General features: G+C 34.5%; 2 protein-coding genes across 5 annotated transcripts; both read right to left on the bottom strand.

Annotated features, from left to right (window-relative positions):
- Positions 1 to 1349: 1349 nt before the first annotated feature.
- Positions 1350 to 22674, bottom strand: LOC148942181 (uncharacterized). Its single transcript, XM_089103128.1, has 3 exons — positions 22568 to 22674; positions 17528 to 18282; positions 1350 to 1573 (listed from the first exon to the last, which is right to left on the bottom strand). Exons 1-3 carry the CDS (start codon positions 22630 to 22632, stop codon positions 1443 to 1445), a joined length of 951 nt encoding a protein of 316 aa, XP_088959254.1. The 5' UTR covers positions 22633 to 22674; the 3' UTR covers positions 1350 to 1442.
- Positions 22675 to 32361: 9687 nt separating this feature from the next.
- On the bottom strand, positions 32362 to 97829 carry LOC148942180 (poly(A) polymerase type 3-like). Of its 4 annotated transcripts, XM_089103398.1 has the most exons (14): positions 97811 to 97829; positions 89802 to 90153; positions 86882 to 87116; positions 76119 to 76269; positions 66880 to 67091; positions 64560 to 64771; positions 61576 to 61743; positions 58745 to 58845; positions 55366 to 55490; positions 54050 to 54142; positions 51725 to 51805; positions 44104 to 44181; positions 40443 to 40562; positions 32362 to 35456 (listed from the first exon to the last, which is right to left on the bottom strand). In XM_089103398.1, the coding sequence occupies exons 2-14, from the start codon at positions 90143 to 90145 to the stop codon at positions 35367 to 35369; spliced, it is 2010 nt and encodes a 669-aa protein (XP_088959524.1). In that variant the 5' UTR covers positions 90146 to 90153; positions 97811 to 97829; the 3' UTR covers positions 32362 to 35366. The 4 variants fall into 4 exon arrangements, 2 of the variants coding, with proteins under 2 accessions (XP_088959524.1, XP_088959525.1); XR_016143184.1 differs by lacking the exon at positions 40443 to 40562 and having other exon boundaries at positions 44047 to 44181; XM_089103399.1 differs by lacking the exon at positions 40443 to 40562.
- Between the last annotated feature and the right edge of the window lie 46350 nt (positions 97830 to 144179).

Genomic DNA, 144179 nt, shown 5'->3' with positions numbered 1-144179 from the left:
CCTTCCAGTCAAAAGTTAAGTCAAAGTTAAGTAATTAATTAAATTACACTACTTCAGACTATGTTAAGTTGGGCGCACCCCCCTCACCGACTCCCCTGGATCCGCCACTGATAAATACAACTTGTGATACGAAAACTTCTGCTCTTTGGTTTGGAGGAATGGGATTATGATGTCAAAGTAAATAAAAAGAAGAAAAATTATGCAAGTTTATTGATAATCCTTTCAGTCAAAAGTTGTAATGAAATAATAAATTCTTTCAAAAAGGCCTGTTAGAGAGTCATAATTGAAAAACAAACTAGAGATGTCTCCTAAGCCAGTGCAAAAATTATCAAAACGTTAAAATAATCACCGAGAATTGGTACCCTTACTATTATCCCTATTAGCCACGGTCTCAAATAAAAAATAAAATCGGGCTTTTCATGTAATTTTAGGTTCCTTGGATTCCTTACTTAAAGTAATCATTTTATCTAAAGTGAATTATGATGAAAAATTTTGACTAAAATTAAATAAAACAAAAATTTGTTAATTTAATTAATTAAAAGCCCATTATATTGAAATGATTTTCCATACCTCAAAAAAGAAATTGCTGTTTAAAAACCAAGAGAAGGTCTTTAAAGCTTGGGAGACCTTAAACTGCACCATATTAGGTAATGTGACATTTGGAGTATAGTTGTTGTCAAGAAAATTAGTCCTCTTTAGTTACTATGATAGCTGATGATGTAACATTAATTGTATGCTAAAATTACATAACACATTTTTAATCATATTTAAGACAAAATTATGAAATTTCGAATTATATAATATATTTTAACCATGATAAAAAAAATTAAGCAAGATAAAATAAAGGTTTTCCATTTGCTTCTTTTTTGTTACTATGACAATGCTCCTACCTGGGATTTTGATTTGAGCAGTGTATGATGATTTCCAAACCCAACTCTGTGAGGGGGAGGTGTTAATCGCGGGAAAGCATTTTTGGGTTAAATTAGTTCAATGTTGAGAAATTTAAGTTACAATGCTAAAAAAAAAACTACATTGGACTTAATGAAAGAGTTTAGTTAAAATTAACACCTTAAAAAAAAATTAATACCTCTAAAATATTTATTTGTTCATGACAAAATATTTTACACTTGGTGCAAAAGCTAGATTGTTAAGGTTCAAAGAAAACCACTTAGCCTACTTCTTAAAATTCTACAAAATTAGATTTGTCGCTAAAATAAATAATATTTAAAAGGATGAACTGTCTTTCCAATTCTGTGTAAGAAAATTGGAAATAACTGTTGAGGTTTAAAGCTGGTGTTGACACTCTACTAGGTTTAACAGAAATTTTCGCCTTCTATTTTTAATTACTTTTTCAAAGGAATAAGGGTCAATCTTGAAATGAGACTATTTATTTCTAATATTGTAATAAAATCCAATCAGATAATTAAAAGAGAGATAATCAGCTATCCGACATTAAGGAACATGGAAGCAAAAGCTGCAAGTGGACTTTCCTTCATGAGTTTGGCAATCTCTTCTGCATTAATTCCATTAGGTTTCCCAGTTACTTTTTTTGCAGGCTTGGTTGATTCTTCACCTGAAAATATACATGTTTTAAAGAAAATACTATTTAGCAAAATAGATAAATATTTTAATAACAATACGGAATATTTTTTACTGAAAAGAAGTTCATATTTCGCCTCAAGGGTCTGATCGTTTTATTCAAAGAGCCTTTGGGCACGTATTACCCTCCTCCAAAAAAAGAACGTCAGGATGTATCAACTTATCCTATAATTATTATGTTTCCCTAGATTTCCTCACTTTTCTGCGCTTTCTTTCCTCCCAAGTATTTCTTGCATACGTGCCTGAAATGACCACTAAGCATCTTAATAAATATATATCTTATTAAGAGCATAAGGAATTAGCTGAAGTTTTCAGTTGCAGTACTAAAAGAAAAAGTAAATGTTCAGATTTAAAGGTAAAGCCAGGGGCGTCCCGACGGGGGGGGAGGGCGCGCCACCTCCTCCCCAAAATTTTTTGACTTTCGGTAAAATTTACGCCTTCGGCGTAAATTTGTGTGTCTGATTCTATTTGTTTGCATGTCTGGGTTGGTATTTGCAAGTCCAAGAATTTGTCTTTGTTGGTTTGAATGTCTAAAGTGTCTGTCTTTCTCTGCTTGTGTGTCTAATTCTATTAGTATTCATGTCTGGATTGGTTTTTTTATGTCCAAGTATTTGTCTTTGTTGGTATGAATGTCTAATGTGTCTGTCTTTCTCAGTTTTTCTGTCTGATTCTATTTGATTGTATGTCTGGGTTGTTGTTTGAAAGTCCAAGTATTTGTCTTTGCTGGTTTGAATGTCTAAAGTGTCTGTCTTTCTCTGTTTGTGTCTCTGATTCTATTGGTTTGTATGTCTGGGTTGTTGTTTGCAAGTCCAAGAATTTGTCTTTCTTGGTTTTAATGTCTAATGTTTCTGTCTTACTCCGTTTCTGTGTCTGAGTCTATGGGTTCCCGTGTATGGGTTGGTGTTTGTAAGTCCAAGTATATGTGTTTGTTGGTTTAAATGTCTAAAGTCTCTGTCTTTCTCTGTTTGTGTGTCTGATTCTATTTGTTTGCATGTCTGGGTTAGTGTTTTTAATTCCAAGTATTTGTCTTTGTTCTGTTTGTGTGTCTGATTCTATTTGTATGCATGTCTTGGTTGGTGTTTGCATGTCCAAGTATTTGTCTTTGTTGGTTTGAATGTCTAAAGTGTCTGTCTTTCTCTGTTTGTCTGTCTGATTTTATTTGTTTGCATGTCTGGGTATGAATGTCTGATGTATCTGTCTTTCTCTGTTTGTGTGTCTGATTCTATTTGTTTGCATGTCTGGGTTGGTGTTTGCAAGTCCAAGAATTTGTTATTGATGGTTTGAATGTCTAAAGTATCTTTCTTTCTCTGTTTGTGTGTCTGATTCTATTTGATTGTATGTCTGGGTTGGTGTTTGCAAGTCCAAGAATTTTTCTTTCTTTGTTTGAATGTTTAAAGTGTCTGTCCTTCTCTGTTTGAGTGTATGATTCTATTTGTTTGCATGTCCGGGCTGATGTTTGCAAGTCCAAGAATTTGTCTTTGTTGGTTTGAATGTCTAAAGTGTCTGTCTTTCTCTGTTTACATGTCTGATTCTATTTGTTTGCATGTTTGGGTTTGGGTTTTCAATTCCAAGTATTTGTCTTTGTTGGTTTGAATGTCTAAATTCTCTGTCTTTCTCTGTGTGTGTGTCTGATTCTATGTGTATGCATATCTGGGTTGGTGTTTTAAAGTCCAAGTATTTGTCTTTGGTCTGTTTGTTTGTCTGATTCTATTTGTATGAATGTCTTTGTTGGTGTGTGAATTTCAAAGTATTTGTCTTTGTTGGTTTTTAATGTCTAAAGTGTCTGTCTTTCTCTGTTTGTGTGTCTGATTTTATTTGTTTGCATGTCTGGGTTGGTGTTTGCAAGTCCAATAATATGTCTGTGTTGGTTTGAATGTCTAAAGTGTCTTTCGTTATAAGTGTGTGTGTCTGATTCTATTTGTATGCATGTCTGGGTTGGTGTTTGAAAGTCCAAGAATTTGTCTGTGTTGGTTTGAATGTCTAAAGTGTCTGTCTTTCTCTGTGTGTGTGTGTGTCTGATTCTATTTGTTTGCATGTTTGGGTTGGTGTTTGCAAGTCCAAGAATTTGTCTTTGTTGGTTTGAATGTCTAAAGTGTGTGTCTTTCTCTGTTTGTGTGTCTGATTCTATTTGTTTGAATGTCTGGGTTGGTGTTTGCAAGTCCAAGTATTTGTCATTGTTGGTTTGAATGTCTAAAGTTTCTGTCTTTATCTGCTTTTGTGTCTGATTCTATTTGTATGCATGTCTGGATTGGTGTTTTCATGTCCAAGTATTTGTCTTTGTTGGTATGAATGTCTAATGTATCTGTGTTTCTCTGTTTGTGTGTCTGATTCTATTTGTTTTCATGTCTGGGTTGGTGTTTGCATGTCCAAGTATTTGTCTTTCTTGGTTTGAATTTCTAATGTGTCTGTCTTTCTCCGTTTACGTGGCTGATTCTATTGGTTTACGTGTCTGGGTTGGTGTTTGCAAGTCCAACTATTTGTCTTTGTTGGTTTGAATGTTTAAAGTGTCTGTCTTTCTCTGTTTGTATGTCTGATTCTACTTGTTCGCATGTCTGGGTTGATGTTTGCAAGTCCATGAATTTGTCTTTGTTGGTTTGAATGTCTAAAGTGTCTGTCTTTCTCTGTTTACATGTCTGACACTATTTGTTTGCATGTCTGGGTTGGTGTTTTTAAGTCCAAGTATTTGTCTTTTTTGGTTTGAATGTCTAAAGTGTCTGTCTTTCTCTGTTTGTGTGCCTGATTCTATTTGTTTGCATGTCTGGGTTGATGTTTGCATGTCCAAGTATTTGTCTTTGTTTGCAATACCAACCTTTTTTCAAGTAACTGTATTCACGTTAGGTTCATTTAGGTTCATTTAGCGTGGCGCGCCACTTTAAGTGAACCTAAATGAACCTAACGTGAATAGAGTTACTTGAAAAAAGGATGGTATTGCAAACAAAGACAAATACTTGGACATGCAAACACCAACCCAGACATGCAAACAAATAGAATCAGACATGTAAAAAGAGAAAGACAGACACTTTTGACATTCAAACCAACAAAGAATAATACTTGGACTTGCAAACACCAACCCAGACAAACAAACAAATAGAATCAGACATGTAAAAAGAGAAAGACAGACACTTTTGACATTCAAACCAACAAAGACAAATTCATGGACTTGCAAACATCAACCCAGACATGCGAACAAGTAGAATCAGACATACAAACAGAGAAAGACAGACACTTTAAACATTCAAACCAACAAAGACAAATAGTTGGACTTGCAAACACCAACCCAGACACGAAAACCAATAGAATCAGCCACATAAACGGAGAAAGACAGACACATTAGACATTCAAACCAAGAAAGACAAATACTTGGACATGCAAACACCAACCCAGACATGAAAACAAATAGAATCAGACACACAAACAGAGAAAGACAGATACATTAGACATTCATACCAACAAAGACAAATACTTGGACATGAAAACACCAATCCAGACATGCATAAAAATAGAATTAGACACACAAGCAGATAAAGAAAGACACTTTAGACATTCAAACCAACAAAGAAAAAATCTTGGACTTGCAAACACCAACCCAGACATGCAAACAAATAGAATCAGACACATAAACAGAGAAAGACAGACACTTTAGACATTCAAACCAACAAAGACAAATTCTTGGACTTGCAAACACAACCCAAAACATGCAAACAAATAGAATCAGACACACACACACAGAGAAAGACAGACACTTTAGACATTCAAACCAACAAAGACAAATACTTGGACTTGCAAACACCAACCCACACATTCATTCAAATAGAATCAGACACACAAACAGAGAAAGACAGACACTTTAGACATTCAAACAAACAAAGACAAATTCTTTGAGTTGCAAACACAAACCCAGACATGCAAACAAATAAAAACAGACACACAAACAGAGAAAGACAGACACTTTAGACATTAAAAACAACAAAGACAAATACTTGGACATTCAAACACAAACCAATACATTCATACAAATAGAATAATACACAAAAACAGACCAAATAAAAAGTCTTGGACTTAAAAACATCAAACCGGACCTTCAAACAAGTAGAATCAGACACACACACACAGAAATACAGAGACACTAGACATTCAAACAAACAAAGACAAATACTTGGACTTGCAAACACCAACCCAAACATGCAAACAAATAGAATCAGACATATAAACAGAGAAAGACAGACACTTTAGACATTCAAACCAACAAAGACAAATTCTTGGACTTGCAAACATCAGCCCGAACATGAAAACAAATTGAATCAGACACTCAAACAGAGAATGACAGACACATTATACATTCAAACAAATAAAGAAAAATTCTTGGACTTGCAAACACCAACCCAGACATACAATCAAATAGAATCAGACACACAAACACAGAAAGAAAGACACTTTAGACATTCAAACCATCAATGACAAATTCTTGGACTTTCAAACACCAACCCAGACATTCAAACAAATAGAATCAGAAACATAAAAAGATAAATACATAAACATTAGACATTTATACCCAGACATTCACACAAATAAAATCAGACACACAAACAGAGAAAGACAGACACTTTAAACATTCAAACCAACAAAGACAAATACTTGGACATGTAAACACCAACCAAGACAATCATAAAAATAGAATCAGACACACACACAGAACAAATACAAATACTTTGACTTAAAAATATTAACCCAGACATGCAAACAAGTAGAATCAGACACATAAAACAGAGAAAGACAGACACTTTAAACATTCAAACCAACAAAGACATATACTTGGACTTGCAAACACCAAGCCAGACACGTAAACCAATAGAATCAGCCACATAAACGGAGAAAGACAGACACATTAGACATTCAAACCAAGAAAGACAAATTCTTGGACTTGCAAATACCAACCCATACATACAAACCAATAGAATCAGACACACAAACAGAGAAAGACAGACACTTTAAACATTCAAACCAGCATTGACAAATTCTTGGACTTGCAAACACCAACCCAAACATGCAAACAAATAGAATCAGACACAAAAACACAGACAGACAGATACATTAGACATTCATACCAACAAAGACAAATACTTGGACATAAAAACACCAATCCAGACATGCATACAAATAGAATTAGACACACAAGCAGATAAAGACAGACACTTTAGACATTCAAACCAACAAAGACAAATTCTTGGACTTGCAAACACCAACCCAGACATGAATACAAATAGACTCAGACACATAAACAGAGAAAGACACACACTTTAGACATTCAAACCAACAAAGAAAAATTCTTGGACTTGCAAACACCAACCCAGACATGCAAACAAATAGACTCAGACACACACACACAGAGAAAGACAGACACTTTAGACATTCAAACCAACAAAGACAAATACTTGGACTTGCAAAGACCAACCCAAACATTCATTCAAATAGAATCAGACACACAAACTGAGAAAGATAGACACTTTAGACATTCAAACCAACACAGACAAATTCTTGGAGTTGCAAACACCAACCCAGACATGCAAACAAATAAAATCAGACACACAAACAGAGAAAGACAGACACTTTAGACATAAACTAAAACCAACAAAGACAAATACTTTGACATGCAAACACCAACCAAGACATGCATACAAATAGAATCAGACACAAAAACAGAACAAAGACAAATACTTGGAATTAAAAACACCAACCCAGACATGCAAACAAATAGAATCAGACACACAAACAGAGAAAGACAGACACTTTAGACATTCAAACCAACAAAGACAAATACCTAGACTTGCAAACACTAACCCAAACATGCAAACAAATTGAATCAGACACTCAAACAGAGAAAGACAGACACATTAGACATTCAAACCAACAAAGACAAATTCTTGGACTTGCAAACATCAGCCCGGACATGCAAACAAATAGAATCATACACTCAAACAGAGAAGGACAGACACATTAGACATTCAAACAAAGAAAGAAAAATTCTTGGACTTGCAAACACCAACCCAGACATACAATCAAATAGAATCAGACACACAAACACAGAAAGAAAGATACTTTAGACATTCAAACCAGCAATGACAAATTCTTGGACTTGCAAACACCAACCCAGACATTCAAACAAATAGAATCAGAAACACAAACAGATAAAGACAGAAACATTAGACATTCATACCCAGACAGGCAAACAAATAAAATCAGACACACAAACAGAGAAAGACAGACACTTTAGACATTCAAACCAACTAAGACAAATACCTGGACATGCACACACCAACCAAGACATGCATACAAATAGAATCAGACACACACACAGAACAAAGACACATACTTGGACTTAAAAATATTAACCCAGACATGCAAACAAGTAGAATCAGACACACAAACAGAGAAAGACAGACACTTTAAACATTCAAACCAACAAAGACATATACTTGGACTTGCAAACACCAAGCCAGACACGTAAACCAATAGAATCAGCCACATAAACGGAGAAAGACAGACACATTAGACATTAAAACCAACAAACACAAATTCTTGGACTTGCAAACACCAACCCAGACATACAATACAATAGAATCAGACACACAAACAGAAAAAGACAGACACTTCAAACATTCAAACCAGTAATGACAAATTCTTGGACTTGCAAAAACCAGCCCAGACATGCAAACAAATAGAATCAGACACACAAACACAGAAAGACAGAAACATTAGACATTCAAACCAACAAAGACAAATACTTGGACTTGAAAACACCAAACCAGACATGCATACAAATAGAATCAGACACAAAAACCTATAAAGAAAGACACTTTATACATTCAAACCAACAAAGACAAATTCTTGGACTTGCAAATACCAACCCAGACATGCAAACAAATAGAATCAGACACACAAACAGAGAAAGACAGACACTTTAAACATTCAAACCAACAAAGACAAATAGTTGGACTTGCAAACACCAACCCAGACACGTAAACCAATAGAATCAGCCACTTAAACGGAGAAAGACAGACACATTAGACATTAAAACCAAGAAAGACAGATACTTGGACATGCAAACACCAACCCAGACATTAAAAAAAATAGAATCAGACAGAAAAACAGAGAAACACAGATACTTTAAACATTCAAACCAACAAAGACAAATACTAGGGCATGAAAACACCAATCCGGACATGCATACTAATAGAATTAGACACACAAGCAGAGAAAGACAGACACTTTAGACATTCAAACCAACAAAGACAAATTCTTGGACTTGCAAACACCAACCCATACATTCAAACAAATAGAATAAGACACAAAAACAGATACATACAAACAATATAGAGATTCAAACCAACTAAGACAAATTCTTGGACTTGAAAACACCAACCCAGACATGCAAACAAATAGAATAAGACACACACACACAGAGAAAGACAGATACTTTAGACATTCAAAACAACAAAGACAAATACTTGGACTTGCAAACACCAACCAAGACATTCATACATATATAATCAGACACACAAACAGAGAAAGATAGACACTTTAGACATTCAAACCAACAAAGACAAATTCTTGGAGTTGCAAACACCAACCCAGACATGCAAACAAATAAAATCAGACACACAAACAGAGAAAGACAGACACTTTAGACATTAAAACCAACAAAGACAAATACTTGGACATGCAAACACCAACCAAGACATGCATACAAATAGAATCAGACACACAAACAGAACAAAGACAAATACTTGGAATTAAAAACACCAAACCAGACATGTAAACAAATAGAATCAAACACACAAACAGAGTAAGAAAGACACTTTAGACATTCAAACCAACAAATACAAATACTTGGACTTGAAAAGACCAACAAAGACATGAACAAAAATAGAATCAGACACACAAACATAGAATGACAGACACATTAGACATTCAAACCAGCAATGACAAATTCTTGGACTTGCAAACACCAACACAGACATGCAAACAAATAGAATCAGACACATAAACAGAGAAAGACAGATAAATTAGACATTTATACCCAGACATGCAAACAAATAAAATCAGACACACAAACAGAGAAAGACAGACACTTTAGACATTCAAACCAACTAAGACAAATACTTGGACATGTAAACACCAACCAAGACATGCATACAAATAGAATCAGACACACAAACCGAACAAAGACAAATACTTGGACTTAAAAACATAAGCCCAGACATGCAAACAAGTAGAATCAGACGAGAAAGACAGACACTTTAAACATTTAAACCAACAAAGACAAATACTTGGACTTGCAAACACCAAGCCAGACACGTAAACCAATAGAATCAGCCAAAAAAACGGAGAAAGACAGACAGATTAGACATTCAAACCAAGAAAGACAAATTCTTGGACTTGCAAATACCAACCCAGACATACAATCCAATAGAATCAGACACACAAACAGAGAAAGACAGACACTTTAGACATTCAAACCAGCAATGACAAATTCTTGGACTTGCAAACACCAACCCAGACATGCAAACAAATAGAATCAGACACACAAACAGAGAAAGACAGATACATTAGACATTCATACCAACAAAGACACATACTTGGACATAAAAACACCAATCCAGACATGAATACTAATAGAATTAGAAACACAAGCATATAAAGACAGACACTTTAGACATTCAAACCAACAAAGACAAATTCTTGGACTTGCAAATACCAACCCAGACATGCAAACAAAAAGAATCAGACACACAAACAGAGAAAGACAGACACTTTAAACATTCAAACCAACAAAGAAAATAGCTGGACTTGCAAAAACCAACCCAGACATGCAAACAAATAGAATCAGACACACAAACAGAGAAAGACAGACACTTTAGACATTCAAACCAGCAATGACAAATTCTTGGACTTGCAAACACCAACCCAGACATGCAAACAAATAGAATCAGACACATAACCAGAGAAAGAAAGATACATTAGACATTTATACCCAGACATGCAAACAATTAGAATCAAACATACAAACAGATAAAGACATACACTTTAAACATTCAAACCGACAAAGACAAATTGTTCGACTTGCAAAAACCAAGCCAGACACGGACACCAATAGAATCAGCCACGTAAACTGAGAAATTCATACAAATGAGAAATTCAAACCAAGAAAGACAAATACTTGGACTTGCAAATACCAACCTAGACATACAATCAAATAGAATCAGACACACAAACAGAGAAAGACAGACACTTTAGACATTCAAACCAACAAAGACAAATTCTCTGACTTGCAAATACCAACCCAGACATGCAAACAAATAGAATCAGACACACAAACAGAGAAAGACAGACACTTTAAACATTCAAACCAACAAAGACAAATAGTTGGACTTGCAAACACCAACCCAGACAAGTAAACCAATAGAATCAGCCACATAAACGGAGAAAGACAGACACATTAGACATTCAAACCAAGAAAGACCAATACTTGGACTTGCAAACACCAACCCAGACATACAAACAAATAGAATCAGACACATAAACAGAGAAAGACAGATACATTAGACATTCATACCAACAAAGACAAATATTTGGACATGCGAACAACAATCCAGACATGCATACAAATAGAATCAGACACACAAACAGATAAAGACAGACACTTTAGACATTCAAACCAACAAAGACAAATTCTTGGACTTGCAAACACCAACCCAGACATGCAAACAAATAGAATCAGACACACCAACAGAGAAAGACACGCACTTTAGACATTCAAACCAACAAAGACAAATTCTTGGACTTGCAAACACCAACCCAAACATGCAAACAAATAGAATCAGACACACACACACAGAGAAAGACAGACAGTTTAGACATTCAAACCAACAAAGACAAATACTTGGACTTGCAAACACCAACCCACACATGCATTCAAATAGAATCAGACACAGAAACTGAGAAAGACAGACACTTTAGACATTCAAACCAACAAAGACAAATTCTTGGACTTGCAAACACCAACCCAGACATTCAAACAAATAAAATCAGACACACAAACAGAGAAAGACACAACCTTTAGACATTCAAACCAACAAAGACAAATACTTGGACATTCAAACACCAACCAAGACATTCATACAAATAGAATCAGACACACAAACAGAACAAAGACAAATACTTGGAATTAAAAACACCAAACCAGACATGCAAACAAATAGAATCAGACACACAAACAGAGAAAGACAGATCCTTTAGACATTCAAACCAACGAAGACAAATACTTGGAATTGAAAACACCGACCCAGACATTCAAACAAATAGAATCAGACATTTAAACAGAGAAAGACAGACAATTTAGACATTCGAACCAACAAAGACAAATTCTTGGACTTGCAAACATCAGCCCAGACATGCAAACAAATAGAATCAGACACTCAAACAGAGAAAGAAAGACACTTTAAACATTCAAACCAACAAAGACAAATACTTGGACTTACAAACACTAACCCAGACACGTAAACCAATAGAATCAGCCACAAAAACGGAGAAAGACAGAAACAATAGACATTCAAACCAAGAAAGACAAATTCTTGGACTTGCAAACACCAACCCAGACATGCAATCAAATAGAATCAGACACACAAACAGAGAAAGACAGATACATTAGACATTCATACCAACAAAGACAAATACTTGGACATAAAAACACCAATCCAGACATGCATACAAATAGAATTAGACACACAAACAGATAAAGACAGACACTTTAGACATTCAAACAAACAAAGACAAATTCTTGGACTAGCAAACACCAACCCACACATTAAAACAAATAGAATCAGACACACAAACAGAAACAGACAGAAACTTTAGACATTCAAACCAATGAAGACAAATACTAGGACTTGCAAACACCAACCCAAACATGCAAACAAATAGAATCAGACACACACACACACACACAGAAAGACAGACACTTTAGACATTCAAACCAACAAAGACAAATACTTGGACTTGCAAACGCCAACCCAGACATGCATTCAAATAGAATCAGACACACAAACAGAGAAAGACAGATACATTAGACATTCATACCAACAAAGACAAATACTTGGACATGAAAACACGAATCCAGACATGCATACAAATAGAATCAAACACACAAATAGATAAAGACAGACACTTTAGACATTCACACCAACAAAGACAAATTCTTGGACTTGCAAATACCAACCCAAACATGCAAACAAATAGAATCAGACACACACAGAGAAAGACAGAAACTTTAGACATTCAAACCAACAAAGACAAATACTTGGACTTGCAAACACCAACCCAGACATGCATTCAAATAGAATCAGACACACAAACTGAGAAAGAGAGATACATTAGACATTCATACCAACAAAGACGAATACTTGGACATGAAAACACGAATCCAGACATGCATACAAATAGACTCAGACACACAAACAGATAAAGACACACACTTTAGACATTCAAACCAACAAAGACAAATTCTTGTACTTGCAAACACCAACCCAAACATGCAAACAAATATAATCAGACACACACACACAGAGAGAAAGACAGACACTTTAGACATTCAAACCAACAAAGACAAATACTTGGACTTACAAAGACCAACCCATACATGCATTCAAATAGAATCAGACACACAAACAGAGAAAGACAGACACTTTAGACATTCAAACCAACAAAGACAAATACAGGGACTTGCAAACAGCAACCCAGACATGCACACAAATGCAATCAGACACACAAACAGAGAAAGATAGACACTATAGACATTCAAGCCAACAAAGACAAATACTTGGACTTGCAAACACCAACCCCGACATGCAAACAAATAGAATCAGACATGTAAACAGAGAAAGACAGACACTTTAGACATTCAAACCAACAAAGACAAATTCTTGGACTTGCAAACATCAGCCCAGACATGCAAACAAATAGAATCAGACACTCAAACAGAGAAAGACAGACACTTTAAACTTTCAAACCAACAAAGAGAAATACTAGGACTTGCAAACACCAACCCAGACATGTAAACAAATAGAATCAGCCACATAAACGGAGAAAGACAGACAGTTTAGACATTCAAACCAACAAAGACAAATACTTGGACTTGCAAACACCAACCCAGACATGCATTCAAATAGAATCAGACACACAAACAGAAAAAAAGACAGACACTATAGACATTCAAACCAACAAAGACAAATTCTTGGACTTGCAAACACCAACCCAGACATGCAAACAAATAAAATCAGACACATAAACAGAGAAAGACAGACACTTTAGACATTCAAACCAACAAAGACAAATACTTGCACATACAAACACCAACCAGGATATGCATACAAATAGAATCCGACACACAAATACCAGGACATTGAATAAGTGCCATTTTTTTCACCCCCCATGAAACTCAATTCCTACTAGCATTTTGCAAACTAAATACTGACCTCCATTCCCCTCCCCAGAAAGTTGATAAAGACGCAATACTACTAATTATGCTGAATTTTTTTTCAGTTGTATGTTTAACAGTATATTGAATAAGTGCAATTTTTTTCACAGCACCTATGCAACTTAATTCCTCCTAGCATTTTTTAAACTCTATACTTGCCTCCATTCCCCTCCCCAGGAAGTTCAGAAAGACGCAATACCCACATTTGTGCTGAAGCATTTCTAGTCGTATGTTTACCAGGATATTGAATAATTTCCATTTTTTTCACCACCCACAAAACTCAATTCCTACTAGCATTTTTTAAACTAAATACTTGCCTCCATTTCCCTCCCCAGGAAGTTCAGTAAGATGCAATACCCCTATTTATGGTGAACCTTTTTTCAGTAATATGTTTACCAGGATATTAAATAAGTGCCATTTTTCACCCCACTCACAAAACTCAATTCCTCCTAGCATTTTTAAAACTAAATACTTGCCTCCATTCCCCTCCCCAGGAAGTTCGAAAAAAAGACGCCATACCCATATTTATGCTGAAGCATTTCTAGTCATATGTTAGCCAGGATATTGAATAAGAGACATTTTTCACACCACATAAAAAACGTAAGTCCTACTAACCTTTTATAAACTATTTAATTGCCCCCAGCCCCCTCCACAGAAAGTTCAGAATGACGCAATAACCAAATTTATGCTGAAGCATTTTTTAGTCGTATATTTACCAGGATATTGAATAACAAAACTCAATTCTTCCTAGCATTATTTAAACTAAATACTTGCCTCCATTCCCCTCCCCAGAAAGTTCAGAAAGACGCAATATCGAATTCGCGAATCCCTTATCCGTTTTTGCAAATGTCAATCAAACAATTCTGATTGTAGCATCCAATTTTTAGGCAAGCAAATAGCATGTAGTTTCAAAACATGTGTTTAATCACTTTGCTTGGAAAGGCACCAAGGAACAATAGGTTGCCAACTTTTTTGCAATGTCCACGTGAAACCATGCTGCACATTCTTGTACATACTAGAGATAAGACAAATTACGCAAGCACCCGTCGGACCTTTGCACTGTATATTCTTGTCCCCGTCCTTGTCCCCGGCGTGTAGCGTACACTATCACTACTCATAGAAACATCCTCTGGACGATCCAATCCTGGACAATTACCCTTACATACTCGAAAATCTCCCCCGGACAATTACCCTTAACATCAACACGCGTAAAATTGAATCGGTAGAGAGAGAGCAAGACATATAAAGAAATATCATATAGGAATTCTTGTAAATTCACCCAGTATAAAATTTGTCCTGAAAAGTTCACCCACTGGAAACTTCTCTATCTATAGAAAATTTTCGCAGCAGAAAATTTATCCTCCCTTCCCCCATCCGAAAAATGTATGTATACTTCCCAATAACAAATGAACCAATGGGCAAATTTTATAACTTAAAAATCTTTCCCCAGGGACTTTAGGGGGTCATTTTATCTCCAAAGACATAGTTATCAGGCCTATCAACTATGCTGAACAAAAAAGCTATCTCAAATTTTGATCTGACGATTTTGGGAAAAAAGTGACGTGGGAGGGGGTCTAGTTACCCTCCAATTTTTTGCGTCACTTAAAAATGGCACTAGAACTTTTCGTTTCCGTTAGAATGAGCCATCTTCCGACGTTCTAAGCACACTGAGTCGATGCGATCACCCCTGGAAAAAAACAAATAAAAACACATTTGTGAAGAACTTTTCTTCTGGTAAAAATTACAAAATTCCACATTTTTGCATATATGAGCTTGAAACCTCCACAGTAGGGTTCTTTGATACGCTGAACCTGATGGTGTGGTTTTCATTAAAATTCTATGACTTCAAGGGGGTCTTTCCCCCTTTTTTCAAAAATCAGGCAAATTTTCTCAGGCTTGTTGCTTTTGATGGGTAAAACTAACCATAATGAAACTTATATATTTGAAATCAGCATTATAAGCCTATTGGTATCAAATTATATATCTATTGGTATAAAAATTCTGTTCTTTTAGAGTTTTGGTTACTATTGAGCCGGGTCGCTTCTTGGGGTAGTTTGTTGGTTACCACGAACTGTTTGATTACCCCTCAAAATCCCAACAGAGATCACTAAAATACTCACAAAACTTTACATTTTCATGAAATTTAATTAAATAAATAGAAAAGGTTTTTCGACTAAAGTAAGGAACAAGTTTAGAACTTAAAACAAATATAAATTTTTCTGTATATAAGGGGGACTGCCCCCTTCTCAAGACCCTACTCATTAAAAAAAAGTCTTTTAATGCTTTGAAAAATCTTTTTTTTACAATTGCAAATTTTCTAAGAAAATTTGGAAAAAAACAAACCTCACAGTAAGGAGTAAGGAGCTTAGGAGGAGACAACCCCCTTCATACAAAGAATAATATGTTCAAATAGGTTTCAAATCTGTCCCTTTCTCTCAGTTGAAAAGCTATTTTCTTTTTTAATTTCTGATTGTTTTCCAAATCATACCCAGGCCTAACCGAGATATAATTTGAGGTACCGGTCCCTTAAATCGCTGGTAAATTGCTTTTAAAATGTGTAAATCAATAATTGTACGTTGGTTAGTACCGTTTTATGTTTAAATTTGAAATTTCAATTTTGGATAAAATTTGAATATACAAAAAAAAATTGGGGATGAATAGTAATTTTGGTGAAAAGTCCTCGTTAATATTACTTCTAAAGAATTTCGGCTGAAAACTAAGTTTCTAGCAGTATTTGCCACCCCAAAGAAATTTTCTGGCAGGGCTGATGATGGCCTGCGTTGCCTTCTCCACCTCTGTGGTGGTAGATATGGGAATTCAATAATTTAGCTGTACAGAGAAACATTTAGATTAATTCCTACTCTCCGCCTACCTCTTTCAAAATTTATCTGAAGCCGCATGAAGAGTAACCACTTTGTCAATTAAAATGTAGGAATCTACCCTACCCCCACCTAAACAATGACTTACACACCCTCATTATAACTGATACGCAATTACAGATTCCCAAAGGTAGCCTAATTTCATTACAAATAAAGCGAATCAACTTGGCTGAATCAAGTACTGCCACCGTGTGGTATTACTGCTTTTGCAACTGGGAAGCCTAAAGTTGCCTATAGTTATTTATACTATTAAATCAATTAGCTTCTCAGGATTTTAAATTGATTGCAAATTCGTCCTCTTCGGGGTAGAGTCGTAGTTTGGTGCCCTAAACCACCTAGACTGTTACCCAACCACCACTGCTATTTTGGCGTCTGCCCCCCTGGAATTTTTTCTGCCGGTGCCCTTGTCGGACAATAACTCTGCTGTATCAAATGTCGACACCGATGTGTCGACTTCTAAGATTCAACGTATTTAGTAACCGTCGTATTTTTAACATTCAATAAAATAAATACGTACCTTCGGTAGTCAATATCGATTCCGTGGTGGTGACCATAGGAATTGTAGTTTCATCAGCTGCTATTTGACTTGTCACAGTAGAGATTGCGCTGACTCTTCTTTTCGGAATTCTTTTCGTAGCGACTACATCTGATAAAGGAATATGTGAAGATGATTGAGGGATATCCCCCACAATTGGATTCAGTTTTTCATTTTCTTCAAATATATGAAAGACCTTGCTCAAATCGGGTGGTGAGGTGGCAGCTTCTGGACGCTGATTGGGCAGAGTTCGACGAAACGGCCTTGGTCTTGCAACTATACGGATTCTTCCGTCAATGTTATGTAAGAGCAAATCATCAACGCTTGGAACAGATAAGGAACCAGAATCATTAAAGTTCAGGTCTCTTCTTGGCCTATAATTGCCATTACGTTCTACATAATGTTCATTAATTTTACCCATAACAGGTAAATAATCATCAAGACCCATAACACCATCAAACGGTTGAGGATACATCTCGTAAGATGGAAGGGCACCAGACTGGGGCATATTTCTGTTAATAACAACCCGTCTGGTATAAGGCTCATATTTTTGTTCTGAATTATTGTTTGATGTTCTTCGAACCTTGTTAGAGCTAAATTGAGATTGCAACACTATTATTGGGCTTTGAGCGAAGTTCGAAAATGTCGTCCCACTGTTAAGAGGACGATTAATCATAGATGCTGGAGGAGGGACTTGAGGAAAATTTGGTATAAAAGCTTGATTTATGGGGACAAACCTGAAATCATTATCAAAATCATAAAATATTTAAGTTAAATAGAATATCAAAATATGGAAATGAATTCAAAGTAAGTTTGAAAAAAAGAACAACGGTACTTTTCTGATAAACGCCCTACCTAATGTTCTTCTAATATGTTTCTCTGACACTCAATCCTAGTGAAATATACCAAAGTAAGATAAAAATATAATAATTTAGAAACAAATTTGGGCTATATATTTCCACGTTAGGGGTAGGGGGGGGGGGTAAAGTATAGCGGATATGCATGCCTAATGTGTTTGGTACAATCATTCTGCATATTATATACTAAGAATTGTTTTCTAACTTCACACGGCCAAAATATTTTACCACCCCCCCCCCCTCCAAACCGTAATGTGCAAAAACATAGCCCAAATTATATATTTTACATCTATTCTGTCACTTCTATTTGTCTTGTCTCACGCTAAGCTGAAAGAAACTAACGAAAAAAAAACGGTTCTATAATGCGTCAATGAACGAACAACTTGAGAGGTAGAGCGTATACCATACAAGTACCAAAACAACCTTGTGAAAACCAACAAAAGAGGATTCAGACGTAAATGAAGCAACTCGGATAAAATTGTATACATAAAAGTAGAAAAAAATGTTCCATTCCTCAATTTGTATATTTAAATGAAGTAGCCAGAAACAATCCTAGAAAGAATGAATCCTCTCCATATTTCAAAAAATTGTAGGCTTCTGGTTATGGTTTGTTTTGATACCTGTTTCTGTTTCTGTAGTTTTCACAAAGTTTGAAAGGAGTCGATGTTATTTACGCGAAAATAAAGTACAAAAAAATGTCACATCCTGCAGTATAATTCGGATGGAATTTTGATTAAAAATGCACACACAGTATATTCAGAAAAATAATACGAGCCAGCTGCATAGAATAATACTTCTATATAAGGGACTAACATTTTTGGAGCCTTAGTACCAGCAGCGCCAATTCACGAAAATATAGGGGGGGGGGCAAGGAATTTTTTTTGATTTTTTTTCAATGAAAATGCAAAAAAGACATTGAGAAAACATACCTAAAACAGGGGGGTAGCGCGACTTCGTGGTAATTTTCAAAGTCTAGGGGGGGGGGCAAGGATTTTTTTTTATTTCTTATAAACGAAGCTGCCAAAAAAAAAATTGAGTAAACATAAATAAAACAGGGGGTAGCGGAGACTTTGCGGTAATTTTCAAAGTCTAGGGGGAGGGACAATCCGTCCAATTGGCGCCTCTGCTTAGTACCCGTCCCAAATAGAAATCTGAAGATTTCCTGATATTTCAAATAATTTTCGTATAATTCTTTTTTTTTTTTTGTAATTGGTCTCCCACCAAAAATATTGTGTCCATTCTGACAAGTTCACAAGTCGGCATCAGTCACATATTTAGAAAACATAGGTAAAAGTACAAATAATTAAAACTCAAAAAGCAAAAAAAGAAAAAAAATACACTACACAAGGATGGTACTAGGGCAAGATAAATATTAAATCATCCTAATAAGACCCAAAAAGAATGTCCAGCGTCTCTAAGACATAGCTTTTTTTTCTTTTTTATCGTGAACCAGTTATACCAGCAAATTGCCAAGACAGAGGTTTTAATTTTGGTTATAATTTTTTTTTTTTTTTTTTTTTTTTTTGTATCAAACAATGCTTAGTAACGAACTAAGGAGATAATCAGTAAGGAGTGACTCGGCCCAATAGTAGCCGAAACTCTGAAAAAACGGAATCTTGATAAAAATTGATTCGCCAAAAGATTTGTCTTTTTATGCTGACTCCAAATACATAAAATTTATTAAATTTAACATTTTCTATCGAAAGCTAAGAGCCCGAAGCAAAAGGGAGGACTCCCCCCCCCAAAAAAAGTCAAGAGATCTTGATGAAAATCAAGCCATTAGATTTAGCATATCATAGAACCCTGTTATGAAGGTTTCAACGCTCCATCTAAAAAAATTAAGAATTTTGTATTTTTTGTCACAAGAAAGATCACGTATGCCCGTTTACCTATTTTTTGTATTGTTATTCCCAAGGGTGATAATATCGGATGAATGTCCCTCGAAGATCGGAAAAGGTCTCATTTGAACGAAAATCTATAGTTCTAGTGCTATTTTAAGTGATCAAAAATATTGGAGGGCAACTAGCCCTCTCCCACGCTTCTTTTTCTCCCAAAGACATTCGATCAAAATTTTGAGATAGCCATCTGAAAGGATAGCTGAAAGGACGATTTATCATAGTTGAAAGGTCCAAAAAGTATGCCTTTATAGTTTTCTTTTTTGTCGAAGAAATTTTCTGCAAGGGGTTATTTTCCACGGGGAGAATTTTCTGTTGGAAGGAAGGCTTCCAGGGGAAATAACTAACTGCTAAACTCCTCGAACGTTCAAATATAGAGCCCAAATTATATATTTCCTATGTATTTTGCCTTGCGCCACTTGTTTCAACCCATGTACCGATAAACTGAATCAACTGTGATCAAGAAACGGAAAAATTCATGGGAGTATTCACTTTGGACTATATATTTGCACTATAGGGGGTTGGGTTGGGGGTAAAGTACAATGGAAGTGCAGTCAACATCTGTTAACCACAATTTATTATGAAGTAAGAACTGTTTTCTTAACATGTTTCCTACTCAACGGCCCCATTTCTAGGCTTATATAGCGTAGTAGCAAGAAAATCCTGCAGGACAGGAGGAACTATTCTGAAAAAAAGTAAATAAAGAATATCTATTGAGAGAAAGCAATTTTTATGGCCGCGAAACAAGCCGGGTCCTCACAATTAAATTTGTCTCATATCCTTTACAATAAAAGACTAGCGTAACAGTCTAGGAGAGCGACTCTTCTGAAGGGAATACTGTAATAACAAAAGAGGGTACTTCCGTATTGTCCCGTCCACACTCAAGAAGTCTGATAAGTTTAAAATCGGTTTCTCTATGTCCACTCTCAGATAATCAGTAATCAAAGTGAGATAAACTATTATGCAGGTATATTTAATTAAATATTTAATAGGTAGAGTTAGTTAGGTATTTAATATAATGCGTCCTGGGTATATATATATATATATATATATATATATATATATATATATATATATATATATATATATTCATCATATTTAGGATTTCACTATGATTTACATTTTATTATGATTAGCCTAACTTCCCTTGTTGAGTGTGGTAGGGATAACACGTAAGTACCCAAAAGAGTAATACTGTTCGATTCCCCAATTGTTGTTCTTTGCAAATATAGTTTTGCTGCTCTGACATTACGTCCCGCCCCCTAACTTTCCCGGAAATAGCCCCTAGAGTATATACAAAACTAAAAAAAAAAAAAAATCTAAAACGAGGAAAAACCTTATATTGTTTAATAGGCTTCTATTAATCAGATTTTTATGTTAAATCCATTTGTATCCACATTTCTAAGTCATTTTAAATACTGTACTTCTCCAACTGATCTCAATTCTTTTGTAATCAGATAATGCTATTGACAGGCAAGGCCGTATCCAGGGGGGGGGGGGGTTACCCGGTTTGACCCCCCCCCCCGAAATTTTGACCGAGTCGAAAATAAGTTGAAAATTAGTAAAACCTAGGTAAAAATAAGTAAAATTAGTCGAAAACTGAGTCAAAAATTAGTAACCCCCCCCCCCGCCGAAAAAAAATCCCGGATCCGCCCTTGTTGGCAGGTCAAGAAAACCACTACCCACTATCAAAGAAATACAACGCATCAAGAGATGAAAAACAACGATCAAATATATCATTTAGATATCTGCGACTATTACGGGTGTAGCGACTATTGAGCCGCTACACTGTCAGAGACTCAAGAGTAGTGAATATAATATTTGGAAAGAGCGTCCATTGGGAATAAAATGATACTGCTCTTTTGCTATAACATTGTTTCCTTAATAAAAGTCACTCTCCTATGCTATTACCAAGAGTAAATCAAGGGGCGTAGTACTATGTCACTTGTTTTTAATACCAAAGGTGTTTTTGCCTCATATTTACCATAACGTTATTTTTCAAAAATTTTATGATTTTTGTTTATTTTAGACCTGGTATGGAGGTGACGAGCCCTAGGTCTATTTCATCCCATTTTGACGCACATGAAAACACGATCACAGAAGCAATCTAAAAAAACACCTTTTTTTATGAAAGATTGCAACATGAATTCCCGATTATTAATTTTGAGTTATTAACTTTATAGTTATATTAATAACTATAATAGTTAGTAGCTATTTGTTTTCTAGGCTTATTTGTTTTTACTTATGGTAAATATTTTAGCAAGACTTACACTTGTTGGCTAACAGATGCTCTCCAGAGCCAAATGAGTGTAACTAAAATTCCCGAATAGTACATCGCTGTTTACGCTTCTAGGATTGTCCGCACACTGATTCATTTCATCGTTAGTTCACTTAGTTCTTGGGTCAAACTGGTTTTGCCAGACGTTACGACATTTAATATAGTTTAAAAAATATTCCTACGTCCACCAAAGAGAGAATAAATTGGTTATTTCAAACAGTTCGTGGTAACGAACTGTAAGTAAGAAACGACCCAGCTCAATAGTAACCGAAACTCTAAAAAACGATATTTTGATACCGACAGATACATTGAAAGAATCAGATTTTTATGCTGATTTTAAATGTATAAGTTTCATCAAGTTTAATCTTACGCATAAAGAGGTGCGAGCCTGAAAAATTTGGCTTATTTTCAAAAAAGGGGAAAATACCTTCCTAAAAGTCATATAATCTGAATGAAAATCACACCACCAGATTCAGCGTGTCAGAGAACCCTAATGTAGAGGTTTCAAGCTCCTATCTGCAAAAATATGAAATTTTGTATTTTTTCCGCAAGAAAGATCACGGATGCGTGTTTTTTTGTTGTTTTTTTTTCCAAGGGGTGATCGTATCGACCCAGTGGTCCTAGAACGTCGAGATAGGGTTCATTCGAACGGAAATTTTTCCAAGATCTAAGTCTTCGTTTTAACGATTTGATTGTATTTATTTTTGAGTTTAATTTCTCTTAAAAGTTTCTCCATTTATTTGGCAGTTATTTTATTAGATGAATTTTCTGAATTGGAAACAATTTACAGATTAACATGTAATTTATTATCAATGACATCCTTTTTCTTTCTGAAAATATAACACAGTTAATCTTGTAGAGATTATCCGGCTTACTATCTAACAAAGGTTTAATTTCTATATCAGCAGTTGATCCGGATGCATAAATATTATGTTCATATTTTGAAACATCAAAACAATGGTAAAATTGGAGGGCATCTAGGCCCCCTCCCACGCCCATTTTTTCCCAAAGTCACCGGATCAATATTTTGAGATAACCATTTTGTTCCGCATAGTTGAAAAACTTAATAACTATGTCTTTGAGGATGATTTAATCCCCAACAGTCCCCGGGGGAAGGGCTGCAAGTTATGAACTTTGCCCATTGTTTAAATAATAGTATTGGTTATTGGGAAGTATACAAACGTTTCCAGGGGGGATTTTTCTAGTGAGGGAGGGGCTTTGGGGGGGGGGATCTTTCAATGAGGCAAGATAATTTACATGAAAGGGGCGCTGGATTTTCCAGCATTATTTAAAAAACAATCAGAAATTAAATTAAAAAACAACTTTTTTTCAACTGAAAGTAAAGAGCAACATTAAAACTTAAACGAATAGAAATCATTACGTATATTAGGGGGTTTGTCTCCTCCTCAATGCCTCGCTCTTCACGCTGAAGTATTTTTAGTAATTTCAAAAGAGCTGTTTATTCTAAATAAACGGCCTTTATGATTCAGGGGTCATTCTTAAAGAATCGGAACAACATTTTAACTTTAGCGTAAAGAGCGAGGTATTGACAAGGGGGAGAACCCCCTCATATTATCATCACATATACGAGGGAGTTTGCCCCCTCGTCAATACCTCGTTCTTTACGCTAAAGTTCAAATTTTGTTAAATAATCGCCGATATAAACAACAATTTGTTGTTTATATCGCCGCTTAATACGCGGTAATAAACTTAACAGAAAATATTACGTACTTGAGGAGGGTTGCCTCTCCTCAATAGCTCGCTCTAACGCTAAAGTTTTTTTTTTAACTTTTAATAGAGTTTACTATTCTATTTAAACAGCCTTTGTGATTGACGAGTCATTCTTAAATAACTGGAACAAGAATCAAACTGAGGTTATTATAAGGTTGTTATTAGTTAAAAACAGTAAAATTAATATGCAAATTTCGTTTTATTCATTAATAAACGCTGAAACAAATTCAAAATCCGCATTAATTCAAAAACGTTCAGAAATTAGATAAAAAACAAGTTTTTTTTTAAACTGAAAGTAATGAGCGACATTAAAACTTAAAACGAACATAAATTATTCCATATATTAAAAGAGGTGCCCCCCCCCCTCAACGCCCCGCGCTTTACGCTAAAGTTTAACTCAATCTCGCAACTCTACTTTATAAAAAAAAACTTAGCGTAAAGAGTGGGGCGTTTAGGAGGGGACAGCCCCTTTCATATACGTTCGTTTCAAGTTTTAATGTCGTTCCTTACTTTCATTAAAAAAACTTGTTTTTTTTAGTTTACTTTGTAGGAACAATATCGCTTTTATTAAATATGTCTTTTGAAATTAAAATATGGTTATTATGGTGTGCTGAATCCTGTTCAACTCAACCAATTTAATTTAACCCTCGTTCAACTGATCCCGCGTTTAACTCAATCCTAACTCAACTCAATCCTATTTAACTTACCCCTATGTGCCTCAACCCCTGTTTAATTCGACCCTCGTTTAACTCAATGCGACTTCACTCAACCCCCATTTAGCACAACCCCATTTAACTCAATCTCCATATAATTCGAACCTTCATTTAACTCAACCCCTAAATCAATTCACTCCTATTTGATTTACCCCTATGTACTTCAACCCCTGCATAATTCGACCCTCGTTTAACTCAATGCGACTTCACTCAACCCCCACTTAGCACAACCCCATTTAACTCAATCTCCATGTAATTCGAACCTCCATTTAACTCAGCCCCATTCAACTTAACCCTCATGAATTCAAACTCCGTTCAGCTCAACCCTATTTGATTCAACCTCCATTCAACCCTATTACTGCAACCCTAAAATTCCAGTGTGTTTGAACCCTGGGCATGAACAATGTTGCTAATTTGAAATATATGAGACGGAAGATAAATTGTTGTTTTTTAGAAGGGGAGGGGAGAATTAGTTTTGCATTACAGCAGCATAGAAAAGCACTTGATTAAGAATTAGCCCATAAATAAAGACCATTTCATACAAGCCAACTTTCATCACTTCCGAAAAAAACAGGCTGAATTGAATTTTCTAGGTGTATTGTCGATTTAAGAAGGGTTGAGCCGAATGCGGGTTGAGTCAAATAGGGTCGGGTTATACGGGGCTGGCTGGATACAGGGTTGAGTTAAATGATGGTTGAATTGTATGGGGGTTGAGTAGAATGGAGGCTGAGTTAAGCGGGGGTTGGGTTGTACAAGGGTTGTTTTAAATGAAGGTTGATTTAAACAATAGTTGAGTTGAAGGTTGATTTGCATGGAAATTTTTGCTGAACGAGGTCGAATTGCACGAAGGTTAAATTGAATGAGGTTGAATTGCTTAGAAGTTCAGTTAAATGGGGGTCGTATTAAACGGGGATTTAGTTAGTCGGAATTGAGTTGCACGGAGCCTGAGTTAAGCGGGGGTTCAACCAAATAGGGATTGAGTTGCACGGGACAGTTATTATGATTGGTACGGGTATACTATTTTGTTCAAAAACTTCGAAAGTATAATAAATTTGCCTTCGCTGTTGATGCCACCCCAAAGCCTCAGTGTAACCTTTATTTTACCCTGCTATGACAACTCATCCCTAGAAGCACAAAAAGGATTAAAATAAAGTAAAAATGTGAAAATAATTGCAATAGATCACGAGAGGCGGCAACCTTTTTCGGCTCCAGGTCAAAATCAACCACCATGTGAATATTAAAAGGACTTTTGGGTCTGTGTTATTTTCATTTTAAAACAGTTTTTAGGTGAATGATAAAAAAAATATTAAGAAAATAATTACAATTCACGCAATTTTACGCTTACAATTTAGAAAAATTTCCGCAGGTCACCCTATGGTGACCCGCGGATAATAGGTTTCCGACCCCTGTTATAAAAATATGTTCTAACTGTATTTTGGAATAAAGGATTTTTGGAATTGTATTATGTTGTATTTTTAGAATATTTCGAAATTCCTTATTGTCCTCATTATTTTCATTTGTCATATTTCTCTGTGGCCGAAGTACCATTGAAGTACTCACTGCGCTGACATTTTTAGAGTAGCGATTTTCAAAGGAAATATTATAAAAAGAAAACACCAATATAAGTTTACCGAGGGTGGACAGAAGCTAGTACTGTAAAAATAGACCAACATCCAGTCAACTGAATATTCTCTGGTTAATGGAATTTTTAGCATAGAAAATCCTTAATTTTCACATTGTTTGACTGATTAGATCACAGTATATCGAAGGAAGATTATTTTAAAAAGAAATATCGAGCCACTTCAGCTTTTCAGCGTAAATAAGAGTATAACAATTAACAATCAGTGGACAAGATTTAATTCAGCAAGGTTTATTTTGAAAGCATATATTCACTCTTGGACAATCTACGGCAAGATTAATTTTCTTCAAAACTGAAACAAACTGGATTAGATTTTTTTTTTTTTGGCCTATCTGACCTAGTGGTGTTTACAAGCAAGATATCATCAATATCAATAACCTATCTTATTGGAGTATCTCAGAAAATAAAGATATGTTTAAGGGATTGGAAAACAAGCTAAAATACAGTTAAAAATATATGGAGAAAGGACAGCACTTGAGGGATCCCCTTTTAAATTGCTATTTGCTCATATAACTGAGATATAAACTCTATTCGTGCAACGGAACTAAATTATTAATATTTTAATATAGCAATAATAGACATATTCATACCAGAATTTGGAAGATAAACTAAAGCTTAAGAATGCACTATGATAGCAAAAACACCAGATGTGTCAATCAAGCAGAAGAAAGGGAAGCTTCATCATAAACTGTGGCGAGCAGAGGGAGGCAAAAAAAATGCTACGAGGGCCAAAGGCTTGAACACCACCTGATCCTAACGCATTCATCTGAAATATTCAAATTCAAAAGACTCCCATTCCTTAGTTGCGTTCATCCCTAGCTTTCGCCTCTGAAAGAATTAACTTCATCATTTTATTAGAAAATTTGTTTTAGCATCTTAACTTTAATGGCTTCCCTTTAAGTTGTCAATTTTGCAAAGAGGAAACTTGGATGCTTTGCCCTTAGCAAGGGTGGCTGCAAAATATTTTTTCTAGGGACCATTAGACGAGAAATAAAGACCAAATATTTTACTTCTTTAACAAGTAAGTTCTCCATTATATTAAAATTTACAAATATTTCAGCATCATATCACAAATCATCTACACGCTCAGGGAGAAGAATTCCTCAAATTTTTAGACACTCCTTGTTCAAATTAACAAATAACTTTTTTATCATTGACCCCCCCCCCCCCGAAAAAAACTCATCTCTACGCGCCTATAATAAACTCCTCAAAACCATATTTTTTTCTCATCGTTTCATTTCAACCTTTTGAAATCCAGGTAATCCGGGCTTTGACCCCATGTCAAAAAAAAAATCAAATATTATTATAATCTCTTATATTTTTCAAGTACTTCACCTATCAAGTTTATCAACATTCCATAGTATTCACATCAAGTTCAAATGAATGAACAATAGGTTTATGGAGCTCAAAGAAGGCACAACAGAAAACTGAGGGGGGGGGGGCAAGTTACCATCCTTCTTCTACTTGAATTATATATATATAAATATATATGTATATTATATATATATATATATATATATATATATATATATATATATATATATATATATATATATATATATATATACGTAAAGCTGTACTTTAATGCAATTCGATTAAGGTGCGACTACAGGGGAGGCATCGAGCCCTATGCAACACAAAATATGTATATTCTAATATTCCCTATTATTTCTTATATTTATCTTGTAATTCACTTTTTTTAAGTTTATCGAAGTTTTATTCTCCCTCCCCCTTAATAATAATAACCAAAAGAATGTTCTTTCCTACTACTGATTAATCACCAATGCGATATCACCTGTAAGCAAGAGCAGACAGCATCAAGAGCCAGGAGCGTCAAGAACCAGGCAGTTGTCCCCCCAATAATGTGGAGACAAAATTATTATATATCCCATGTCCCTTGAATATCTAGATATGTACCGCTCTTGCCAACAATCCTAGTTTTTTTTTGTAGACAATCCTAGCTTAACTAAGATCAGTAGAAGTAAAGGGCAATTCGGAATGAGATGTTACTAATACCAAGATTTAGCTAGCGCTAATTTGGGTCAATCGGAATTTTCCATCCAATCAGAAAATTCTACGAAAAACCTGATTGGCTTGAAATAGCACTAGCTATATCACAGCATTAGGAAAACAGATATCTGTTAAACTTTTTGCTTAGATAATCTGCCACATTTTGGGAGCGACAGAGCCCGGAGTAAAGTGCTGCGTTAAAAATGTCATCGTATTTCTTAGATTAATTTAGTAAAGCCTCAAATGTCTGAAAGACAGTAAACTTTTTTTTTTAATATGCTTCATTTGGACTGTTACATTAAATCACCTGACAATAACAAAAAAGTTATCCGAAGTTATCTGATATTATCCTAATCAGCTATTTTTAATATTCATAGGTTAAATACGACATTCATTATGAATATTAAAACGGAATTGATCGCGAATACCGAATACGCGAATAACGAATCGTGAAATTTAAAATAAATTTTGAACAATGATTCGTTATTGGTAAACAGACATTCAAAAAAAAAAAAAAAGTAAACTCATTTTAAAAACAATAATAACAGCGGATTGTATTGATTTTGGCAGATAAATGGCTCGTATCGACATATTTTTGGTACCTTCAGTGAGAGAAGTCACACCAATTTCTCTTAAAGGGGGATGGGGGTGATAAGAGCCAGGAGTTCTCCTATGATAGGGGAGATCCATTATAAACTCATTTTATCTTATAGCTGCATATTGTATAGGCTTTAGAACGATAGGTGAAGGGAAGAACACAACTTATATCCCGACACCAATATCTACGGCGATTACCAACTCTACAAGAAGCACCTACGTGCATTTGGTGAGATCACTTCTGTTTTGAAGCTTTTTACTTACTTACTTACGAAAGACGCATCCATTCTCGCTCTTTGAGCGAGATCTTGGGTATTCGAATTGGGTCCATTTTCATTACGTGCCAAAACCAGCGTAGTTGCTGTCTTGGAACTTTGTTTACGATTATGTCTGGTGATTTTAGCCTTCTACGGATTTCTTCAAAATACACCTAAGGAGAGCCCAGGCCCCTGAGGCATACGAAGTCAAAACGTAGAGTCGAATCAGAGAAACACTATTTTAAATTGTGATTTTTTTCACTATGGGCTAGTCCCTTTCCAGATCCTTAGTAATATTTTGGGCCATGTCTAGATACCTGACCTACAAGGAATCTATATGTCTCTTCGCGGGAGAATGAAACCCAAATATTTAGATGACCATTCACATAAAATATTAAATATCTTGTAATAACTAAAGAACAGTGGCGGATCCAGGGGAGGGAAGAGGGAGGCGCGTGCCCCCCTAGCGTAGTCTAAAGTAGTATAATTTACTTAATTAACTCAAGTTTGCGTTAATTAAACTTGCTCCAAACACAAGTTTATTGGATCAACCTATTTTGCGCCCCCCCTCCCTAATTTTTTTTATTGGATCAACCTATTCTGCCTCCCCCCCAAAAAAAAAACCTGGATCCACCCCTACTAAAGAATACAATAGATTTGTCGAGGCATGATATTTCTTGATTAAAAAAAACAAAAAACCTGAATGCTTTCTAATAAAGCTGTAAATCACTTCTGAATGTTTAGAGTATCTGCAAAAAAAAAGAAAGAAAAAAACCAACTGGAAAGCACCTACCTTTATTTGTTTTTAGATTCGAACATATCACTTTGAAGGGAATATCTATTGAAATCGCGATGATACTGTATGTAATAAAGATTTAAATACCTAGAACTCTTGACTGAATCATTTCCAAATTTAACATCCTTCAGATCCCGTATTAAGTTCTATAGACAATAGGCCTGAGTCTGCAAATGGTCTCATAGCAGGACCGAGACAAAATATACTTAAAATGAGCTGCAAATTATCTGATTTATATTTTCTACATATTTACTTAAAAAATTGTGTTAGCAGCATATTTGTAAATATAGATTCTTAAAATTTCATGGATTAGAATTCCTGTCTTCACTTCCCAGCTCAGAGCGCTGTCCTGAAGTATCCAGCTATTTGGAAAACAAAACTTCTGCTCTCTCCGCTTATCCCAAACTGGGGTTTTTACAAGAAAAGGAAAAAATTGACCTAAAAAAATGCGTCTTTTCAAAGTACTGCTACTAGAAGGTGGGTCATAGGATGCAGTCGGTAGTATTAAAAACGGGGCTAGTGATATCATCTATACAGTCCTCCGAGTGTGGATTATCTTTAGAAAACAGGTCAAGATAAATGAACTAGCAATGTCACCTATTGTCTCCATGGATAATTTTTTTGTACATGGTTGTCACATTGTCTGCTTTTGTTTTAAATATAATCTCTGATCTTTATTAAATTAAAAGTGTTGATGGTGCCATGTACAAATAAACTTTTTTAAACTCAGCCCCCCCCCGCCTTACCAAGAAAAGAACCCTTCTCGGGATATAGGCACGAAGGAATTTGGGAAAGCTACACCTTCCGCCAAATAGGGAAATTTTTTTATTTCAGGGCCGTGTAAAAGCTACAATTCGAATTTTGAAAGAGCACATCTGGGCCCCTTGAATAATATTGACTATGCATCTGTTATGGCTACAGATTTGGATAAACTCAAATAATAAAATAGACATTTTGAAGGGGATTTTATTTTTATTTAGAAAAAACAAAACAAAAAAAAAACAAGATACAAAAATACTTATAAATACAAAATTGTACAACACTCAAAATTAACTAGAACAAAAGAGTGAAAATACATCAAATATAAAACATGATATATCTATAAATATATCACCCAATTCCCAGTTTATGAACTTATAATACGCAAAACGTTCAACTAGATTACATTTAAGTATATTTTTGTAAAGGCCCATTCATAATGAGATTTGACAAATATATTAGTTAACACAAATTTGAGCCAATCAGAATTTTCATTGTTTTTTTTTAGTCTATCAGAAAATTCAACAAAAAAACCTGATTGGCTCAAACCAGCACTAACTAAATCTTGGAATTAGTAAAACCCCATTGTGAATGGGCCTTAAGCCCCTTCTTTTTCTGCATTCTTAACTAACTTTTTAACTAACATTCTTAACTGCATTCTTAACACTAGCCAACTCGAATACATAAACAAAGAAATAAAATGTGTGACACGGGAGAAGAGTTTGCGATTCTGCACCAATTTTTCATCCCCGAAAACTCGTTGAATATAAAATAATATTCCTTGTACAAGACAGTAAAAGAAGAAAGATAGTAAAAGCAGCCCCTCCAACACATTCCCAAAAAAAATTGCGCCATAAATTACGGTTTTCTTGTTAGGAACACATGAGTTCATGTTGTAATTTTGGTTGAATCTTGTCCCTGACATTTTGCTTTCTCAATTTTGACAACGATATGTGTAGATACAAATGTATCGACTAGTTTATTTTTCGAAAGAAATGTTTATATATATATATATATATATATATATATATATATATATATATATATATATATATATATATATATATATATATATATATATATATATATATATATATATATATATATATATATATATATATATATATATATATATATGTATATGTATATATATATATATATATATATATATATATATATATATATATATATATATATATATATATATATATATATATATATATATATATATATATATATATATATATATATATATATATATATATATATATAGTTCTTTTTAGGTTTAATTAGTGGCGTAATTTCGTCAAAATCCTGGGAGGGGGGGGGCAAAGTTGGAGCCTTTTTTTTTCAAATCAAGTGAAAATGACAGTAAAACAAAAAATTAACCATTTGGTACCATGAAAGTACTTTATATTACTATAAAGATACTTTATAGTACTATAAAGGTTAATATATAGTAACGAAAAGTGATCCATTTCTGTTGATGCTTAAATTATGCAGACTTAACATAGTTTTGACAAGATTTTTGAAGAAACTAAATTTCACATGGGGGACAGACTTGGGTCGGGGGGGGGGAAACCAAGGTCAAGGAGGGGCGGCTTCCCCCCTGCCCCATAACAAACTAAGCCCCTGGGTTTATCAATCTCGGGAGACTTATTTATTAGTGGTACTCATGGGCTACTACTGGAGATCCTTAAATCAATCTCTCATACATATATTGTAACAATTGGCAATTTTATCAAAATAATTCGGAATTATCTTGCCCTTTTTCTCTTGTATTGTTTTCTTTGATTTGTTTATTTTGTATAAAGCTGAAAAATGAAGAAGATTACATCAGCTAAATATTCAAGAAAAACAACAATTATTTTCAAGCTTAAAAGCTGCAAAAAAAGCATTCCAGAACAGGCTGATTGCTTTAGCTCAAAATGCGTTTGCAAGATATTATTTTTGAAACGGATATTTATGTTCCATCCTCATAAATTGACTACGCTGGATGGTTCATTCTGTTCTCCGGCACCTCGTTTGGTTCTATAAATTCCAAAATATAGTATTTGTATTTTTCTCGATTTCAAGCATAATTGGAAAAACAAATCTTGCAACCGAAATATTCTCTGCCGAGACCCCCCCCCCTCCCCCCCTGGATACGGCCTTGATTGAAGGGCTCAAAATACATCTTGGTCCCAGGAAATGATCATGATTTAAGGTTGAAACCTAAGCCCTTTTCAGTTTTCTAGGTTCCCATATGAAATTTATATCTTACATCTTGAATTACAGCTGTCAAAGTGCTTAAAACGCATTTTTCATTATACATTTTACAGACAAACCGGAAAACGAATCAGCCAATTAAAGTGCGGAAACACTGTTTTTTTTTCTTCAACAGAGCACAGGAAAACGGTGTTTTCCATTGGTTCATTCATTTGGTGCTTTGTCCGTATAACATAAAATGAGAACGCGGCTTCACCTTATATTGTGAACACCTCAAATCCCATTGCAATAATCAAATTAAACAAGCTTGACTACTATGCTAAGAAGATAAGTTTGTCTAAGTAATTTAAAGGTGATTTACTTTTTACTTTCGTCCTAAGGATAAGACGTAGAGGGTTCATTCAAAACTTAACACTGAACTACTCCCAGGTAACACTGCCCAACTTTTATACTCGCTGGAGCACCAGAAAGTTAAAACCCGTGGTGATAGTATACAACACCACCGTTAATAAAAATCTAAACAATAAATAGCACCACTTGAAAGGACAAAAATACGATATTAAAAATACGTATACAAGTTTCCTTTGCTGAATCCCACTAATTATTTGGTGTGGAATGGATGGGAGGGCGGGGGGGGGGGCGCAAGAGAGTATGTTCACCCATGTTTGGAGTAACACCTCTTTTTGAGGAGCATTTTCATTGAAAATGCCTATTTCGATATTTTCATTGAAAAAAAAAGAAAAAAATTGCCCTCCCCCTAGTATTTGAAAAATAAACCTTCCCCTAAATTTTCATGAACTGAGGCGACTGATTATTTGTTCGAAAATTTCCCATATGTGTTAAATTCAAAATCACATTAATTTCCAGCTGCTTATTTAATGACTATGGAGTATATTAATATAAAAGATTCACCAGACTGCTTAAAACATTCAAATTCAATACGTAATCCATTCTGAACAATCCTTCAAAATGGGAATTGGCTAACTCGATTGTGTAACTTTCTGCATTTCATGGGATTTTAAAACTCTCCCCTCCTAAATAAATTTTAAGCTTTCGGGACGGTCGAAAGTTATTCAAAATAGGTCGAAGTTAATAACCAAACAATGCAGGATATTTTCTTTGTACTTCTTATGTCCCATTCAAAATGAGTTTTTACAGTTACTGATTTAGCCAGCGCTAATTTAAGCCAATCAAAACTTTTCACAGAATTTTTCCCCTAGTCAAAAAATTCTACGAAAACTCTGATTGGCTCAGAGAGTGCTAGCTAAATCTCATTGCAAAATTCAAGAACCGCCAATACTATTTTATTCTTGAATAGAACAGCGGTAACTAACATATAAATAACACAAGATTACTAACCAAATACAATGTATATTAAACGGGCGCGATACAGTTGCTCATTTAAAAAACTTTGGTTTCTAGTATTGTTAAGGACGTTAAGCAGAACATTTACATGCCATAGCCTTTCTATTTTTTGTGGTAGGGCCTCTACCCTTACTTCTGAGATTCATTAATTGGAGGTGGAGCGAGGTAGGGGAGCTACATGATTTTAGCTTCTATAAAATTTTAGAAACTAATATGATAGTACCTACAGATGTTAGAAGCTTTATACAAATACTGCTTACAGTATACTATATTGTATTTTCACCCCTTAGTTCAAAAGCATGAAAACTTACATTCGAAATTAATAAGAAAGGAGAAACAAAAAATCAAATTTATACTTGACGAACCTTTCAATATCTGATATTTATTTTAATTAATTCAATACAGTGATCTAAGCAAATGCGTGACTTTTGTAACTTGGTACATATTGTCCTTTCCTATGGTTTAATAATTATTTAAGGCTTATGTAGTGATTTATTTCTTCAAGCTGTGATCACCCTGCCAACTAAATTTCAGAGTTCATAGGGAAACTTTTTAAAAATTGGAATTTATGACAGAATTCTCAAATTTTTTTTTTAATTTGTTATCAAAATTCATATTCTAAATTGCAAACCCTTCATCGTGCATCACTCAACAGAGGACAAACCGCTAAACAACATGGGAATGTGGGTTAATAGAAAGAAAAACATTAACAAAAATTACTTAGAATTCCACTTGAAAACTACATTTGAAGGCGGTTCTATTGGCGCTGGAGTTGACGCGTCCTTTAATTCTGAACTCGACAGCCTCTGAAAAGTTGTAAAAAGAGACGAAATTTCTGATATTCAATATTTCAAATAACAAAAGATATATGAACATGCACAACACACATATCAAAGAAAGCTATAAGAAAACCTTAGAAATCTTCCTATAATCCCTACAAAACAGCATTCGGCGGCAGCTATTCAAAACTTAAAAATTGATTTGTACTTTGTTCGTTTGTCAGAGCGTAAGTTTTTCTTCCCTTGGTTTTCATTCACTTACGTTTCCCATTCACTTACATTTCCGTCACTTTACGTTTCACTTACGTTAATGTGCTATTTGCGAACACATACTTCTTTTGAAAGGAAGCGTTCGGCCACAAAACTCTAAAGGAAAGTGAAAAAAGAAAAAAAAATATCTTTCCCCCCTCCAGTTTATAAGATTTAATTATCTCTAAAAAACGGGGAATATTCGCAACTTTTAAAAAGTGCATAAATGACAAACACAAATTTTACAAGCAAAAAACACACAAACACATAAAAATAAAAATTTCTATTTTTATGTTGTAAACTAATGGAAAAGTAAAATCCAAACAATAATCATAGCGCAAACCAATATTTTTTAGTCACTGATGTGTTTAATCACTGTTTTTGTACATGCCGTCTTATGTAAAGTAATTAGCTACATAGCGAGAGTTTTAAGTTTATTATTACAAAACCCACATGCTATACTATCTTCAAAACCATGGTTTCAGCGGAGGGCGGTTGATACAAAAAAAGTTAGTTTTAATCCCAAAGTTTTAACACCTTTCTGTGGAACGATTTTTTTTTACCAATTTGAGGGATGAATTCGCCCTTCTCCCCCAATGACAGCCGGAAGATCCCCACTCCTAAGGATATTTTGAGAGCGTTTTAAAATGTGCATGAATCACAAATTTTTACCCTCCAGTGGTAATACTTTCCCAGTTTCACCATCAAACAATTCTGGGCTCTATATAACTATCTGCCTAAACAACTAGACAATGTTCACAAATCTCAGCTCTGAAAACAATCGTTTGGCGTTATTATACGGGGACACGAAGCCCCCCTTCCCCCCTACCAAGCTAATAATCATCTTTATGCAGTCATTAGGTATCCAATCCTAACAAAATACCATAAACTGTAGTATTCTCTTTCTTTTTATGCCTCAAGTTTTTTCATTCTTTTTAAGTTTCATTACTACTTATTGCAGTTCTTCCACTTCTACTATATTTTAAAGTATAATACTTTATTTCGACGTTTCTCTTCTAATTTATTAAAATTGCAAAAATACTATATTTTAATTTCAAATTTGGAGTTTCTACTTTTTTTCTTCTTTGGCGGGGCTTAGAGATTTAACTGCGGAAGTAGGGATTTTTGACATGGCAGAAGGATTCTCCGTGAAATTTTGAACTAAATAAAACAACGTGGAAAGACGTACACGTGCCATTATGCGAGAAAATGAACTAGTCTATTCCGCCATTGGACTCAGCTGATTCATCTACTCAAGTCCCGATAAGGACCACTAAAGGACTGTTCTAGAGTCATGACAATTATGTGAATCTTTAAAGGATAACGGTGTCAATCTTAAAACAGGGTTGGCTTTTGCGCCGATACAACAAAGACAATGACAGGCATCAAAAACAGTGTCACAACGAAGATAGAAGTCAACCATAATTGGATATTATTAAATCTTTATACCCACTGTATCATCTTTGTGCTCAACTCATGCTAACAACCTATTGACAATGGCAAATCCATACCATACAGTTCTTTCTGAATTCATCGAATATACTTTGGCTATATTCGATGGCATTGACTTTATGTCACGCAGATGTGTGACTTTACATATTGAAAAAAAGAAATGCTAGACATTGTGAAGAGCCTCTGTCATAACTTCATGGTAAAAGACTATAGGAAACAAATTGAGTCTGCTGGTATATAAGCCTTAAAAGAGAAGAATTCTTCTTACTGGCCTCTAATGGTTTACTTCGGATCAGAAGCAACCGTTCATTTATTTCCTCTGCAAAAAAAGACCCACTAAGAGTCTCACCGCACGGCGATAGTCCATCAATACGACCTTTTTCTCAAAAGTTTGGTCACCACTTGTGCAATGTTGCTTAGTCCTGACAGTGGCCATTGGGTGGCGTCCATCAAGGCGTCAAGGGCAATGACAAAGTTCGCTAAAGGTCTTTAAATGATTCAGTTTAGAGACTGCGGAAAGACTAATAAGTTTTGATAACAATAAAAATTGAAAAGAGAAATGGGTTTAAAAACGTGACTTTATCTGTGACGATGTCCAGCAGGTACGGAAAACGGCACATAGATCTTCTGATGCTCGCAGGAGAGTTTAAAGAAAAAAAATATTAGTTCGTGAAATCTATGGGGAATGAGCATGTGGCTTTTCCGGTATCTGGAAGGATGAGCCTTGATGTTGGTAACGACTTGATGGTGGCCAACGAGAAGGAGCCGGATGGTGGTAACGACTTGATGGTGGCGAACGAGAAGGAGCCGGATGGTGGTAACGAATTGATGGTGGCGAACGAGAAGGAGCCGGATGGTGGTAACAACTTGATGGTGGCGAACGAGAAGGAGCCGGATGGTGGTAACGACTTGATGGTGGCGAACGAGAAGGAGCCGGATGGTGGTAACGACTTGATGGTGGCCAACGAGAAGGAGCCGGATGGTGGTAACGACTTGATGGTGGCGAACGAGAAGGAGCCGGATGGTGGTAACGACTTGATGGTGGCGAACGAGAAGGAGCCGGATGGTGGTAACGACTTGATGGTGGCGAACGAGAAGGAGCCGGATGGTGGTAACGACTTGATGGTGGCGAACGAGAAGGAGCCGGATGGTGGTAACGCCTTGATGGTGGCGAACGAGAAGGAGCCGGATGGTGGTAACGACTTATGGACTTGGTCCAGAAAACTATCGATTAAAATTCTTAGACCAATTCTTAAACAGAAAAAGAATTATCTCTAAACCATTGAATAAGAACTTCGTGTCCTAAGATAGTTGTAGCTTATAAATGACTACTTTTATCATCTCGTTTTTAAATTTTTTCGAGTGTATGCCCAAAATTCAAATGAGCAGCCCCTCTGTCTTAATGGGTCTTTAAACCTCAGTTATATAGACATCCTACAACTTCTACTTTATTAATACTTTTCCCAAAAAGTATCCTACCACAATTCTAAGTGTTTTGGTAATCAAATATTTTAATCCGACATTAGTAGAGTGGAAGCGCTCAGTTATTCATATATGCGCATATAAACAAAGACAATTTAAAACAAAAGTCAAACCGGGTTAATTTTTGCCAAGACAGTTCCGCTATTTTGGTAGTAAAGATAAGCTTCATTTCATTGTTTTTTTTTAATTCTTATTTGTTTAAATGACAGAAACGCGGTATGGTTTGAGTAGTTATTTACATAATATGTAATCTAGAATCTAACTTAAATGTCATACCCTGACTTCCTACTAGGTGAAATTAATTCAAATGGAATACACTTTTCCGTACTATTTTGCTTCCGTTCTAAAATGAAATACAAATTAACACACAATACAACCAAAATACTGATTCTCTAAATAGGATGATACATATATATAAAAAAAAATATCCAACACCGAAATTATTTTTACTTAAGCTGAAGATAGCTTCATCAGTAATTAGAGACTGGAAAACTATATTATTTTTTTTACTGATTTTTAACATCAAGTGCTCCTACCCCTCAGTCTTACAATGTGATTATTGAAATTAGAAAACAGTAATTTCCGCCTTGTGCGGAATCTATAATAATGGAATTTAATAGCAAAACAGTAACATTCAACACTATTTAAGCACGTCAAAACCCATTAGCCAAGGCTGTATCCAGAGGAGGGGGTTAAGGGATTTGACCCCTCCTCCTCCCCGAAATGTTTGTCTGACTCGTAAAAAACGTAATCAAAAATGAATATAAATAAATTTTTGATGAGTTTTTTAAAGTTTTTTGTGCAAACCCCCCCCCCCCCCAAAAAAAAAAAATCCTGGATACGGCCCTGCCATCAGCTTTCCTTTTTTTGTTAGTGAACAGTTAAAGGATTACACACTCTAATCCAAGTATTCACACGCAATTTTTTTTCCAAGGATGGGAGCTTTTGGGTGGGGACACAACTCAAAAGACGTGGCAAAGATACATTATGAGGTAAATACAAAAAATATAGGGCATGCCATTTTTATTTTCATGTATGCAAGTAAAAATGACACAAGATTTATACTGCAAACATTTTCGGAAGTGACACAGTAATATAAGAAATTCCTGGCACCATTCTCAAAATGAAACAAAATTCATGTTTGAGAGTTAGCTTAACAGTGAGCAATGTGTTATAAAAAAAAAGTGATACATTAGTAGTGACTGGTGAGAAATAACAGCATGTAGTAAAACAGACATACTTTCAGATAATAATAATAATAATAATAATAAAAAAACGAAGATAATTGAAAAAGAATGTTTTGTTGGTTTCAACTTAAACGCACAAATCATATGGTACGAAAAAAGTCTTGAAATTTTGGGTGTTTGCTTATGCGCTTGAATATAAAAATCGGGCGTAAATGTTCTTAGAAATAACTTAGACTTTGTCGTTGTCGTTTTGCAGGAGGGGATGGGCATTAATCCTTACTTTTAGAGAACACCCTATAGACAATATAAATATAAGAGTCAACCAAGTGATTTGAAGCCATACCTATGAAAATTAAAAAAGTGGACTTGGTCAGATTGTCTTCTGGAAAAGCCCAATGGCTATTCTTAACCGAAATCAGCCAACTTTTGTAATAAAACTAGAAATCTAGCAGTATCTGTGTTGAAAACAAAATGATATATACTAAACCCCCGCCCCCCCCCCACACACTCACCTATAAAAAAAATCGTTTGGAACTTGTCACTTTCGAAAAACGTTTGCCGTTTGCTGGGTTGTTTCTTTTGAAGGCAAAACTAGTTTCTAAATACTAGAAGCAAAAAAATACAAAAAAGCTGCAAAGCTAACCTTCTTCAACAGAAGGTGCAATGGTGGCGGGCGTGCAGGCGCATCACAAAAGCTTAAGCATGACAAGCGGGACATACACAATGATTCATCAGAATCAGCATCACTCTCCAGGAAAAGCGACTGAAAAAAGACCATTTCCTGAAATCAGCAAGGTAGCTGTGCTGCTATTTACTTTGCACCGTAGTTTCTGTCCCAAGGAAGTTTTGTCGCGCTTCTAATGTAATTTTTTACACTAAATCCGAAGATTCAAATAGAATTTTCTATCGGCTTGAGTTTTTGTTAATTTTTTAATTATAATTATGTTATGTTTTAAAGTATCGTAACAGTGTAGAACAGCATTTTTTTACGAACCTCGGAAGCTGCATGTCTCGTGATTGAACTTCCAGGGAAAGTTCCATAGCCACGTTATAACCCGAGAAGGAGCTTTGAAGTTTCTACTTCCCCCTCTAAAACCCTTACATTTGACTACCTTGAATATTTTTTTTTAAGGCGAACAATACTTTTAGGAATTGAGGAACTCAAAATTATGGTCCGGATTGGTGTTTTAAAGCTCTTATCTATACCCACTTCCCATTTGCAAGATTCGAAAAAATCTACGGAAACAAAACCAATATTAGAAAGAAGCAAATGTCAGATTTGGCTTGGAATTCAACTCAAATCCTGAGAGCTGCCTTATCAAAGCTGAAATTCTAAAAAAAACAGCCTCTGATTCAGTTTCTATCTATTTATGACCTGTCTTCGAGAAGTCTTTCGAGCCTTACAAGTAGGAAAGAGGTTGACATGGAAAAATACAAAATATCTTCTTGGGCCCTAATTTTGGACGTTCGTTTTAAGAGACGAATGTACTGCACAAATAGATGCAATTCCATTCAAGTAGCATAACAGCTTTCTAATTTAGCAAAAAGCCACTGTTCAGCACAAGTACACAAATTATATCTAATTTCACAAACATAGGTGGTATTTCACACTCAGATGGTCTCGTAATAGCTGAAGGAAGATTCTATTTGATTTATGGTATAATAAAAAGTATATTCAATTGGGAGTCAAGCAAATCATATTACTAAATAACAGAAGTTTTACAAGTACGCAGAAATTAGTGTGCCCCAAACCACTAAAACGCTTATTACCATAATCTATGTGTTTAACAGTGGCTTCAATTGCGGGGGAGGACATTTGCCCCCTAAACCGCCCAAATTTTGAAAAATATCTTTCTGGGTGTTTTCATCGGAACAAATCTTAAAAATGACAAATTTGCCCCCCCCCAGCTTTTGAAAAAAAAACGGTTTATCCCCCTCTAAGTTTTCGTGAATTGACGCCACTGATGTTTTAGTGACTAGGTCTTTCATGCCATCACGGATTTTTTTTTTCCTCCACGGAGAAATTCTGTATTGTCTTTTACAACGAAATGCTGATAAAACATTAATGAAGTATAATAGGCGATAAATTACTTCTAAGCCTTGATGCAAAACAACGCTTATTAAAGCACATAGGGCCTGCAAAGCCTAACTTTGCGAAAGCAACGTTAGATTTTGCTCTTTACTCTTTCCAGAGAGCAAGATCATTCAACTGACAAGTCAGCTGAGTAATATTCGCGAATAACCTTATTGAGATTAAGTATTATGCAAGCACGTGAGCAAAAATTTATAAAGCGAATAGTGGCACAATTTCGAAAACAGACAAGAGTACATATTAAATAAATATAGGAAACTCCAATAATTACGGCAATTAATTATTAACTTCCTAACTGATTCATTTCCATAATTTGAAGAAAGTAGAGAGAGCAAGGTAGTTTAATCGATAATATTGAACTTTTTTTCTCTGTTTCTGAATTAGTAAGGAAAAAAACTTACATAATTGCACTCTACTATAAATAGCAAAATATGACAAAGTAAATTTTCCCCAGCGGATATCTTGAATTCAAGTCAAGTAATAGCAAATATTTTGAAGGCAAATGAAACTGGAACTTTCATACGTTGCAACGTCTGCCCTTTTTCTATAATAGAATTAAAGGTGTAGTTTGGCGATTCAGCTGATCAGTTCAGAGTAATGAATCGAAAAATAAAAGCAGACCAAAAATGATAGCAATGCCAAACACAATTAAGTTTTCAAAGCAGAAGAGCCAAAATCGCTTAATCAATCAGTATTAGGTACTATCAAAACTATAAAAAAACTAAAAAAAAACTAGATAACTTAATTAAGAAGTACAATTAAAAAACGAAATTAATAAGTACTAAGATGCAACATGCATATCTAAGAGCTGATGATGTAGCAAAAAAATAGCGAGGAAAGTTACTGAAAACTATGTACAACATTATGCATGCACAAAGGGAGGAATCAATTCACTGAATCTTCTAAAATTCACCAAGCAGAAATTACACCAAACAAATGAAATACATCCAAATTAATCTCTTTTCCAATTTATTTTAATTTTTTCCATTATATATATATATATATATATATATATATATATATATATATATATATATATATATATATATATATATATATATATATATATATATGCAGATGCATTTTGTAATATTGGCCCTGACCATGGTCTTTTACAGTTTTTTTCTTGGTTTAAATTAATTGCTAGTGTTTGTTGATGTTCTTTTTTGCTTTTCTTTGTTTTTGTTTTTTATTATTATGTTTTTACTCCACTTGTACTACTCGTCCTCTTGTAGTTGTGGGTAATAAATGATTGAATTGAATTGAATATGCTAAAAAAGCAGATCTTTTTTGTAGCCTCGAATAATAGTTAAGAAACCAAAAGCTTAAGAAAAAACCACTAAAATGAGTCTACTCCTGCATTCCACCACGTCAAAAGCTTCTAACACCAAAATAAAATGAAAAAAAAACCCCAGAAAATACGTCCTCCTGCATCCCACCCGGTCGTAAGCTTCAGCTTTTCCCATATCCCAAGACACCCCTGAAATACTTAAATTTTATAGCCTCATCTCTCCTTAATATACGTAGTGGGAGGGGGCAAAATAATAGCTTAAGTTAAAAGTTAAAATGCTTATGTTTATATGTTTAAATATTAATGTTATGTTTATATTGTTTAAATCTTAAGCGTTTAAATGTTTAATGTTTATTTGATCTTTTCATAATCCCCCTCCTACAGGCCATGGAACCTTTGTGGGGATTTGTAGATTGTTATGTAATTATTTTACTGATATATGGAAAATAAATCTATCTATCTATCTATCTATCTATCTTTCAAATAGATAAAAAGAAAGAAAAGTGAAAGCAACAATCGAATCTACCAAAGAAGCTTTCACTTTAATAGCCGCATTATAATCTTCAAATTATAAGAACTATTCTGTAAATGAGTTCATTCGAGCCTTTTTAAATTTGCAACTAGATATTGAGCTCCATTAGTAACTGTAATTATTACTCTTATGTATACAAATTATGTTATAAAGTAAAAAAATCTGGACTCTGATATGCACCAAGAATAAAACACAAAATATTGCCTAGGGATAAGCAATACCAATCATAAACGACTCTACAAAAAAAAAAAAAAAAAACGAGAAACATGGAACACATATTTAGCGACCTTAAAACAAGCGAATTGCAATGGAAAACGAAATGTCTCGCTTACGCAGAGGTCAAAATCACTCTTCTATGTATGTCCTAGACAGATTTTTAGCAATCATACCCTTTCAGATTGGTGATCAGTCCCATTTGCCATTGGCTGCGACTCAACCGAATTTGAGGTCACGAATACGTCATTGCTCTGAAAAATAAATCTTTACTGGCATTTATTTCTTTAGCATTTAGAGCCACAAGATTAGGGTTAATACTGCAGACTTCATAACTTTTCATACAAAGGAATTAGAAATTGACTTCATCTAGTTGGCCTTCAACAAAACAAATGTGCAGATGCATAGCCTGCTGTGATTACTTCGAGGCTGAAGCAGCCCCGAGGGTATTTTGATTGGCCTGGCACCAAGAAACAAATGAACAGAATTAAACAACGAGAATTCATTTCCTAACCGTTCAATAAATATTCAGAGCAACTTGCAACTGAACAACATTATTCATTCTTTATTAATAAATGGTCAAACGAAAAAGAAAAAGCTCTTCCTTTCCGAAGCAACGGCTTATCAAGAAGCTGAAAGCCCTCCTCAGTAGCAAGTAGACGGGAGCCCGTATATTTTTTCCTCATGCTTCTTAGCAGGGTTTACGATCTTTTTGTGTTACTAAATAGAGGCCCTAACGGCATAATGTTTTAAAAAGGAAAAGCTGTGCCGGCATCATAGGTATCAACTCCAACATGAACTCTGTTCTTAATCCCAGAGAGAAATCCAGCTTGCATGCCACATAGCAGCATCAGAGCAGACCTTGGAGAAGTTTAACTGACCAGGGCCATGACACTGAGCAGCTTTGAAGGGTGACCTCAACACGTCGGTCCCTACAGGTGAACTAAAGTATTGTTAATGACACAAACTGCACTGGATTTTCATTAAGGAATATTTTTTTTTCTGAGTTTTGTTTGTTTCGGTGGACTTTGTTGGGCAATTTAATCTCCACTTGTCATGTTATTTTATTGTAAGTCGCCTACCCATGGTAATATAATATTTGGAGCCATGTTTATATAATACGTCGAAGGTTAAAGGCCTGGAAAACACTTGAGCAGTCGACTCTTGTTGATAGTAGTGCACAGCCAAGTACTAAAACCAACATAATGATCACGATGACCCAGTCTTGCTTAAAGCCTAAACGTCCTAAGGACTTCTTGGTGCCCCATCGAAAGCCAGTTGACGCCCTTGTGCAGGCGAGGGAATTTATTGTGCAACAGCCTGCACTGATGAGACCCTTAGCTTTTTTGGACTTCTGGGCGCTTTCAATAAAATGATATGAGAATTACGCCATGGAACATTACGGTAATGAAAGAAAATTGCCGTAGATATTTTACAGACAAATTTATACCTTTAAAACTGGGCTTGTTAAGACTTTCAGATAGTCATCTACCAGGGCTAAGAACTGGGTGATCGGAATTAAAGTATTAAGGCAGGAAGGGTGGGTTGTTGAGACAGAGAGTACGCCTTATAATGAATGGTTGCAGCCATTTTTCGTGATTTTCAAACCAATATATTTTCATTGTTTTTCAAGCCTAGGGTCAGCTAGTTTCCTATATAGGGGTATTGGACAATGCGGTTCTAAAAGTGCAGTTCGTATTTTGATCAGATTCTAATTTTAGGAATTGTGGGCTATTTTATTTTTTACTATTGGGCGTGATCGTCTCTTACTAGGTTGCTAGCTACCGCTGCAACCAGGGTCTTTACTCTAATCTAATCACTATTGGCTATAGTTCGTTCTTCAATATTAAAATTTTTAATTACAAAAGGTGCTAGATGTAGCAATTTCCTTTAAAATGAGCCATTATAGAGCTCTTAATGATTTTCCAGTGCCCAGCTATGGGCTTAGTATGGGAGTTATAGGCTACTGTATTTTTTAGTATGGGGCATGATCGTCTCTTACTAGGTTGCAAGCTACCGCTGCAACCCGGAATATTAAGCCAATATATTTTATTCGTTGTTCAAGCCAAGGGACGGTAAGTTTTCTATTTAGGGGTATTGGACAAGGCGGCTCTAATAGTGCACTTCTTTTTTTGATCTGACTAGTTTTAGAAATTATGGGCTATTTTGTTTTTTACTCTGTGACGTAATTGTGTCTTACTAGGTTGTTAGCCACCACTGCAACCCGGATTAATGACTATTACATGAGATCCTCTTGACTAACAACATTTATGCTGAACTTTATCGGTCCTTTATGTAACTTTATTATAAATTTCTTAGCATTGGACGTGATCGTCTCTTACTAGGTTGCTAGCTACCGCTGTAACCTGGATACCACTGCAACCCGGATTACAAACTTCTTTGGAGTAGTAAGAGACGAACCATAAAGAATCAGTGAACTAACTAAGTCCGATGTATGCAATGGTTTGTTCTTCTAATGCTCGTCTTTTGATATAAAACTTTAGCGATCCTGAACTGAGAACAAAGATAAAATAAAAATTTCTTGTCGAAAGACAAACGTGGATAAATTTTGCATTCACTTATTGCTTCATATATGGTTATACGAGAAAAATCAATCCCTTTAATTCTTTTCAACATATTGTAAACAGTAACCTTTTCAATGTGATTATAATAACTTTATATTCGTTCTTTATTATAATAATGTTCTTCTAATGATCATCTTTTAATGTAAAAACAGCTCTCTATTATGATGATTAAATACCTACGATTATGACGTCATTCATCAATCTTGAACATGAAAATGCAGTTTTTTCGTAAAAAATGATTTTGTATTAGAAATAACTTTTTTAATTACAAAACGTTTTTAACCCAATCAATTTACTATAAAACAAGCCATCGAAAAGCTCTCTACGATGTTCTGTTGCCAAGCTATCTTGGCACTATAACAAGGCGGTTTTAATGGTGTACTTTTTGCTTTGATCTGACTCTATTTTTAGGAGTTATGGATTATTATATTTCTTAGTATTGGACGTGATCGTCTCTTACTAGGTTGAAAGCTACAGCTCCAACTCGGATAAGGAAGATTTTTAAGTCTTGTTTTGCTTAAAGTGTTATTAATGAAATTCTAATAGCCCCCAGACCATGATGGATTATTTTCTAACCATTTAAAGCTTACCCCAGCTTCTTTTTTTGCTAAACTTCTTTATTTTTTTTTTAATTTGATTCTTTAGCAGGGGAAACACTAACTTCTTTTTAAAACAGGTAGCATGGAAAAAGCAAGTATGAAACATGATACTCTACGGCCTATTACTAGACTTTAGACTTATTACTTAGACTAGACTTATTACTTAGACTAGACTTATTACTAGCCTATTACTAGACAAATAAGCAAGTTATTTGAGCTTAGTGTAAAATTTATATTTGTTTCTCTTGATTTTGGTTCATAACAGTTGGGCTTCACTAAAGATAAAGGTAGTGATTACGCACACACTGCCTTTTTTCAGATTATAAGTTCTTCTTGAGTTAAGGGAGACCCGTTATAGTGTTTTGATATACACCAAAGGGGCATTCGATAATCTTCGGCTTGCTTCTGCGTTGCTTAGCTTGTCAAGATGCAGTTTAACACATAGCCTGGTTAAAGATTTTCTTTCATAGCATTCTGATATTAAAATCCATGTTGCTTTGGGATCTCAGACTTCTCCGGAAGAGATCTCAGTTAAAAGAGGGATTAGAGAGAATTTTTTTTTATCACCCCCAACTTTTGAATTATATTTGAAAGACTGTTTCGTTTATTTAAAAATCTAATCTGTTTAACAGTTGAAAGTTATCTGGCATAAGCTGGTGATTTTATATCAATTAGTTGGTCTAAAGCAGTATTAATTGAAAAATTTTACATTTTAGTGAATGACTTAAAGAAGAAATGTCTGCAAATTAATCTTGCAAAATTTCAATATTTTGGCAATAAATTATCCGCTTGGTTCTCCCCCTCTTGACTTTAGTGATGGTTGGGCTTTCCATGCTTTGGATTTGGTGACGTACCATGGCGTTTCGAATTCTTCCACTAAAAGAGTTTCACCTCATTTAATAATAAGACATTTAGAGGCTAAGGTCCGAAAAACTTTCAGTTCTCTCATTCATTTGCGTGACTTAATAAAAAAAGACATATTATCTAGACTTTATCAGTCAATGATTTTCCCTCTAGTTGGCTTTCCGGCAGTAAATTTAACATATTTTTGGCCTTCTTTTTCTTCTCAAAGTAATGTGGCATTTTATATATCTTAAATTTTTATTTGATTTCCCTATAAGCACTCGTAATACATCCTCGATAAGTATGAATGGGATTAAAGACCCACTTGAGGTAGCAATTAATAAGTACCATCTTGTAAAAAAAAGCGAAAAAATTATTTATGTGACAGGTAAACTCCTTCTGAAAAACTAAAAATTTACATATATCATTCTACTTATTTATGTTTGTTATTTATCATATTTGTTCTGAGTCTTTTACTTTATGTTGATTAGATTATATTTCTTTCCTTTTATATATTTTTGTATTTATGGGGGAAATACAAATATAATAGTAGTGTGTTCAGTTTTTACGGTCACATTACGATCTTAGGAATTTCTTACAAATGAAAAAAAAAACAAAAACAACAATGTTTTGTTCTTTAAACACATCTCACAACTATAAATTGTAGAAATTTACACCTAAGTATACATTGAGGATGGATCATGAATTTCCGGTCGTACATATATTTTGAGATGCAAGAGGCATGTGGGGGTTAAAGGTCTGTTAGACTGTTTATGAACTGTATTGACACTAAAGGGCACTAGACATTTTGATTTGCGATAAAAATGAGTTCTCGCCGAAATTTCTACATGATTTTGTTCTGTAAATCTTATACGATTTGTTGTGTTTTGATTTGGACAGACGTTAATAAATCCTAATGATTTTTTTCACTATTAAAATACAATCATTTGGGACTAATCAATAAATAACCCCTGAATGAGCACGAGTCAATAGTTGCGAAAGAAGCTTAAAATTGCAAATTTGGGGAAGAGTAAAGTTGGAGGGAGCCAAAAGCTTCACTTTTGACCTTCCAATCATATAGACTGAAAATTCTGTACTTCTCTGATTTAATCCAATTTTAACATTTCCAGAAAATTTATCTATGCGATCTCGGTTTTGTATGGGGTACTTGCCTAATTTGGCACCCTGGCCCCTTTGGATCAATTCTCAAGTTACCCCGAGAGCCACATGTTTTACCCTTCAACCTTTAATCCAGTTTATATGGACCATTTTGATGGATTTGATTCTAAAGATGAAAGGCAAGTAAAAGCTACAACGGAGCATGTACTAAATAAGAAGGCAAAGACTGCGCATATAATTTGAGCGTCTTAAGTGGATTTCTTACCTAGAGCTAGGTAATTTCTTAATACTTCTTACATAAATGAGAATGATGTTGACATAAATGAGAGGTGATGTTGGGTACTGAAAAAACTGAGCAAACGGACAACTTCATCGCGACATCCCAAACAACTATCAGTTCTTTCTCACATCGTTAAGAATACCTGCTTATGATCTCCAATGCGACACCATTCTCGACGGCTCTCACTCTTTTCAAATATACATTCATTAAATATAGAATACCCTCCCCCCCCCAATCAAGCTTTAATCAAGGCAAAACGAAGATTGTCCTAAAAGAGTGCTCTTAAGGCCTTAGACAATCAAACATGGGGCAAAGAGTTACACAATTGAGACCAGACAATCCATTCCTTAGTAGTACAATCTTGAAACAGAAAACATATGACATTGTCTGGCTAAACTACAGTGAAACTAGAAGTGACTCTGGAAATCGAATGAATAGATCTTTTGGAAAAAATGACAGAAGAATCTTGGAATAATAGGGCTGTACTTGTAAGACGGGATAAACTGAACTGTTCTCACAGCAATTTTGTACCGAGATTGTCAATTTTTACATTTCGTTTTCAGTTTTATCGTATACCAGCCCCACCACCCGCCCTAATACCTGTATATTCTTTTTGGAACTGTCATGTCGAACATAATGTCATATCATATAAAGGAATACCTCGCGCTCTGTTTTCGATAGCGAAAACTAAATTAAGCTATCCAAGTAATGTTATCCTCAAATTCAGAACAAAAATTATTTATTCGGTTTTAAGATGTTTCAAATTTTTTTATTCATTCTGGATTTCTATAGTCATTTGCTAATATTATATTTATTGATCTCTTAGCTAGAAATTAAACAGATTTATATATATATATATATATATATATATATATATATATATATATATATTAACCATCTATTCTATTGAATGTTAAATAGCGAAATGCCTCTCTGTCTCCTTTGCATAAAATTTATGTGCAGCGTTTTTGTTCAATATAGTCAAAGTCAAGTCCAGTTGTCTTGTCTTCAATTAAAAACTCACCTTCAACCAAGAACGTAATCAACTGACCCCATGCTTATCTTACCTATTTACAACCGGCCAAAGTGGCATTGTAGAAGCAACATAGCTTAACTTTATATTCAGAATAAATTAAGGAATTTTACTCTTCTTCTTTATGGCTTACCACCCTCTACTACTAAAACTAGCTCGAAGCATTGACTGAGTTTCGTCCTTTCTAATTCGAAAGGTTTTTCAGTAATTAATCCTGTGAATTTCACCAATGGTACAAAAATAAATTTATTAATCACCAAAAAACCTCTCAAGTCGAAAAAACAAATCAAATCCCGAAACCCGCTGAGGGAAGAAAGTGATCATTGGGTCACTATCTATGTGCTATTTACTACTAATATCTACTGATAATCCTATTTACTATTGCTTTTTAGTATTTAACTTCACTATTTATTATTTACGATAGTATTTACCATAATTGTTTAGTATCTCTTTTATTCTAAATAAGTGAGTTTCAGCCGTTTACTCAGTTTTAGATTCAAAGCTGGATGGAGAAAAAAGGACGACCGTCATAATACCATGTGTCCCTTTTAGTTTCGAGATTTCGTCAACAAAAGTGATTTGTAAAATCAACTAAAAAAATCGACAACCTTTATCGATCAATCTTCTCGTAATATTCCACACTTGTTACTGCTAATTCTAAAGAATTCACTCAGGACGTAAAAGAACCGTTTCAAAATGTTGTGACTGGAAAGTCACCAGTCTAGGATCAGCAGACCTTCCAGAAATTTGATAAATGAAGACAAAGACAATGACCCCAATTACGTGACCAAGACCTGACAATGTTAAGACAATGGCCAAGATATTCTTGAGCGTTCACGGCGTGCGCAAATGTAAGCAGAGACGGTAGGGGAATCCATTTACCCTGTTTAATCATATAGCAAAGTACCTTTTCATGGTTAAAAAGAGCCCCCGACAACCCATCCCCACTCGAAAAAATAATGAGTTGGACCCTTCTCGAATGGAATACTGGAACTGGATACCTATCTGTAACCTCTTCTAAAATACAAAACTGATTAATTAATTTGCTGATTGAGTGGGTCATACAGCATTACATCTGGACCACACTGATGGGGTAGGTCTAGGACCAGAAGGTCAACCATGGTCAATTGTCAATATCTTATCTCAGTCAAAATAAAGAAAAGGGAACTAGGAAAGGGTATATTTGTCAAAACAATAGAAAAATAAGGCAATAAAACGATGGTAAAACAAAAATTTTTCCAAAAAAGTAGATCTTAAATTCAGAAAACAGCAATAAAAAGATACAGTCAGAGTTGTCAACTTAAGGAGGTTACCAACTTAAAACACTGGAACACTTACAGCGCTGTCGTTTCTCTCTCGCTTGGTCGTCAATGTTGGAAGGCTGACATCAGATGATCGCTTTCTTATTTTATTATCACCCTAAAAAAAAAAAAAAAAAAAACAGAAAAAATTACAGATGCATACGAAAATAAATGAACATTCGAGCATTAATTGGTATTATTAAAAACAGCGTTTTGATTTTTCAAAGTTCACTATCTGACTGAAAGCTTTAACCCTTTCCATATGTTTATTCCATTTGAAGAATAAATGGAAAAGCAATGTAGTGTAAGAAATTATTTTCTTGAAGAGAGAAAAAGGGGGACGGGGTTTAACACCCGAGCCTCGAAGGGGCTCAGTAAAAATAAATTTATCTTATTTTTTAATGCAGAAATTTATCTCTTATTGACCATCTTTTGTCAGAAGCCCTCATGATATCAGAGGCTGATAACCTGATGGTAAAACTTAAATCATCTTTAAAAAAAAACCTTTTTGTTTTATTTAACCTACCACCTCGGACAAGCTCTGATTCTTGGGAAGGCAATTGGAATGTGTCTAAATTTGTTGTTAATCAATTATGTATCTCACTGCAAAATTCCTATGGTGTATGCTCACGAAATTAAGGGCAATGCAAATAAGTGAGTACACAAAGCTGGAAGGTGTACTGACAAGATCATAGGTCTCTTGGAGTTTAGCCAATGCCTTGGCTAACATTGACTTTTGTCAAAAAGATTAAATAGCCCACAAGCTTTCTTTGGATTTCTACTACCTCATTGTGGCCACTGCAGGTACTGGAAATTTTCAAAATCATGTCAATCGAATACGAAGAGTTGATTCCCGGGTTTGCCCAAAATGTGAGGTGCTGGTAGAGATCAAAAGGCATTTAAAGGAAGAAGTTCCGGTTTGATGCCAGTTAGAAGTATTTAATACATTGGTTTCTGAGATGTAGAGGCATTGGAATTTAGTGGCCATAGCCTCCACTCAGCTTGGTGAGTCGATTTATAATAGCTGTAATTACTTCATCATGGCGAATTCTAGATTTCACAGGTGAAAATAATACCCACCGATCTCCGGACCTTTACGGTAAAGTATGGTCAGGCCGAAAACTAAAAAAAAGCATGGCTTTTGTTTTCTTGAAAATATATTTATTGTATATATATACACAAAAATACATACAAAACAAAGAGATCACTAACAAATTACAAAACACAAAGTAGTTTAGAGCCTATTACCACTTCGCTACGGTAACTAAAAATTTGTTAGGTATGGGGCTCGAACCCACGACCAGATGGTAAGACCCAATGGGGACCCCATCCTAAGCCTGACGCCGTAACCACTGCGCCAACCCAACTTAGAAAAGTGTTATTACGACTGGAAAAAGGCTAGGACAGAAATTTTTTAGGTATCTATGACGTCATCCGAAATTAAAGATGAATGCGTGAAAATTTCAAATACTTGCAGTGGCCACAGTGAGGTAGTAATAATCGATTTGCCTATTATGTCTTTCTCGATTAGTCACATATGCAGAGACGTGTTTACTTCATGGGAGTTGGGACGACCAACCACGTTTGGGAAAATTCCTTTTCTACATATCGAGCTTGAAAATTACCAATAGTTTGATGCACTAGATACCCAGCTTAAATCAAGTTAATTAGCTACATATTCTTATTTAACAATTATTTAATCAACAGTTTTGAAAAAGAAATTCTTTTAAGAAAAGAATAGAAGCATCTTTCATGATTATAAAACTGTCACATTCGACCTCTTGTTTTAGGCAAGATAATGGACATCATTTTCAATACCAAAATGAGAAATAATTCTAAATGTTTAGGAATCACTGATTATTTTTAACAATTTTTAAGAAGGGTGGCAAATTTATTAGGTTTTCTTTAAATTAATTACTAAAGACAAATAAGAATTGACAGAAACGGCTAATTGTTGCCCGTAAACTTGACGAGTAAAAGATCTAAGACCAAACTGGGCTACCCTAACAAGACAAATAGTGAAATATTGAGGAAAACAACGGGTCTACAGCCATTAAATGATTAAACCCGTTGTTTTACTCAAGGTTTCTTTCTTCCTCTAATTATATTATACCCAATGCTACGTCAATCCGCTTTTCAATCTGAATTCAAATTATACATGTGACATATTTAACAAATCGCATTACTGTTAATTACTTGATGAGATGGTACTATTGTTGAAAATTCATTTCTTCATATACAATTCGGCTTCACACGATAAACAACGGTCAATGACCTTATATTTGACTTTGGTTAATGCCTAGTCTCTGTACCCTGCAGCACCTACCACGCTTCTGCTAAAAAAGAAAAGACAGCAACTTACACCTGGGGGTGTTCCTGAGGGTAGAGTTGTTGCTGAATGGCTGTGGTGAATATCCCCGGTTGAACTATTGAGCGATGTGGAGGAAGATACCGCCTGCAAAGATTAAGTATATTAAAAAAAGGATAATAATAATAATAAAAATCTATTAACCATGTGCATTAACTACACAAAAAAACATTCTTCTTTACGCTGTATTGATAAAAAAATTTGATAACGGATTTTGTTTGTTTGTTACATTTCCCGACATACTTTCATCAACTTTTATCATCTTTTTTCTCCCAACAATATCATTTTAAATAATTATTAAAATGTTTTACGGTTAAATAAAATGAATAAGTCACCAAAAGAATTTTGAAGATACGATGTCGTTAATCAGGCCTAATCATTCCTTAATCAGTTAATCATTTCCTCGTATATGAGGGACCAAGCGATAAAAGTCGTTTGAAAGGAATTTAGGAATTTCTTACGATCTTTTCAGATAAGAGACCTAGCCATTTAAAAATCGTGGCGAAAGACACCGAGAGGTGTTTTTTAAGGTATTTTTTTTATAAGAGGTTTTTTTTTCTAGTGGTAAGACATTACGAAAGGAATTTAAGGCTATTCTTACAATCTCCTCTGATAAGAGAGACCTAGCCATGCAAAGTCTTGGGAAAAGACATCGAGAGGTATTTTTACGAACTCTCTGATGATAGAGACCTAGCAATGAAAAAGTGGTTTCGAAAGAAAGTTAGAAATATGTGTAAAACTTTGAAGACTCGAAAAAGAATTTCTCAGAAAACACCAAATCTCAAATAATTCTTTTTCTTTCTTTCAATAAGAAAAAAAAACGAACGACTTTTTTTTCAATATTACAACGTTTTAGTTCATTTTAGAAACGTTAATTTTAGAAAATTCAAATTTGAATTACATTTGACGTTTACTTCCAAGAACAAAATAATGAGAATTTTTTTATTATACAAACAAGATTGAAAATTATGCTAAATATAATGCTTGTATTTCAAAAAATTCTTCTAAAAAAGTAATCTCGCGAAAAAGATATAATATTACCAACTGAAGCATCTCTTTTGGCTTATGAAAATAATAAATACGTAAAAACAAGCATTTAGCTGTATCTTAGAAATTATTACACGTTAAACACTTATTGTCCTAGGCCAGCTGTTTAGCATGAAGTAAATATTACAGCTGAGTATTTTCCAGCCTACTTTCCCATCAAATAATAGATGCCAGTAGAATCTTAAAAAGCAGAACTTATGCAGACAGAAGTCTTGTAGCCTGTCTATACTATTTTGACAGTACTAGACTAGTAGAGTACCTACCAGTTTTTTATGTCTTTGTAGCACGGACATGGGTAGATACTTCACCAACTCTTTCCTTCTTACATGTTTGGCGTCTATTTTCATTCCTTCTTTGAATTTTTGTTGCTGAACAGCGGACATATGTACTGCAATAAATAAATGATAATAAATAAAAAGGGAATTTTCTGGTAGCTAAAAACCTTAACTTTAATGTGCAAATAGAAAAAAGCTTCTTCTAGGCCAGCGTAATGGAAATGGGATCGTCTGAATATTTCTGTCTTCCAAACTACCTTATATTGGCAGGGACCCTATTCCCTCAGATAAATATACATAAATATTCATGCTCGTCTCCGAACAGCAAAACTCAAAATAATATTGCCAAACTGCCTTTTCATCAGAAAATGGTGTTATTGTTTAATAGACGTCGACGTCTATAGACGAGCTGAGTTCACCTTCTGTAGAAGAGCCGACTTCACCTTCTATAAAAGTTCACCGCACACAGAGTAGAAACGAAAATGTAGAGGAGGTACCCACAGCTTCGCCTCTGATTCGGGGAAGCTACAAGCGATAGAAATAAAGCACATTTTTAAAATAGGAAGCTTTATATAACCTTCTACAGGGCCCGGAATTTGATTCTGGAGATGAGATTATGCGAAACGGTCTCCATAACAATCCAAACAAGAAGAAGAAGCAGAAGGAAGCTCTATCATTGCCAGAAGATTCCAACTACAAACAAATTTGGAAAAGCATGAAAGCATACTACCATGAAGTGGTGAAAGTCTTAATTGGCTAGCGCAAGAGCCCAAAAGATCAGGGCCATCAGACCAGACTTGGGCACACACAGAAGATATAAGGAAAATGCCTCGTGTAGAGACAAGTGCGTGATCCTTAGAACTTCAACAAAGGGACCACGTTGTAAAGACAGACCAATAAATGCCATCGGGTGCACCTACCACAAGAATTTCACCCCTTCCAGCCTCAACGCGAGAACATCATCATAGCAGCCTATAACATAAATTATTGATTGCTCCTTCTTGATGCCCTGTGTGCCTCTCAAAAACACAACTGGCAACTAAGGTGTAAAATTATTGATTTGCTCCTTCTTGATGCCCTGTGTGCCTCTCAAAAACACAACTGGCAACTAAGGTGTAAATTAAAACAATTTTCAATTAAAAGAAAAGCAAGAGAACAAAGAGCAGTAACGTTTTTCCAGACTTAAAATCGCCAACAAAAACATATTTGATAGATAGCAACCCTAAAAGATTAATTACCCAATGAAACACTTTCTAACACAGGCCTTATCGTTAAAAAGGGTTTAAACAAGCTCGTCGCCCATTTTATCCTAGTCAACTTAGCGAAATGTGCCCGATGGATACGCCCTCTAGACTGTAATTGTTTAAACATTTTTTCGTATGTAATTTTTTTTTTGGATATCATAGAGAAATTATAGCATGATGTTACGAATAATAAAAATTATACGAAACTATCAAGGAAAATTCACAAAAATGACGTAGATACAAGTATTAGCTCTCAAATGAGCCCTGGCTGGGGGACACTCCTTTTTTACCATGTTAAAGAAGAATACACACCTTAACCTCCAAACTGAAATTAACGACTTTGCATTTGCAAATTTTATCTCAGGAGTCCGTTGGGGGGCACTGCAAGGGTTGGCTCTGGTTAGTTCCACGGGGAAGGAGGGATTTATGACCCTGTCCTTGGAGCTTGGGCATGGTAGGTGCAAAATGATTGCAGCTCAAGACAAGAATTCTTTTCACCCCAAATGGTATTTTTTGTACAATATTATCAAACGGTTGGAGCTTTCGCTGATTCTAGTCTTTACATGTTCTTTTAAGGGTAAAAAATAGAGGGGTTGCGCACAGTCAAGCCTAAAACAAAAGGGAAAAGACTCATTAGCAATGGATAGTCGAATATTTCTCCGCCCCCTGCTCTCCCTAAGCCTCTTACAAAGAACCAATGTTTTGATAAGAGCAACTAGAGAATAAAATCCACCAGTGACAGTTTTATCTGGCACTGGCAGTCTTACTCATTGGTACTCAATGGCACTGGCAGTCTTACTCATTGGTACTCAATGGCACTGGCAGTCTTACTCATTAAAACTCATATTGTGTCTCTGTTTTGTGTATGAAATCTACTGTGTGTAGACTTGAATTCTAAAACAAAACAAAATATTCATATGGAAGCATTTCAGGAAGTTCATTATTTTTATATGGAAAAGATCTAATGAAATCGCAACTATAGGAGAATTGTGTTTTAAGCAGTTTTTTCTTCAATCCAATGATTTTTGGACGATTATGTCACTGGTCAAATGGAAAATCATTCCCTGTCCCCTTTTACGGTTTATCACAACCTTAGCTGAGAACAGCTGCAGCAACATTGGCTTTTTTTATCTTAAGATCAAAGGTAGGCGACAGCAAAGCCGACTCTTTTACCAGTCAACATAAAACAGCATTGTATAGTCAAAGCAAAGACGTATCATCCAAGTAAGTTGATGGCACCATTTACCTTTTTTAAGATATGATAATGTAAATACAAATTGACAATACTGTCCAATATTTTTTTTTATTTTACCCTGCAATACTGTACATTAAGAAGCAGTGGTAAAACGGTATTTAACCTTTAACGACATTTACTGGTGAATGTCCTAAAATACTTTTTTTCCTCCTTGGATTTATTCAGCGTTACCAGTCAACTTTTTCAGTAGGTTTGATGTTGACAGGTTAGGTTAGGCTAGGTTGGGTTAGATTTGCTCGATGGTGAAATGGTTATAATGAAATGCTGAAATATCCTGATGTCAGTGCATTTCAACCTTTCTTCAGGATGTTCTCAGATGAGAGAATTGCGAGGCTTGTCAAGGTCGGTCTTCCTGTTATCCTCTCCTATGAGCAGTTAAGGTTATTGTTGACTTAACAATTCTTGAATCAGTGTCAAACAACATCGGAAATTACTCACTAAATGAGGGGGGTTAACTCAACTCCCTCCCATTCCGCCCTTTACGCTCTGGACTCTTCAATCAAAGTTTAAAAGTAGTAAAAAGTTTATAGTAGTAAAAGGGTCTTTAACCTGCAAAAACGGTCATGATGTTTAAGAATGTAACGGAACATATAAACCACACGAAAAGAGTAGAGCCAACGCGAAAACAGGAAGGAAAAACGATCAGATTTTCCTACACGAAAAAAAACAATCAACATTAATCAAACAGCGAAACAAAAAGATAGCCATTAATGTTTTTCAGGCAAAGCAAGTGTTTTTAAAGTCAGGTAAGCCTAAACTTCCCAGATTTTAATCAGCCGATAGGACACAAAAAAGATGTTAGTCTGATGTTATTAAGAGCTTGTTCGCTGAACTGTTGAATAATGACAGACATAAATAGCTAGCTTACCTAGTTCAATGAAATTCTGAATATCAAACGTCAGATCTATACTAAGATTTTCAGTTTTCTCAAATTCGAGGCCAATAAACCATATTGTTGTGACTGAATCCCTGAAAAGAAAATTAAGTTTTTTATTAAAGCTACATATAGGGCTTCAAGCGCTAAATCACCTGAGACTGAAACCCTAGCAACTATTCCAACACCATCTCCGTCCCCCGTCCAAGGATTCTATTGCCTCCCAAGAAATCGCCCAAAAATTTTATTTAATTTTATTCCATATCTTATCCTCTTGAAATCTATTTAATGTCATAGACAACACTAATTCTTCATTCACATCAAAAACTAGAAAAGAAAAAAAAACGGTAAACACTTTCTATATAAAAATACGTTTATCTATTTTTTATAAGTTTAATTACTATCTCACTGGGTTCACAGAGACCGTGTAATGTTTCAAAAGTGATAATGAATATGCGGTAATTTGCCAGAAATGCGATGACTTTAGCATTAAAGATTTTTACACTTATTTGGTTTCACCTTTATTTGCCAGTCGCTTGTATAGGGGAAAGGGTTGGAGTCGGATACTTCAAAAAACTTTCCCAGGCCATTTCTGTTCATTTTAAGTTTTAGCTTCGCTCTTTAATTCCACCAGAATTTCATTTTTTTTTTCATTTATAGATCAATTCTTAAAATGTCACTCATCTAGCTCAACTACTTTCGCAAGTACCAAAAGCCCCTTGTCGAGAATTTTACCTTCTGGACAGTTCTGATATTTTACATTTTATACGTTTTCCTGAAGAAGATACAACGCAACGAGTTCCTTTTTCGAGAAATTAGAAACACCATTTCGCTGTTTTGAACTTTTGCTGATTAAGGTCTGTTTCGAATAAAAGACCAATATAAGACCCTACGGTAACATTTGCGTTAACATCCAACTTTTGAGTCTGATTTATCAATTACGATACCTTACAAAAAAAAATTCGTATCTACGTGAACCCAGGCTCTCTTCTATGTGTAGTTTTCTACCTTCTCACGCATAGCTTTTTCAGCTTCATTCATAAGGAAAAAGAATTGTGATTCACAATATCAACATTTAGTTCTACTCTTTTCACTGTCTTAAATAAAAAAAAAAAGGTTTTCTCTGTTTTTTTTTGTCTCATTTCCTTTTTAGTTTACAGAAGACTAAATTATTAGAATGAGATTGACGTTAACGCTAAAAACATTAAAACACTAGCTAGTAGAGATTTTAATTATAATTGCAATGGGGCGGATCCAATTAGATTGAAGCATCAAAAAGAAGAACAGAATGCAAATATTTCGATCTAGACCTCCGTTCAACCGTCCTCAATGCATATTCCATCCTCTATCAGAAAAAAACCCACACAGTATATCAAACAAGCTGAAAACCCTTTTTAGATGATGAAAAACACGAAAGCTCGGGATATTAAAGTTTGGTTTCGTGACACTGATCGGTGGAGCGCCCCCCCCCCCCTCCTCAATGTTCAAAAATACACAAAACACACATAAAGAAAAAGAAATAATTCCTGGTGATAAGAAGCTGTTCTCCGGTCTTGGTCCTCTATGAAAATTGTTGGCTTTGCTCCTCCCCCACTCACAACAAAAATAAATTGTAATAGCACTTTTAAACCTAGGATATATTTTCTATTACTATTGAAACCTCCCAGACTTCCAGGGCACAAACAGGACCAGACTTGAAATTTTCGAAGCCTCAGGACGAATAAAATTATAACCTAGTGTTCACTAGTATTTAATTTAGTAAAATTTATAGACCAAAAAAAAAAAAAAAAAAATTAAGCAAGGGAAATTAGCTTCATATCTTTAAAATAAGAGGGTTCAAATAAGAACCGCCTTATCTGAAACAAGGAATAACGAATAGAGATATTTTCTTTTTTCTTATTTCAAGTTTTTTTTTCTTATTTAATCGTTTTGTTTAATTGATTCTTTGATAATTGTTTTCGTATGCTGTTTCCTTTTGTTTTTCCTTCTTTTTTTTGTGTCCATGGCCTTATGGTTTTTTTTTTGTGTTAAATATATTAACACGAGTATATCACAAAAAAATTAGCATTTATAGTCTTTGGGCTTTTGCCTGGATTTTTTTTGGTGATTTATCTTAATACAAAAAAAAGAAAGAAAAGAAAATGACCTTTTAGAAGAACAAAATCAACAAGTAAGCTTTCAGACTTACTTGAGTTCCAATCTATACAAACCAAACGACGATCGAGCCCCAAGCAAGGGCGTACGTAGCTTCTTATCTAGGGGGAGGGGGGAGCCGATTCTTTGATGAAGGGCGGGGGGCTGAGGTTATATTGGCAGTCACAAAACCTTACATTGCCAGCAAGTTCTATCATACCTATGAAATCTTTATTAAAAAGTTATCACCAAAAATCATAAATCATCAATAAGGTTCAGCATTAATCAGCCTTCTTGGATTAGAACTAAATCTTTCCAAGACATTATGGATAATTGCTTTTTGTTTGACTTTTATTCTGTCATTCCAGCATTTTATTTTCAGCTTTTTCAACCATCTACCTTTTATCAACTGATTTTTAGCCATCTATCTTTTTTCAACTGCTTTTCCAACCATCTGCTTTTTCAGCCATATCTAGTGTAAATTTTAAGTTCTAGGGGGGGCACCTGCCCCCTCCGGCCCCCCTTTCGTACGCCCATGGCCCCAAGTATACGTACACACAAAAACACAGATGCAAACATAAGGTAAAAGGCGCACAATAGACCTAAATACGAATCAACTAAATAATCAAGTAGTTATACTAAGAAATTAAACTGAGAATTACAGAGAAAAAATAATAGAAAAGATAACTCACTTTTCAGATTCCAGAGGTTCAAATTGTTCAGGACTAATATGTGCCAGTTTGATGAGTGAATTTTTGTCTAAGGTTTGAATCAGGATTCGAATCTTAGATTCAACAAGACCCACCCATTCCAGGAGGTTGTCTTGGGTTAAGGCGCTTGCTAACAAGACCACGAAATGCCTAAAAAGAGTATTAAAGGTTTAAACATTCCTGTTCAAATTATCTTAGGTTTAAAATTATCTCAAGGTCTATGTTCCCTTTTTTTTAAATCCCACCTCCTCTCCTCTCAGTGACGACAAATTTTAGATTCAAAATACATCTAATTTTAACTTGAAACGTTTTCTACTTCTTTTTTTTTTATTAATTAGCAGCCGAACTGGACACACTTCAAGTCACCCTTCGGGTCTTCAAGTCACACTTCAGGTCTATGTTCCCTTTGAAACACGCTACTTTGCGACAAACCTACCGCTACAATTTGTACCACTTACTGAGAAGAATTTTTTTTTTACTATTTTCGCTTTTTTTCGCGGCTTTTCAACGTATTTTTCAATGAAAAGAAAAATGAAGATCAAATTTCAAAAATGTATGAGAAGGATACGAAAAAAGCTGAATTTCAGTCATCGGAAGATAGCAATGTCGTCTTACCGATGAAATATTAAACCAAAGGACAGCAAAAAAAAAAAACTTGTTCAATCAACAAAGGTTAGCCCAATCAAAAAAGGATAACCATAAACGTTTTTCTATCACTAAAATAAGTAACATTTGAATAGTTCAGCATTAAAAAGTTCTCCCGGGCAAATTAATTTTCAAATTTGTATACGCACCCTAAGTTAAGACACTAGAACTGAATCTTTTTCTATTGGTTCATAATTCTGTAGGACCAGTAAACAATTGTCAGACCAATTTACGATGAGACGTATAATGAGTTTATCGTCTAAGATGAGAGTAACATACCAAGATAAAGCCACCAATCGACAACCAAAAGAGAAGTTACAAATTCACTTGATTTCCTTGCAAAGAACCAAGGCTGGCACTCCAAAAATGTTATAAATGACAATAACTTTAATACTGAACCTTCAATTACTCCAAAATGATGTCAGAAGTTTCAATTATTAGCTGACATCATGCCTAATGGTCTCTAACTGGCTTTCGTATATTTTACATAAGACCAAAGTTTGTAGCAAAAAATTACCTTTTGGGAAGTATGAGGCCCTTTGAGCCCCCCCCCCCCCTCCACACACACACACACACACACAAACAAGACAGAAACTATATTTAAATTGTTTAGACCAATGGGGACAAACTTCTTTAGCTGAAAAAACAAACAAAAAAACAGCCCAATAAGCAGAGCTCGTCTAAAGGGACAGATCAAATTAAAGTGAAAATAAAACAATAAAACAAATAAATGCCGACTTGGAATCAAGCCGAGACGTCAGTAAATTCCTAAAATTATGATTGTTTCCTGTCGCAAGACTTTCTTCTTCTTAAAAAAAGAAAAACACCAGGAATCCTAAACGGACTCCTTTCGGCTTCCAACTGCACGTACTGTTTTCCGCCAAGGAAAATTTGATTTTTACGAAATTTACGCAAAGGACGAAAGCGATTCAACTCCAAACTTAACTTAATAGATTTGGCCATTAAACGACTTCTAAAACTTTTCCTCCAGGAAACAAAAATAATAAATTCAACTATCTTTTCCATCAACGATATTGACCTACTGTTAATTTGAAATACTGTTTTTCTTTATTTATTGCTGTCTGTCTTAAAACTTCTTGTAAGTTACAAATAAATCACAGCATAAATTTTTCAAGAAAGTAAAGGTAAATTCCATTGATAATTACAGTTTCACTAGTATGCAGAAAGAAATGCGACCCACTTTCAACGTAAAACCTTAAATTAGGTATCCTTTGCCCAGGTCAGGCTGCATTTCTAGGCCTTTCTTGCTCGTCATAGAAAGGCAGTGTGGTCATGGAAAAAAAATATGTAATTTAAGGTATACGTCGAAAATGCGCCGTATATATGAGAAAATGAGACCAATCAAGCATATAACTATAACTTCAACATTTTGTTTGCAATTAGAAGACACGGAAGATTTTGCCACCTTCATTGGAAGTTTATTTTACATTTAGGAAAAATTAAAGAAGAAAATTTACATCTCAAGATTTTGAACAAATCTTGTTATTAAACTCTCTCCGTAAAAATCTAGTGAATGACCCGGATGTTAATTATTTTGTTTTGTATAAATATGTTATTTTTAAAATGTATACTTTAGTATTTCTACTAATGATGATTGCTGTATATGTGATCGAAATATTTAGAGTTTTGTACCTGTTTTCACTGTTCAAATAAATGGATTTATCCACTTGAACGTTTACTTGTTCGACGTGCGAATCCAAGACAAGCCAAAACAATATAAACATCTTGATAATAGACCTAAAAACCTAATGTTCAAGCATTTCAGACATACTCTTTCTCTTAAAACGTTCTCATCTCCATCTAAGATGTGGCTATACCCACTTACAACTCGTGTCAAACCTTATTTTTGGACTGGTTTGTTTTATTTCTGAGTATTCCTAATATTAAGTGCATTCTCCGTTTAGTAATTCGATACGATCACTCAAGAAAAAAAAACCAAAAAGAGGAAAGCGGTCAGCATTACCAACAGAAAGATGTGACTCTTCTTAATGTTCAATGCGGGGGAAAGTAAACTTTCAGTCCAGGGTTTTCAACAATAGTAATTTGTCAAAAAGACCATCTCATAATTACAAATTAATTTTCAGATGAATAAGAACGAAAATACCTATTTTCTGGATAAGGTTGCATGGAAAATATTTGGAAGACTTTTTTTTAAAAACCCGTTTCTGAAATTTTGGCTCGTACCTTGGCTCACTCTTAACTAGGTTGAAACTACTACACCAACAACAATCTTTTAAATGGCTTTGAACTATTATAAAACTAAGAAATATAAAAATAGTATTTCAGGCAATTTGCCTTACCTGTATTTGAAGAAAAATGAGGATGGCTCAAACAAATTCTCCCACGTTATTCCAGGCCGTCCAATCATTATGTCTTCCGTCAAAGCCAAGGCATTTCTGAAAGCTTCTTGCATAACAGTGCGAGTGCTTACCGTAACGTTAAACGTTGAATTTTGCTGAGGATAGGCTGGCGTGATTATAGGCATGACGTGACTCCTATCACTTGGATTAACCTGAGAAATATAACTTATATTAAGGAGGCTTCAAAGTATAGTTTTACGTTATTTCTCTCATGAAATTTTGGCGAAATTTCGCATCTTAATTCAATCCAATCATTTTCGATTCTTAAAAAGAACACTAGAACTTTTAATTTCTAATTGAATGAGTCCTTTTCCAAGTTTCTACGGCCATCCCTTAAGAGTGGCCCAGAAAAAAAGCAAACATACAGTGCCCTCATCCTTCTTTACAAAGTACGCCCAAGTAGCTGCAACTTGATGGCACTAAATAATGTTGCTGGTTTAAAACAGCATGAAAAACGTACGTTTATTATTTTTGAACTCCAAAACCCCAAATGCTATTTTTATATAAAACCTTAAAATAAAAGTTCAAAATAGGGATAAAATCCTTTTTAAAAGACAGTGTATAGAAAATTCACAAAAAATACCAGATATTTCGGTCACATATACAGTGACCGTCATCAGTAGTAAAACTAAACTAAAACAATTTAAAACAAAAGTTTATATACAAAATCAAATAAAACTACACATTGTTCAAATCTCTAATTCTTTTCAAAGCAAAGGCGGAAGCTAGCCTCTTTGACCTTCTTGGATTCGGTTCATTAGCGATCAATGATATAACATTTGGACAAAGGTCAACTACATTCGGTGAATTGAACTTTACTCCGTCAGATTTTAATAAATTATCATACATAAAATTCAGCCCAAATTTAGGTTTATTTCGGCTCAAATAAATAATCTGGAATGAGATTTTACTCATTCAAGTGTTTTAACAATATTTTGCTGTAAGCCCTGGTCCTTAGGAATGTATCATACATTCTTGAACGAAATAAAAGGGTCTGGGAAATTGAAAATATGTTCTGAAAGGGCTGAAGTAAAATCTTCAGACTTCGAATCTTGCTTTAAAGCCGAAGAAATAGAATCTTTATGTTGTAATAATCTCATTTCCAAACTCTGGTTAGTATCTGGTATTTTTTGTGAATTTTCTATACACTGTCTATTAAAAAGGATTTTATCCCTATTTTGAACTTTTATTTTATCGTCATGGAAAGGCAGCGTGGTCTCCGAAATTATCTAAATATATAAAACCTTATCAACACTGTATAATCCTTTCTACTTCTTTCCTTTAAAATAAAACAATTCATTTTAAATAAAAAATTTCTAGATGTTCTCGAAGACCAATGCTTTTTACTAAAAGTGACAATACTATATAAATAATATTTTGTTTTAAAATAAAAAATTTGGAAATCTTAGTGGCGAAATGAGTCTTAGCAGCTTTGAAAATGGGTTTTGAGAGTTCAAGGTGCAAAATTATATTTCAAAATTGATATAAAGAAGACTAAGCCAGTCAAATAAGCAATAAATGTATACGAAGAGAAGATCTTAAGACACCTAAGTAGCATTATCAGTAAGTAAAGTGGATAGGTGGCGATGTAAGAAGTAGAATGGCGAGGGTATAGTTTTTTTGCCTTGGAAAAAAAGATTAGAAGAATAGGATGATAAGTTTTAAATTAAAACTCCGATACTAAAGGCCACGGTAATAGCAGTTAGCAAGTATAGGTAGAAAACGATAGTACTTCAAAAAGCTGAAGAGAAAAAATTTCCCTTGGCAGAACCTTACAAATAACAATAAAAAACAAATAACAAACAAACAAATTACAAAACTTGAAAAAAAACCAGTTCATAGAATGGTAGAAATTTTCGGATGATTATTTTTTGTATATTATTTTCTGCCAGCATTTGTTAGACTATAGTTAGCCGTTTTGACTTTGCTCTAACATGAATAATAATTATTTCCAATATTGGATCCAAAAATTTAATATATACGATTACTCTATTCTAAATTAATTGCATGATTCAATACCCTTTTCATGATAAACCCGAGTATGTTTCCTCAATAATGGAGCTTTAAAAAAATCAAAGCCCGTCCCTTTTATCCTTTGGATTCGTAAATTCGTTCGTAAATACGTCTCATGATAAATTAGAATATAGTTCCTCAATAATTGAACTTACAAACCAAACCCGTTATTTTTTTTTGCAAACTTTCGAGAAACCTATTCAATAATAAAGAAAATAATAGCTTATAATAAAAGTGAATGACTTACCCTAGGATCCCAGACAGGGAAACCTAGATCAGTGTTATCCGGCTGCTTTAGCAAAATGGGCTGTGGCCACTCCCACTTAGAAAACACCAAGAAAAATTTGTGAACCAAGGTTGCAGCTACAGCATTTGGATAGAGTTGACACGTTCGAGCAACTAGCATAGCCCATGATACCCCACCCAAATAACCAAGAACGTTGCTGTAAATTCCTTGTCCTGAAAACAAAATGTTTTAAGGCTGAAAAATCGGAATTCTTTTTAAAAGAAAAACACCAAATACTGAAGGCGTGCAGGCCCACAAGGTCTTATAAAATCCAAGCCTACTACAACAGATTCATTAAAATATTAAAACACCTGAGGGCCAAATTCCTTAGACCCTTTCCTACATCCCAACCCTTCCCTTTTGGCTAAAAATCAAGTCACACTAACAAACCAAAAAGAAAGGTTGTCAAGAACTGTTCGCAAAACATTCCCCATTTAACTAAAAAGTCCATTTAGTTTTCCGCTTTTTAAACGCAACTCCTATTTTTCCAGATTTGAAATTTGATCTCTATGTATTTATTTATTAAGTTGATAATGATTTCAATTATATTTAAAACTCAGATGAAACTAACAGTTTTAATACTCTAAACTAAGTACATTTAAAACTAAAATAAAAAGTTTATAAAAACATCGAAAATTATTTTGATAGTTCAAGTGGTAAGCCTACTAAGTAGTATCAAAACCGCCGTCCCTGTAAGTTGCTCCGTCTGTGAGTTAAACTTGCGATAAAAAAGCAATATTTGTTTTTCTAATGTTCTAGAGGGGTTTTTCTTATGATTAACCCTGTTGGGGCTGCATCTCACAGGGATGAACCTTACTACTATAAGGTTCTGGATTTTGGAACTTAATAACGGCTTCTTAAAAACCGCTAGATGGACTCTACTTCGCTATTTCTTATTCAAAGAAATAAAGGCGGATCCGTCATGAGGGGTGAATGTAATGCCTCTAGAGTAGGTGGTTATGGGTGGTTTAACAAAATGTGGTTTTGTCTTCAGTGTTTCCACTTCTACTTATTTTGGCAGTAGAATACTTATTTTTGGACTTTCCTATTTCCAAATATTAAATCTACTCATCTTCTTACTTTCTACTTATTTATAGAGGCATCTACTTACATCTACTTGCATCTTATTCATATCTCAATTTCAGTTAGGTTTAAGTAAATTATGTCAAACTATAAAACAAAAATAAAACACAGGTACTCGGATGTTAGGTTTGTGCATTTTCTTGACAAATCCTGGATTTTGGTATTAAAATTGTACAGCCAAACCATCCAGTGCGAATAGCTATTATTCCTGATAGAAACTCTTCTCAGGGTTAACCTCCCCAATACACACCAACATACACATCTTTTTTATTTCATCCTAGCTGAAACCACTGACTTGAAAATATTACTTATTTTAACTTCATGCCATCTTAAACAAAAGCATCTTTCAACTTGTGGGGTATTTAGCAAGACTATTCTTGAATTAAGAACATCCAAAGGAGGTATATGACTCAACGGATTAGAAAAGTTGGCCCAAACTAATTTTTTTCGTCAATTCTCCTTCAATACCAATAAGCAACAATTCAAAGTTTCTTTTTTAAGTGCACTAATATATATACTTAAAACAGCGGTACCCTTGTTTTCAACGATAGCACCTTTAAAAACGAATAGCATTTTCTACAATTGGCATGATTAACCTGACAATTGAGAATAATGATTTATAGAATAACCTCTTTCTTTTTTATACTCTTTTGACACTTTATTTTTCTTTTTATTTACTTGATTTATGACTTATTATATTATACGCCGTTTTATGACACTATATTTTTACCTTTAGTTTATGACAAGACCTGATTTGATATGACATTATTTTAGCTGCTCTAATACTTTTTTATCTGTTTATATCTCTTGATGTTTTAGTGTCCCTGATTACAATTTCATTGATTTGCTTGTGATCGTTGTTGGTTACTTTATGGTCTTTTTTTGCGACACGAACTTATATTCGGCGATTTATCGCTTGTGAAAAGTTTTAAAAAAAGCCTTATTCTATTCTAAAAACCAAGATTCTGCAATGCTAACTAATTAGAAAATTCATTCACTTTCCAAAATTATTAACTTTGATGTCACTCAACCTTACTTATTAAGTATTTCATTGATTTATTGTTGAGAAGTGCCTGAGTTTTCAAACACCTTTGGTCCTCAGTTTTATAGATTATGAGCAAGCGTTCGATTCTGTTGATAGAAGAGCTTTAGTAAAGGTTTTTTCCTTGTATGGTATACCAGACAAAAACATTAAAGTGATTAGTGCTATGTACGAGAATAACACTGATGCGGTTAAGGTAGGGAAATGAGGTTAGTAGCTGGTTAAGCAGGGTTGTGTTCTATCCCCCTTTATATGGATTATAAATAAAAGTTCAAATAGGGATAAAATCCTTTTAATAGACAGTGATGATAGAAATTCACAAAAATACCAGATATTTCGGTCACATATACAGTGACCGTCATCAGTAGTAAAACTAAAATAAAACAATTTAAAACAAAAGTTTATATACTAAATCAAATAACACTACATATTATTTGAATCTCTAATTCTTTTCAAAGCAAAGGCGGAAGCTATTCTCTTTGACCTTCTTGGATTCGGTTCATTAGCGTTCAATGATGTAACATTTGGACAAAGGTCAACTACATTGGGTGAATTGAACTTTACTCTCTCAGATTTTAATAAATTATCATAGATAGAGTTCAGCCCATATTCACCTGTATCTCAATTCAAAGCAATATTCTTGAATAAGATTTTCTTTATTTCAAGAATTTCACGGAAATTTTGCTTTAAACCCCGATCCCTAGAAATCAAAGAGACATTTTCGAACAAAATAAAATGGTCTGGAAAATTAAAAATATGTTCTGAAAGGGCTGAAGTGAAATCTTCAGACTTAGAAACTTGCTTTAAAGCCGAAGAAATAGAATCTTTGTGTTGTAATAATCTCATTTCCAAACTCTGGTTAGTACGTCCCACATATGAGCTTCCACAAGTACATGGGATCTGATAAACCCCACTTTGTTGCCCCATTGAAGTTAGATCCTTCCCAGAATGTAGAAAACTACCCAAAGTATTATTACTCCTTAAAACTACCTTTAGACAATTGCTCTGTAAAATTCTTCTAAGTTTTTCACTTAGCCCTGGTACATATGGTAAGGAACAAAAAATGTCATTCTCCCGAGTTGTCTCTAAGACTTCCTTAGAAATCTCTAGATACCTTTTTCTTCTTTTGGAAAAAGTCTGGTTAATTAACAATTCTGGATACATGTTACTTATTAGTATTTTCTTTAGAAAAGACAACTCCTCCTCAACAAATTTTGGAGAGCAAATACTAAAGATCCGATCAGTTAAAGAAATGATCGAACCAATTTTTACTTGGCGAGCGTGACCGGAACTGTAAGACAAAAATCTATTGTTATTTGTCGGTTTTCTGTAAATTTTAAAATCCAGACTATTTTTATTTTTCAAAAGAAGAACATCAAGGAAAGGAAGTTTCCCATTCTCTTCCAATTCAACAGTAAACTTTAAATCTCCTTCCAAAAAATTAAGATGTTCCAAAAATCCTTTTAAGTCCTCCTCCCCATAATCCCATACTTAAATAATTTCATCCATATACCAGCCACAGAATATATGTTTTAAAAAATATGAATCCAACGCAATTGTTTCAATATTCTCCACACAAATATTAGCTAATAAAGGGGATAAAGGGGCCCCCATGGGTAAACCATTTATTTGTTCGAAATACTCCCTCTAAATTGAAAAAAATAAGAGAACTTATTGCACAACCTTACTAAATTCATAATTACAGAAACTTCCAAATCTGTTTTGCCACTAATCAAATCCAAATTTCTTAAGAGCTTTCCTTCTAGAAGAGTTTCGGCTGCTTCTACATCAATATTTGTGTAAATTGATACAATGTCGAAGCTTGAAAGCAAAGAATTCGAAGAAATTTCTACTTTTTTCAGTTTTTCAACCAAATTCGAAGAATTCTTAATAAACGAAATTTGTGTAGACAAAAGTGGTTTACAGATTGACACTAACCATTTGCTCAAAACACTTGTTGGTGACCTTGTATTTGACACAATTGGTCGTAATGGTAGGTTAGGCTTATGAATCTTGGGAAGTCCATATAATTTAGGGCACAAGGACCTGCGTGGCAGGCATTTGTAATAAAGTTGAGGTGTAATTTTTCCTTCATCCTTTAAGCACTTCAGTTCTTTCTTAAACTTATTTGTAAAAGAGTGTTTTGAGGTCACCAACAAGTGTTTTGAGCAAATGGTTAGTGTCAATCTATAAACCACTTTTGTCTAGACAAATTTTGTATATTAAGAATTCTTCGAATTTAGTTGAAAAACTGAAAAAGTATAAATTTCTTCAAGTTTTTTGCTTTCAAGCTTCGACATTGTATCAATGTACACAAATACTGATGTAGAAGCAGCCGAAACTCTTCTAGAAGGAAAGCTCTTAAGAAATTTGGATTTGATTAGTGGCAAAACAGATTTGGAAGTTTCTATAATTATGAATTTAGTAAGGTTGTGCAATAAGTTCTCTTATTTTTTTCAATTTAGAGGGGAGTATTTCGAACAAATAAATGGTTTATCTATGGGGGCCCCTTTATCCCCTTTATTTGCTAATATTTTTGTGGAGAATATTGAAACAATTGCGTTAGATTCATATTTTTTAAAACATATTTTCTGGGGCCGGTATATGGATGACATTATTTCAGTATGGGATTATGGGGAGGAGGAATTAAAGGGATTTTCGGAACATCTTAATTGTTTGGGAGGTGATTTAAAGTTTACTGTTGAATTGGAAGAGAATGGGAAACTTCCTTTCCTTGATGTTCTTCTTTTGAAAAATCAAAATAGTCTGGATTTTAAAATTTACAGAAAACCGACAAATAACAATAGATTTTTGTCTTACAGTTCCGGTCACGCTCGCCAAGTAAAAATTGGTTTGATCATTTCTTTAACTGATCGGATCTTTAGTATTTGCTCTCCAAAATTTGTTGAGGAGGAGTTGTCTTTTCTAAAGAAAATACTAATAAGTAACATGTATTCAGAATTGTTAATTAACCAGACTTTTTCAAAAAGAAGAAAAAGGTTTCTAGAGATTTCTAAGGAAGTCTTTGAGACAACTTGGGAGAAGGAGGTTTTTTGATCCTTACCATAGGTACCCGGGTTAAGTGAAAAACTTAAAAGAATTTTACAAAGTAATGGTCTAAGGGTAGCTTTAAAGAGTAATAATACTTTGGGTAGTTTTCTAAATTCTGGGAAGGATCTAACTTCAATGGGGCAACAAAGTGGGGTTTATCAGATCCCATGTACTTGTGGAAGCTCATATGTGGGACGTACTAACCAGAGTTTGGAAATGAGATTATTACAACACAAAGATTCTATTTCTTCGGCTTTAAAGCAAGTTTCTAAGTCTGAAGATTTCACTTCAGCCCTTTCAGAACATATTTTTAATTTTCCAGACCATTTTATTTTGTTCGAGAATGTCTCTTTGATTTCTAGGGATCGGGGTTTAAAGCAAAATTTTCGTGAAATTCTTGAAATAAAGAAAATCTTATTCCAGAATATTGCTTTGAATCGAGATACAGGTGAATATGGGCTGGACTCTATCTATGATAATTTATTAAAATCTGAGAGAGTAAAGTTCAATTCACCCAATGTAGTTGACCTTTGTCCAAATGTTACATCATTGAACGCTAATGAACCGAATCCAAGAAGGTCAAAGAGAATAGCTTCCGCCTTTGCTTTGAAAAGAATTAGAGATTCAAACAATATGTAGTGTTATTTGATTTAGTATATAAACTTTTGTTTTAAATTGTTTTATTTTAGTTTTACTACTGATGACGGTCACTGTATATGTGACCGAAATATCTGGTATTTTTGTGAATTTCTATCATCACTGTCTATTAAAAGGATTTTATCCCTATTTGAACTTTTATTTATCGTCATGGAAAGGCAGTGTGGTCTCCGAAATTATCTATATATGGATTATTTTGAGGGACTTTGTCTTAAGGAGCACAGGAAAGGCAATGGGAGACCACAGAATCAAATAGGGAGGAAAAAGTCTCCTGGACTTAGATTAAGCTGATGATTTAAGCATCCTAGATGAAAGTGTGAGCAAAATGAATGAAGTTTTAGAGGTTTTGCGAGTACAGGGTGCTAGAATAAGTTTGAGAATTGATGTTAAGAAGACCAAGTCACTAAGGCTAGGAATAAGTGAAGATGAAAAGGAGATGCTGGGCGACAAAAACATTGATTATTGTGACAGCTTCACTTACATTTGAAGGATTATTAGTAAAGACTGTGAGAGCCTTGGAGATGTTTAAAGTAAAGGAGCCCAGGCTTAAGCCATTTTTTCATAGTTAAGAAAAGTTTGGAAGAATTGGAAGATAAGTCTGCAAACCTAAAATAAAATATTAGAAGCTACAGTGATGACAGTTGTCAAATATGGCTCGTAGGCATGGGCGCTTCGAAAAGTGGATGAAGATTTGCTAGAAGCTTTCCAGAGAAATTGCTTAAGGATTGTTCTGGGTACCCGGCTGACTGACCGTATGTCAAACAATAGGCTATACGAAAAATGTGGTTGAATACCGCTCTCTAGGGCTATAATGAAAGTTGTCATCCTTCATCCGCACGGTGTGCGGATGAAGGATGACAAATTGCCAAAAACTGTCCTTTTCGGCCAACCGTCTAGGGCTAAATGGAAAGCAGGTCATCCTCGTTTGGGGTCGGAGGACGTCATAAAGAAAGATTTATTGGAAATGGGAACTTCGTGGGCGGGTGTAAAAAGGAAGGCTTTGAATAGATTGGGATGGAGGAGAAGCGTGCGTAGCTGTGTTGGCCTCAGGCGGCTTGGTGCTGCGGTGAGTTGTTATTAGTAGTATTGTGGGATAATGGGTCGATATATATTCCCGAATAAATATGCAGATATAAAGGTTCATTGAACAACAATTCTCCTGTTACACCGTATCTAGTTCTGAATCCCTTCTAAGTTTAAAAGCGTGCTGTTCAGATGAATGTCTAGCTAAACTGACAAGTCAGACACCAGTTTCCAAAAAGCTCTGTTTCACACGTAAAATTTAGTGCATGGCTAAAATATGTTATGACCAACTAGTTTTAGAGCCTAAAACTCTGTATCTGGGATAGCATAATTAGCCAATCAGGAAAGTTCTTTTATGACATGCACACGAATACTATCACACACGTTTCTGGCTAATCTTCTATGTTTGGCTAAATATTGGGCATTCATGGCCGTATCCACGGGGGAGGGGGGTAAGGGGTTTAAACCCACCCTGAAATTTTGTCCGACGCGGAAACACGTAACAAGGATGAATACATACAAATTTTTGATGCGTTTTTTAGAGTTTTTTTTAACCCTCCCCCCCCCCCCAAAAAAAAACTCCCCTCACCACCCACTGAACAAACTGGATACGCCCTTTTGGCCGTTAAAATTTATTTTCTTCTTTTTGTTCTTCAGAAGAGCCTTCTGGGATCTGCTTTGGTCTTGTTTCACCTTTATGATGACTTACTAAGTTACCGAAGATGAGGGTCATTAGGTGACGCTAATGCCGGTTCTGTGCAATTTTGTGTCACCACAAGAAATTTATGATGCGTCTATACATCAATTTTTGCCATCTCACAGCCTGTATTTAAGATTTTTTTTAACATTTCACGTCCCTTTTCAATTTTGTGGATACTACATCAGTAAGAGATACAAGGCCCTGTTTATGGTACTATTGTAGTAGAAAGACATAATTACCCAAGTTCTGTCTACGCAAACCACCAATGCTGTATCCAAGGGGGGTGGCGGTTAGGGGGTTTGACCCCCCCCCCCCTCCATTCCGAAATGTTTGTCCGACTTGTAAAAACGTAACAAAAATGAATATAAACACATTTTTGATGCGCTTTTTAAAGTTTTTTGTACCCCGCCCCCCGTCCCCTCTCCCGAAAAAATCCTTTTGTAACCCCCCAAAAAATCCTGGATACGGCCATGCATACCACAACAAAGCTAGATTTTATTACATAGAGTTTTTCCGATTTACAATCCAAACTACCTAAATTAGATTCTACACAATTTAATTGATTGGAAATACTGAACTGAATATAGATAATTGAAAGATTCAACAAAGACAGCTCATTTTATCTCATCATTTTATCATCACACAATAAAATACTGCATAGACAAATAATGTCAATTACTTGCTTTATCTGATGAAACAATGGGCATTTTCTTTTTTGCTTGCTTGTATATGAGTACTGATTATCAATATGTTTAGAGTGATGTACGTGAACTTGAGGAGGGGGTGATGGTTACAGGTCAAGATCAATTCCAAAATATAAAAATATTCAAATACCCTGATATTTCACTACGTTCTAAATATAGCTCATCTATTGTTTCAATTTATTTTATACGCCCTTGATACTTACACCAATATATGCTAAGTTTTTTTATACACTCTGAAGGGAATGATCTTCCACTCTGGCAAGCAAATGGAGCCAGTTAAAAAAATCCATACTCGTACTCAGTAAAAAAAAAAAAAAAAAAAAAAAAAAAAAAAAAATCTCGGTGATTTAGCCAACATTAGCAAAGCTAGGACAGCAAATTCATTCTGGCACTGTTGGAGGTGTCCATACCTAGAATCATATTCGTTTTCAGAAAGAGGTTTATACCTATTGAATTTTGACCAAAACAAACCTGGATACGAGAACACCCTAGAATTAGTTTTCATAGTCCAAGTAAAGGGGCGTAGCTCCAGAATTTTTATTGGGGGGGGGAGCAAGATAGGCCTACATCTGGAGAGTCAAGAGGCATGGACTATATATTAATTTTTTTTTCCGAATTATTAGGGGGCAACTATCCCCCTTGCAGTCACCCCTTATAAAAATCAATCAAATGAATAAATAACGTATGGACATAATTCAAAATTTTCAAAAACAGAATGTTGCCCTTACATACCGAATCAAGATTTTTGAATACCTTTATTTACATACTGATTTTCAAAATAGTTGCTGGATTTGTGGTTTTGGCCATCCCCCGTACAAAGACTTGGTTATAGCAACATTAAAAACATTTTCTTGTCTGGATGACAAACCTGAGTACGAGAACACCCTGGAATTCCAAAATCAAATACCAGATTCGCTGTTAAAAGTTAGAAAAAACTTACTTTTGGCCCATAATTTAATTGCTCTAAGAGCCAATCTAAAAGTTTCTTTGTTTGGAACCAATCTGAGGATTTCGTCCGTGACCCGACAACCATTTAAGCTACGTACGCACTTTGGATCCAGGTTCTTCAAGAGGTTGTCATCTCTTAAGTCCTAGAAACAAAATTATCTAATTACGCTACAGAAATATAGAGTAGAGTAGAGTAGAATATTTTTATTTATAGCACGTACATAAATAAATGTCACAAAACAGCGCACATGCCTGGTGGCATACTTTAGCGCTGAAAATATTGCCAACGAAAATACACAGCCATTTTCTAACTAAATTTTACAACAACGAAAAAGAAAATCCTAATGAACAAAATGCTTAGCATGTCATAAGATATTTCTTCACCAGTCTTAGAAAATGTCGCTTGTTGCTACATTCTCGAACTGATGCAGGAATTGAGTTCCAGATTTTTGGGCCAATGTGACGGATGCTGAATCCCGCTCTCGATGTCGGGCGAATTTCGCACGAAAAGTCTGAACGATGCGTAGTATGATAATTATGAAATTGAGAATTAGTTGAGAAAATGCCGGAGAAATTTACAGGTAAATTACTATATTGATAATCATGACAAATACTAGAGATAGAAATTGAATGAAGTTGGTCCAAAGAGAAAATTCCTGAAGTCCCATATAGGTGTCTAACTGAAGTTCTGCAATCAATATTAAAAAGAATCCTCATTGCTTTATTCTGAAGTATTTGAAGAGATTTGAAAACAGACGGAAAGGTAGATGCCCAAACCGAATTGTAATAGAGAAAATATGGGTGGACAAAAGAATAATAAATAGATTTTAGAATAGCTTTAGGAAAAAAGTGATAAAGACGAGATAGCATGCCAATATTTCGGGAAACTTTAAACGACAGTGTTGTTACATATTTATGAAACGACAAATTTTCATCCAAAATAATCCCAAGATATTTGAACTGATCCACCCGTCTTAATTCAAGACCATTCAAAAAAAGAGAGAAGGTATCTGACACTACTGATCCAGTTCGCGAAAATAACATATACTGGCATTTTTTTTCATTAAGAGCTAGTAAATTCCTTGAATACCAAACAGATACAGTTAGTAACGTACTTCCAAGGTTCTGGAAAAGAACTGATAGGTCCCGGTGAGAAGCAAAAATTACTAAATCATCAGCAAACATTATAATTTTACAAAGAGGCAAAACTTCTGGCAAATCATTTATAAAAAGAATAAATAGAATAGGCCAAAGAACAGAGCCCTGAGGCACTCCTTAATTAATTGGAAAAGTTTCGGAACAGAGATCACGAGATTTATCAACACAATCTAGTCATCTCCCAGAAAGGTAAGATGAAAAAAAATTAACAGCTTGTGTTGAAAACCCATAAGACTTTAGTTTAAAAAGAAGCAACGAATGATTTACGGTGTCAAACGCCTTTGCGACATCAAGAAAAATCGCCAACGCGTGTTGACCATCATCTAGTGAATCATTAATATTTAGTAAAAGCTCATGAATTGCCAGTACAGTTGACTTTCCTTTTATAAAACCATATTGAGACGTGTGTAAAATCTTACTATCAAATAAATATTTTTGTAATTGACTATTTGCAAGTTTTTCCAAAATTTTGCTTAAAACCGAAAGTAGAGAAATGCCTCTATAATCTGAAGGGTGAGTTGAACTCCCAGCTTTAGGTAATGCTATAACATTTGCTTTTTTTAAAAGTTCAGGAAAAACCCCATGCATAAGTGATAAATTAAAAATATGTGCCAGCAAAGGTGAAATACTTGACGCTATTTGCTTAACGGTTTGAGCCGAAAATCCAAATTCGTCCTTAGAAAAACTCCTTTTAAGCTTCAGAATAACTTTTTCAATCTCATGAGGCTTAATCTCAGAAAAAGAAAACGAATTTTCCGCATGTTGATCATTAACTGGAACAGAAGGGGAATTCAGTTGCATATTCATAGTCAATGCAAGTCTAGAACCAATATTACTGAAATAATCTCCAAAAGCATTTAAAATTTCATTGGGCTCTGTAACATTTTCCCCATTTAAAACAAGGCAATTAACACTAGTATTCTTACGACTATGAGGACGTATCTTTTCATTTATCATTTGCCATTTTTTTCTCATAACCTATTTAAACTCCAAAATTTTATCTTTATATTTTTTTATCTTATCAGTTGTGATATTTGATTTTAGCTTTTTACTAAAAAATAGGATTTATAAACACGACTCGGGTGTCTGAAATTTAAAATAATTCTTGAATTTTCTATTTTTATGTTTTAAAGATGTCAAAATACCTTCAGTAATCCATGGGTCAAATTTCTGCGCAAACTTTCAATGCGAAACTCGTGTTGAAGAAGCCCGATCCCGCAGTCGGGATCATTTGATGAATAAAATCTGAAAACGCAGAATTTGCGTCATCTGAGCCATAAACCGAACTCCAATCATGGTCACCAATTAACTGACGTAGAACTTTACAATCAATCCATGTATATCGCTTTTTTGAATTATCCATTGTTGAATCTCGATGTTGTTTATTGCTATTATTTAAATTTAAAAGAACACTCACCGGAAAATGATCTGACATATCAGACAAAATTACTGACGATTTTTCAGCATCAAATAAAACAGGAGAAAAAAATATATTATTTAATAATGTAGCTGTGGTAGCTGTAACTCTTGTCGGCAGAGAAATACTTGGAAGAAAATTAGAACACAACTTCATAGTTAAAAACTCCTTATTATTTCCAACATCGAGATTCAAAAGATCAAAATTAAAATCACCCGAAATAATAAGCGGTTTTTTCAACGCTTCCAGATTTTTCAACAACGGTTCAAAAACTTCAAAAAATATTTTTGGGTTACCCGACGGAGATTGATAAACAGACCCAAAAATAAATGGATTACAGCCCAAAGGTACAACTTCAACAAAAATAGTCTCATATAACCCTTCATCAAATACAGACAAATCACTGATAATACTAAAAGACCAGTCATCACGAATATACAGCATCTGACCTCCTCTCGCATTCTGACACCTTGTACGTAAAATACACTTCATCCCAGGCAGATCTAACATTGTAAGTGGTGTATTAGCAGACAAAAAAGTTTTGCAAACTCCAACAATGTCTATAGGACTAGATGCAAGCAAAAGCTTCAGTTCATTGAATGCACTTTGTAGCCCCCGGGCATTTACATGTAACGATCTGATCGGAAAATCACAACTTTTTGTTTTATCCGATAGAAACTCAACTGAAGAATAATCACATTCAGTTAGATTATTTACATAAGGCATATCTTTATCACTTCCGGTAGCTGAATTTAGAATAACATCTAACTTCAAACGAGAATCAAGAAAACACTGAAAACGATCCATAAAACAAAAAAAGAAAAGAAAAATTCACAGCTTCTTAGTTTAGACGACAGGTTCATATGACACATTGCGAATCTGAACTACGTCGGAAATCGTTTTACACGGAATGATTTGCGAACCGCACTTGACATAAACAACAATTCCTGTCTAATCGGTTTTAACCTCTAAACAAAACCATTTGAATAAACTTTAGTATTTTTTCTTCTTCTTCTTCTTCTAATTCACAGCAGGCGGGCTATTCAGTTGGTACTATTTAGCCCTCTTCGTTTTGCTTCACTCTGTGGGCTACAGAGCTACTGTCTTGGTTGTCTCTTATTTATTAGATATTCTCATATATCTTTCAGTAGATCTTTTGACTCAAGGAGTTCAAATATAAGATGATAGATATCGATTTATGTGCTCTGTGTGCAGGTATAGTTGGCTAGGCTCTTGGCTGTTAGTGAGATTTTGTGGTGTTTGAAGCATTTTAACAGTTTACAAAGCAAGGTATGTTGTGCAGACGTCAGCATATTACATTCAAATAGGCAATGGTCAATTGTTTCATTATTCATATTACAATGCCTGCAAAGAGGGGACAGGGGAATTGAACCACTTGAATTAGAAAGCTTATATGAGAATGCAAGGAAATTTAGTCCATTTGTTCCAGAACGAATTCTATGTTAAATTTTAGAAAGATACTTATTGGGAAAGGGGGAAAGGATAGGATTAATCTTATTAAAATTAATATCTGATAGCCTCCATCGGTAAATATTTCTAATTGGAATTGGTCTTCCACTCGGCGGTCAATATTTATAGCATTTTTTACTATTTCATCAACCTGATGATTACCACTTATGCCAGAGTGGCTAGGAATTTACTGAAAATAAGTTTTTATGCCACTTGAAGCAAGATTATCAATAATACTGAGACAATGATAAGTGTCAATGTCCAACTTATATTGAGGAGCTGATGCCAGCAACTCAAGGCTTGATAATGAGTTGGAGTATATGATAATGTTATTTGAATTTGCAATCAAAGGTTGATTTTTTTTAAGGTGCTCTAATGCCTAGATTATGGCATTTAACTCAGCAGAAATTATAGATAAATTAGTATATATTATGTCGCCCATTTCAATTTTCAGGTGGGGAAGGAAAGCACCACTTGCAACCTTCTCATTCAATTTTGACCCATCAACAAATATTTGGAAGTGATTTTTATAGGTAATTGTATTAAGTTCTGCAAATTTTCTCTGGACAAAAGCAATGGGGGTTAAATCTTTATTCCACTTTGAGAATTCAGTATTTATTATGGGACTTGACCAATTCCATGGGGGGGGGGGGGATCGGGGGAAAGTGGTTGCAATAGAATTTGCTGGTATGGGGAACTTCTTGTGAATATTGGCATACACATCTGCAATGCCTCTATACATGGCTGGATTTCTTAACCAATTATGTAATGTGTGTGAGCTATTTGATTCAATTTTTGTAAGATGTTTTGTCAAGATAAACCTACGTCTCTCCCTTATTGTTGTTAATCCACTCTCTATAAGCAGAAACTTGGTGTTTGTGGGTTTCCTAAAACCAGATATGAGATGTATTATATCATTGTGTATTGTTTCAATTTTTTTCATCTAGGTTTTTGCTCATTCACCGTAGACAATGAGCCTATAGTCAAGCCTGTGTCTAAAATGTGACTTATAAAACCACAGTCAGATTTTCTCCTTACAGTCTCATAGCGTGAAACGAAGTCTTTTAAGTATATTTGCTTTCCTATATTCTTTTTTTTTTGTGTTTGAAATGTGGAGGAGGAAATTAAGTTTTTGGTCAAGCAGGAGACCTAGGTAATTAATATGATTATCTTCTGGAATAGTTATTTTATTTAGAATTATTTTTGCATTAACATGGTTTCACTTTCGGTGAAATTGGATTATTTTTGACTTAGTAGGTGCAATGGGTAAATCTGAATGTTGAGAGAATTTTTCAAACTGGAAAAGTGACTTTTGCAGATTTGACTGTGCTATCTGAAAGGTGTTGCCAGATGACCATAGCACCAGATCATCAGCATATTGTAGATTCGTGAGGGGTAGGTTCATGTCCCAGAGATATAGGGCAAATAGGAGGCAACTGAGGACTGCTCCCTGAGGTAGGCCTTTGTTTATTGTCTTTTGGTGTGAAGAGGCTGAACCAACACAAATGATGAAACTTTGCACTTCTATGAAGGATTTAATAAAATATACTAGCTTAGGGGGTACTCCAAGGTTTGCAAGTTTGTTTAAAAGGATTTGGTGGTTCACATTGTCATATGCCCCTTCAAAATCTAGGAAAGCTGCAACTAGGATATTATTTTTGCATTAAACTAAGAAACTGAAACTAAGATTCATTTATTGCATTTGTTAGCAAAATGAAAGCATCTGTTGAGGAGTGGTGTTTCCTAAATCCAGTATGAGTGTGAGGGATCATATTATTCTTTTCAACAAACCAGAGAAGTCTGTGATAGATCATTTTCTCCATTATTTTACTCATCACAGGAGTAATCATTATGGGCCTATAAGACTCAGGGTTATCTTTTGGTTTATTTTTCTTTAGGATTGGTAGGAGGGACGAACATTTCCATATATTGGGGAACCTAGAAGATGCCCAAGCGTGATTATAATAATTTAGCAATTCTTGTTTGTATGAAGGTGTGAGATTCTTTATCCATGTAGGGTGTATATTGCCATAGCTGCCGCTAGTTTTGGTCCTAATATGATGTATTGCATTATTCAATTCCTGGATTGAAAATGAATTAGTTATGTACTCGGATCCTGGGCGTGGTTGGTAACTTGGGTTCATAGGAATTGTGGACAGTTTGCTTTGATTATTTCATGTTACCTTATTAACAAAAAGAGTTGCAAATAGGTTAGCTTTTTCATTATCATTGTCATAATGGGTATTATTATGTATAAGCTCATACAGGAGTGGGTTGGGGGAAGTCTTTTTCCCACAGATGTGGCTTATGACTTTATGTATAATTGGCTCATGTGTTTCTCTGGAGAGATTATTTGCAAAATTATTCCAGTATTTATATTTAGCATCTATTATAGTCCTTTTTAGATTAGATTCTGCTTGTAATGTTTTTAAATATGTAGTAGGTGATGGTTTTTTTATGAATTCTGTCCTAGCTGCCTTTTTTATTCTCCATTTATTTAGGCACTCATTGGTCTACAATGCTTTAGGAACTTTTTTAGGGAATATTTTCTTAGGTGCTGTCCTGGGGATAGCACGATTAGCTGCATTTATTAGTAAAGATGTCAAGGCTTCAGCATATGTGTCAGCTGTTGTGTTAGAAATGCATGAACTTTGGGTGAAACTTGTAATTTCATCATTTAGCTTATTTTGGAACATAGACCAATTTGCTTTAGTGTTGATATATTTGGAGGTATGAGATAAAGTTTCAGCAGGTTCATTTAGGGAGCAAACTATAGTAAAGTGGTCTGTACATAGACCATTAATTCTAGTTATGTAAATTGTATTAATAAAATGTAATGACACAATTTGTAGGTCAATTGTGGCGAATCGGCCACTTTTGGGGTTGAAATAATTGTTCCGTTTTGTAGGTTTAGCAACAGCTAAATCATTATTATTAGAAGTCATATGCTCATGAATTTACCAGCTTTATTTGCTGGTTTATTCCACCACAAAAGGCTGTGGGCATTGAAATCTCCACAAATAATGATATTTTTTTAACATATTAGAATTATTTATATAATTAAAGAAATCCTTGGCATCTGTAGTTTGGCCATTAGGGTTATAAAAGCTTATTATGTAGGTTTTTAAATTATTCAGCCAAACACTGATACCAATTACATCAACATCATTTGCAGAATCTGGAAAATTGATGCCACAAAATTTTATAATTTTTTAACTAATAAAGCTACCCCACCTCCTTTTCTCTCTGAAGATCTATCCTTTCTGAGGATAGTATATCCCAGAGACTTAATTTGTTGATTTTGGGTTAAATGAGTTTCAAGAATTTATTTTTTGTTTCTCCAAAATACACTGCACCGCCTCTTCTGCCTTAAAAAAAAATACACAGAAAATGAAGGTTTCCATGCTAAAATTGTTACTCTATGCCATGAGAGTGTGAGATATTTCTTTGTTTAAAAAAAAACAAGTGTGTCATTTTGTCAAAAACTTGCCATATTTAATAGCAAGACAATCAAGAATTTATTCGTATTTTTCATTCTGCAGTAAAGATTTATGTTCTACAGTTAAATGCTCCTGGAATTACTGCAGCTCAAAAGATGACAGGACAGATTGTTTTACATTTTTTTTAGTTTTGCGGGAACTCATATTTTCTAATTAAGGAATGAAAAAAATCTGGATTACCCCCTCACTCTTCTCAAAATATAATATATAAAAAAAATATATTCAAAGACTATATACTGGCAGATACTTTTCATCGTCTATTTCTATTAATTTTCATTAACGATTGTATCTTTACTATCTAGTTTCATGAAATTTTATAAAGTGGATGTTCATCATCAGATCAAAATACTTTTCAAAAATTGTGGGTTATTAATGCAATAAATACATTTATCTTAAAAACACTTTGCCTTATATATAACTCAATTCGTTCAATAACTTTTCCTCCAGCTCAGTTGTCTCATTTAAAAATGAGAATATGCAGGTCTACCCTTCACATGCTCCAGGTAGGGACTGGAGCCACCAAAAAACTAATTAGGAGGGTTAGGGCCCAAGCGAAAAAAATATTTGAATAGGTCTTATTAATATATTGATATTTGCTTTCAGCAAGTTCAGATATAACTAAATCAAAAGTAATGATATTCGGAAAATAATTAAATATGAAAATTATATTCCTGTGGACACCCCTTTGAAGTTGAGACCCTTTGGATTCACAATTTCCGTATATATTATTGCCTACATCCAACAGATATGTAATAACTGCTAACTCCAGACCTAGGAAAACTTACAGGGGAAATTATTTAAAACTGACTTTCATTTTTCAGGAAAAACCATTCATCAACAACTGCCTTTGTCTCTTTAACAAAGTTTATAACTGAAAACTTCTGCAAGGCTGATATTCTAGCTACTGCTTATCTCAAAAAGTACTATCTTTTATCAAGGGAGCAGTGGTGACAACCTTCTCGTGGCATACTTGAAAATAACAAGTAGGAGCCTAATACTCCTGATTTCAATCATCATCAAGCCATTGGCCGTACTGCCCAGTGCCTGACCGAGAGGCAGCGTATTTTGCAGAATATACTGCAGAGATTAAAAGAATTAAAGCAGATGATGGCTGCCAGAATCATACTCAGGGAGGGGGTCATCCCCCTGGATAGTTGAAGCATCATCCATAGCATGACAAAAAATCCAAATAGGAACAATTCAAAGGGAGGAAAAAAAGTTTTCTTGCTAGCAACCATTCTGAGAACCAAGTGACGCTTTCTCTTGATCACTGGGGAATGGTGGTTAACCCCATCTATTTTTATGGATGAATACTGCCCATCCAAGCAGGTTTAAAGTTGCTAGGTGGGGTTCTCAGGATGGAAAAAAAATCAATGATGGACACCTTGACACTACCAAGGAGTCTTTTTTTACAAAGGAAAAAAAAGACAAGCCCAATTTCAAAATGCCAGGCCCAAGGGTACACCCATAGCCCAATGGCTTAGTGGCCCAACATTTTTTTTTGGGTGTAGAAGCAATAGGCTAGGCCTTTGTGGTCTAAGCTTGGACTCAGTTTCTTGCATCTGCTCATAGTAATAATCTTTTTATCAAATCTTATATTGAAAATGGATCTTTCATTGTCAGATTGGTGCTACTACTTCCCACAAATACTCCTATAACAAAAACCTTCCACAAGGTGTAGTCATGAGTAGCATTCTACTCTCACTGTTCCTATGGGATATAAGCCTACCGTATACTAACACACAATATAATGGACACTTTGACTTCGATGGAGACTCTAAAGAATATCCATTTTTCAAAATGTACAAGAGAATTTACCCCCTCAAATAAGTGCAGAATTTTGTTTGTTGAATTTGATTAAATTGCACATAAATCCATATCTCTGTTATTTAGAAAGTTCAAAAATGGATAACGTTTCATCAGTAGCCTGTCTTCCCTCCCTAGATTCAGCCATGTTTACATAATGTTTTACATAATTTATTACCAAGTTCTAAAATCCGGAGCCTTACAGTTTATTCAGACCCTATGACAATCTTTGAGCTCCCAGATTCGGCCTCACAATATAAGTTACATGGATAGTTTCTGGGTTTAACACTTTCAAATGCTCTTACTTCTATCGGAACAAATGTTTATCTCCAATATGTTAACAGCCACTCAGGCATTAAGGCTAACCATTGTGGATACAGAATTACAAAAGTTCCCCCAATGTTCGCCAGCCATTTGGGAGACCCATCCCATTGAAAAATGTTTCTCAATAGAAAATTGTCTGAGGCCCTTGCAAAAAATAATAAATCAAACTTAAATCCATTCCAAAACAGATGTTAGAATCAGCGCCGCCTCAAATGTTTTGATTTACAAGCTTCCTCTTACTAAATCCTTAATTCAGCCGTTCAGAATAAAAGAGCTGATGATTGTCTTTTTAAATGTAAAGTGATGGCACCACCATAGGATACACTTGAAAAAAAACTGCCAGAATAAACTGCCTTTGGCAGTTGTTAAAAAACTGCCTCAAACTACCGCCTTCAACTAAAAGCCTGGTTAACCATATCTGCGCAAAGAGTATTAAACTCAAGATCTTCAACTTGATAGTCCTATGCCTAGGATCCAAAAGTTTACTACAAGACAAATAAACTGCAGTAAACAGTCAAAGTGTAATATTTCACTTTAAAACAGAAATACAAATGGGGCTAAATAGTCTTTACTGTAAAGCCCATAAGCCCTAATTAGTACCTAGAAGTATCCTAATAGAAGTAGTCCAATCTGTAAAGTACCTTAAAGATTCGGAGGAGGATTTTTGACAAAAACAAAGAGATTGAATAGCTTTAAATAAGTGAAATATTAAGATAAGATGACGATCAAACCAATCACTTGAGAGTTTTAAACTCATTGCTGGACTATTCAGTTCTAGGAAAGTGGAGTCATCTGTATTAGTTTTAACAAAACAAAATGACCCTTTCAATTATAACTTAAAATAAGCTTCACTTTGTCAAAAACATATTTTAATTAATAAAAGAATCAATTTAGATCCTTGGGCAGACCCAACAAATTTGCTTGTACAAAGCAGAATTACAACCCCCCCCCCTCCCCTTGGATATTTTCTCGATTACGTACATAATAACTCATTCTAAGGAAACACGTCAGACCCCCCCCCCTTTTTATTTCCAGCACAGTATTCAAATATACAAAAAAAAAAGGAAAATGAAAACCTACCAAATCCTCAGGTATTTCCTTCAATGCAAGCCTAGCAAAGAGCATATCAATTTCAATACCACTAAATTTCATTTTGATGACAGGGACAAACGCTTCTTCAACAGCTCGGAGCTCAGTTACTTCCGACTGCTCTTTCAACAGCTCAAAAAATGAGGTAAAATAGTCTGACCTATCCATATGTCTAGGTGCAATACATAGTGCATCTATATCTGCACCCTTATTATGCACACCAAGCCTGAAATACAAGAATATAAATATAAAGGTTATTTCTTGAGTATATACATAAACTTCTATGGTATTTACAACATTACAGGTAGACCCCGGCGCCGCGCTGGCGGATCGACCGAACGCCGCCAACGAGAGGCCCGGTCGACCCCCGTAAATGTGTCACTACGCTGTCGGCGTGCCACCGCCGGCAGAGGCGGCGTTCGGCTGACTTTGAATTAATTTTGCGGCAATTCTTTATTGCGTCAACAGCAAAGTCGGAGCTTTTCTTCCTCATGTGGTCGTGTGGTTTATATCGATTTTTTTTTTCTGAAAGCAGGGATGCCAAAAAGTTACTTTTTTTTAATATAAAGGAGAGACGGTATCCTATCATTGTGGTATCCAGAGGAGGGGGGGATCATATTTAAATGATAATACCTATATTTTTTTGGAAAGCAGGGATGCCAATAAGTTAATTATTTTTTTTTTATTTAAAGTAGAGACGGTATTATATTTGAATGATAATATCTCAAATTTATTTATTTTTTAACACAGGGATGCCAAAAAGTTAATTATTTTTTTTTTAAATTAAAGCAGAGACGGAATCCTATCAAGGTGGTGTCCAGAGGAGGGGGGGGGGAAGTATTGTATTTAAATGATAATATCTTTAATTTTATATTGAAAGCATGGATGCCAAAAAGCTAATTATTTTTTTTTTTATTTAAAGCAGAGACGGATATTATAGAACATTATATGGCTACTTTAAAAAAATACAAAGGGGAGTGTGAAGGGAGATGTGAGATTCACAAGAATATGAAAGTTTGGTTGTTACCAGCAGCTACTAGGTAGAGTATCCCATGAAAGTGTACTGGCAATGAGAAGAGAAAGTAAATTCGTAAAATTAAGCGGTGATTTGAGAAAGATGATGAAAACATTAATGTTTTTGGTCAACAGTGATCATGCCGGCGGCACACTGCCGACATCTTACCGGTGGCGCGCCACCGCTGCTGTTTTAGGCCCCTCCGCCGCCGGTCTTCCCTCATCGGCGCGGCGCCGGGGTCTAATTACAGGGACAAAAAGGTTTAAACATTAGACAGAGGAGAGAGATAGGTGAGGGGAAGGGGTCAAGATGACAAAAAACGCGTTTCCTTGTCCTAAATTCATCCCCTATGAGTAACTCTTTCGCGTGTTATGTATATGATGAGCAAACTAAGCAGCGGGATTAAAATAGCTGGGTGTGGCATACTCCCTCCCCCGTTCAATTCTCCCCCCCCCCACATGTAAAATTGAGCAGTCAAAGGGAAATTAAGACAAATGAAAAGAATAAAGAAAAGAAAGGATTCTGGAATATTCTACCTGTATTCCAAAATATATGCAGAACATATGGTGTAGAATCAAATGGTGTGTGGTAATTAACTGTGAAAATGAGGAACTCAGGCCAGTAGTAACCAAAACTCTTAAAAGAAATGAATTTGGATAACAACTAATGCATCAAAAAGATTGGCTTTTTGTGCTGATTCCAAATATACCAACTTTAATATTAAACATCCAAGTGCTACAAGCCTCTGAAAATATGTGCGTTTTTCGATAAATTTGGAAAACATAAAGGTAAGCCACCTCAGTGAAAACCAAACCATTAGATTCAGAATATTAGAGAACCCTACTTGACTTTTCATGCTCCTATCTACAAAAACTTGGAACTTTAGATTTTTCCCCATAGGACAGATCACAGATGTGCGTTTTTTCCCAGGGGGGGATCATATCAAACTGAGGGTCCTAGAAGATTGAGAGAGCCCTTCTAAGGTGACCAAAAAGATAACACCACAAGAAAGTTGTGTTTTCTGCCATTTTGTGATGCCAAATACATTTCTGCCCCATGGAGAACCAGGGTACTAATGATTAAAAATTCTGAGATGGCCAATCGATTTAAAAGTACCAATAATATATATATTGAGCTTCCCAGTTGCAAAGGAAGTAACGTGACTCAGTTGCACATTTTTTCCTGAAAAGTCACGTTTTCAAACAGTTCGTTGTAACAAACTGTAGGTAAGGAGTGACCTGGCTCAATAGTAACCAAAACTCTAGAAAACGGAATTTTTATTGAATAGATATATCAAGAGAATCAGATTTTTATGCTGATTTCTAATATATAAGTTTCATTAAGTTTAATATTACCTATCAAAGGCTATAAGCCTGCCAAAATTTGCATGGTTTTCAAAAAAGGGGGAAACCCCCCTAAAAGTCACAGAATCTTAATAAAAATCTCGCCATCAGATTCAGCATACCAGAGAACCCAACTGTAGATGTTTTAAGCTCCTATCTGCAAAATTGTCAAATTTTGAGAAGAAAGATCATAGATGTGTGTTCTTTTGTAGTTTTTTAAGGGGCAATCATATTGAACCAGTGGGCCCAGAACTTTGGGAGGAAGCTTATTCTAACGGAAATGAAAAGGTCTAGTGCCCTTCTTAAGTGACCAAAAAACTTGGAGGGCAACTAGGCCCCCTCCCATTCCACTTTTTACCCCAAAATCTGGAATTTTGTATTTCTTTGTTTGAACAGAAAGTGCCCTTTTTATTGACCAAAAAGATTGTAGGGCAACTAGCCCCCCTTCCATGCTCCTTTTTTCCTCAAAATTTCGAGAGAGACATTTAAAACAAATGTCATATGAAGATTTATAGCCATAGCAATACAGTAGTATGTTAGGTGGAAATCTTACCTGTAGGATCCAAAGGTATGAATTTTTCCACCAACATTCTCTACTACTGATGCAGGAAGCTTTTTAAGATTTTCTGACAAGTCTCTAATCCAATCTTTGACCAGATCATTTAGCTTAGAAAGAACTTCAAGCCTATGCTTCATTTCATCATCTGACTCAAAACACCCATGGGTTTTGAGTGTTTCTTCAAGCTCTGTGGTTTTCTGTATATCAAATGGCTTTGGTCCAGCTAGGCTAATTGCTGAAGTCATTCCAAAGGTCTTTGGCTGCTCATTTTGAACAACAGGTTTGCTTTGTAGAATATTCCCAGATGACGTATGGTGAAGAGAATATGTATTCCACATCTTTTTCACTATAATAACAGATATGACAATAAACAGCTCTAAAACTCTAAAACAAATATTGAAGTAACAGTTCAAGAAATAAAAAAAAATTCAAATTTTTGGTTTCACCAAATATTTTTTGGCCTGGTTCTTGCTATATGCTAAACTTGCAACACATATTTTACTCTGAGCAATGGAAATGTCAATTTTTTGAGAACTCCTCATTGTGAAATGTTATTCTATGTACTGTCAATGCTTAGAAAATAAGTAGTAAAAGTTTTAAGGGAAAATGGGTAACCTTTCTTTCAAATGTATATGGCAGTGATAAGTGGATTGCCTCAATGAACAGTCCTGAGCCAAACTTTATTCAATATTTTCATTTATGATGCACCTAACAACAAAAATAAAATAAGCATTCATGCAGATGATTCAAAAGTAATTTGTTCATCCAAAAGTCCATATAAAACAGAAATTATTCAAGCAGGCTTGGACTCATTTAATTGCTGGGCAAGGACTTGGAAGCTGGAATTCAATATACAAAAATACAAAGCAGTCCCCTTAGAAAAAAAAAAAACAAAACTCAAGTACTCAATGGAGTCAGTGGACAGAACAAGGCAACCTATTTTCATGCTGAACAAGACCTGAGTCTATTAGTTTACAAAGCATTAAAGTTTAACTTACATGAGAACTTCCAGTAGTCATTCCCCCTCAGGTGTATCCAAGTTCTTAAAGGTTTAATCCAGCCTAAGCTAGAGTTTGGCATGTGCATTACCAACCCAATCAATAAATCAGACAAAAAAAAACTCTAGAATCTGTTCAGAGGTGTACAATTAAATACATCAGAGGTCTCTATAACATCCCTTACCCCCCTCAGCTTGAAAAATTGAATTTACCTAAATTAGCTTGAAGCCAAAAGAGCAGGGGTATAATTATGGCATTCAAGCTGCTTTTCCTCCAAACAGATGATTCTTCAAAAACAAGATGACATGATCAAAAAATTCTCAAGAAGCATGTCAACTCAAGGTTGCATAGCAAAATCTGTTCTAATCAGGTGGTGAGTATATGGAGCTTGCTAAATGAGGATACAATCTCTTTTACCAGTACTGAGTCATTCAAATCATCAGTTGACAAGAAATGCCCTGGTGAATAGTTTGGGACTAATATGATTAGCCAGTACACTATTTTCACTGACCAAGAGCCCTTCTCCTATGGTGTTATTTCATATTTTGAAAGAGCATTGAATAGAGAATCTAATGATATGCTATCTTATATAGGACTAGGCTATATTGCTCTATCTGATTCAACTATTCCTCTAGGCTAGCGTGGTGTGTTTCTTTTTTTATCCAATGTTTTTTTTTGTCCCTGGTGAATTTTCTGAATAAAAGCTCTCCAAAAGGAGACATGCTAAAAAGAAAGAAAGACAATTTTAGATTGCTAATTTTATGTCCTTTTTATGGTTAAATTCATGTTTGTGATTAAACACAAACATGAATAGCCATGTATAGCCATAGAATATATAGGCAAAAAAAAAGAAAAAAAAAGAATACAACTAAGTCAATGAAATACTTGTTTTATAGATTATTTACATCAATAAGATTATGTATCTTCTTTCTATTCTTATTCACATTTTTAACTTATTTTAAATAGTATTTTTATTTTATATTTAACATAGCCTAATCACTGAGGCTAAAGCAGATATCTTGAATATATACAGCAAAACATTCACAATAGATAAAAAAAACAGAAAGAACACAAAACCAATGTATTAGGTATAAATTTAGGACCAGTACTGGTCATAAGGAGACATGTTAAGAAAACAAGGTGCTTGTTTAGTATCCAGTAAACATTCAAGAAAGACCACATGAAAATCTTAAAGATACTATATGAAAAACAGGTTTTTGCTGCCTAGTGAGGTATTGCTCACTCTGTGACAAAGATTTAAACTTTTTTTTTTTTTGGGGGTTGAAGGGGCAAAAAAAGGTACCTAGGTTAGGTTACATATCTCATATATGCTATGCTTTACCCCCCCCCCCTAATGTGCAAATATATAGCCCAAATTTGTTCCTGAATCATTATATTTTATCATACTTTGTTTAATTTCATTAGCATTAACCAAACTTCACTTATTGCATGTTTACTGGATACTAAACAAGTACCAAAAACAACTCTTACATCATAATAATCCTAGTTGACATATTTTCCAGGGGGAGCACCTTTATCATTGCTATTTTCACTGTTGTACAATTTTTTTTTAACAAAATTCGTGAAAAATAAACATATTTGATTGCATTTTTCAATTATTCTATATAGGGAAGTTTCATTACCATCTAGCAAAAAAAGATAAATAGACTAATTTTAATAAATTTAGATTATGTTAGACTTGATTAGCTAGATGACTCTTGGCTTTTTGTTCCAAAACAGTTTTCAATACTTTGGGAAATGACAAGACATTTAAAAATATGATTGTAAAATTAGAAAATCAAGGAAAATAGAGAGGATTAAGGTGCTCCCATTGGATAATATGTTAACTAGGGTAATTTTGCAAATTTTGAAGTAAGAATTGTTTTCTTAACATATTTCCTTATGACCAGTAATGATCCTAAATTAGACTGGCCCTAGCTTGAGTTTTGAGTTGGTGGGGGGGGGGGAGATATAAAGAATGTGCTGATAAAATCATCCAGTGTTCCAACAAATGTTGATATATCAGCTAAATTAAACTAAAACATAAGATAAATTCCAAGGTGTCAATGCTGGGTGCCAACACCTTGGAATGTTGGGGAGGGACTGAGGGAGTCCCCCTATAACTGCACCCCTGAGTCTAGGACTAGGCTAAATATGGGACAATCAGAGGGTTGGGAGTTAATTGCCACAAATGCAACTTTAAGCAAAAAAAGGGTAAATTTTTTACAGTTCATATTATTGACTTACAAATAAAGTGAACAGACCACTCAATGCCTTTTTTTATGCTCTTTACAAATATAATAATCACTTCCATTCACCAGCCCCCCCCCCTAATGTATATAATCACTACACCCCCCCCCTAATGTGCAAATACATACCCTGAATTGTAACTGCACAAAGAAGTTATCAACACTAATTAAGTTATTGAACAGTCATTAAAAAAATATCACTAGTTTATAAACAAGTTGGGTAAATTTGTAGGTGGCACTATAATTTAGCTAGGATGAAAGTGAAAACTTCGTTTGATACCCTTTTTTATGCTCTTTCATAATTCAATAATTGCTTCTGTTGCAAATTGTATATTGAGCCCTTAAAAGGACCCAAAGGTATTTAATAAGAATTATAAAAAAGCAGAAAAAAGCATCAAATTATGTTTTCACTTTCATCCTAGCTAGATTATATGGCTCACTGCAAATTTACCATGAAATTTACTCCCCCCCACCAACCCCTAATGTGCAAAAATATACCCAGAATTGTTGACAGCAAAGTTTCAAATTGCAGCATTCAGTGCTATTTTTGTTAATGGCACTTGAAAAACTTGAAACAGTAAGAAAATGGTTTATATTTGAGTTGCCTAATAAATGAGATTTGAATTCTTATAAATATGTAATTTTGGAATATGTTACTGTTGAACAACTTATTTATAAACTAGTGATATGTTTTTAGCCACTTTTAATAACTTAACTAGTGCTGATAACTTCTTTGTGTGGTTACAAAAATGAAATACCTTTGGGGCCCTTTTAAGGGCTGAAGATGCAATTTGCAACATAAGTGACTATTGAATTATGAAAGAGTAAAAAAAAGGCATCAAATGATGTTTTCACTTTCATCCTAGCTAAATTATTGTGCAACTTAGAAATTTACCATAAGTTGTTCAAGAGTGATATATTCCAAAAATACTTATTTATAACAATTCAAACCTCATTTATTAGGCAACTCAAATATAAAACGTTTTCCTACCATTTCATGTTTTTTTAATGCTGTCAACAAAAATAGCATTGAATTTTGCAATTTGAAACTTTGCCATTGACAACTCATAGTATATTCCAATTCAGGGTATATATTTGCACAGTAAAATTCTACTTTAGCTACTTTCGGCTATCTTGGAAAGGGATTAGGTTAAGAAAATGAAATGCCAAAAAATGTCCTGGGAAAGTTTTGAACTACGTATCTCCACTCCTTCTCCCTCTAAAGGGTCCTGACCTTTGATGACCTTTAAAAATCTGCATGTTATAAAAGGTGAAACCACCTTGCAAAATAGATCTTCTGCTTAAATTAAGTACAACACAATTGTTTTCAGCTTGACAACTTTGCTCAATCCCAATTTATAAGGTTTTAAAGATATGTAAATACACTTCCTAAATTTTGAAAAAAAAGTATTAATGTAGCTTAAAATCCTACTCAAATGAAAGGAATTGCATTTTCAGAACTAAAGCCAGACAAAAAGAAACTGATAACTGAAAATTAAAGTAAAACATTGTTTTGTCAAAATTTAAATAGCCTAGCCTAGGTCATGTAGGCAAATTTCAGGACCCTCTAGAGGGAGAAGGAGTGGAGATAGGTCTATTTCAAAATATCTTCCGAGGACATACTTTAGCCAGTAGACCCATCCCTGAAAGTTTCATTTTCTTAACCTAACCTCTTTCCAACATAGCCAAAAGTAGGCTAGCTAAAGTAGAATTTTATCTATTTGCACATTAGCGGGGTGGGGGTGGAGTGGGTAAATTTGAATTTGAAACAACTTTATTGTATTCATAAAGAGCATAAAAAAGACATAGAGTGGTAGGCTATGTTCACTTTATTTGTAAGTCAATAGTATGAACTGCAAAAAAAGTATAAAATGAGCACTTCTGGAGCATGGGCGTAGGCAGCATCTTGTGTAGGGGGGGGGCAACCCCTTCTGTGATGGCGGGGGGATGGATCTTACTAATACTTCCCAAGGTCCTTTGAATATAGGTCTTTAGAAATAAGTCATTCTATATTTCACTAAAACTCAGCCTTTAACATTTTCCATGTTCTACTTTTCCTGCAACAGTATAACATAAGAGACCCACTATCCTACTTCCAATTTCCAGAAAACATAAACACCACAAAAGCAATTTGACACAAATCACATTATGGTTAGATAACAGCTTCTTCTAAGAATTCAACTCAAAAGTTTACAGTTGGACAAAATTAAATATTAAAATTGGTATAGGGGAGACTGGCCCACATCTAGCCAAAGCAAACAGTTTCAATACAAAAACCTATGGGGCTTCTTGTGGATTATAAACACTCTGACAGATTGCAGTGTATTTTTTTAAAAAGTCTGACCTTAATTAATACTTTTACCAAAAATTTCAGATCGGATCAGGTTTTATGGTGATTAACTCTGGAATTTTGTTCAATTTTGTCTATAAGTCTATGCCTAATTACAAATACTGGAAAACTTGCATTGTAAACTCACATTGTATTCTCATATTATTTGCCTGTTTTTGGCAGCTTCTGAGATGTGCCATCTTCACCAGTTTGCTGTTAGTATTTTTTCATCCTGTGGGATAGTGAACTCCCATGTTCGGCCAAAATACCCAGGGTAAATTTGGCATGCCTTACCAAGGTGTCCAAAAGTTGGCTATGCTTGTAAAAGCTGTGTAAACAGCATATTTAAAGGTTGAAGGCAAGCTTAATACCCAAAACTGTGTTATTTCTACTACTACTACTACTAACAACTCATCACAGCACCAAGCCGCCTGAGGCCAACACAGATACGCACGCTCCTCCTCCACCCCAATCTATTCAAAGCCTCCCTTTTTACACCCGCCCATGAAGTTCCCATTTCCTTTAAATCATTCTTTATGACGTCCTCTCACCCCAGATGGGGACAACCTGCTTTCCGTTTAGCCCTAGATGGTTGGCCAAAAAGAACAATCTTTAGCAGTTGTCATCCTTCATCTGCACAACATGCCCTAACCACCTCAACCTTTCTTTCATTATAGACCTAGAAAGCTGTATTGAACCACATTTCTCGTATAGCCTATTGTTTGAAATATGGTCAGTCATCTGGGTACCCAGGACAATCCGTAGGCAGTTCCTCTGGAAAACATCTAGCAAATCTTCATCTGCTTTTTGGATTGTCCATACTTCAAAGCAATATTTGACCCATGTCATCGTTGTAGATTCTAATTTTCTAATCTTAGTTTTCAAACTTGTCTCCCTATTCTTCCAAACTTTTTTTTACTATGAAAAAACACCCTAAGCCTTGGCTATTCTACTTTTAACATCTTCACTGCTCCCATCATCTTTACTAATAATACTACTAAGGTAAGTGAAGCTGCCCACCTGATCAATCTTTTCATTACCCAATGTCACCTTTTCACTTCATCTTCACCTACTCTTGGTGTTGATCAGTCAATGTATAATTTGAAATTAATACTCTTTATTTTTTTTAAACCTTAATGAAATTCATTTTGTAGTTTTTTATGCTGACCATATTCTTTCTTAATTTTATAGCTGAAAAACAAGCTTTAATGTTCCCATGGTCACTTTCTTTTTCTTTTGTCTGGTGGCCAAATGTAGGGCAGAGACGACTGAACCAGTGCTGGGATGGCCAAGGTTTGGCACTCTTGACCACTTGGATAGAGAGGCATCCAGGTGGAAAAATGGTGGAGTATTTCTAATTGTCTTTTTCAAGGATGGTATTGAATGAGTTACTTTTGCTTTAATATGCTCAGCAACTTCTTATTGCTTGAATCAATTCATGGAGAATTAAACAAGTCAAAATCAGCCAATTGTGGGCCAGTCTCCTTTATATATATTGGACCGAAAATCAATATTGAAGATCAAAATGTAAATGTTGATATTGCAAACAATATTTGGAAATTTCTGTTTATTTCCAGCTTTTTTAACCATCTACTAGGTAACATCCAACAAAAAATTCCAACATAAAAAAAGTTTCACTAATATCTATCATAAATTTGATGTACTAGGGGGGGGGCCGCTGCCCCCCCCCTTCCCTAAGCCCATGTTCTGGAGAGCTGTTAGGCTATTCTGCAATTTTGCTGGTAATTTTTTACCAAATAATATTATTGAGTAACAACTAAAGTGAATAATCCATTTGATGCCTTTTTTTATGCTGACTATGAATAGGCCTATAATAATCATTTTTGTCAGAAATGAATTCCCCCTAACCTAACCCCCACCCCCAAATGTGCAAATATATATCCTGAATTGACACATATAGGGGGGGGGGGCTAAAATTCATTTCCGACAGAAATGATTATTATATTCGTAATCACCATAAAAAAGGCATCAAATGGTATATTCACTTTATTTGTAAGTCAATAATATGATTTGGTAAAAATTTACCATTTTGCCTAGGCCTACTCCACTCTAAAAAAAAAATAGGTTTTAAAAACCTTCAATGTACTTTTACAGGCCAGCAGTTGGTACTTTAGGCCTATCCTACATAACATACAAGTGTAAGAGAGGCATTCAATTGTGACAAATTTTTTCACTGTGTTGGGCTAAATGACAGATTGAATGGAATATTGATCTTTCAATAAGCCTAACAAATTAGTCCCCTTTTTTCTATCCAAAAAAATTCCCAAAACTTTTATATCAATAGAAGAAACAAGGCATAGGCAAACCAAAATAAGCATTCAATTAGTCTAGTTTAACCAAGCAAAGATAAGTCCTGTTTTTGTAATAGGCTATTATCCAAAAATCTTCAAGACAAATGAATCCTACAAATTGGGAATGCAAAGCAGACAAATTTCTTCTCTTTCTTACTAAAATCGCGGCAAAGAAATTATTCTAACAAATAGATGACATTGGGATCGCTAAAGAAGATACCGCTAAAAGAAACCATTAAACTATGTTATAGGTAAATATGATGGCAATAAGTACGTAAATCATCTTAAATTTACTCTAAACTAAATGCGGCATAGTTTTAAGGGAAACAAGATAGAAAAAAAAACAAAGAAACTTTAAAATATTAAAGTTAAGTCTTTGAAATCACCAAACACCTTGGGTGAGGCAAAAATCTTCACAGTTAAAATTTAAAATAAGCAATTTACCATAATTATGATTATGCATTGAGATCGTGTTTATAAAATTATTTTAGCGATTCCCAAGATCCTGTCATCTATTTTAAATCTTACAAGATTATACGGAGTTTTTACCTATTACCCTTATGAATATCAACGATCGATTGCTTCATACAAATAAAATCAATAATTTTTATACGTTCTCCCACATGGAATCCACTGAGCTTGAGAGTCGTGTGTGATCTAAAGACAAAAAACTTAAACCTTTGGAGGCTTTTAATGCTATATTATCTTTTCTTAATAAGCAGCGCAATCGCGCTGTTAAGTAAAGAACGATGTTGGCACAATGTATTATTTATTCTTATTATTTTTTTGTTTACTTTAGACCAGGGCACTTAGTATCGAAGGATTTGTCGTAGAAACTTGAAAAAGGGCTCATTCGATTGGAAATTGAAATGGCTAGTGCCCTTTTTAATAGTAGAAAGTGATCGGACGGAAAATAACACCTCTTCCACGCCAACCATTTATCCAAACACATCCAATCAAAATTTTGAGATAGCCATTTTGTTCAAAGTAGTTGAAAGGTCCGGAAATTATATCTTTGAGGATGACATTCCCCCCACAGCCCTCAGGATAAGGGTTTTAAGTTATGCCTCGGGGTATGTCAGGTTTTTATTGAAAGCTTTGTCGTAGAAACTTGAAACTTGACGATTGGAAATTAAAACGACTAGTGCCCTTTTTAATAGTCGAAAGAGATTGGAAGGCAACTAACCCCCATCTCAACCTTTTGCCCAAACATATCCAATCCAAATTTTTAGATAACGATTTTGTTCAACGTAGTTAAAAGTCTTAGAAATTAGGTCTTTGAGGATGATAACCCCCTCAGAGCCCTCGGGGCAAGGATTATGAGTTATGCCTTGGCGGCATATAAGGATTTTTTAGATAATGTTGTTGTGGAAACTTCAAAAAGGGCTCGTTCGATTAGAAATAAGAAAGGCTTGTGCCCTTTTAAATAGTCGAAAGTGATTGGAGGATAACTAACACCCCTCTCACACCAACCATTTCCCAAAACATATCCAATCAAAATTTTAAGATAGTCATTTTTTTCGACCTAGTTAAAATGTCCGGAAATTATGTTTTTGAGAATTACACGCGCCCCAGAGCCCTCAGCGCAAGGGTTGTAAGTTATGCCCTGGAGGCATATAAGTTTTTTTATTATAGAAAGCTTTGTCGTAGAAACTTCAAAAAGGGCTCACTCGATTGTAAATTAAAAGGGCTAGTGTCCTTTTTCTGGTCAAAAGTGATTGGAGGGCAACTAGCCCCCCTCTAATATCCACCTTTTCCCCAAACACATCCATTCAGAATTTTGAGACAGCCATTTTGTTCAACGTAGTTGAAAGTTCTGGAAATTAGGTCTTGGAGGATGGCACCCCCCCCCTCCCCGACGGTCCTCAGGGCAAGGGTTGTAAGTTATGCCCTGGGGACATATAAGGTTTTTATAGAAAGCGTTGTCGTAAAAAATTCAAAAAGGACTCACTTGATTGAAAATTGACATGGCTAGTGCCCTTTTCAATATTCAACACTAATTAGAAGGCAACTAACAACCGTTCCACGCCCACCATTTATCTAGACACAGCCAATGAAAATTTTGAGATAGCCATTTTGTTCAAAGTAGTTGAAAGGTCTGGAAATTATATCTTTGATGATGACACTCCTCCCACGGCCCTCAGGGTAAGGGTTGTAAGTTAGGCCCTGGGGCATATAAGGTTTTTATAGATAGTGGTGTTGTAGAAACTTCAAAAAGGGCTCATTTGATGGGAAATTAGAAGGGCTTGTGCCCTTTTTAACATGCGAAAATGATTGGAGGAGAACTAAGACCCCTCTCGCACCCATCATTTCCCCAAACACATACAATCAAAATTTTGAGATAGCCATTTTGTTCAACGTAGTAAAAAAGTCTAGAAATTATGTTTTTGAGGATAACACTCCCCCCACAGCCCTCAGGGTGAGGTTGTAAGTTATGCCTTGGGGTATGAAAGGTTTTTATTGAAAGCTTTGTCGTAAAAACTTGAAAAAGGGCTCTTTCGATGGGAAATTAAAAGGACTAGTGCCATTTTTAATAGTCAAAAGTGACTTGAGGGCAACTAACCACCCTCTCAAGCCAACCTTTTCCCCAAACACATCCAATCAAAATTTTTAGATAGCCATTTTGTTCAACTAATTAAAAGTCTTAGAAATTAGGTCTTTGAGGATGATAACCCCCTCAGAGCCCTCGGGGCAAGGGTTAAGAGTTATGCCCTTGGGGCATATAAGGTTTTTAGAGATATTGATGTTGTAGAAACTTCAAAAAGGGCTCATTCGATTGGAAACTAGAAGGGCTTGTGCCCTTTTTAATAGTCGAAAGTGATTGGAGGATAGCTAAAACCCCTCTAACATCCACCATCTCCCCAAACACATCCAATTAAAATTTTGAGATAGTCATTTTGTTCGACGTAGTTGAAAAGTCCGGAAATTATGTTTTTGAGGATGACACTCCCCCCAGAGGGCAAGGGTTGTAAAGTATGCACTGGGGGCATATAGTTTTTTTTTTATAGAAAGCTTTGTCGTATAAACTTCAAAAAGGGCTCATTCGATTGGAAATTAAAAGGGATAGGGCCCTTTTAGTAGTCAAAAGTGATTGGAGGGAAACTAGCCCCCCTCTCACACCCGTCTTTTCCCCAAACACATCCATTGAAAATTTTGAGACAGCCATTTTGTTCAACGTAGTTGAAAGTTCAGGAAATAAGGTCTTTGAGGACCACACCCCCCCCCCCCCCCCCACGGTCCTCACGGCAAGGGTTGTAAGCTATACCCTGGGGACATATAAGGTTTTTATAGAAAGCGTTGTCGTAAAAACTTCAAAAAGGTCTCATTTGATTGGAAATTGAAATGGCTAGTGCCCTTTTTAATAGTCGAAAGTCATTGGAAGGCAACTAACACCCCTTCCACGCCCACCATTTATCAAAAGACATCCAATCAAATTTTTGAGATAGCCATTTTGTTCAAAGTAGTTGAAAGGTCTGGAAATTATATCTTTGAGGATGATAATCCCCCCACAGCCCTCAGGTTAAGGGTTGTAAGCTATGCTCTGGGGGCATATAAGGTTGTATTGAAAGCTTGGTCGTAGAAACTTGATAAAGGGCTCATGCAATTGGAAATTCAAAGGGCTAGTGCCCTTTTTAATAGTCAAAAGTGATTGGATGGCAACTAACCCCCCTCTCAAGCCGACCTTTTCCCCAAACACATAAAATCAAAATTTTTAGACTGCCAATTTGTCCAAAGTAGTTAAAATTTTTATAAAATTAGGTCTTTGAAGATGATAACCCGCTCAGAGCCCTCGGGGCAAGGGTTGTAAGTTATGCCCTGGGGTATATAGGGTTTTTATAGATAGTGATGTAGAAATTTGAAAAAGGGATTGTTCGATTAGAGATAAGAAGGGACTGTGCTCTTTTCAATAATCAAAAGTGATTGGAAGATAGCTAACACCCCCCTCACGCCCACCATTTCCCCAAACACATCCAATAAAAATTTTTAGATAGACATTTTGTTCGACGTAGTTAAAACGTCCGGAAATTATGTCTTTGAGGGTGACACTCCCCCCAGAGGGCATGGGTTGTAATTTATGCTCTGGGGGCATATAAGGTTTTTTTTATAGAAAGCTTTGTCGTAGAAACTTCAAAAAGGGCTCATTCGATTAGAAATTAAAAGGGCTAGTGCCCTTTTAATAGTAGAAAGTGAATAGAAAATGATTGGAGGGTAACTAAACCCCCTTTCACGCCTACCATTTCCCCAAACACATCCAATCGAAATTTTCAGATAGCCATTTTTTTCAACGTAGTAGAAAGTTCTGGAAATTAGGTCTTTGAGGATGAAACCCCCCCCCCCTACGGTCCTCGGGGCAAGGGTTGTGAGTTATGCCCTGGGAAAATATAAGGTTCTTATAGAAAGGGTTGTCGTAGAAACTTCCAAAAGGGCTCATTTGATTGGAAATTGAAATGGCTAGTGCCCTTTTTAATAGTCGAAAATCATCGGAAGGCAACGAACACCCCTTCCACGTCCACCATTTATCCGAACACGTCTAATCAAAATTTTGAGATTGCCATTCAAAGTTCAAAAGTAGTTGAAGGGTCTGGAAATTATATCTTTGAGGATGACACTCCCCCCACAGCCCTCCGGGTAAGGGTTGTAAGTTGTGCTCTGGGGGCACATAAGGTTTTTATAGAAAGCTTTGTCGTAGAAACTTGAAAAAAGGCTCATTCAATTGGAAATTCAAAGGGCTAGTGCCTTTCTTAATAGTCGAAAGTGAGTGGAGAGTAATTAACCCCCTCTCAAACCCATCATTTCCCCAACCACATCCAATCAAAATTTTGAAATAGAACTTTTGTTCGACTTGGTTAAAAAGTCTGGAAATTATGTTTTTGAGTATAACACTGCTCCCACAGCCCTCAGGATAAGGGTTGTAAGTTATGCCTTGGGGAATGTAAGGTTTTTATTGAAAGCTTTGTCGTAGAAACTTGAAAAAGGGCTCTTTCGATTGGAAATTAAAAGGACTAGTGCCTTTTTTAATAGTCGAAAGTGATTGGAGGGCAGCTATTTTGTTTGACGTAGATGAAAAGTCCGGAAATTATGTTGAGGATGACATTCCCCCAGAGCCCTCAGGGCAAGGGTTGTAACTTATGCCCTGGGGAGATACCAGTTTTTTTTTTATAGAAAGCTTTGTCGTAGAAACTTCAAAAAGGGCTAATTCAATTGGAAATTAAAAGGGCTAATGCCCTTTTAATAGTCGAAAGTGATTGGAGGGCAACTAACCCCCCTCTCACACCCACCTTTTCCCCAAACACATCCATTCAAAATCTGAGACAGCCATTTTGTTCAACGTAGTTGAATGTTCTGGAAATTAGGTCTTTGAGGGTGACAACCCCCCCCCCCACCGGTCCTCAGGGCAAGGGTTGTAAGTTATACCATTGGGACATATAAGGATTTTATAGAAAAGCGTTGTCGTAGAAACTTCAAAAAGGGCTCGTTTGATTGGAAATTGAAGTGGCTAGTGTCATTTTGAACAGTCGAAAGTGACTGGAAGGTAAATAACACCCCTTCCAAGCCCACTATTTACCCAGGGATACCCAATAAAACTTTCTAGATAGCCATTATATTCAAAGTATTAACAAGGTCCGGAAATTATATCTTTAAGGAGCACACTCCCCGCACAGCCCTTAGGATAAAGGTTGTCAGCTATGCCCTGGGGGCATATAATGTTTTTCTTGAAAGCTTTGTCGTAGAAACTTGAAAAAGGGCTCCCCCAATTTGAAATTAAAAGGGCTAGTGCCTTTTTTAATGGTTGAAAGTGATTGGAGAGCAATTAACGCCCCTCTCACGCCCACCATTTTTCTAAACACATCCAATCAAAATTTAGAGATAACCAATTTGTTTAACGTAGTTGAAAGCTCTGGAAATTAGGTCTTTGAGGATGACAATCCCCTCACAGCCCTCGGGGTAAGGGTTGTAATTTATGCCCTGGGGGCATGTAAGGTGTTTATAGAAATTGTTGTCGTAGAAACTCAAAAAGGGCTCGTTCGATTGGAAATTGAAAGGGCTAATGTCCTTTTTAATAGTCGAAAGCGATTGGAAGGCTTGACATTTTTATAGTAAAGATCGATGAGAGTACAATGTATTATTTCTTTTTTTTAGACCATGGCACTTCGTATCGAAAAAGTTGTCATAGGAAACGAAAAGGGCTCATTCGATTGAAAATAGAAAGGGCTAATGTCCTTTTTAATAGTCTAAAGTGATTGGAGGGTAACTAAACCCTCTCCCACATCCACCCTCCTATTTGCCCATTATGTTAAAAAATTAAATATTGCCATAAGATTAAATCAAAATGCACTGTGTTACTGCAAATTCTCAATAAGGCATCTCAGCAGTATCCTAGGATCGAATGAGGGTATTATGTTCAAACTTTCGGGGCTACTTCCGCTCTTAAAATATAACCAAATCAAAATGGCGTAAGTGTATCCAAGCTATCAAAGAAAGTAAACAGTTTTTTTTTTTGCGAATGATATCAAGTTTTCTATTTTAGGTCAACTGGATGAGCTATGGAACTATGTTAAACACTATTATTTGTGTACAGATTTTTAAAAGGGTGTATGTTGTTAAAAATATCTGAAAATTTTTCTCCAGCATAGAAATAACAGGCTAAACTATAAAGTCTTAAAAAAAACAAGAGATTTAAAGTATTATTTTCTTTTTCCCTGAAAAGACTATGTTAATATAAAACAAACAGAAATTAATTTAAAAAAAAATTCCACAAAATAAGTTTTTCAAAGAAAAGTAAAGAACTCCATTAAACCAAAAATGAGCAAAATTAAAAATCAAATAATCTACCAAACGTGAAACTGCCACAAATCAGCATCGATAAATAAATGAAATCCAAAACGAACAGAAATTACAATAAATAACCGATTCAAACTCAAAACAAGCAGAAATTAACATGAGCAGGGCTCAAAACCCCTATGCCTTCCCAAGACCAGAACATAGTTTGTACTTTCATAGGCAGTGCAATCGCGCTGCCTATGTAAAGAACAATGTTGGCACAATGTATTGCTTTTTTTTCCATATTAGGGCACTTCGTATCGAAGGAGTTGTCGTAGAAACTTCAAAAAGGGTGAATTCGATTGGAAATTCAAAGGTCTAGTGCCCGTTTTACTAGTCAAAAATGATTTGAGGGCAACTAACCTCCCTCTCACGCCCACCTTTTCACCAAACATCCCCCCCTGCGGAAAATACATTGCGGAACTTAAAAATGCAATTAAACTTCTACAATAGGGTTTTCTCATTGTTTTGTAGTTTGGGAGGAAGGGAGATACGTCAAAGGGTACATTTTTATGCCAAAACATCCCAGCTTTCATTGAGCCATCAGATAAATACAGAATTAGATCTAAGTTAGAGACGAGAAGGCGGTGCAGGTTGAAATTGATATATAATCCCCAGGGCCGTAACTAGGATTTTTATTGGGTAGGGTAGTTTTGAGGGGAGTTTGCAAAAGAAACTTTAAAAAAGAATCAAAATATGAAATTGATATCTACTTCCTTATGATTTCTGGGAATATTTCAGGTCTACACTGTTATCCTGAAAGTAAGGGGCAACAACAAACCCCAAAATTAGCAGATTTTCTTCCGTATAGAAGGGGTATTCCCCCTTTCTCGTCCAAGCCTCCACCTCATGGTCGTAGTAACTTCAGAGGGGGCTCACTAAATCAGGAATTGAGACTTTGAGTCCTTTTTTATTATTCAGAAGTGATAGGAGGCCAACCAGTCACGGGGGTGGGGGGGGGGGGTTGGTTTTAATCACCGCCCAAACACGCGATTATTAGACAAATTAATTATTACAAATACACATTACAAATCACAAATACGTGAAAATATTAGACAAATAAGTGAGAGGGTAGTAAATAGGTTGTAATGTCTCATTAAAATGTCCTCTAAAGTGATCACTGGACAAGGGTGGTGCCCAGGCGTCGTCATCTTTGTCTTCTGACAATGGCCCCACACCCACCTTTCATCAGGGGTGATGTTACTGATGACACCTATGAACATGTCCAACTTATATAGAATATGTGCTCAAGGTGTTTCTAACGAATTTTTTTCATCCTCTACTTTGTAATATGAGGCCAAAAAAGCAATATACAATGGGGAGGGGTGTCACTCCGCAAAAATGTAAGGGATGAGTATCAATATCTAACGGAAAGGGGAAATTCATTCGTTTTTTCGACGAAAATACCAATCCTCCAATGGACAAACTTGCACGGTAGACACGGAGGGGGGGGGGCACATCTCCAGTATTTTTACTGGGCGGCAAGAGGGGTCCATATTCGGATAGTCAAGCGGCGTGGGATATATAATAATTTTTTCTCCACATTATTGGGGGGCAATGCCACCCCCCCCCCCCCCCCCCAAAAAAAAGATGCCCCTGGATACAGTCGAAGTACTCAATGTCAAGCACTATTGTCTTGACTGAGATTCAGATTCTGCTACAGGGGTGAATCCATTTCTTGATTTATGAAGAGATTCACTGTTTTGGAGGAGATAGTAACTAGGGGACAAGTCCTTTTTAGCCATAATATATATTCAACGAGTATATTTTTATATACAATATTACAAGTTTCGGAGGGAGCTCCTAAGACCTTTTTTATTCTCTACCTGGGACACTTACGGCTTAATGATTGTTCAAACAACAATGTTTTTCGGCACTTTCTGGATTAGTAACTGCGGCATTAGACAGTATACTAAATAGACGTTTTAGAGAGTGTACTAAATAAGTGTACAAAACTTACTCATGATTCAATAGGAAATAACTTGCTCGTTGACGCTGAAGGAGAATTTGACAAACTAAAACCTTATGGTGAATAATTTGTAAGTTATAGGATGACTTTCTTAGCTTGCTTTGACAGATACAAAATCAAAATTCAGAATGTCTTTTATTATATAAACACACAGTAATTAACCTAATTTAAAGTTGAACTTGAATTAGTAAAAGCTTTAATTACCCTAAGAAGTATTGGAGGTCAATCAAAAATACAGAAGGTCTTAGCCAAATGCTTCTAGATTCGTTGTATTCAAATAGGGTCTAATTTACATGATATGGTTCTATTTTCTGGGGCTTGAGATTATGAGCAAGTATAGAATTATGAGCATCTTTCTATACTTGAGATGAGATAAAGCTTATTGAATAATTATAATAAAGAAAATTATCAATTACCATATTATAATAACAATTTAAAATAGGAAAACAAACTGGAGAATTGTTTGAAAAATATTGGCAATTGTGACAAAAAACTAAAAGATTATTTCAAGAAGGCTTAAAGCCCCTTTGTGTTTGTGCTTGATGCTATCTCAAAATTATCGGGAACACTGTTGATTGTACTCTCCGAGATACTATTGGCAGATTCGTATCCAGGATTTTTGTTTGGGGAGGGGGAGGGGACGCATCAAAATTTGTTTATACACATTTTGTTGTGTTTTTTCGAGTCAGACAAACATTTCGGGGGGAGGGGTTAAACACTCTATTCACCTCTAGATACGGCCTTGATCAATGAGTATCTTACTTGTCAGTTTCTCCCAGTCAGGGATTTACGTAGGAATTGTTCCAGGAGGAGGGTAATACTTCTAAATCACATAAACAAGGCAATTTAGGTGAAAAATGTAGGAAATTGTGGCATGGATCTAAAAATTACTGAGAGTTTAGAGTTAAAATTACAGAGATCATAACTGAGAGTTAAAAAATAAAATCACGGGATTTTCAGAAAAGCAGGTAACTAGAATAGCTGGCTCCCGGCAAGTAGATTTGTTTAACCTTTCTTAGAATACCAGAGCCCCTGCAAGCCTTCATTTTAATCAGACCAATGTGGTGTAGACGAATCCAAGAAGGATGCTCATCGGAACAGCGAACTTGGAACAGGGGCGGACACAGATTAAAAGTTTGGGGGAAGGTACTGACCAAAATTTTACTCCCCCATCAGTGCTTTTCCTCTTCCAACCCTTTTAATGCAACTTTGGATTTCTTTTTTTTTGTGGGGGGGGGGGGGGGAGGAAGGCAAGCAGGGCTGCAACCCTGTGAAAAAAAATCACTCAAAACGAACAGAAATTAATATGCGCAGGGTTCTAAAACATGGGCGCCCATAAGTTGAATTCTAGGGGGGAACCCCGTCTAATAAGAACTTTCAATGCTATATAATAGAAATCTCGGTACAAAAATATAAGTATAAGGCAGCATCATTCAGCCAGGGGGGGGTGGCGGGTGGGCTCCCCCTGCCCCCTTATGGGCGCCCATGTTCTGAAACCCTATGCTTTCTAAAAGCCAGAATATAATTTGTATTTTACTGAAAACTATAACTTTAAGAAATCAAAATTAATTAAGATTTAAGGAATAAATATAAGCATATGTATATTAAACTGACAATGAACATTTTTTTTCAGTAAAGTACAAATTATATTCTGGCTTTTGGAAAGAATAGGGCTGCTGCATTTTGTAAATTTTTGTACCCTCCCCCCCCCCTCATAAACAAGCTATTCGTTCTACGGATATATCCTATTCCGTTATCTGTTTGAGATGAACTTGGGAAAGAAATTAACCTACGACTTTTTGGTAATTAATTTTAAAACCTTTTTCCACAAAACAAGTTTTTCATAGAAAATTAATGAGCTTCATTTGGAAGTCAAATAATCTTCCAAACATAAAACTACCACAAATACCCATGAATAAATAAATGAAACTCAACACGAACAGAAACTACAATAAATAACCAATTCAAACTCAGTGAGCAAAAATTATCTTAGGCAGCGCAATAGTGCTGCCCAAGTAAAGAGCGACGCTTGCAAAACGTTTTTTTGTCTTTGACCAGGGCACTTCGTATAGAAACACTTGTCGTAGAAACTTCGAAAAGCGCCCATTCAATTGGAAATTGAAACGGCTAGTGTCCTTTTGTATAGTCGGAAGTGATTGGAGGGCAACTAACCCCCCTCCCACTCCCCCAAACACATCCAATCATAATTTTGATATTGCAAATTTTGTTCAACGTAGTTGAAAAGTCCGGAAATGAAATATTTGAGGATTACAACACCCCCCCTACAGCCCTCAGGGCAAGGGTTGCAAATTATGCTCTGGGGGCAAATAAGGTTTATATAGAAAGGGTGATCGTATAAACTTCGGAGGTGGCTGATCAGTAATCAGAAGTTCTAGTGCCTCTTTTAAGATTCAGAGTGATCGGGGAGTGGATACCCCCCCCCCACCCCTCGTATTAGTAGTAATGACCCTATTGATCCGACGAGAACACCATATTTGGGCATAGAAGGCTATCTTATAGTCCCACGAGAACACCAAATATGGGCATGGAGTCATTAGGGAGAACACGTGGTTAATGGGGTCAATGACCTAAATTTCCAAGGTCGATGTTGTTGTAAGTGCACGCTCTCAGCGAATGTCAAGGTGTCCAGAAATAGGAAACAGTATTTGTTGTTGTTGTTGTTATGTGCAAGCTCGAGGAGAATGTCAAGGTGTCCAGAAATAGGAAACAGCATTTGTTGTTGTTGTTGTTTTGGGCACGCTCTCAGCGAATGTCAAGGTGTCCAGAAATAGGAAACAGTATTTGTTGTTGTTGTTGTTTTGTGCACGCTCTCAGCAAATGTCTAGTTGTCCAGAAATAGGAAACGGCATTTGTTGTTGTTGTTGTTCTGGGCACGCTCGAGGCGAATGTTATGAGTTTCCAGAAATAGAAAACAGTTAGATCACGTGTTTCCTTCTCAGCCAATCAGAGGGCTCGCTTACATATTAGCGGCGGAGTGAATATGATGAATGGATTTTGCTATAGTTTTATTAGTCTGTGAATAGAATTCACTAAGTTTTTAGTTAGCAGCGTGATAACATGAGTGAAAAATGAGAAGAAAAATTATATGTGATACGGAGAGAAATTTATACCGATTGCAAGTAAGCTCACATAAAAGAAGGGTTGATATGACAGAAAAGGAAGATCAAAAGAAGAGACTGGGAAAAGAGGGCTTTCTCTATAGTGTAAAAGACAGCAGTGAAAACCCAATGAAAAATGTATATAAAGCAAGATATAACTCTGAATATTATGATGAATATGTTCTAAGAGAAGAGAAAAAGTGGCCCTTTAAGAGACATCATAAGAGGTCATTCTACGAAATGGATTTTAAACAACAAAAACCGTGGTGGAAGAGTTCTCATATATGATTTAACGATAAATCTATTTATTAATATGTATAGTGAGTTTTATATTGTAATCATACAATAAATTTGTTTGTATTATTTTAATTTTCGCAAACTAGATATATATATAGAGTAAAGATACCATCAGAGACTTCTGTACTGGGCCTTTAAGAGCTCTACCACCAACACAAGGTCCATCGATGCTACAGCATGCTTCGCCTGGGCCATCCGGCACCCAAGTGCAGCCAGGATTTGCAAATGTGAACATTTTTTCCTACCTATCTTATAGAAATACATATCTATTTCTTCCAATGTCTTTTCTTTTCACTATTTTTCAACACTGTGTAAAAGTGTATCTCAGCGGGATATTAAAATATTAACCCCTTGCCCCCAACCATTAAATTCTCTGCTCCCCCCTCCCTCGGAGATATCTAAATATAATGTAATTTTTTTGAAAAGAAACCGCTCTTTTTTTCTAATCTATACTATTTTCTCTGTTGCTATCGCTTCGATATCTCATAAGCAAATATTTTTAGGTAATTTTCTAGTTTTTACTGCTATCTCTCACCGCTATGAAACTCAAAATGCTATTTTTCACAATTGAATATTATTGTTTTAATCTTTGGCTTAAAGCTCCGCACATGCATATAAATAGATCTGTTTTACCCCTTTTCCTGTCTTGTTCTATCATTAGCGGTTAGGCCGAGTCTAGGATTTCAATGCTTTTACGTAATTCTGTGTTTATTTCTGAAAATAACGGAATTGTTTGCAAAATTAGCAATAGATATTTAGGAAATTGGAATTCTATGTAAGAGCGAAACAGGTTATATCCTCAAAAATAATAATTGCTATTTATGACATTGCTGAAAAGGGGGGGGGGCATAGCTGCCCTCAAATCTTTTTTGGTCACTTAAAAAGTGCAGTCAATTACTGCTAATGCTCATCATTTGAAACTCTGTGAATGCTATTCCGTTCACAATTGAATATTCCATAGTTTTAAGAGAGAAGGCTGCAGAGATTACCCCATTTATCTATCTGGCACATAAGGACTGTCTAATTTACACTGAATATTTTTAAAATAGCTTTCAATCTTACAACTTGCCGCCAAGATTTTAGCGATGGGAAACATTCTGACAATGTCTGAGTTAACTGTTTCCAGCATTTAATTGTTGTATTTTCCTCATCTGAAGTTCAGTCTTGGAAATCGGAACATACGCGCAGCTTACAATAATTAAGCTAATGAGTTCACAACCTGTACGTGATCTTTGAAACGACTTATGGTCTAACAATATTTCAACTTTTGGACATTATGTAAACGGCTGGGAGCCGTCACGGCTCCCGGGAAGCGCCGGTGGGACCGAGAAGCGTTGGGGGAAGCGCTGCGGGATGGCGGTCGGGAAGCGCCGGTGGACCCGAGAAGCGCCGGGGGAAGCGCCGCCGGAAGCGCTGTGGGATGCGCTGCGATGGCCCGCTGGGTCGGCTCGGAGGGGGGAGCATTAAATAATGGAAATTGGGAAAGGGAGTTGTTTGAACAAAATCAAATTTTGTTCTTCTATGTAAAGTGGGGTTTTAGGGTTTGGTGTGATTGACACAGAATATATTGGTCTGAAATATTCCTCAACTGGCATTATTTTCGAAGCAGCTTTCTTACTCCTAGACAATCAACGACGTGAAATTCATTGCTATAAATGGAACGTCAGATACAATATGTATAAGTACGAGAAAAACAGATGGAGCTCAACACTAAATTTTATAAATCGAAACGGCTTTTATGTTAAAACCATAAGACCACGTAATGAAAATGGCTATGAAATAAAACATGTACAAGAGGAAATTCAGGAAATATGTAGTTTTTTCAGTGTGCAAGCTGTTTATGTTAAGGGAAACGTTCCAACTGATAAACTCTTACTAGAAAAATGTGATAAAAACATAGCGTTATTCAATTTAGAAGACTTCAAATGTGAAAAATACCTATATTCAGTACATGACCCAGGAGATGAAGTTAGATATTTCGCTCAATGGATACCGGAAAAGATGCCTGACAAGGAAAAATGCATCAGATATCCAAAGACCTAAACTTGCTCTTCCTCATATCAAATGAATTAAGCCCTTTTTTTAAATATGTCATTATGTATTTTTTTTTAAAATATGTCATTATGTATTTTTTCAAATGTTTTTAAATATGTTTAGGCATTAAATATCTTAAGCCTCAGCCGTTTTTATTCTTTAGAATACTTCATCGCCATGAAAATTATACTTTCAGGTTCAACATGCCAGGGAACAAACTTTCAAGTTCAGCATGTTGGAGAACCCTAAATACTCACCACTATAAATGTAAGTTAATCCTAAAAGGTTAAAAAAAAAATTCTGAAATCACACTTTCAGATTCATCATGTCTGGGAACACACTTTCAGATTCAGCATGTCTGGGAACACACTTTCAGGTTCAACACGTTAGAGAACCCTAAATGATAAGTTAACTCTAAAAGATTAAAGAATTTCTCTGAAATCACACTTTCAGATTCAGTATGTCAGGGAACACTTGGGTGAAACTCTATGGTCGTTATAATATACAAGTTCAATTTGAACAATGTTTTGAGGTCCCATAGCCCAACCCCAAAGGACCCCGACGCCCATACCCCAACCCGAAGGAACCCAACCCTAAATACTCACCACTATAAAGGTAAGTTAATCCTAAAATGTTAAAAATTTTTTCTGAAATCACACTTTCAGATTCATCATGTCAGGGAACACACTTTCAGATTCAGCATGTCTGGGAACACACTTTCAGGTTCAACACGTTAGAGAACCCTAAATGATAAGTTAACTCTAAAAGATTAAAGAATTTCTCTGAAATCACACTTTCAGATTCAGCATGTCAGGGATCACTTGGGTGAAACTCTATGGTCGTTATAATATACAAGTTCCATTTGAACAATGTTTTGAGGTCCCCTAGTCCAACCCCAAAGGACCCCGACGACCATACCCCAACCCGAAGGAACCCCCCGGTCCCCAAAGGCCCCAGGCCCCCCCGGTCCCCACAATGCCCGCCAAAGGGCACACAGCCCAAAGACCCCCAAAGCCCCCCCCCGACACACCCAAAAGACCAAAAAACAAAAATTTCTCTTAGAAATAATATTTTTCATCACTGATAACACTTTTCTGTTCGAACTAGCAAGTTTTCTACCAAAGATACCAAACATTTTCATAGAAGTAACATTTTTTGATTGTGATAACAACTTTCCTGTCAGAAGTAGCAAGTTTTGCTGAACACTAACAAACCCACTCATCAAAGTAATGATATTTTACTTTAATACTAACATACTTTTACTGAACACACACAAATTTCTCTTAGAAATAATATTTTTCATCAATGATAACACTTTTTCTGTTCGAATTACCAAGTTTTCTACCAAAGATAACAAATTTTTTCTTAGAATTAACATTTTTTGATTGTGATAACAACTTTTATGTCAGAAGTAGCAAGTTTTGCTTAACACTAGCAAACATTCTCATCAAAGTAACAATATTTTACATTAATACTAGCATACTATTACTGAACAAACAAAAATTTATCTTGGAAATAATATTTTTCCTCACTGATAACACTTTTTCTGTTCGAAATACCAAGTTTTCTACCAAAGATACCAAATTTTTTCTTAGAAGTAACATTTTTAGATTGTGATAACAACTTTTCTGTAAGAAGTAGCAAGTTTTGCTTAACACTAACAAACCTTCTCATCAAAGTAACGACATTTTACTTTAATACTAACATACTTTTACTGAACACATGCAAAGTTATCATGGAAATAATATTTTTCCTCAGTAATAACAATTTTTTTGCTCAAGCGATCATGTTTTCTAGCAAAGATAACAAATAGATTCGAAGAAGTAACATTTTTGATAGTGATAACAACTTTTCTGTCATATGTAGCAGGTTATGCTTAAAACTAAAAAACATTCTCATCAAAGTAATGATATTTTACTTTAATACTAACAAACTTTTACTGAACAAACAAAAATTTCTCTTAGAAATAATATTTTTCATCACTGATAACACTTTTATGTTCGAACTAGCAAGTTTTCTACCAAAGATACCAAATATTCTCATAGAAGTAACATTTTTTGATTATGATAACAACTTTTCTGTCAGAAGTAGCAAGTTTTGCTTAACACTAACAGACATTCTCATCAAAGTAATGATATTTTACCTTAATACTAACATACTTTTACTGAACACACACAAATTTCTCTTAGAAATAATATTTTTCGTCAGTGATAACACTTTTTCTGTTCGAACTAGCAAGTTTTCTACCAAAGATACCAAATTTTTTCGTAGACATAGCATTTTTTGATTGTGATAACAACTTTTCTGTCAGAAGTAGCAAGTTTTGCTTAACACTAACAAACATTCTCATCAAAGTAACAATATTTTACCTTAATACTAGCATACTATTACTGAACAAACGAAAATTTCTCTTGAAAATAATATTTTTCATCAGTGATAACACTTTTTCTGTTCGAAATAACAAGTTTTCTACCAAAGATACCAAATTTTTTCTTAGAGGTAACATTTTTTTGATTGGGATAACAACTTTTCTGTCAGAAGTAGCAAGTTTTGCTTAACACTAACAAACCTTCTCATCAAAGTAACAATATTTTACTTTAATACTAACATACTTTTACTGTACAAAAGCAAATTTCTCTTAGAAATAATATTTTTCGTCAGTGATAACACTTTTTCTGTTCGAACTAGCAAGTTTTCTACCAAAGATACCAATTTTTTTTTAGAAGTAACATTTTTGATTGTGATAACAACTTTTCTGTTAGAAGTAGCAAGTTTTGCTTAACAGTAAAAAACCTTCTCATCAAAGTAATGACATTTTACTTTAATACTAACATACTTTTACTGAACACACAAAAATTTCTCTTAGAAATAATATTTTTCATCACTGATAACACTTTTATGTTCGAACTAGCAAGTTTTCTACCAAAGATTCCAAATATTTTCATAGAAGTAACATTTTTTTATTGTGATAACAACTTTTCTGTCAGAAGTAGCAAGTTTTGCTTAACACTAACAAACATTCTCATCAAAGTAATGACATTTTACCTTAATACTAACATACTTTTACTGAACACACAGAAATTTCTCTTAGAAATAATATTTTTCGTCAGTGATAACACTTTTTCTGTTCGAACTAGCAAGTTTTCTACTAAAGATATCAAATTTGTTCGTAGACGTAGCATTTTTGTATTGTGATAACAACTTTTCTGTCAGAAGTAGTAAGTTTTGCTTAACACTAACAAACATTCTCATCAAAGTAATGATATTTTACACTTAATACTAACATACTTTTACTGAACACCCACAAATTTCTCTTAGAAATAATAATATATTTCGTCAGTGATAACACTTTTTCTGTTCGAACTAGCAAGTTTTCTAGCAAAGATACCAAATTTTTTCATAGAAGTAACATTTTTTGATTGTGATAACAACTTTTCTATCAGAAGTAGCAAGTTCTGCTTAACACTAACAAACCTTCTCATCAAAGTAACATCATTTTACCCTAATACTAACATACTTTTACTGAACAAACAAAAATTTCTCTTAGAAATAATATTTTTCATCAATGATAACACTTTTTCTGTTCGAACTAGCAAGTTTTCTAGCAAAGATACCAAATTTTTTCATAGAAGTAACATTTTTTTATTTCGATAACCACTTTTCTGTCAGAAGTAGCAAGTTTTGCTTAACACTAACAAACATTCTCATCAAAGTAATGATATTTTACCCTTAATACTAACATACTTTTACTGAACACACACAAATTTCTCTTAGAAATAATATTTTTTGTCAGTGATAACACTTTTTCTGTTCGAACTAGCAAGTTTTCTAGCAAAGATACCAAAGTTTTCTTAGAAGTAACATTTTTTGATTTTGATAAAAACTTTTCTTTCAGAAGTATCAAGTTTTTCTTAACACTAACAAACCTTCTCATCAAAGTAACAACATTTTACCCTAATACTAACATACTTCTACTGAACAAACAAAAATTTCTCTTAGAAATAATATATTTCATCAATGATAACACTTTTTCTGTTCGAACTATCAAGTTTTCTAGCAAGGATACCAAATTTTTTCATAGAAGTAAAATTTTTATATTGTGATAACAACTTTTCTGTCAGAAGTAGCAAGTTTTGCTTAACACTAACAAACATTCTCATCAAGGTAACGATATTTTACTTTAATACTAACATACTTTTACTGAACACATACAAATTTTTCTCAGAAATAATATTTTTCGTCAATGATAACACTTTTTCTGTTCGAACTACCAAGTTTTCTACCAAAGATAGCAAATTTTTTCGTAGACGTACCTTTTTTTGATTGTGATAACAACTTTTCTGTCAGAAGTAGCAAGTTTTGCTTAACACCAACAAACATTCTTATCAAAGTAATGATATTTTACTTTAATACTAACATACTTTTACTGAACACAGACAAATTTCTCTTAGAAATAATATTTTTCGTCAGTGATAACACTTTTTCTGGTCGAACTAGCAAGTTTTCTAGCAAAGATACCAAATTTTTTCTTAGAAGTAACATTTTTTGATTGTGATAACAACTTTTCTGTCAGAAGTAGCAATTTTTGCTTAACACTAACAAACCTTCTCATCAAAGTAACAATATTTTACCCTAATACTAACATACTTTTACTGAACAAAATAAAATTTCTCTTAGAAATAATATTTTTCTTTACTGATAACACTTTTTCTGTTCGAACTAGCAAGTTTTCTAGCAAAGATACCAAATTTTTTCATAGAAGTAAATTTTTTTTTATTGTGATAACAACTTTTCTGTCAGAAGTAGCAAGTTTTGCTTTACACTAACAAACATTCTCATCAAAGTATAGATATTTTACTTTAACACTAACATACTTTTACTGAACACACACATATTTTTCTTAGAAATAATATTTTTCGTCAATGATAACACTTTTTCTGTTCGAACTAGCAAGTTTTTAACCAAAGATAGCAAATTTTTTCGTAGACGTACCATTTTTGATTGTGATAACAACTTTTCTGTCAGAGGTAGCAAGTTTTGCTTAACACTAACAAACATTCTCATCAAAGTAATGATATTTTACCTTAATACTAACATACTTTTACTGAACACACACAAATGTCCCATAGAAATAATATTTTTCGTGAGTGATAACACTTTTTCTGTTTGAACTAGCAAGTTTTCCAGCAAATATACCAAATTTTTTCTTAGAAGCAATATTTTTTGATTGTGATAACAACTTTTCTGTCAGAAGTAGCAAGTTTTGCTTAACACTAACAAACCTTCTCATCAAAGTAACAATATTTTACCCTATTACTAACATACTTTTACTGAACAAACAAAAATTTCTCTTAGAAATAATATTTTTCATCACTGATAACACTTTTTCTGTTCAAACTAGCAAGTTTTCTAGCAAAGATAGAAAAGAAGATCTAGCAAAGAAAATTTTTTTTGATTGTGATAACAACTTTTCTGTCAGAAGTAGCAAGTTTTGCTTAACACTAACAAACATTCTCATCAAAGTATCGATATTTTACTTTAATACTAACATACTTTTACTGAACACACACATATTTTATTTAGAAATAATATTTTTCGTCAATGATAACACTTTTTCTGTTCGAACTAGCAAGTTTTCTACCAAAGATAGCAAATTTTTTCGTAGACGTATCATTTTTTGACTATGATAACAACTTTTCTGTCAGAAGTAGCAATTTTTGCTTAACACTAACAAACATTTTCATCAAAGTAATGATATTTCACCCTTAATACTAACATACTTTTACTGAACACACACAAATTTCTCTTAAAAATAATACTTTTCATCAATGATAACACTTTTTCTGTTCGAACTAGCAAGTTTTCTAGCAAAGACACCAAATTTTTTCATAGAAGTAACATTTTTTTCGATTGTGATAACAACTTTTCTGTCAGAAGTAGCAAGTTTTGCTTAACACTAACAAACATTCTCATCAAATTATCGATATTTTACTTTAATACTAACATACTTTTACTGAACACACACATATTTTTCTTAGAAATAATATTTTTCGTCAATGATAACACTTTTTCTGTTGGAACTAGCAAGTTTTCTACCAAAGATGCCAAATTTTTTCGTAGAAGTAACATTTTTTTATTGTGATAACAACTTTTCTGTCAGAAGTAGCAAGTTTTGCTTAACACTAACAATCCTTCTCATCAAAGTAATGATATTTTACCCTAATACTAACATACTTTTACTGAACAAACAAAAATTTCTCTTACAAATAATATTTTTCGTCAGTGATAACACTTTTTCTGTTCGAACTAGCAAGTTTTCTACCAAAGATACCAAATTTGTTCTTAGAAGTAACATTTTTGATTGTAATAGCAACTTTTCTCTCAGAAGTAGCATATTTTTCTTAACACTAACATACATTCTTATCAAAGTAATTATATTTTACCTTAATACTAACATACTTTTACTTAACACACACAAATTTCTCTTAGACATAATATTTTTCGTCAGTGATAACACTTTTTCTGTTCGAACTAGCAAATTTTCTACCAAAGATACCAAATTTTGTCGTAGAAGTAACATTTTTTTATTGTGATAAAAACTTTTCTGTAAGAAGTAGCAAGTTTTGCTTAACACTAACAAACCTTCTCATCAAAGTAACGACATTTTACCTTAATACTAACATACTTTTACTGAACACGTACACAAAGTTCTCTTAGAAATAATATTTTTCATTTCTATGTCTGAATCTATTTGCTTACATGTCTGGGTTGGTGTTTGGTTAGGTTAGGTTAGCTAAGTTAGTTTAGGTTTGCTAAGTTAGGTTAGGTTAGCTAGTAAACATTTCTCCATGTTTAAGTTAGGTTAGATTAGGTTAACTTATCATGAGCGCTCATGATAAGCTAACCTAGCCTAACTAAAGCATGGTACAAAGTCGACATGGGTGGATTTTCCGGCGAGTAAGGTTAGGTTAGGTTAGGCTAGATCAAGTTAGGTTAGGTTAGGTTAGCCTACGTACGCGCGCGTACGTAGGCTAACCTAACCTAACCTAACTTGATCTAGCCTAACCTAACCTAACCATACTCGCCGGAAAATCCCCCCATGTCGACTTTGTACCATGCTTTAGTTAGGTTAGGTTAGCTTATCATGAGCGCTCATGATAAGTTAACCTAACTTAAACATGGAGAAATGTTTACTAACTTACCTAACCTAACTTAGCTAACCTAACCTAACTTAGCTAACCTAACCTAACCTAACCAAACACCAACCCAGACATGTAAGCAAATAGATTCAGACATAGAAATGAAAAATATTATTTCTAAGAGAACTTTGTGTGCGTGTTCAGTAAAAGTATGTTAGTATTAAGGTAAAATGTCGTTACTTTGATGAGAAGGTTTGTTAGTGTTAAGCAAAACTTGCTACTTCTTACAGAAAAGTTGGTATCACAATCAAAAAATGTTACTTCTACGAAAAAATTTGGTATCTTTGGTAGAAAATTTGCTAGTTGGAACAGAAAAAGTGTTATCACTGACGAAAAATATTATTTCTAAGAGAAATTTGAGTGTGTTCAGCAAAAGTATGTTAGTATTAAGGTAAAATATCATTACTTTGATGAGAATTTTTGTTAGTGTTAAGAAAAACTTGCTACTTCTGACAGAAAAGTTGCTATTACAATCAAAAATGTTACTTCTAAGAACAAATTTGGTATCTTTGGTAGAAAACTTGCTAGTTCGAACAGAAAAAGTGTTATCACTGACGAAAAATATTATTTCTAAGAGAAATTTTTGTTTGTTCAGTAAAAGAATGTTAGCATTAGGGTAAAATATCATTACTTTGATGAGAAGGATTGTTAGTGTTAAGCAAAACTTGCTACTTCTGACAGAAAAATTGTTATCAAAATAAAAAAATGTTACTTCTAAGAAAAAATTTGGTATCCTTGGTAGAAAACTTGCTAGTTCGAACAGAAAAAGTCTTATCATTGACGAAAAATATTATTTCTAAGAAAAATTTGTGTGTGTTCAGTAAAAGTATGTTAGTATTAAAGTAAAATATCGATAATTTGATGATAATGTTTGTTAGTGTTAATCAAAACTTTCTACTTATGACATAAAATTTGTTATCACAATAAAAAAAAATGTTACTTCAATGAAAAAATTTTGTTTCTTTACTAAAAAACTTGCTAGTTTGAACAGAAAAAATGTTATCATTGATAAAAAATATCATTTCTAAGAGAAATTTTTGTTTGTTCAGTAAAAGTTTGTTAGTATTAGGGTAAAATATTGTTACTTTGATGAGGTTTGTTAGTGTTAAGCAGAACTTGCTACTTCTGACAGAAAAGTTGTTATCATAATCAAAAAATATTACTTCTAAGAAAAAATTTGGTATCTTTGCTAGAAAACTTGCTAGTTCGAACAGAAAAAGTGTTATCACTGACGAAAAATATTATTTCTAAGAGAAATTTGTGTGTGTTTAGTAAAAGTATGTTAGTATTAAGGTAAAATATCATTACATTGATGAGAATGTTTGTTAGTGTTAAGCAAAACTTGCTACTTCTGACAGAAAAGTTGTTTTCACAATCAAAAAATGGTACGTCAACGAAAAAATTTGCTATCCTTGGTAGAAAACTTGCTAGTTCGAACAGAAAAAGTGTTATCATTGACGAAAAATATTATTTCTAAGAAAAATATTTGTGTGTTCAGTAAAAGTATGGTAGTATTAAAGTAAAATATCGATACTTTGATGAGAATGTTTGTTAGTGTTAAGCAAAACTTGCTACTTCTGACAGAAAAGTTGTTATCACAATAAAAAAAAATGTTACTTCTATGAAAAAATTTGGTATCTTTGCTAGAAAACTTGCTAGTTCGAACAGAAAAAGTGTTATCAGTGATGAAAAATATTATTTTTAAGAGAAATTTCTGTTTGTTCAGTAAAAGTATGTTAGTATTAGGGTAAAATATTGTTACTTTGATGAGAAGGTTTGTTAGTGTTAAGCAAAACTTGCTACTTCTGACAGAAAAGTTGTTATCACAATCAAAAAATATTACTTCTAAGAAAAAATTTGGTAACTTTGCTAGAAAACTTGCTAGTTCGAACAGAAAAAGTGTTATCATTGACGAAAAATATTATTTCTAAGAGAAATTTGTGTGTGTTCAGTAAAAGTATGTTAGTATTAAGGTAAAATATCGTTACTTTGATGAGAATGTTTGTTAGTGTTAAGCAAAACTTGCTACTTCTGAAAGAAAGGTTGTTATCACAATCAAAAAATGGTACGTCTACGAAAAAATTTGCTATCTTTGGTAGAAAACTTGCTAGTTCGAACAGAAAAAGTGTTATCATTGACGAAAAATATTATTTCTAAGAAAAATATGTGTGTTCAGTAAAAGTATGTTAGTATTAAAGTAAAATATCGATACTTTGATGAGAATGTTTGTTAGTGTTAAGCAAAACTTGCTACTTCTGACAGAAAAGATGTTATCACAATAAAAAAAAATGTTACTTCTATGAAACAATTTGGTATCTTTGCTAGAAAACTTGCTAGTTCGAACAGAAAAAGTGTTATCAGTGATGAAAAATATTATTTCTAAGAGAAATTTTTGTTTGTTCAGTAAAAGTATGTTAGTATTAGGGTAAAATATTGTTACTTTGATGAGAAGGTTTGTTAGTGTTAAGCAAAACTTGCTACTTCTGACAGAAAAGTTGTTATCACAATCAAAAAATATTACTTCTAAGAAAAAATTTGGTATCTTTGCTAGAAAACTTGCTAGTTCGAACAGGAAAAGTGTTATCACTGACGAAAAATATTATTTCTAAGAGAAATTTGTGTGTGTTCAGTAAAAGTATGTTGGTATTAAGGTTAAATATCATTACTTTGATGAGAATGTTTGTTAGTGTTAAGCAAAACTTGCTACTTCTGACAGAAAAGTTGTTATCACAATCAAAAAATGGTACGTCTACGAAAAAATTTGCTATCTTTGGTAGAAACCTTGCTAGTTCGAACAGAAAAAGTGTTATCATTGACGAAAAATATTATTTCTGAGAAAAATTTTTGTGTGTTCAGTAAAAGTATGTTAGTATTAAAGTAAAATATCGTTACTTTGATGAGAATGTTTGTTAGTGTTAAGCAAAACTAGCTACTTCTGACAGAAAAGTTGTTATCACAATCAAAAAATGTTACTTCTATGAAAAAATTTGGTATCTTTGCTAGAAAACTTGCTAGTTCGAACAGAAAAAGTGTTATCATTGATGAAAAATATTATTTCTAAGATAAATTTTTGTTTGTTCAGTAAATGTATGTTAGTATTAAGGTAAAATGTCGTTACTTTGATGAAAAGGTTTGTTAGTGTTAAGCAAAACTTGCTACTTCTGACAGAAAAGTTGTTATCACAATAAAAAAATGTTACTTCTAGGAAAAAATGTGGTATCTTTGACAGAAAACTTGCTAGTTCCAACAGAAAAAGTGTTATTAATGACGAAAAATATTATTTATAAGAGAATTTTGTGTGTGTTCAATAAAAGTACATAAGTATTAAAGTAAAATATCATTACTTTGATGAGAATGTTTGTTAGTGTTAAGCAAAACTTGCTACTTCTGACAGAAAAGTTGTTATCACAATCAAAAAATGGTACGTCAACGAAAAAATTTGCTATCTTTGGTAGAAAACTTGCTAGTTCGAACAGAAAAAGTGTTATCATTGACGAAAAATATTATTTCTAAGAAAAATATGTGTGTGTTCAGTAAAAGTATGTTAGTATTAAAGTAAAATATCGATACTTTGATGAGAAGGTTTGTTAGTGTTAAGCGAAACTTGCTACTTCTGACAGAAAAGTTGTTATCACAATCAAAAAAAATTTTATTCTAAGAAAAAATTTGGTATCTTTGCTAGAAAACTTGCTAGTTCGAACAGAAAAAGTGTTATCACTCATGAAAAATATTATTTCTAAGATAAATTTGTGTGTGTTCAGTAAAAGTATGTTAGTATTAGGGTAAAATATTGTTACTTTGATGAGAAGATTTGTTAGTGTTAAGCAAAACTTGCTACTTCTGACAGAAAAGTTCTTATCATAATCAAAAAATATTACTTCTAAGAAAAAATTTGGTATCTTTGCTAGAAAACTTGCTAGTTCGAACAGAAAAAGTGTTATCACTGACGAAAAATATTATTTCTAAGAGAAATTTGTGTGTGTTCAGTAAAAGTATGTTGGTATTAAGGTTAAATATCATTACTTTGATGAGAATGTTTGTTAGTGTTAAGCATAACTAGCTACTTCTTACAGAAAAGTTGTTATCACAATAAAAAAATGGTACGTCTACGAAAAAATTTCCTATCTTTGGTAGAAAACTTGCTAGTTCGAACAGAAAAAGTGTTATCATTGACGAAAAATATTATTTCTTAGAAAAATTTTTGTGTGTTCAGTAAAAGTATGTTAGTATTAAAGTAAAATATCGTTACTTTGATGAGAATGTTTGTTAGTGTTAAGCAAAACTTGCTACTTCTGACAGAAAAGTTGTTATCACAATCAAAAATGTTACTTCTATAAAAAAAGTTGGTATCTTTGCTAGAAAACTTACTAGTTCGAACAGAAAAAGTGTTATCATTGATGAAAAATATTATTTCTAAGAGAAATTTTTGTTTGTTCAGTAAAAGTATGTTAGTATTAGGGTAAAAAGTTGTTACTTTGATGAGAAGGTTTGTTAGTGTTAAGCAAAACCTGCTACTTCTGACAGAATAGTTGTTATCACAATCAAAAAATGTTACTTCTGAGAAAAAATTTGGTATCTTTGCTAGAAAACTTGCTAGTTCGAACAGAAAAAGTGTTATCACTGACGAAAAATATTATTTCTAAGAGAAATTTGTGTGTGTTCAGTAAAAGTATGTCAGTATTAAGGTAAAATATCATTACTTTGATGAGAATGTTAGTTAGTGTTAAGCAAAACTTGCTACTTCTGACAGAAAAGTTGTTATCACAATAAAAAAATGGTACGTCAACAAAAAAATTTGCTATCTTTGGTAGAAAACTTGCTAGTTCGAACAGAAAAAGTGTTATCATTGACGAAAAATATTATTTCTAAGAAAAATATGTGTGTGTTCAGTAAAAGTATGGTAGTATTAAAGTAAAATATCGATACTTTGATGAGAATGTTTGTTAGTGTTAAGCAAAACTTAATACTTCTGACAGAAAAGTTGTTATCACAATAAAAAAAAATGTTACTTCTATGAAAAAATTTGGTATCTTTGCTAGAAAACTTGCTAGTTCGAACAGAAAAAGTGTTATCAGTGATGAAAAATATTATTTCTAAGAGAAATTTTTGTTTGTTCAGTAAAAGTATGTTAGTATTAGGGTAAAATATTGTTACTTTGATGTGAAGGTTTGTTAGTGTTAATCAAAAATTGCTACTTCTAACAGAAAAGTTGTTATCACAGTCAAAAAAATATTACTTCTAAGAAAAAATTTGGTATCTTTGGTAGAAAACTTGCTAGTTCGAACAGAAAAAGTGTTATCACTGATGAAAAATATTATTTCTAAGAGAAATTTGTGTGTGTTCAGTAAAAGTATTTTAGTATTAATGGTAAAATATCATTACTTTGATGAGAATGTTTGTTAGTGTTAAGCAAAACTTGCTATTTCTGACAGAAAAGTTGTTATCACAATCAAAAAATGTTACTTCTATGAAAAAATTTGGTATCTTTGCTAGAAAACTTGCTAGTTCGAACAGAAAAAGTGTTATCATTGATGAAAAATATTATTTCTAAGAGAAATTTTTGTTTGTTCAGTAAAAGTATGTTAGTAGTAGGGTAAAATGATGTTACTTTGATGAGAAGGTTTGTTAGTGCTAAGCAAAACTTGCTACTTCTGACAGAAAAGTTGTTATCACAATCAAAAAATGTTACTTCTATGAAAAAATTTGGTATCTTTGCTAGAAAACTTGCTAGTTCGAACAGAAAAAGTGTTATCACTGACGAAATATAATATTATTTCTAAGAGAAATTTGTGAGTGTTCAGTAAAAGTATGTTAGTATTAAGGGTAAAATATCATTACTTTGATGAGAATGTTTGTTAGTGTTACTTCTGACAGAAAAGTTGTTATCACAATACAAAAATGCTACGTCTACGAACAAATTTGGTATCTTTAGTAGAAAACTTGCTAGTTCGAACAGAAAAAGTGTTATCACTGACGAAAAATATTATTTCTAAGAGAAATTTCTGTGTGTTCAGTAAAAGTTTGTTAGTATTAAGGTAAAATATCATTACTTTGATGAGAAGGTTTGTTAGTGTTAAGCAAAACTTGCTACTTCTGACAGGAAAGTTGTTATCACAATCAAAAATGTTACTTCTACGAAAAAATTTGGTATCTTTGGTAGAAAACTTGCTAGTTCGAACAAAAAAAGTGTTATCACTGACGAAAAATATTATTTCTAAGAGAAATTTGCGTTTGTTCAGTAAAAGTATGTTAATATTAAAGTAAAATGTCGTTACTTTGATGAGAATTATTGTTTGTGTTAAGCAGAAATTGCTATTTTTGCAAAAAAAATTGTTATCACTGTCAAAAATTGTTACTTGTAAGAAAAAATTTGGTATTTTTGGTAAAAAACTTGTTACTTCGACAAGGAAATTTCTTATCAGTGATGAAAAATATTATTTCCAAGATAAATTTTAGTTTGTTCAGTAATAGTATGCTAGTATTAATGTAAAATATTGTTACTTTGATGAGAATGTTTGTTAGTGTTAAGCAAAACTTGCTACTTCTGACAGAAAAGTTGTTATCACAATCAAAAAATTTTACTTCTACGAAAAATTTGGTATATTTGGTAGAAAACTTGGTAGTTCGAACAGAAAAAGTGTTATCATTGATGAAAAATATTATTTCTAAGAGAAATTTGTGTGTGTTCAGTAAAAGTATGTTAGTATTAAAGTAAAATATCGTTACTTTGATGAGTAGGTCTGTTAGTGTTAAGCAAAACTTGCTACTTCTGACAGAAAAGTTGTTATCACAATAAAAAAATGTTACTTTTAAGAAAAAATTTGGTTTCTTTGGTAGAAAACTTGTTAGTCCTAACAGAAAAGTGTTATCTTTGATGAAAAATATTATTTCTAAGAGAACTTTGTGTGTGTTCAGTAAAAGTATGTTAGTATTAAAGTAAAATATCATTACTTTGATGAGTGGGTTTGTTAGTGTTAAGCAAAACTTACTAGTTCTGACAGAAAAGTTGTTATCACAATCAAAAAATGTTACTTCTATGAAAATATTTGGTATCTTTGGTAGAAAACTTGCTAGTTCGAACAGAAAAGTGTTATCAGTGATGAAAAATATTATTTCTAAGAGAAATTTTTGTTTTTTGGTCTTTTGGGTGTGTCGGGGGGGCTTTGGGGGTGTTTGGGCTCGGTGCCCTTTGGCGGGCATTGTGGGGACCGGAGGGCCTGGGGCCTTTGGGGACCGGGGGGTTCCTTCGGGTTGGGGTATGGTCGTCGGGGTCCTTTGGGGTTGGGCTAGGGGACCTCAAAACATTGTTCAAATGGAACTTGTATATTATAACGACCATAGAGTTTCACCCAAGTGTTCCCTGACATGCTGAATCTGAAAGTGTGATTTCAGAGAAATTGTTTAATTTTTTAGAGTTAACTTATCATTTAGGGCTCTCTAACGTGTTGAACCTGAAAGTGTGTTTCCAGACATGCTGAATCTGAAACTTTGTTCCCTGACATGCTGAATCTGAAAGTGTGATTTCAGAATTTTTTTTTCACGTTTTAGGATTAACTTACCTTTAAAGTGGTGAGTATTTAGGGTTGGGTTCCTTCGGGTTGGGGTATGGGCGTCGGGGTCCTTTGGGGTTGGGCTAGGGGACCTCAAAACATTGTTCAAATGGAACTTGTATATTATAACGACCATAGAGTTTCACCCAAGTGTTCCCTGACATACTGAATCTGAAAGTGTGATTTCAGAGAAATTCTTTATTCTTTTAGAGTTAACTTATCATTTAGGGTTCTCTAACGTGTTGAACCTGAAAGTGTGTTCCCAGACATGCTGAATCTGAAAGTGTGTTCCCCTGACATGATGAATCTGAAAGTGTGATTTCAGAATTTTTTTTTTAACCTTTTAGGATTAACTTACCTTTATAGTGGTGAGTATTTAGGGTTCTCCAACATGCTGAACTTGAAAGTGTGTTCCCTGACATGTTGAACCTGAAAGTATAATTTTCATGGCGATGAAGTATTCTAAAGAATAAAAACGGCTGAGGCTTAAGATATTTAATGCCTAAACATATTTAAAAACATTTGAAAAAATACATAATGACATATTTAAAAAAAAAAACATAATGACATATTTAAAAAAAGGACTTAATCCATTTGATATGAGGAAGAGCAAGTTTAGGTCTTTGGATATCTGATGCATTTTTCTTTGTCAGGCATCTTTTCCGGTATCCATTGAGTGAAATATCTAACTTCATCTTCTGGGTCATGTACTGAATACAGGTATTTTTCACATTTGAAGTATTCTAAATTGAATAATGCTATGTTTTTATCACATTTTTCTAGTAAGAGTTTATCAGTTGGCACGTTTCCCTCAACATAAACAGCTTGCACACTGAAAAAACTACATATTTCCTGAATTTCCTCTTGTACATGTTTTATTTCATAGCCATTTTCATTACGTGGTCTTATGGTTTTAACATAAAAGCCGTTTCGATTTATAAAATTTAGTGTTGAACTCCATCTGTTTTTCTCGTACTTATACATATTGTATCTGACGTTCCATTTATAGCAATGAATTTCACGTCGTTGATTGTCTAGGAGTAAGAAAGCTGCTTCGAAAATAATGCCAGTTGAGGAATATTTCAGACCAATATTTTCTGTGTCAATCACACCAAACCCTAAAACCCCGCTTTACATAAAAGAAAAAAATTTGATTTTGTTCAAACAACTCCCTTTCCCAATTTCCACTATTTAATGATCCCCCCTCCGAGCCGACCCAGCGGACCATCGCAGCGCATTCCACAGCGCTTCCCGCGGCGCTCCCCCGGCACTTCTCGGGTCCACCGGCGCTTCCCGACCGCCATCCTGCAGCGCTTCCCCCAACGCTTTTCGGTCCCACTGGCACTTCCCGGGAGCCGTGACGGCTCCCAGCCGTTTACATAATGTCCAAAAGTTGAAATATTGTTAGACCATAAGTCGTTTCAAAGATCACGTACAGGTTGTGAACTCATTAGCTTAATTATTGTAAGCCGCGCGTATGTTCCGATTTCCAAGACTGAACTTCAGATGAGGAAAATACAACAATTAAATGTTGGAAACCGTTAACTCAGACATTGTCAGAATGTTTCCCATCGCTAAAATCTTGGTGGCAAGTTGTAAGATTGAAAGCTATTTTAAAAATATTCAGTGTAAATTAGACAGTCCTTATGTGCCAGATAGATAAATGGGGTAATCTCTGCAGCCTTCTCTCTTAAAACTATGGAATATTCAATTGTGAACGGAATAGCATTCACAGAGTTTCAAATGGTGAGCATTAACAGTAATTGACTGCACTTTTTAAGTGACCAAAAAAGATTCGAGGGCAACTATGCCCCCCCCCCTTTTCAGCCAAGTCATAAATAACAATTATTATTTTTGGGGATATAACTTGTTTAGCTCTTACATAGAATTCCAATTTCCTAAATATATATTGCTAATTTTGCAAAAAATTCCGCTATTTTCAGAAATAAACACAGAATTATGTAAAAGCATTGAAATCCTAGACTTGGCCTAACCGCTAATGATAGAACAAGACAGGAAAAGGGGTAAAACAGATCTATTTATATGCATGTGCGGAGCCTTAAGCCAAAGATTAAAACAATAATATTCAATTGTGAAAAATAGCATTTTGAGTTTCATAGCGGTGAGAGATAGCAGTAAAAACTAGAAAATTACCTAAAAATATTCGCTTATGAGATATCGAAGCGATAGCAACAGAGAAAATAGTATAGATTAGAAAAAAAGAGCGGTTTCTTTGCCAAAAAATTACATTATATTTAGATATCTCCGAGGGAGGGGGGAGCAGAGAAAACACTGGTTGGGGGCGATGGGTTAATATTTTAATATCCTGCTGAGATACACTTTTATACAGCGTTGAAAAATAGTGAAAAAGAAAAAACATTGGAAGAAATAGATCTGTATTTCTATAAGATAGGCAGGAAAAAATGCTCACATTTGCAAATCCTGGCTGCACGTGGGTGCCGGATGGCCCAGGCGAAGCATGCTGTAGCATCGGTGGACCTTGTGTTGGTGGTGCAGCTCTTAAAGGCCCAGTACAGAAGTCTCTGATGGTATCTTTACTCTATATATATATCTAGTTTGCGAAAATTAAAATAATACAAACAAATTTATTGTATGATTACAATATAAAACTCACTATACATATTAATAAATAGATTTATCGTTAAATCATATATGAGAACTCTTCCACCACGGTTTTCGTTGTTTAAAATCCATTTCGTAGAATGACCTCTTATGATGTCTCTTAAAGGGTCACTTTTTCTCTTCTCTTAGAACATATCCATCATAATATTCAGAGTTATATCTTGCTTTATATACATTTTTCATTGGGTTTTCACTGCTGTCTTTTACACTATAGAGAAAGCCCTCTTTTCCCAGTCTCTTCTTTTGATCTTCCTTTTCTGTCATATCAACCCTTCTTTTATGTGAGCTTACTTGCAATCGGTATAAATTTCTCTCCGTATCACATATAATTTTTCTTCTCATTTTTCACTCATGTTATCACGCTGCTAACTAAAAACTTAGTGAATTCTATTCACAGACTAATAAAACTATAGCAAAATCCATTCCTCATATTCACTCCGCCGCTAATATGTAAGCAAGCCCTCTGATTGGCTGAGAAGGAAACATGTGATCTAACTGTTTCCTATTTCTTGAAACTCATAACATTCGCCTCGAGCATGCCCAGAACAACAACAACAACAACAAATACTGTTTCCTATTTCTGGACAACTAGACATTCGCTGAGAGCGTGCCCAGAACAACAACAACAACAAATGCTGTTTCCTATTTCTGGACACCTTGACATTCGCTGAGAGCGTGCCCAAAACAACAACAACAACAAATGCTGTTTCCTATTTCTGGACACCTTGACATTCACCTCGAGCTTGCACAAAACAACAACAACAACAAATACTGTTTCCTATTTCTGGAAACCTTGACATTCGCTGAGAGCGTACACTTACACCAACAACAACAACATCGACCTTGGAAATTTAGGTCATTGACCCCATTAACCACGTGTTCTCACTAATGACTCTATGCCCATATTTGGTGTTCTCGTGGGGCTATAAGATAGCCTTCTATGCCCAAATATGGTGTTCTCGTTGGATCAATAGGGTCATTACTACTCGTATTTTCCCGAAATGAATCTGATAGAAATTTTGAGATGACCATTTGAGTAGTATCTATATACGCAATCCTAATTGCACATGGAATTCCATAAGAATTTGCTCAAGAGTGTAATAGATATGAACCGTACAAGAAAACCCACGCCTGCGGCACTACAGTTACACGTGGATATTGCAAAAAAGCTGGCAAGCTATAAAGTGACCAAGCATGTTTTGAAACTATAGTCAAGGCTTTATAAGACAATCATACTGTTTTTTTTTTTTTTTTTTTGCTATGATATCAATTGCACAATGAATTTCACAAGAATATGCAGCGTACCTTTGCGCGTACATTTAAAAAAGCTGGCAAGCTATAATGTGGTCCAACATGTTTTGAGAGTATGTTCATGGTTGTATAAGACAACGCTTTTTTGTTATTGATATCAACTGTACAAGAATGTGCAGATAAATTCCACATGTCCATAACAGCTGTTTCGATTAGAAACTTAATGAGACGGTCATTTTATGTACGCGTGTGTATTTACTAAAGGGGGTAATTGTTGTTGAGAAAAAAGAAGAGTTGGAAGGAAGGAGTGCCCCCCTATTAATATTCGGAATAAATTTCAAGTATAGGTAATAGTTGAAACTTTATAAAATAATGGATATTTCACATGGAAAATAAACTGATACCTCCTCGACAAATATTTTTTTATTGTATTTTATAGCTATTAGCCAAACGTTGGGTGAAAAATGGTGCTTATTAAATATCCTGGTAAACATACGACTAGAAATACTTCAGCATAAATAAGGGTATTGCATCTTTCTGAACTTTCTGTGGGTGGGGGGGGGGGGCGGGGGTAAGTTTTTAGTTTAAATAATGCTAGGAGGAATTGAGTTTTGTGGGTGGGGGGAAAAATGGTACTTATTAAATATCCTAGTAAACATACGACTAGAAATGCTTCAGCATAAATAAGGGTATTTCATCTTTCTGAGCTTCCTGGGGAGGGGAATGGCGGCAAGTATTTACTTTAGATAATTCTGGGAAAGCTTGAGTTTTTTGCGTTGGGTGAAAAATGGTACTAATTTAATATCCAGATAAACATACGAGTAGAAATATACCAGTAAAAATATAGCTATTGCATCTTTCTGGACTTGCTGGGAAGGGGAATGGAGGCAAGTATTTACTTTCAAAAATTCAAGGAGAAATTGAGTTTTGTGGTTGGGGTGAAAAATGGTACTTATTAAATATCCAGCTAAATATACAACTAGAAATGCTTCAGCATAAATATAGTATTGCGTCTTTCTGAACTTTCTAGGGAGGAGATTGGAGCCAAGTATTTAGTCTAAATAATTCTAGGAGAAATGGAGTTTTTCGGGTGGGATGAAAAATGGTACTTATTAAATATCCAAGGAAACAGTCAACTAGAAATTTTGCAACATAAATAACGGTAGTTTGTCCTTTTAAGGGTCCTGGGGAGGGGGATGGCTGCATGTAGTCTCTCTAGATAATTCAAGTAAGACTTGGGTGGTTAAAGTGGGGTGAAAAATGGTACTCATTAAATATACTGGTGATAAGAAGACTAGAAATGTACCAGCAACAGTAAGGCTATTGCATTTACTAAGTCGATCTCGGAAGGGGGATGGAGCCAAGTATTGAGTTGCAATACTGCTAGGAGGACTTGGGTTTTGTGGTTGGGGGGAAAAATGGTACTTATTAAATATCCTGGTTAACATACGACTAGAAATGCTTCAGCATAAATATGGTATTACGTCTTTCTGAACTGTCTGGAGAGGGGGATGGAGCCAAGTATTTAGTTAATAATGCTAGGAGGAATTGGGTTTTGAGGGTGGCGTGAAAAATGGTACTTATTAAATATCCAGGTAAAAATACAACTAGAAATGCTTCAGGAAATATAACAGTATTGCGTCTTTCTAAACTTCCTTGTGAGGGGGATGGATCCAAGTATTTAGTCCAAATAATTCTAGGAGGAATTGAGTTTTGTGGGTGGGATTAAAAATGGTACTTATTAAATATCCAGGTAAACATACGACTAGAAATGCTTCAGCATAAATAAGGGTATTGCATCTTTTTAAACTTTCTGGGGAGGGGAATGGAGGCAAGTATTTAGTTTAAATAATTCTAGGAGGAATTGAGTTTTGTGGGTGGGGTGAAAAATAGTACTTATTAAATATACTGGTAAACATACGACTAGAAATGCTTCAGTATCAATAAGGCTATTGAGTCTATCTGAACTTTCTGGGGTGGGGGCCAGGGTAAGTATTTAGTTAAAATAATGCTAAGAGGAATTTTGTGGGTGGGCTGGAAAAATGAACATTTTTTTTAACTTTATAAAATAATGGTTATTTCACATAGAAAATAAACCTTTTTTCTATAGATTAATGAAATAGCAGCACCATCTTCATTGGGTCATGAAACATCAACTTTTAGTGGACCTGAACCAATTCTAGCACCACCAATGGAGTTTAGAGAACCTACATTAGTTCTAGACAATATGGAATGGCATAGGGGTTTTCTAAATGATTGTTTTGGGGACATGGCACGCCTAGACGATTTAACTTGTGACATTGACATGATGGAGGACCCAGATTGGACCGATAGATTTATGCGTGAGCATGTAGGTGTTGTTACTAGTGCATCTGAACCGGGTCCTCATAAAGAAATTCCGTCACAGGAAACAATAAAAAACTTTAGCGTAAAGAGCGAGGCATTGAGGAGGGGACAGTCCCTTTCATATACGGAATAATTTCTGTTCGTTTTAAGTTTTAATGTCGCTCCTTACTTTCAGTTTAAAAAACTTGTTTTTTTATAAGGGTTTTGACCGTAAACTCTAGTTTTTGTAAGAAAATTATAGAAAATACAATTCTCTGGTTCAAATCTGAAACTTAATTCTATTAATCATTTCTGTAAAATCTGAGCTAATAAGGGTTTTTGGCCGTAAACTCTAGTTTTTTGTAAGAAAATTATGGAAAATACAATTTTTTGGCTCATAGATGAAAATTAAGTCCAGTTATGAATCTAAAAATAAACTATTTATATAAAATCTGAGCTAATAAGTTTTTTTTGCCGTAAACTCTAGTTTTTTGCAAGAAAATTATGGAAAATACAATTGTCTGGTTCAAATCTGAAACGTTAGTCTATTTTTGGATCGAAAACTAAACTATTTCTGTAAAATCTGAGCTAATAAGGGTTTTTGGCCGTAAACTCTAGTTTTTTGCAAGAAAATTATGGAAAATACAATTGTCTGGTTCAAATCTGAAACTTTAGTCTAGTTTTGGATAGAAAAATAAAACTATTTTTATAAAATCTGAGCTAAAAAAGGGTTTTTGAGCGTAAACTCTATTTTTTTTGTAAGAAAATTATGGAAAATACAATTCGTTGGCTCATAGGTGAAAATTAAGTCCAGTTATGGATCGAAAAATAAACTATTTCTATAAAATCTGAGTTAATAAGGGTTTTGGCCCGCAAAACTCTAGTTTTTGTGAGAAAATTATGGAAAATACAATTCTCTGGTTCAAATCTGAAACTTTAGTCTATTTTTGGATCGAAAAATAAAACTATTTCTATAAAATCCGAGCTAAAAAAGGGTTTTTGACCGTAAACTATAGTTTTTTGTAAGAAAATTATGGAAAATACAATTCGTTGGCTCTTAGGTGAAAATTAAGTCCAGTTATGCATAGAAAACTAAACTATTTCTATAAAATCTGAGCTAATAAGGGTTTTTGCCCGTAAACTCTAGTTTTTGTGAGAAAATTATGGAAAATAAAATTCTCTGGTTCAAATCTGAAACTTAAGTCTATTTTTGGATCGAAAAATAAACCATTTCTGTAAAACTCTAGTTTTTTTTTGTAATAAAATTATGGAAAATACAAGTCGTTGGCTCATAGGTGAAAATTAAGTCCAGTTATGGATCGAAAAATAAACTATTTCTATAAAATCTGAGTTAATAAGGGTTTTTGCCCGTAAACTCTAGTTTTTGTGAGAAAATTATGGAAAATACAATTCTCTGGTTCAAATCTGAAACTCTAGTCTATTGTTTGATCGAAAAATTAAACTATTTCTAAAAAATCTGAGCTAAAAAAGGGTTTTTGACCGTAAACTATGGCTTTTTGTAAGAAAATTATGGAAAATACAATTGTCTGGTTCAAATCTGAAACTCTAGTATATTTTTGGATATAAAAATAAAACTATTTCTATAAAATCTGAGATAAAAAGGGTTTTTTGACCGTAAACTCTAGTTTTTTGTATGAAAATTATGGAAAATACAAATCTCTAGTTCAAATCTGAAACTTAAGTCTATTTTTGGATATAAAAATAAAGCTATTTATATAAAATCTGAGTTAAAAAGGTTTTCGACCGTAAACTCTAGTTTTTTGTAAGAAAATTATGGAAAATACAATTCATTGGCTCATAGGTGAAAATTAAGTCCAGTTATGGATCGAAAAATAAAGTATTCCTGTAAAATCTGAGCTAATAAGAGTTTTTGGCCGTAAACTCTAAGTTTTTTATAAGAAAATTATGGAAAAAACAATTCCCTGGTTCAACTGTGAAACTTAAGTCCATTTTTGAATCGAAAAATAAAACTATTTCCGTAAAATCTGAGCTAATAAGGGTTTTTGACCGTAAACTCTAGTTTTTTATAAGAAAATTATGGAAAATACATTTATCTGGTTCAAATGTGAAACTTAAGTCCATTTTTGAATCGAAAAATAAAAAAATTTCCGCAAAATCTGAGCTAATAAGGGTTTTTGACCGTAAACTCTAGTTTCTTGTAAGAAAATTATGGAAAATACATTTCTCTAGTTCAAATGTAAAACTTAAGTCCAGTTTTGGATACTCATAATGATGAGGACTGATGATTCTAATTCAATATTTTTTCCATAAAAACAGACTATTTTTTTAAAACTTCGAAATTATTCAACTTTATTTATTTTTTATCTTTTTTTTGTACGTATCTTAAAATGACAAAGTATGCCTACGGCTCTAACAATTTTACTCTATGATTGGTCAGACATACGATGTGGCTTTCCCATTTGTATTCTATGTCCGGTTATTGACACTACCTAGTCTATTGCAAGTATTAAATCAGTGTTTTTTACGCAGTGGAACGATAAACACATAAGTCATTTCTTTAAAAAAATGTGAAGATGGAGCATTTTAATAAAGTTTGTTCACATAACAAGGTTATTGTAGCATTGAATGCCGACAAGGAGAAGTATTTAAACTATGAAACAAGTAAAAGTGTAGCACTATTGGAAATGTATGCATTCATTGTCATGACATTAAAGAATTAAATTTCTTTGGAATAGCGAAAAAATTCAACTCTTATGTTGGTGGTTATGCGAGATTGAGATCTCCAGAGATGATTGCACTCAAAGAGAATGCCAACATAGATGGCTGTTCATGCAACGCTGTTCATGGTGGTTGCTTTTGAAAAAATAATAAATAATTGTATGTAATTCGGTGTGAAGAAGGGAGAGTTTGTGTGTGGAATTTTGAGAAAGAGTTAGAGTGAGTCTTAGTGTTTAATTTGGGAGTATTTTTTTTTTTTTTTTTTTTTTAGTGTATAAATGGTAGGAAACCATATGAGTCACCTGTGACGTAGCCGGAAGTGTCAGTGTGCAGGGTTGCCGTAAGTGTCAGTGTGCAGGGTTGCCGGTTATTAAATTTTGGCCGGGGAACCTGTGAATCTGAACTTTTTTTTGGCATGTAAGGTTGCCGTCCGGTAAATTTTAGTCGGAGAATTTGCGTGTCGAAAAAGAAGAATAGGTAAGTTGAGTGCTGGAGAGTAAGTTAGTGTGTGAGTGTGAGTGAAGAATTAGGTGATTGTTTTTATTATTTGTGATTTTTTTTTGTATTTGTTTGTGATTATTGTTAAGAGAAAGTAAAGGAAAGTGTGTAAAGGAAGTGTGAGTGAGAGTTTGATAGCGCTTATTTATATAGTAAAAAAATAATAAAAAAAAATAAAATAAAAAAAAATAAATGAAAAATGTCCAGAAGTACGGTTGTGTTCGATTTAAGAATGATGGAAGAATCAGTCCTAAATGAAGTACGAAAAATCGACATTCATCGGTTTTTCAAGGAACTGGGCCTAAAAGCTGGAGTGGTGAGAGCGATCGACTCCGATGATCTTAAGAGATTCGGACAGGTGCGAGTCACTATGAAATCGGTAACGCTGGCAGATGACCTTGTATCAAAATTCAAAAAGAATGAACCGAAGATGCGATTCCAAAATAGCGTATATCCTGTAAATGTGGACAGATCTGGACGACGCCCGGTCGTTGTCCAGTTGTGAAAAATCCCGGGAGAAGCTACCAGCGAGGACATAAAGAAAGAACTACAAGTTTATGGAACTGTTCTAAATATCAGAAGGAAAGTATACAGTGGTGACGAGTTTATACAAGTCTACACTGGCCGAGCGACCGAATTAATGTAGATTGAAACGCCAAGACCACTGTCTATCAACATCTTTGGTGGCGATGAGAAAATAAATGTTTTTTACCCTGAGCAACCCAAGGCCTGCTACATATGCCACGACGAAACTCATAAAGCAAAAGATTGCCCTAGAAACAGAAGAAACATGAGAAAAAACAGTGTTTTAAGCCCAAATCCGATTCGCAGACATATTAATAATCCATGGGGAACGCCTAGGACTGTTATAATTCAGCCGTCAGGCTCAAGCAGCACCCTAGAGGGAATACGGAAATTGACACCATCGACGGCCTTAGACCTTATTATAAAGAGCACAGTGGAGAATGCACAAATGTTTTTAGAGAAAGCTAAAGAAAATGAAAAAGCGCAAAACGACCCTGAAGAGAAAAATGGAACGAATCAACCAAAGAAACCAGAGGAAGTCCAGAAGAAAACCCTGAGACCCCCTACCGCCCAAAAACCATCTGAAGGGGTTCAGAAACAAGGAGGAAAGATACAAACACCAAAAAGGACCCTCAGCGAAGTATCCATCGGAGGTAACGAAAACAACCAAGCAAAAGAAATAAAAACAGACGGAACAGAAAACGAAACCAAGTCAAACAAAGGAAAAGGAAAGGAATAAAAAAAAGCCGAAGATATTTTTTGTCAGTTTTAGAATTTTAGAATGAATTTAACAATTGGAACCCTGAACTTAAACGGGCTAAAGCAAAAGAAAAAAAACGTCAGGAAGTTCTTACGAAGTATCTGAAAGCATCAGATTTTGATATGTTAGCGGTCCAGGAGTTTGACATTTCTCGTGTCTGTGGAATACAGGCAAGTGGTTCTACATTTATCTCAACAAGTGAATCTTTCGACACAGTTTTTTTCTCAAAGCAGGATATTGCGGTGGACCCGGAGAACTTCAAATTTGAAGAAGATGGAACCGTATGTAGCCTACAGATTGAAAGCATCACACTCATAAACGTGCACATTCCTTCGGGAAGTACTAAAATCAAAGTCAGACCTGATTTTATTCAGAATATAATACCAAGATACGTCCCTGTACCTGGATTTAAATTATTTATTGGAGATTCCAATTGTATTGCCAGAGACAAGGATGTGCAAACAAGAACGGGGACGAGTCTCAAAAGAGAGTAAGTGAAGATCTGAAAAGCTTGGTAAAAGCATATGATTTAACAGACATGTGCATTCTAAAGAAAAAGAATAAGTCTTCTTTCACCCGAATCGGAGACCAAGGAGCAAGTAGAATCGATAGGATTTACATATCCAAGGAGATGAAAAAGTCTGTAAATTCCATTCAGCATGAGCACGTTTTATTCTCTGATCATTACGCGGTCCGAGCAAGTATAGGGGATGTAAATAGGAAAACAAGTTTCATGAGAGCTCCGTATTGGAAAATACACCCTGATACTATCAAGGATAAGGAAACAAAGAAGTAATCCGAGAAAAAATCCGAAAAATACTCACAGAACGACAACAAGACGAAAGCCACCTAACAGCATGGATTAAATTTAAAGGACAGATCGTAAATTTTCTAAAATACCTACAAAAGGAAAGCGAAAGAGAGCGGTTAGCCCACGAACGATTTTTAAGAAAAGTCCTTAGCCAACTGAAAGATGAAATAGACCAAAATACAGGCGATCCGATTTTCGAATACCATGAAATAAGGCGACAATTAAAGGAAATCGAGCAGAAAAAATTTGAAAACTGGAGAGTAAAAAATCGTTTAAACGATTAATATGAGGGAGAACAAATAAGCCTGGCGACAATCTTGAAAGCTAAAAGGAAACGAGAAGAAAGCAAAATTGACAGAATAAAGACACATGATGGAAAGATAACAGATGATCACAAAGAAATAAAAAAGACGGTATACGGTTTCTTCTCAGAGTTATATAAATGGAAAGGACCAAGAGAGGCAAATACTTTTGATGATTTTGAAGTGAAGCGAAAGGTTTCAAAGGACGAGAATGAAATGTTAAGTCAGCCCATAACTGAAGATGAACTAAAACAAGCTTTAAGTTCTACTAAAACAGGGAAAGCCCTAGGAAGAGATGGTTTAAGCTACGATTTTTACAAAGTGTTTTTTAGTGAAATCTCGGAAATCATGTTATCAGCAATGAACGAGATGATACGTGAAGGAGCTACACCAGATCAGACCCTAGCGATCATCACATTAGTGACAAAAAAGGGAGACATGCAACATATCGATAACTGGAGGCCCATCTCTCTACTTCCCTGTGATACCCGATTATGTTCCAAAGTACTCATGAACAGACTCAGAAAGCTGATGGGAAATATTCTGGGTGAGACCCAACACGGGGGCATAAAGGGTCGAAAAGTCCAACATATTCTTGCAATTTTACGCGACTTACTCCTTAGAAGAGAAGAACTATCGGAAAGTGATCTCAAATGGGTTTTAATATGCGTTGATTTTATCAAAGATTTCGACTCGGTAGTCCGGGAAGTCTATGGGAACTGATGACGGCGAAGTATTCGTTTTGTGGTGAATTTGTCGTTTTTTACAAGAACCTATACCGTGGCGCAGCGGCGAAAGTGGTGGTAAATGGAAGCCTCACTGAGGAATTTCCCCTTGAAATATCCCTCCGGCAAGGTGACCCAAGCTCTTCATTTCTGTTCGAGATCTATCTCAACCCGTTGACAAAATACATAGAAGCCAGAATAACGGGTATCAGAGTACTGCCAACTTTAGTTCTCAAGTCTGAGGTCTTTGTGGATGATGAGAATTTCTTCACCGATGGAGTGAGTGACATTAAAACTGTAATGCGGGGCCTAGAATTGTACGAGAAAAATTTTGCCGTCAGGACTCACAAGAAAAAGAGCAAGATCCTCCCGTTAACAAAAAGTGCAAAACGAGTTGGATTAGGAGCTTGGAAAAGGAAACTTGGCTGGAAGTCAGTCCTACAGTAAAGACACTTGGCGTGGAGTTTTCAGTCAGAGGAAATTGCTGGCAGAACGCATGGGAAAAGAAAGTACTCGAGATTCAGTGTTTGCTATGTGGCGAAGATAAAGGCAGGAATCTTTCCTTGTTCCAGAGATCAACTTTCGTCAACATGTATTGTGCATCAAGATTACTTTATCTGGCCCCAGTAATACCCCTCCCGGAACCTATAGCAAAGAAAATTGAAACCTATATGTGGCGTTTTATATGGAGCGGTAAGCTAGAAAAACTGAGTAAGAAGTTGCTCTTTTGCACAAAGGAATCGGGAGGTCTAGGAGTACTGGGTCTTAGAAAACTGTGCCAAAATATGCTTGCTAGAATGACACTTGAAATTTTAAATGGACCACAAGAACACTTTCAAATGACCAGAGAGTGGTTGGTTCCCCTACTAAACAATCCTAATTCAACAAATTCAGGCACAAACGTCCCAATTTTCATGAAAGGTTCTTTCCTGATATTAAAACAACTGCAAGAGAAGGGGCTTCTCATGGCAGATAGTACAGAAATAAAAACTGAGATAACCAGGATTTTAACTTCCGAAGAGGAAAATAACGGATATCATGTAAAAGAAAAAGAACCATTTGTAAATTTTGAAAATGCCTTTAGAAATCTACATTCTTTCCCCATGGAACCAAAAGTGAGAGAGCTTATGTTTTAAGTCATACACATGATTTTGCCTTACCGAAATAGAGTGTCACGTTTCCTGAGAAATGAAGATAAAAAATGCTCTTTTTGTTTTGAAGTAGTGGAAGATAGTTTAGACCACGAGTTCATCAAGTGTGATGAAAATAAGGGAATTTTTCAGTTTGTTTTTGATTTAAGTGAAAAGTGCAAAATTAAAGTTCAAAGTGATGAAGTAAAGAAAAAGCTGGTGAAATTTGACATAAATTCGGATTTGGAAGTGAAAAAGAAAAATTCTCTGTGTTATGTTATTGAAAATATGTGTCATTATGTGTTAAGTAGAAGGAAAAGAAAGAAAGTGTTGGTTTAGAGGGTTTTAGGAGTTTAATTGAGAACAAAATGAAATTATTGAAGAAAAGAAATGATTGGAGAGAGTATTTTTTTATTTTGAATTATTAATTTTTTTTTGTAAATATGGTAAGTGGAAAAAGAGAGTGAGAAAGTAAGTAGTGGAGAGAGTTTGAGTTTTTTTATTGGTAAGAGATACTTTTTTTGCGTGAGTGAGTGAGAAAACAGCGTTCCCAGTAAGGTAGTTTAAAGAAAATTATTGATAATTGTTTTTTTTTCTTTTTTAATTAGCAGCCAAAAAAAGAAAAAATAGGAAAAAAGGAAAAATAATGAAGTTTAAAAATGGGGTTTGGTGTTCATTTCAGCTTATTTGTTTTTCGTAAATATTAGTGTGTTTATTTTTGTGTGTTGTAAAAATAAGCTGAAATGATAATGTAAAAGAGGGTTTTTTTGGTTTTTTTGTTGGTATTTTTTTTTTTTTTTTATTGGGATATTTTTTTTTATTTTTTTTAGTAGTGGCTTCTTTGCAGAATTAGAATTTGAAAAAAATTTGTTTGTTGTTGTAAATGGCCACTGCAAGCGGGGACTTCCTGTGGAGGGGGGACGTCCTCTCTGCGGGAGAGAATTTTATTTTATTGTTAATATGGATTAAAAACTATTTTAGTAGAAGTACAATAATGCGAAGACCACTTTTTGGCTGCTAATTTTAGTAAAATGTAGAGTGTAGGTGGCATTTAGATTTTTGTAATGTTTAAAAGTAGTTTTTTTAATGTTAGTGCCACTGAGAGGAGAGGAGGTGGGATTAATAACAAAAAAAAGAAAAGAAAAAAAGAGAATGCCAATATAAAAATAATCGTTGATGATAGAGGACAGCTCCTTGCTGCTTTTGCAGGTAACAAATTACCTACTGATACATCCAATCGTCAGCTTTCGGGTATTAGCATTCAACGGAAGGTCAAAAAAAGAAAGGCCTACTCTTCTACTAATATCGTAAACCATATCTTGTCTACGTGCCGAAACTGTTACCTGTGTAAAAATAATGTGATAACAGACAGTGAAATTGCCAGAAAAATAAAAAGGGCATTGTCAGAAAATATCACTATGGAATATAAAGATGAATCAATGAAAAACAAAGCACCAGCAAACGTTACTGCCATTGATCAAACAGTCAATGAACCAAATAATACCAAAGACGAAAAGCATATTGAGCCTGTTGATGAGACACCAGTAAAAATTGTGTATGACTCTAAATGGAATAATGATTATTCTACTGATTACGAACTAAGAGAAGATAATAGCTACAATATCAAGAGAGAACATGGTGAACTATTTTATGGAACAGATTCAAAATGTCCAAAGTTAATCATTGATATTAATAATGTATCATAATATATTTTTGTACTAATATTCTACATAACATTATCTCATTAAAAATGTATTATGCATTACCTTCTTATGTGTTCATTATTTTTAGAGTAAGCTAGCTTATCAAAGGTTTAGAATGTCTATTAAAACATCGGAGATGTAAGAAAAGGAATTTGCATACATCTATTGTCAGACACATGGGATAACATTGACAAAATCTAGCTATCAGAATGAATAAATTCTTTATCAACATCCGTTGTTGGATATGTTATTATGTCATTATGAAAAAATTGTAAGTAAGTAGGTAAGTAAGTAATTAAGTAGGTAAGTAAGTAACAAACTCTTTATTGAATTCACTTCTTGGAAACACAACACAGAAATTTAATTCAGGAAATTATGAAAAAAAATTGAACAAATTCTTTATTAACATTCTTTATCGATTGAATTCGCTTCCTGGACAGACAATACGGCAATTTCACAAAACCTAAGTATCAGAGTGATTAAATTCTATATCAACATCCATTTCTCGGATACATGGGGATGAAATTGACAAAATCTAAGTGTTAGAGTGAATACATTTTATTTATCACATCTTTTGTCAGATATATTGAATAAAATTGACAGAATCTAAGTGTCAGAGTGAATAATTTATCTTTTATCAACATCTTTTATCAGTTACAACAATTATAAATTACAAAATCTACATATAAGAGTTAATAAATGCTTTTTCAGCATCCTTTGTCGGATATGTTGAATAAAATATGCAAAGTCGACATAGTTTTATTTCATTTTTTAAGATTAATTTAGACGAGGTTACGTGCGCGCACGTAACCTCGTCTAAATTAACCTTAAAAAATGAAATAAAGCTATAGTTTATTTTTCGATCCAAAAATAGACTTAAGTTTCACATTTGAACCAGATCATTGTATTTTCCATAATTTTCTTATAAAAAACTAGAGTTTACGGTCAAAAACCCTTATTAGCTCAGATTTTAAAGAAATAATTTTATTTTTCGATCCAAAAAATAGACTTAAGTTTCAAATTTGAAACAGGGAATTGCATTTTCCATAATTTTCTTATAAAAAACTAGAGTTTACGGCCAAAAACCCTTATTAGCTCAGATTTTACAGAAATACTACAGTTTTCGATCCATAACTGGACTTAATTTTCACCTATGAGCCAATGAATTGTATTTTCCATAATTTCCTTACAAAAAACTAGAGTTTACGGTCGAAAACCCTTTTAACTCAGATTTTATATAAATAGATTTATTTTTCGACCCAAAAACATACTTAAGTTTCAGATTTGAACCAGAGAATTGTATTTTTCATAATTTTCTTACAAAAAACTAGAGTTTACGGTCAAAAAAATATTTTTGGCTCAGATTTTATAGAAATAGTTTTATTTTTTGATCAAAAAATATACTAGAGTTTCAGATTTGAACCTGACAATTGTATTTTCCATAATCTTTTTACAAAAAACCATAGTTAACGGTCAAAAACCCTTTTTTAGCTCAGATTTTATAGAAAAAGTGTTATTTTTCGATCCAAAAATAGACTAAAGTTTCAGATTTGAACCAGAGAATTGTATTTTCCATAATTTTCTCACAAAAACTAGAGTTTACGGGCAAAAACCCTTATTAACTCAGATTTTATAGAAATAGTTTATTTTTCGATCCATAACTGGACTTAATTTTCACCTATGAGCCAACGAATTGTATTTTCCATAATTTTATTACAAAAAAACTAGAGTTTACGCTCAAAAACCCTTTTTTAGCTCAGATTTTATAGAAATAGTTTTATTTTTCGATTCAAAAATAGACTAAAGTTTCAGATTTGAACCAGAAAATTGTATTTTCCATAATTTCCTTACAAAAAACTAGAGTTTACGGCCAAAAACCCTTATTAGCTCAGATTTTACAGAAATAGTTTATTTTTCGATCCAAAAATAAACTAAAGTTTCAGATTTGAATAAAACAATTGTATTTTCCATAATTTTTTTGTAAAAAACTAGAGTTTACGGCAAAAAAAACCCTTATTAGCTCAGATTTTATAGAAATAGTTTATTTTTCGATCCATAACTGGACTTAATTTTCACCTATGAGCCAACGAATTGTATTTTCCATAATTTTCTTACATAAAA

The sequence above is a fragment of the Artemia sp. Qi Xiang Cuo genome, chromosome 17, assembly GCF_049724085.1.
Source record: "Artemia sp. Qi Xiang Cuo chromosome 17, ASM4972408v1, whole genome shotgun sequence".
NCBI lineage: Eukaryota > Metazoa > Arthropoda > Branchiopoda > Anostraca > Artemiidae > Artemia > Artemia sp. Qi Xiang Cuo.
This window is presented reverse-complemented; position numbering and strand designations above follow the sequence as displayed.

Bases quoted from the DNA above. Each gene is read 5' to 3' on its own strand.
- LOC148942181 (XM_089103128.1), bottom strand. From the start codon at position 22,632: ATGTACTATTCGGGAATTTTAGTTACACTCATTTGGCTCTGGAGAGCA. The intron at 18,283-22,567 runs GTAAGTCTTGCT...TAATGATTTCAG, and splicing joins GCATCTGTTAGCCAACAAGT to GTTTGTCCCCATAAATCAAG. The intron at 1,574-17,527 runs GTACGTATTTAT...GTATATTTTCAG, and splicing joins ATCGATATTGACTACCGAAG to GTGAAGAATCAACCAAGCCT.
- LOC148942180 (XM_089103398.1), bottom strand. From the start codon at position 90,145: ATGTGGAATACATATTCTCTTCACCATACGTCATCTGGGAATATTCTA. The intron at 61,744-64,559 runs GTAAGGCAAATT...TACTCTTTTTAG, and splicing joins TCATTTTTCTTCAAATACAG to GCATTTCGTGGTCTTGTTAG. The intron at 58,846-61,575 runs GTGAGTTATCTT...TTTTCTTTTCAG, and splicing joins GAACCTCTGGAATCTGAAAA to GGATTCAGTCACAACAATAT.